This window comes from Solanum lycopersicum, chromosome 7, assembly GCF_036512215.1.
Source record: "Solanum lycopersicum chromosome 7, SLM_r2.1".
In the NCBI taxonomy this organism is placed as follows: domain Eukaryota; kingdom Viridiplantae; phylum Streptophyta; class Magnoliopsida; order Solanales; family Solanaceae; genus Solanum; species Solanum lycopersicum.
The window spans coordinates 68,633,590-68,754,941 of record NC_090806.1 but is presented as its reverse complement, the minus strand read 5'-3'; the positions used below and the strand labels follow the sequence as shown (position 1 = coordinate 68,754,941).

The window sequence follows — 121,352 nt, the reverse complement described above, 5'->3', positions numbered from 1 at the left end:
AGATATGGAGAATTTAGGATCGGGAAACAATGTGAATCATCAAAATTCTGAAGAAAATGGAAGTGGAAATCAAGAATCATATGATGAAAATCATACATCTTGGTTAGTAGTAGTAGAAGACGACGAAGACGAAGAAGAAGAAAGAAGAAGAGCTGCTGAAAAAGGAAAACAACCAATGAGTGATGGAGGAGGAATATCAATTACTGAATTACACGACGAAGACGAGGATCATCATCTGGATTTGGCGATTTTAAAAGCCATGTGTGATTACGAGTGCATTATTAGAAATTCTCCTCAACTTTCCTCATTTAATAATCGACTCGTTTACGTCAAGGATTCATTCCCTGATTTGAAAATGTCCAGAGAGGCTTTAGAAGAAAAAATCATAGCACTCTGTAAAAATTTCAATGATGTTAGGGAACAGCTAGGAGATGATCCCCGAATGGATCGACCTATTGATCGAGAAATTTTCAACTTGTCTATGATAATATGGGGAACGAAGGTAATCCCGAGATGAAAATAGGTTACGATACTAATTTTCAGATTCATTTTAGTACAAAACTTTACATGTATAGTATGTTACGAAGGGTGATTTTGATCTGAATTCTGAAATTATTTCACTAACCGTTTTAGTTTGATATCTTCTTGTTAATGATCTAAATTATGGAATTGTTTCAATTTTGACATATCTAATCGATCAGTCTGCTTTGAACTAGATCAGTTGTGTGAAAGCTTAGTAATGAAGAGTAACGCTTACATATATAATCGAGAAGTATCACTTAAATTCTTCAATTTGTATATAATCGAGAAGTATAACTTAAATCGAAAAGTATCACTTAAATGCTTCAATTAATATGCAATCGAGAAGTATCACTTTTAGTGTATGAAAAATCTAGGAAGAGTCGTCTCCTCATTATTACTTTTACTTCAAGTGACATATGTGCCCTCATTCAACTGATATAATAAATCATACCGGTTTCTAACCTAGGTTATAATGACAAATTAACTACTGTACCCTACTATGATCAGATCATATAAGTAAATAAATAAATATATATATATAGCTGCTGTTAACCATCTCTTCATATTCAAAAAAGGTGTAAAATCTCTACTCATTTATTCTGTGTTTTTTCTCTCTGCAAATGTTAGGTGAAGGAGAAGCAGTTCCTGGAAATGGAGGAATTTCATCTTCAAATCCTGATCCTCCTTCTCCTCCAAAGGCCGACAGTAATAGTAATCTTGAAACAGAGCTACTATGTGATGAATCATTCAGTGAAATTATCGAGAAGGAAGTAGTAGTAGTAGAAGAAGAAGTTGTTAGCTCTGATTCGTTGAATGAACGTAAGAGATTACGTACTGATGAAGAAGAAGACCATGCAACAGAGGATGTTTCTGACTCAAGTAAATCACGTAGAATTCGTGAAGAAGAAGCTGTTAGTTCTGATTCGTTGAATGAACGTAAGAGATTACATACTGATGAAGAAGAAGACGATGCAACAGAGGCTGTTTCTGATTCGAGTAAATTACGTAGAATTCATGAAGAAGAAGGGCAAAAGGAGATTGATGAACAGAAAGGAAATCAAGATTCAGAAGAGGGGGAAAATCAAGAATCTGAAGTTGCTGATGAAAAAGATGAAGAAAACGACAAAAAAGAGGAAGAATCAGAACAAAATGAAGGCAAAGAGGATGGAGAAAATGAAGATAAAGACGAAGAAGAGAAAGAAACGGAGGGTGGAAATCAAGAAAACAACAATGGAGAAGAAGAAGATCAAAACGAAGAAGACGAAACAGAGGAAGTAGAAAAAGATGATGAATTGCCCCAATTTTCAACAGCTGAAGAAGCAGGCGAAAAGCACAATCTCAGAGAATACAGAGAGAATGTAGGAGGAGAAGATAATGTCAATCGTATAAACTCTGAACAAAATGAAGGCAACGAGGATAGAGACAATGGCAAAAAAGAAGAAGAGGAGAAAGAAACAGAGGAACAGAAACAAAAAGCTGTTGATAAAGGAAAAAGACCATTATTCGAAGAATCCGAAGAAGATGAAGACGAGGAAGAGAAACAACAAGCTGCTAAGAAATGGCAAAAAACATCATTGGTACCCATTACACCAAATTTTTCAAAATTCCTACAAGGAGAATCATCACGCAGAACTAAAACAGATCAAATTCAAATTTCAACACCAAAGGTTGATACTGAATTAGTCGATATCCAGATAAACTACGAGAGCCCCAAAGACCATGATTATCATCGGGATTTGAATATTTTAATAGCCATGTATGATTTCAAGTTAAACAATGGGCATTTACCATATCCACACGCAGATGAATTACACAATCACATCATGGATTTGATGCCTGATTTGAATATCCTCGGAGATGATTTGACGGTGAAGATCACAGCATTTGAGGATGATTTCAATACTGCTCTAATTCTGGATGGAGATAATCCTGAAATGGCACAGCCTATTGAACGAGAAATTTTCAACCTGTCTAAGCAATTATGGGGTTATTCTGATGACAATGTTGGGGATGGTATATAGCTTTCGATACATATATTCAGACTCATTATAGTATAAACTTTACAGCAGAATTAAAAACTTGATTTTGTGAGTTTATCTGATGTATGAGCTATTTTTCTTCAACTTTTTCTCTTTCCCGTTTCTGTTTGATGTCTTCTCCTTCATTTTTAGAATACATTGTTGTGTTTTTTGTATCGATGGAAGGCCTAGCATAGAAAGGCATAGGTTCATGTTGTATAGTGAGAGAGCTTAGTGCCCCGAGCACTCTTTTTTGTTTCGATTGGGATTTAAACCATTATGAAAAACAAAACATTAGTCTCCCATGATCAATTTTATCTTTATTTTCGATTAAGCTGTACCTTGAATGCTAACTCGCGCTATCAGAAATCCCAAAAGATAGTTAAATGGATAGACAGTGACTCGGTATACACGATTATAGACATATTATACATTTGTCGTCTATATTTAGTTTAAGCAGTTGAATCTCTATATCATGTATCGTAATTTTTATTTTAATACTTATTCTGATCTAAACGATATATAGTACAGTATTTAATATGATATAGATAGACAGTAGCAGGAACTACATATAGAATTCGTCTAAAACTGACTTAAAGAGTAACACATTAAAGCATTTTAATCTCGCAAGAGAAAGAACCATCTCCTCGTTATCAGTTCAAAATTCTTATCTCTTCTTTCTTTCTCAGATCAAACACTTTCAGAAAGAATCGCCATGTTCGATATGAAATCATCAAGAGATCATCATCCACCACACTTCAACAACGATCTACAAAATGAAGAATCGACAATCTCTGCAGACGAAACAGAGGACCAGAAATCTAGAGGAGAAGGAGAACTCCAAGAATCTGAACTGAAGTATATGTTATCGAAAGTTGAAGAAAAAGGAAAGCGTCCCATGTCTGAATCATATGAATTGAAGTCCATTAATAAGCCTACATTTTCCAATCTTGAACGAGGAGGAACGTCCGAAAATGAATCGATGAAAGAAGATGAGTATGATTATGATCATGATATAGCAATCTTGAAGTCTATCTATCATTACTTCTTCAATCACGGGGTAATTCCATATCCTTATTCAGAGAATTTTATCAATTACATCGAGGCTTCAATTTCCAACTTGAAATTTCATGGGCTCGAATTGCTGACTAAAATCCTCGCTTTAGAGCACCAATTCTTTTCTATGATCGAAATTACTGCAGGACGTTATCCAGTTATAATGCACCCTGTTTTTCGTGAAATTTTCTACTTGTCTATGGGTTTATGGGGTTATCCCCAATATCATTACCCAGTTGACAATGTCGATGTAATCACCAGAAACAAAGAGCGAGAAAATGAAGAAAAATTGCAGGCAGTGAAAAAGGGAAAACGTCCCATGTCGGAATTATATGAATTTCAGTACATTGTGCCTACATTTTCAAATCCTGGAATAGGAGCTGGAACTTCCGAAAATATCCAAGAAGAAGACTATGATTTTGATCAGGATTTGGCGATTTTGAAGTCCATGTATCACTACTGTTTCAATCATGGTGGCAAACTTCCAAGAACGTCGAGGGAGCTGATTAATTACATCGAAGCTTTAGTCCCCAAATTGAAAGTTCGTGGCCAGGAATTGCAGACTAAGATCGTTACGTTGAAGAACAATGTCTTAGCTATTATGACAATAGCCGGAGAATTTGACCCTGATAAAATCCACCCTGTTTATCGCGAAATTTTCTACTTGTCTATGGGTTTATGGGGTTAATTTCGGAGAATATGATTGAGTTGACAACTACGAGCACGATGCTGTACTTGATGTTATTTGCTTGCATTTTCAGTTCGACTTCAGTTTTTAGGTCACCTGAATTTTCTGTAATTGTTTCACTTTCCATTTTAGTTTGATATCTTCTCGTTAACTTGATTATAGAATCGGAAATGTTAGTTCTTTTAGGAAGGCGAAAATCTAACTGAACCCGATATTTGAAAACCTTATGAGGTGAATGTTGTCTAACGTGCTTAAGTACTTTGTCTTTGCAATAGATGAACTGATTATCAAATCCGAGAGAAGAAAATGTTGAATTGAATCGTACCAATATTTGCACTTTTCAGTTCAATTCTAAACTCCTTATTTTTCATGCATCGCTAAATAGAAATGAATTAAATGTAAATGTTAGGCTTCTACTTCTATCTTTACCTAAATAAAACATGACCGTTTAATTAGATTTTAATTTAATATGGGGCTAAATTTGTAATTCAACTTTAAAGTTAGGACATTCTTATATGTTGTAATATATCATATAAGTCAAATATTTACTAGCCATAAATCATGACAGATTAATAAATATTTTACTTGAAAAGGTCACTTAATGTCTAACTAACCAAAATAATCTTAGAGTAAATACATAAATAGAATTATGGAATGAAATGTGTCTTCTTTTTTTTTTATGGCATGAAAAATTAAAGTTTAGATCTAATACCATTAATGTTTTAGTGATTTTGGTGAAATGTTTACACTATAAATCTACCTAAGTGAGAAAGAACCATCTCATTCTCAGACTATTTTCATATGCTAAAATGCTACCTTCAGACCAAACTCAAGAATCTGAAGTTTGGTCACCTATCTCCTCTCCTCCACATGATCACTTTAACAATAATCTACGCAATGTAGAATCGATCATTTCTGAATCTGCAAAAGATGAAATTGACCAAAAAGCAATAGAAAAAGGGAAGTCTCCCATGTCAGAAGTTTATGAATTGAAGACCATCAGTAACCCTAATTTCTCCAATCTTATACAGGGAGGAACATCTGAAGTTGAGTTGAAAAAAGAATATGATTATTGTGAAGATCTAGCTATCTTGAAGTCGATCTACCACTACTACTTCAACCATGGGATGATTCCATATCCTAATTATTCAGAAAATTTTATCAATTATATCGAGGCTTCGATTCCCAACTTGAAATTTCGCGGCTTGGCATTGAAGGCCAAGATCGTTCTATTAGAAAGGCGTTTCTTAGCTATTTTGAGAATTGCAGGATATGACCCTAATATAAACAACCCTGTTCATCGTGAAATTTTCAACTTGTCTATGGGTCTGTGGGGTTAGGTTTGGAGACTATTATCAAGTTGACAAAGAGATTGACGAAACTGATGACAATTTCAGATACTCGAGGTGTTGATCCATTCTTAATTTTTAGGTCTAAGTCTTCATAGAAGCATTTTGAATTGTTTTTCTTTGTATTTTTTCATTTCAGCTAAAATTTTATTTGTGGATTAGAGATTGTATAAGATTGTTTTGATTTGATATGAAAATGTTCTCTTTTCCAAAGTTGATTTTGTGAGTGAATATGTTTTGTTAATGACGCATTTTACAAACTCACTGAAAAAGCTTGATATTGGTCAAAAATAGGTCTCCATCCACCTTATACGTGATCAATAACTTCCACACACCTCAAATTAATTTAATTTACATTTGATACTTACACTTATACATGTACTCAAAAAGTTTATATCCACCAATGATTTGAACAATTATGGAAAAATAATTCTTAGCATTTTTAGCCTCTTTGAACATTTGGTCTCACTATGTCCAACTTTGTTGACCACTAATTTACTTCTTAACTTCACTATAGTCTCATCATGATATTACATTTAATGATATAATCTAATAGCATTAAAAAAATTAGACATCTTTTTTTTACTACCTAAATATTAGTCACTTGTTTAGAAAAATATAATAACATTTATTTATTTTTTTCCAAATGTGATTTTTTTTTTAATTTGATAATATAATTACTTTTATTCTTTATCACATCCAGAATTTTTCTCAAGTGAAAAAGACTTGTATTACTTAGTGGACTAAAATCATTATTCAGAACTTGATGTTAAAAGAAACTGAAACAAAGGATATTACAAGTTAGGACAGAAGGATATGTACATTAGATATAAATACATCGTAATCATATTACAACAAAAGCGATATTTAGTGGCTATAAATTTTTTTATCGCAAAAATATTTAATCTTCAATGGTATTTATAGAGTGTTTGTCACAAGTATTCAAATTTTATATTAACGCTAAATATAATATAGCGATAATTATATGATTGCAAGCAAAAATTTTGTTATTGTTGAAGTCTTAGATTCTTTTAATTATCATCCATTTATATCCGATAATAACTGCACAAAATCTGTGCAACTCCACAAACGAAAAACATAATATTATTACTTAGTGTGAAAATTTCCAATTGATTATCTAAAAAGAAAGCAAAATATGGGAAATGATGTAGAAAGACCAAAAAAGATATTCAACCACAAATTTTAAATTATTTTCAGATTCTTTTTGTTTTCTTAAATAAACTGGCTGAGATTTTCTTTTAAAGCCACATAATATTTTTTTGGATTAAAAAAATATTTTTTATTTTTATTTTTTTATCCGGGCCATGAATTATATGCACCACTTGTTAGACAGTGAGGTATATATGCATCATTCGTAAAACAATAAAAATATTTTCATATCATTTTTTTAACGAAAAGTATATCCATTTTTATTTATAAAATTGAGGGATATATTGATCTCTTTTCTCATTATTATTTTTCTCATTGCCATATAATATATAAAAAAAATGTAGAAGAGGTAGCATTTTATGTTTATTATAAAAAAAAATTTAACCAAAAGTGGTAATCGATAAGAATGAATTTACTTCATTATTGACCATTTCACATTACAAGGCTAATTTATTTCATTTTGAAAAAAAAGGTCACTCAGCATTTATAGCTTTTGTTATTATGAGTTGAAAATTTGTTCGTATAATGACTTATTCAGCTTTATTAATTACATTTTTAATTACAAGAGATAATCTAAAATGAAATTCAGTACACGGTTTTATATATTTTAGTGAGATGAATTTGCTATTAAACTCTGAATTTGAGGTTTTAAACTTATCGAAAAAACAAAACACAAACCTTTTTGATTTGCCAACTGAAATTATTATTGAAATTTTGTTAAAGCTTCCGGTAAAATCTCTTTTGAAAATCAATTGTGTTTTAAAATTTTGGCATGCATTGATTAGTAGTCTTAGATTTATCAATCACCATCTAAATTTATCGGCTAATACTTCACCAACCATAATGTTATTTTGAGTATAGCCCAACGAAAATTTCATCTTAAAGATTCTTTTGTCAGGGAGGAAAATGGCTTGGATTATCACATGAAGATGAGAGTGAAAGTCTTGTATTGGGAAGTAATCTTTCTGCGATTTGTAATAATTTGATTTCTCACGTAGATTTGTAATATTTGATTTCTCACTCTTTTTATTCGACAAAAATAGGTGAATTTTTGCTTATGTTTAATATATTGTGATGATATACGATCTTAAGGACAACTTAATTAGATTACAAAGGGCGTGTTTTAGGGAGAACTAACACACATAGAGACCTAATTTGTCTTTTTTCCTTTTAAGTACTTTTATGAAATAATATAATATTATTTTTTTCCCATTATTGTTAATAGCTTATTAATTTCTTTGGCAATTATTGGCCAATTAAGAATTTCACTTTACTAGTAACTTCGATATTAGCAAGAATGGATTGAATAGATGAACGAAAAGAGTAATATTATTTTACTTTTTACGATAGAAATAAAACTTATATATATTCAGATTTTTTCATTCTTCACTTATGAAATAACATTAGCTATATCGTTATTTTCCCTTTTAGCTAATCATACACAAGTTGAGTAGCAGATCATAAACACAATTATATATCAAAACGTACATTTGTCTAAAGAAAAAAAATCAAGAGCAACAATAAAAGTTTTTATATAAAGTAGAGTTTCTTCATTGACTACATTTTTCATTCATATTAGTTCACCACCATTCACAATCGTCACATCTCTAAGCAATTTATTCAATTTTATTAGTAATCCTAATCCCTCATCATGTTTCCAGTCTGTTCAAGTACCTACAAATAATCATATATATGTTAAATTTATAAATACCAAACCCTAGATAGAAACGAGAGAGAAATAAAATAAAAGAATTTAACATACTTGAAACTTTACGATATAATAAAACGAGATGACATATTTTAAATGACTAACTTATTATCACCTCGACGAGCCTAAAAAAATTGATGTCTTAGGCCCTCTAATTTGATGGTCTCATTTTTAAAGCAATAATAGGCATTTTTTAAGATTCCCAACCATCTAAAGCACCTGCAAAACAATCACACATATATAAAACTCAGTTTCACAATGCAAATATCAATTATATGGAACAATTAAATTTTTCGAAAAAATAATAATTATTTCATTTTTTAATGTTTGATCATTTGAAATTCCCAAGCAAAAATCTGGCAAATTTATGTCACTGTGCTTATAGAATGTTGAACCTTTTCTCTTTAGGTGCAATTAATGATCTTAATTTTATTTTTCAAAAATTATTTATTCATTCTCCAAAAATATTTTTTAATAAACTTAACAAGGATACTAACAATAAAATTGTGGGGCTTGTATGTTTGTCTACTTTTACCTTTAATCTCTCAGAAGGACATAACAAGAGAGCTTACTATTAACATGAAAATTAGTTGTTGGATTCTTTAAAATAGGGAAAAATAATTTATTGAGACTTGTGATATAATTAAATTACCTTATTTGTTATTTTTTCAAAAAATATATATTTTATTCATCTATGATACTATATAGTAATATCATTAAATTCAAATGTGATTCTCATTAAATTCAAAAATGTGAGGTGAGGTGAGTGAGAATGTGACTCTTTTAAGTGTCAGAGTGAATTTTCAATTTTTAGCCTGTCTTTTCTGTACTCTTTTATACTGTGTGTGCACCTTTGTTTATGATACTATCTTCATTAATTTAAACAAATTCGATTTATAAATAAATACTTAAATTTTAAATATATATATATATGTATACGTCTTAATTTATGTTAAATGACAATTAAATATCTTAATTTATTTTTATTAGTATAAGTTTTTGGATGATTTATGCATAAGTTAAAGTGTTCAACTGATACAATAAAAATGAATTGAAGTATATAAATATACATATTCAAAGTTAAATTGTTCACGCTTTTACTTTTATATTAAATGAAATTTTTAGGCTTTTTTTATTATTTAAAATAATATTAAATTGTTCAAAGTTCAAAGTGAATATTTAAAATATTTTCCATATTTACTCTTTCGTTTAATGAAATTTGATATTTTTGAGATAAATTAAACTACTTAAAAAATTATATCTATAATTTAACACAGAATAATAATGTAAAGCATAATTTTATTTATATCTTCTTAATAAGTATATTGTCTTGAACTTCAATTACTAATATGATTTAGAAGAAATGCTAAAATATTAAATTTGACTATCCCATTTATATAATTATGCCAATTTTTAAAGCTTCATGTTTTTTTTTGTCTTGTTCCTTTAATAATAACCCAATAGATTCTTGTTTTTTTTTTTCATTCAATTGACAATATCCTCTTCTTTCTCTTTTGCCTCAAGCTTTTTTTTTCTTCTTCTTCTTCATGGGTTTCTAGTTAGATTTTCTGAAGTGACTTTAATTTTTTTTTGTAAAGTTTTGATTTTTTTTTCTCTGGCATTTTGAATGTTGTTTTGGGGTTGTCTTCTTGAGAGTAATGGGTGTTCACTGTTGTTTTCTGATAGCTAAAAAAAGGGATTTTTACTAACTTTTTTGGTGTTTGTAGTTGGGATTTTCTTGAAGTGAGTTTAATTTGTGTAAAGTTTTAATCTTTTTCAAGGCATTTTGAGGAATGCTGTGTGGGGTTTGTTTTCTGATAGTTAAAAAAGAAGCATTTTTCATAAGTAGATAATGTCAGTCAAGAATAGAAAGATATCTTCTTGACTAACTTTTTTGAGTTTCAGGGGGGGTGGAAAAAGATGATAGCTTTAGGAAAGTTCATTTCTTTTAGAAAGTTATCTGAGTATAAGTAGAGGAAAAGTTACATTTTTTTAGTTATATTGAAGGGTTGTTGAAAAGATAGAATCTTGAAAATGGGGGAGAAGAAGAATATGCCAGCAGTTTGGTTTACTTTAAAGAGATCTTTGCATTGTAAATCAGGGCCATCAGATGTTCATGACCCAAAAACAAGAAAAGAGTTGAGCACAATTTTGACCAAAAAGGGAGGAGGAAGGTCTGGTTGTTCAAGGTCTATAGCAAATCTTAAAGATGTAATCCATGGAAGTAAAAGACATTTGGATAAACCACCTAGTTGTAGTCCAAGATCTATTGGTAGTAGTGAGTTTATTAATCCAATAACTCATGAAGTTATTCTGAGTAATTCAAGATGTGAGCTGAAAATCACTAGTTTTAATGGATTTCAAGAAAGTGGTAATGGGGGTGGAGGTGGGGTGAGTACTAATGATGGTTCAACTTTTGTGGGTACTTTAAGGCCTGGTACACCAGGTCCAGGAGGACACCCTACAATGCATTATTTCAATTCTGGTTGTAGGAATACTCCTACAAGGAGGAGTACATCTTTTCTTGTTGATAAAGAAGGACATACAAGTAGTATTGCTTCTAAAACTAGGTATTCACTTGATAATGATGTTAATGGAACTTCTTCTGGGGTCACATGTCATAAGTGTGGAGAGCAATTTGGGAAATGGGAAGCTCTTGAAGAGCATCATCTTTCTAAGCATGCTGGTAAAAAAATCTTGCCTTTTTGCTTTTTTCATCATTCATATTCCTAAATCCATGCTTTTTTGCTTACACTATAGCTTATTTCCTTTTTCATGCTCTTTGTCTGAAAAAATAATACTCCTTTTTAAAAAATTAAAATAAAAATAAGGGTAGGGAAAGTGGATTACAAGGTGATGAATAATTTATAGTAATCTATTTAATATGTTGATTAATAGTATTTCTTATTCGAACTCGCACTAACAAGGTGAAAGTTTAGATTGTCAACCTACTAAGATTTCCTCGAAAAATGTACTTGATTATGTGTGTGTGTAGCCTACATCACAAGATTGTACATTTGGAGCTTCTGAGCCCCATTGCTTAGGAATTGGAACTTCTTCACTTTGTCTTTAGTGTTAAAAAGATGTGTCCTTTTTTAGTTAATTTGTTTGAAATTTGCTTCAAGGTGAGATAATATTGATTAATTTTGATGGATTGGTGGTGTAGGAAGGTTAAGGAAAAGAAATCATGAAATTTTAACTGTGAAATTCTATGTGCATTGCGCTTACGCCTGCATTGCGCTGTTGGATGAGAATATATTTTGCTTCCCGTCACTTGTATGCCCATTTAGGATGAATCCTCTTAGTACAGAATACGTTTGGATGCATTCACCTAGGCACATTGCTCCCTATTTGCTTTGGATTGAGGCGGCATTGTTATAGTAGTTGTTATTGTATTCATTTTCTGTACTTGTTGATTTAATGGTTTGAAAGGCTTCTTAGCTTGTTTTTTGCTCAAATGGACAGTGAGTGAACTTTTGGAGGGTGATTCTTCAAGGAAGATTGTAGAAATAATCTGTCGCTCAAGCTGGTTAAAATCCGAGAGCCAAGTTGGACGGATTGAAAGGATCTTGAAAGTTCATAACACACAGAAAACTCTGGCTCGATTTGAAGAATATAGGGAGATGGTGAAGAACAAAGCAAGTAAGCTCCCTAAGAAGCATCCTCGATGTATAGCTGATGGAAATGAACTTTTAAGGTTCTATGGAACTACTTTGGCTTGCGGCCTTGGCATGAACGGATCCTGCTGTCTCTGTATATCTGATAAATGCTGCGTCTGTCGAATTATCAGAAACGGTTTCTCCACAAAGAAGGAACTCAAAGGCGGGATTGGCGTCTTCACCACTTCCACAAGTGGAAGTGCTTATGAATGCATCGAGATGAGTGAAGATGATCCATCCTTAAGAAAAGCATTAATCGTCTGCAGAGTAGTTGCAGGTCGAGTGCATAGGCCACTAGAGAACATTCAAGAAATGGCTGGCCAAACTGGGTTTGATTCTTTGGCAGGTAAGGTTGGCGTGTACTCGAACATAGAGGAGCTTTACTTGCTTAACCCCAAGGCTCTTCTTCCTTGTTTTGTGGTAATCTGCAAAGCCTAAGGAAAAAGAATAAGACATGGTAGAATGTTTGAATTAGTAGTGAGACTTCGCGTCACGTATAGGATTCTCTTTTCGACATGTTCTGCAGGAATTTTTGGTTCTTGGAGTCCAAATTCTTACTTCCTGCATATTTCTGTATCTGTTATTACCAAAAATTTGGCAAAGCAAGATGATCAAAAAGTTTCATTGATAGTTTTTTTGTTGACTTTGTGGGGAGTGACTGCCCCTTTTTATTATTTCAACCACCCAACCCCAGGAGGACTAATAGTGTTCCCACTACCCTCCAGCGTGACTCGATTAACCCTCAATCTACAGGTTAATGATGGATGTGCTCAACCACTTGAGCAAGTCTCACTTGTCGACTTCCTTTTTCTGTGTCTCTGACAATTTTTGGTTGAGTTTGTACATGTATGATGTATAGGTGTAACAGAATACCGTTTATTGTACAGAGTAATACAGACAACTATAGATTAGGGACCATTTCAGCTTTTAGAATAAATCCTTATCACAAATCTGAGTAGTTTTGGACTAGACACTTGTGACTTCTAAAACAAATCGTTGGACTAAGGCTTTAGAAGTTCGTAAGCTATGCTTCCGGCACCTATGTTGCGCAAGACTCTTTAATAAATGTTGTTGGATGTGTGTCTAATCATCCCAAATATAGTCGGATCATTCAAAAATTAGTGTATTTTTGGAGGATACAATATAGGTGAGATTATTTCTAGAGTCTAATTGTCGTATGACACTCAAATAAGAAGTAACAGTTGTTCCTCATATAATTTACGTACATTCTATCCTCTTCAGACTCTGAGTGTATTTTCGTTACATCATCAACTCAATGAAATCCACTTGCAGCAACCAAAATGTGGTCCTCAAGTTGGGTACTGCTATATGCTTTATAAAATGCTAAAGTACATAAATAAAGAAGATAATAAGTCACTGTCTATGTTTCTTTTGGCAGACTATATTTTTTATGTGTCTTATTAGAGCTACTATTAATGTTGCTAGAAAAATGTTGTGATCCTCTTTTTCTTATTCTCTGCACATTGTTTTTCTTCTTAATTTATCACTACTGCTGTTCAGAGAAATGAACTAGATTCATAAGATAAGTTAAAAAAAAGAACCAACTTTTTCCTCTTGCTTTTAATATGATAAAAAATGTGGTACCCAATTTTATTTTTGGTGATAAACTCTTAAATTTTAAATTTTGAATTTTGAATTTTCCCCCTACTTAAGATAACAAGTTGTGAGTGCACGTAAGAGATCCATTTGTATATCGTAACGAGTCAATATGTATTTGTTGTATGTAATATAATCATCTGAAGTTCGATATAAACTAGCTTGAGCCCTATACAAAGGAGGAAACGCTCCTTACTAAGAACTCGAATCGAGATCCACATCTCTCTCGTGGATCATTTTGTTGCTGTCTTGGTTTCGAACAGTAGCTATCTGTTAATAAATGTTACATGGAAATGCCAACTCATTAAGTATGTATATGCATCTGATTTTGATTGAAAGGACCCTTGTCTATTTTTGTGTTCAGAAAACTGAATATAAGTGTAATTGGGGAATATTTCAGTAGGCATTTCATTAATGCTGATTTAGACTGTTCCTGTGGATAGCGACTTTGGCCCCTGTATTATAGATATATTCCAGTTTCAGTAAGTAAAAACGTATAGTTTCGATCCTTCAAGCCATGTTTGCATCTATCTAAGCATGAGATAATCTGTATCATGACATACATACATACATTCTTGAAACAGTTGAAAGAATCATCGATAAATGGACAAGAACTCGAATCATAAAGCACATAAAGATCATTGTATTCGACCCATTAACCATCAAACTCTAGTACGTAATAGTACTGGCAAACAGAATTTTTGAGTAAATGTACTTTAATATAAAATCTTATGTTACTGAGTTAAAAAGGTGAAGGTGACAACAGAATCATAATATATCAATGAGAGAAGATTCAAAATTAGCAAAATCGAACTAGAATTTACAGACCAGTGGATCTCCTAGGAAGCAGCAGCTACTGCTTCTGTTGTTTTCCCCTTCTCTTTGACTGCTTTCTTCCAGTTCTCTGCACTATCGATGATTTCCCCAGTTTTAATGAGGTACCGGACTCTTTTTCCATTGTCTAAAGTTTTGTGACCAACCCGACTGGCTACCTTCTGCTCTTTTGAATAAAGCATCACGTTTGAGCTGTGAATAGGAGCTTCAATCTGAAACAATAACAACAACTACGTCTCAATCCAAACAACTTGGGGAAGTTCAATCTAAAATCTTAACACAAAGTTTTACTTTCTTGTTAGGGCAAAGATGAATTCGATGCTAGCCACGACGAAATGAAATCTCAAGATAACAATTTTTAGGCAAGATAGAGAAGAAAGAAATCGAGATAAAACCTTGACTATCTGGCCTGGTTCCTCCTCACTCCGACTCTTCACATGCTTGGTTTTCAAGTTCACCTCTTTTACTACTATTTTGCTGTTGTGCTTGATGATCTCGGTAATCTCTCCAATTTTACCTTTGTCATGGCCGGAGATTACCTTTACAGTATCACCCAGCCTTACATGCATTTTGTGTAGTACTGGAAGGCTGTTTGGCTTACATTCTTTACGCTCCCATCGCTTAAGCTGCAAAATAGACATAAAAAGAAGCTCTTATTCAATGATAAAGCTAATTCTAATCACAATTCTCATTAACTGTTGTTTCAGCTAAAAGAATATCATACCCATAAAAATTAGTACCAAAGGTTTAGCAATACAAACATTTGGTGGCCATTTTTAAAAGCTGTTGACAAGTTAGTTCGAGCACTTCCTTCATTACATCATAAGTTATAAAAGAAATGCATGACCACATTAACAGCAACCCTATAAAAGTAGTTGCCGGAAATGTCTATCTCGGACAATATACTAAAGGACCAAAATGGATCAAGATACCAACCTTTGCTGTAATCAAACATGGACCTTCTGCTGATTTAACCTGCACGGCATTATATGGAGATTGTCATTAAAGTGGCAAAAGATTATCCAGTTTTACAGTTGACACAATAAAAAGTGACAAACTGCGTAAGGCGTGATATACATCCAAAAAGTGTTAACCGAATAACAAGCAAGTGCATTTTCTGGAGACAGATCTTATTCCATATTTGCTTCCAATAACTTCTGATTATACAGGTAACTATAATATGAGAACGATTTATTATCGAGGAACACAGAGGCATATGTATAATATGGGTTCAGCAGCACCCAGTAGCTTTAACTCAGACCCTATATATGTATTAAAAAATTGATAAATATGTCCAAATATTAAAATTTCGAACCTTAAGTCAAATACAGGGTTCATCCTATGTTAGAACTTGGAAGACATCAATCACAACAGAGGGGGTAAGTTTAAGTTAACCAATTAGCATATTCTTAATATACTTGACTTTTTGAAGAACTTTTGAGGAACTACTGTATCAAATTGTAGATGTCTTTATATATAAAATTATTCTCTTGCAGCTAGAAATACACTGTGTTTGGTATGTAGTTCCAACTTTCCTGTGTTACGAAAATATTTTCTTTAGGAAAACAAGTTCAAGTTCAAAATAAAGAAAATGACTTCCGTAGTGGAAGTAAGAAAAACAAGATGGATAAGTAGCATTTCAAGTTATCATCACCCAATCCCTCCAACTCCCACTTCTTGACCATATCACGTCCGTCCATCCCCGAATCCCCACTCCCCATCCCATCTCGCCTCCATAGTATTTTGTTGGATATATAACATATAAATGCTCTTGGAATAATATTATCTAGCTTAGTTACCATATAAACACTAGAAAATTAGTAAGTTCCACATTTGTTTTCTAGGTAAACATTTTCCTTCGTACCAAACACGCAGTCAAAACTTATAATAGCGAAAAAACATATGATATGAGAAAGGACTCAGGTAGCAATGGTGACCAAGCAGAGAAAAAGTTCACAATATATTGTAATCAAATAATATAAAATTAATTTATAATCAATAGTACAATGGAAATGGATACCTTTGTTCCTATGATCCCTAATACATAGAAATCAAATTATTCAAACAAAGACCTTTCACAAAGACAATTGAAATTGAGATAAACAGATAGGATATAGCCTAGTGGTCAATGCAGTGGTGAACAACTACGATTTATTGGTTCAAATCACAATACACTAGTTTATTTCTTCGCATTTATGTAAGACTGGATGGAGAAAGTTACTTGCAACACAATTCAATTCTGGCTAGAGGTAGCAGGTATTCTACGTAATTAGTCGAGTTGTGAGCAAGCTGGACCGAATGATACAGTTGTAGAAACAAAACAATTAACATTTGAGATAGTTCAGTTTGAAAACCAGATAGTTGAAGTTATGAGAAAGCATACCAGAGGAAGGGAGAGAGGAGGAGAGAAGCGTTGGCCGAAGAAGGAGGTGGAGGAGATGGAGAGACCAGTAAAGGAGCTCTGCAGAGCCGCCATTGTTCAAAACCTTCTGCAAAATCCTTTTGTTGAAGGAAGAAACAACACTGAGCTGAGTATTTGGATAGGATAATAAAAACCAGAACCTTCGTCTTCTTCTCTCTCTATCCCTGGACACCCGATCCAACTTAATTGGACCTTCAACGGGTCGAGTACGGCCCAATTATAAAGTCCCTTTTCAGCTATTTCGGGATTGTGGATTAATTACGAAAATCTCACCTTTTAGTTTAATTATTATCATTATCCCTTATAAGTTTTACAAATTTCTAAAATTTCACAATTTTCATGCATCACATCAATTTCTATCGCGAATCATATTATTGTATCCCGCGCATCAGATTAGTGTATCATGTATAAAAATGTATCTCGCACATTAGATTAATGTATCTCGAGCATCATATAGTGTATCATGTATAAAATGTACCTCGCGCACCAGATTAGTATATCTCGCGCATCAGATTAGTGTATCATGTACCTCGCGCATCAGATTAGTGTATCATGTATAAAATGTACCTCGCGCATCAGATTAGTGTATCATATATAAAATGTACCTCACGCATCAGATTAGTGTATCTCATACATTAAATTATTGCATCTCGCGCATTAGATTAATGTATCAACGCTTGTATTATTGTATCCGTTTTGAAGATTTTTTGTAATTATAAATTTGTAAAGTATCAATTTGCCCTAATTTAAGAAGGGAAAAATGATCAAGTTTTAATGTTTTATAGGTTGACAAAACATATAAAAGACGAATTGAACAAATAAATATATTGAAAAAAAGTATCGGGGGATTAAAAAATAAAAAAAGCTTGGTTCTTTTTTAATAAAATTAGATTGAATAGGATACTAATGTAGAAGAAGTGGAAAAGCCTGATCTGGGATTTTCCCCGTTTTCTACCATTCATTAACCTTCCACGCAAATTTACAAAAACTTAGAACAAAATTGGGAACAAAGGCTATCATACACTCAGACTATAACATACCCCTAAGTATCCCAAACGAACTCACCAAGACAAAAGTGTGTTTTTGTAAATAAGAAACCTAACAACCTGACCAATTTTACAAGATGAAACAAAAAAATAAACAAATGGAAGAACTGAGTTAAACTTCATACGAGTCAGCTGTGCTATCTATAGATTCAACACGTCGATGTCCAGAGATTGGATTCCGATGATCTACTTGTTCAACATTGATGGTAATCTCCTCTGCTGTTGCAGATAAAGATCGCTTCTGGCGTTTTCTTTCGTGTCTAGACTTGAGTATCCTTGACAGAACCTGCACAGTGTCCCTCATGGAAGGCCGTTTCTTGGCAGCACGATTCACACATTTGTATGCAAGTGCTGCTACATCATTAAGTTCTTGCAGATCATACTTCCCATCAAGACGGGAATCTGCGATTTCCTCCCATCCGCCTTTTCCATCTGTAGTCATGGCTGCCTACAATCATCAATCCTATGGAGCTTAGTTTCTATATGACTGAATAGGCTTCAGAAACATATGCACAATAAAAGAGGTTGTAGGGGAAGAGGGGGGGGGGGGGGGGGGGGGAGTGGAGGGGTTCTGAAAGTTACTCGAGATCAGTGCTCTCTACATGTGCCACAAAAAAAAGAAGTTTCACATCACATAATGAGAAAGAGAGAGAGATCTTACTAGTTCAATATACTCGATAAGCCCCTGAAGAGGATTTTTACCAGCAATAAGTTCGAATAGTAAAACCCCAAAGCTGTAAACATCACTTTTCTTAGTGAAGGACCTAGTTGATATATATTCAGGATCAAGATATCCGAATGTTCCACGGATGTTGGATGCATGTTTACTGACCATTTCTTCCCTTGACAGCCCGAAATCAGCAACCTGTGTATTAAACCCAAGATTGCAGTTATGCTTAATACCATTAGCTCAAAATGGTGTCGACATTTTCATTATGATAAACTCAGAATGGTCAAAATCTTCAGTGTGACCGCCTCAAAATGTGCCATTTCATTATTATCAACCAAAGAAACCTATTCTTTGGTTACTTCACTTTGGAGTGAGAAAAAAGAAACATACTCTGGCACTCATTGACTGATCCAACAAAATATTGGATGATTTAATATCCCGGTGTACAACTGGAGGAACTGCCTGAAAAAGGAAATAACAAAGAACAAAGAGGTGAGTGAATCAGTAATATACGGTAGCAGGAGATTTCCACTAGGACAAACGTGATTCAGAAATTGAGTTCCAGCCAAAATGTATTTTGTAGGTGAACGGTATTTTATGCTTATTTCAAGGATCCTTGGTACCGAAGATAGAGTGGTTTTTAATTAAGTGTTAGCAATTAAATGTGAATTACAGGAAAAGATTACCCCGTCATGAAGATACTCTAAGCCCCTAGCCACATCCAGAGCAATTTGAACTCTCAACTCCCAGCGCAATGGTTCAAGCTTTTCATCTGTCAATGTAGTTCCATTGTTAAAATACTAAACATATTATCATGCATGTGAGAGGTTATCCTGGGTGCAAATATCTGGCTTCGCTACCGTGCTTTACATTGCTATGAAAACTTTGATTGCATGAGTGCATATGCTAGTCAAAAGACAAATGTCAATGTATCATGTATCTCATCTCACAGAACACAAAGAAGAATTTCCAATTTGAGGAGGTGGGATATCTTCTAAAAGTGATATAAACATTCCCTAACATTCAGTGTACCAGTGTTAAGAACCAGCAGTGCTAAACTGGACAATAGGGAGCCTTGCTATAAGCTGATCAAATACTTAGTGCTAAAGGACATACAAATGTAGAAATATTGTTCAGAAACGAGCTCAAATCTACACTGCACAGTGGGTTAGCACGAGACTGACTACATCCAAAACTTGCTTTTGGTGGCAGTAAACTTTTCAACATACTAATTTAGTTTACCCATATAAAGATAGTTCCATTTACTGCAAATTGGCTACTTGAAATTGTTGCCTTGATGGATGGATGAGTGATATATGTTACCCAATGAACATAATTGAGGTGAAAAGTACACATATATAAGCATGCAATATTTGGCAACCTCGGCATCATGCAATCAGAGAAATGTTTTTTAATGTAAGAATGTTGCAGGAAAATCCCTTGATCAAAACTGCCTCTCTAAGAAATCTTTTTCTCTTGCCACAAAAATAATCAAACAGAGTTCTCAATAGCATACCGTACAAGTGAGAAGCTAAACTGCCTCGGCTCATGTAAACGTAGATAAGCATATGCTGACCCTTCTCAGCACAGTATCCAACTAAATTCACTAGGTTTCTGTGGTGTAGCCTTCCCAGTAACATGACCTGTGGAAACAAAAGAAGTTGAAAGTCAATTTAGTTTTAGAAAAACATTTACACCATACATTGTAGTTCAGCTATTACAGCATAAAACATACAGTTTAGCACAAAATACTAATAAAAGGGTGAGGCTCATATGATATCTAGAAGCCTATTGGATGAAAAGTTTTGTTAATTATTAACTCGCAAATGCTAGGATTTGCCTAAATCTTTTTTAGTGTGCTATCAAAATTTAGAGAAAGCATTGTTCATGTTGAGACTTGAGAGGGAGGGTACACCCATTTTTGTCCCCATTTGCTTATGATCAGTTGCAAGCACCTAACCAGTAACACAATCAAAATATGATGGGAATTGAAGTAGATATGCCCTTATCTTTTTATCTAAAAAACAGATGTTTTTGTAAAAGATCACTTGGCCTTGTACCACTGTCATGTTTTTTAAGTGATGCTCATGATTTAAGGTAAACATTTTTACGAAGCACCAAAAGTAAGTAAATTTATTAAGCATTTTCCACAACTAGACGGCTACACCATATTTTACCAACTGGTTGTTTGATGAACTGGCCTTTGCATGCGTTAACTTAGAGCTCACTCGAGATGGTTGTTGCACATTACTAAAGGTTGCCAAAATTTACAACAAATGTTTGAACAAGTTGACTTGTCAAACACACGGGATATCGTTCTGAAAAGAATTCTTCTGTAATGTTTAAAGTACCTCTGTTTGGAATTCTTTCTCCCCTTGTTTAGAATCAGTTGCAAGCACTTTGACAGCAACCGTCTCACCAGTAGACATCTGAGCTTTATAAACAGGACCATAGGCCCCTTGACCAATCAATGTGGTGAAGTTGTAGGTTGCTCTCTGCAAATCCCTGCCCATGAGTAGTAAATGATCATCATCTCAATTAAGAATTAAAAGCACTACAGCATGTAGTAATGCACTCATGGCCCTAGATGCAAGGTCTGTTTATTGAAGACTGCAATTTTTATGTTAAATAGTATGAACGGAATTGCAATACATGCAGCAAAGTAATGAATCAAACACATTATAATAGGATATTGCCATGAGACAAAGATGTGAAGTCTTGCTACTAGAGAATGTTCCTAGTTTTGCACGACATCCCGACAGTACATTGTTCAGGATTCTGATTTGAAGTTGTATGGTCTAGAGACAGTTTTTTTGAGACAAAAAAAAATGGATCATTTCTCCTTCGGCAAGTTCTGAATAAAAGTGGAAGCTTGGATTTTGTAAGATCCTTATATTGTATACTTCCAGTGATCGAAACAACTATAATACAAGAACTACTGATTTTAAACAATCTCTCCAATGATAAAATAATAGTCTTAGCCAAGTTCATCATTCCTTTTCACAAACAATGAGAGAGCAGTAGATCGTAGACCAAACTAAGAAGTTGCAATACTCTTTCCATTTTAACAAAGATACATACTTGTAGGAGTACTCGAGAATACCGGATGCAGAAACCACATTCGACTTCCTGACGCTCCCTAACCAAAATGACATGCCATTCTGGATAGACTTTGGTGACTCGGTACCAATTGAGGAGTCTGATAATACTGTACATGTATCTACACCATTTGCACGAATAGGTACAGTAGCAGCCCTCCTAGAACTGCTATTCCCTATCTGAGGACGTCTCCTATGGTACCTCCTAAAACAGAAAAATGCAGCTATAGCTAAAAGCACTCCTATCACCACTCCAATTGAGATGCCTATAATTAATCCAGATGACTCCTTCTCCATCTCTTCCTTGTTCCTCAATTTTCAGCTATCTAAGCATTGGTCCCATTGAGAAATAGCTGTAAGAAATTAAAAATAGTTAACTTCTGAGTCAGGATGAAAAAAAAAAGTTCACTACAACAACTTCCAATAATCCTAAACTAGTCGAGATCAACCATATGAATCCTTAATACTAATTTACTTCCATTCGAACAAATTTCATCCCAATACAACAGTCCAGATAAATAATAAACAAAATTTTAATCCTAAAACAATCTCCATTTTCATGAGTATAAAAATTAACCAAATTCGAGAAGAAAACAAAAACATGCTTTGATTAGCCTTGCTTGCTAACTAAAATTAAGCATATGAAACCACAAGTGCAAAAGACAATCCAGCTCAAAGCGTAAAAAATACTCCAACATGCCTCCTACTAATTCTCCAACCGAGACATTAAACTGCAATACAATACACAATTTTCAGTTTTCACAAATATATTTTCCGAACAGAGCATCGTAAAAGCATTAGTTCAAAAATCCAGATTCGGTCAAAACACGCCGGAAAAACTGACAGTTTGAACTTACGACTAAGCTTATTCCACCAGCAGCCAAAAAGGAAAATCTACAAATAAATGTTCCAAAACAACAAATCAAATGCAAACAACATAATGATTAGTACAAAAGCTAAATTCCAGTACAGATCAAAAACTAGTGCGAAAAAGTAAAAAGTATACTCAAAAAAGCGCAAATTTTCAGGCGAAAAACTGTAAAGTGCATATTCATTCCTCCATTGTTGTACCTTGAGTAAAAAGCAGTTAACAAAGCGTGATGAAGAAGGATCTAGGCACGTTGAGAAGCAACAAAAAAGGAAGGAATCTGGTTAAGACCGTGTTTGGAATTTGCCGCTATAGAGAAAAAATGAAAATGAAAATGAAAATTCAATTGGAAGAGGCAAAAGAGCAGAGTGCTGTTTCAGGCAAACTGGTCTCCTTCTGACATTTTTTTTTTTTTTACGTTGAGAGACTCTTAAAACGCGCGTGACGGATGATGATGATTATTATTTTACATTTCCCGTAATACCCTTTTTTAGTTTATATAAATATTAACATGTCTTTTTCATTTTTTATTTTATTTTCTTCTTGTGATGAATTAATAAATATAGAATTAATGATAATCTATCTACTTTTAGGCCCCTTATATAAATGTGATTTATTTTTTTATCGTGTTAAAGGAAAAAATGGATTAAGAGACACAAACTTTTTGTAGATCGGATTAATTTGAATTATATAGCATATAATTCAATGAAAAATTTGAGGACTTTTAATTATTTTCCTCTGTGAAAGAATTTTTTAAGAAATTACTATTCCCTCCGTCCCTTTTATCAAGATCATAATTTTTATTTTATAAAATTTATGTGTAAATTACTATATTTGCCTATTATATTTTTTATAGAGTAGTTAACTAATTTTTTTATTTATTATTAATAAAGTTGACTTAAGAAAATATTAAATAAGAATAGAAGGATAAAAATACATCATTTTTTAATATAATTGTAAAGTAAAAATATGACATATAACATAAAACGGAGAAAATATATTTTTTATTTGATGATTTATCCTGATAAGATTTTTAACCTTTGATACATACATTTTGAACATAAGTTTAAAAATATCTAAACAAAATATGCTAACTATAAATCTATAATTTGAATGTTGTTTGTGTACTTAACCTCACTATTATGTAATTAATTATGTGTGATATAGTTTTCATCTTTAGGAGAGAGTAAATCAATTTATGGAGTACAGGTCGATAATAATTATTTTAATTTACAATATATATTTTTAATTTTTTTCTTTCTTTCTTTGGGGTTTTTGTTATTGTTTTGTAGTTAACAATTTCTATCCAGAGTAATTTATTCTTTTTACTTTTTATCGAAGAAATTGTGTAAATTTGTTTGTTATATTTTTTAAAAAAAATCTTTTTTAATAATTTATTATTTTAATTTTCTACTGGACATGATAAAATTTAAAAATAATTAACTTATTTAACTATCGTTTTTTTTTTTTTTTACTTCTTAAATTTCATAAATAAATTAATATAGGACAAAACCTCATAATTACATGATAAAGTGAATCCACGTTTACCGTTATTTGGGTTTAATCCAGCAAAGCATATTTCCTTTCAACTTTTACAAGTACATTAACTTACCTTTATAATAATTTCCCTTTAATAACGCTTATCCAATTTTTGTCTCAAGATTTTACTCTATCCAATTACACAAAGATTACAATGGTAAAAATTATTATTTGCACCCAATATATATAATCAAATTAACATAAACATATAATATGTGGGTGCTTAAATTTATTTTACTTAATCATGATTAGATAGTTATTAGTACTTTAAGTTTATATACATCTTAAACTAGCTCGTTACTTTATTAAACGATGATAAATTAATATAATTAGATACTATTACATTACAAGATGTAACAGTAATAACGGATAGTTTTTTTTATATAAAAATTTATTTATTTTCATTAGACAATATTGCAACTTCTTTTGAAGTTTCAAAAAGATTGACATGACATTTTATGGCCCCCTTTAAATAAATAAACAAAATAGAAAAGCTACATTTTGAAAATAAAAAGGACTTAGAGCGCTAATGGAATTCAAAAAAATATTTTTGTATGTATTTGAATTTGAGAAAATTCAATATGGTCTTTGAATATTATTTTTTTGTTCTTTTATATTCTTTCCAAAAAAAAATCTTTCAAACTGAAATAATGCTCGCAGTAATGGTTTGTGCAATGTGTGTTTTTTTTTTCTATCATAGGTTGATTTCGTTATAAAATTCATTTTTCAGATAGATATTTCTTATAATAATTAAAGTCATTTTTATTTTTTGATATTGAAAATGTAGTATTTTGGGGGGAAAATATTTCATTTAATGTATATCTCTTTTTTTTTTTGGAAAATGACTTCTATTTACCAAATTTACTATGGTTTCTAATTTTTTTTATAATTGGTTTTGGTAAAGTAAACCTTACTAATAAAAGTACATTAAGTCATATCAACTTTCACCAACCCATTTATCTAAATTATCAAACATCATACCACAAGTCTCCCTTAAAATATTTTCAAATAATTGGTAGATAAGTTCAAATATGAAGTATCAAAGTCATACTACTAAATTAAAAAAAATCGTACTAATAAAGTACAAAATGAATCAACCAATCGACATGAACTTACAAGGTTTAATTCTAATTAATATGAAAAAAAAAAATTAACCTATACATGTACATACAAAATATAACTTTTTATTAAAAAAAAAAAAAGTTGACTCCACTTATAGAAAAATAGCTAGATCGATTCAATATACACTATAACAAAAATAACTTTTAATAATAATAAATTAACACATTAACAAATAGTACTGTGATCTCTTTACTAACATTAGTTAAGTATTATTATATTTAATATCGCTAAAGTCTTTAGAGACATACACAAAGAGTATTAATTACACCTAAAAATATATATTTAACGATAATTAAATAATTATCGTTAATTAACTACCGATAAAAATTATTTTTATTATGATGATACCTGTTTGACTATTTTAACTTATAAGCACTTTGATATTTATAATACACCCCACAAGACGATATTACTAGTTATAACGTGATTTGACCTAAATGTGGATGCTTAATTAGTCAGAATCTTTTGGTCTGACTTATTACGACTCTAAATCTGCATTTCCAACTAATTAATTAGAACTATAGTCCTTTTTTATAGTTTTGGAAATGAATAGTATAAATAAATAAAGTGTAAATATAGAGGGTTTATTTATGAGAAGAAATAGTCATTGCAGTAATCAACTGTCAACCTAACACAATCAAGTTGAATTTGATATATAAAATTTTTTAAAAGACATTAATTTCAAACACGACAAGATATGGCATTACATTTAACAGCTACCACGTTGGACCATGCTTGAGTACGACTTCCATATATATAAAAAAAATTTAAAAAAAATTAATGACTTGATATTTTTCGATTGTGATAAATTACATTTTCAATTATAATAATAAATTTAGTGTAGTCGTTAAAATTGCTGACTTAAGAAGAAAAAATGTCTGTAATTTTATTCTGATTTTCATAAAATAAAGACGTTATTTCTGAATGACACTCGATATAAAATCAGCAATATGAATAAGTTTATGTAGATAGAGTTATGTCATAGCTTCACTTTATTATTCTAATTTTCCATTTTCCAACTCTAAACGTCATATATGTGTTTTACTAATTGGTTGTTTTTTTTTCCTAATCTTAATTGTCTAAATTAAGAAGTTGACCTAGAAAAAAATAACCCTAGAACTTATATTTCCAGGTATTATTTTATGTGTTTTTCAATCTACGTGAATTCATTTGATTGAATATTAAATTTTAAAATAAACAAAGAATATGAAATTTGTATTCATAAAAAACATATCATAAACATATGCCAGAATAGTACTCTTTATATGACTTTTGTGGATTGACATATAAGTAAAATTGATGATTTGATTAATCGATTCGTTTGTTTTATAATTGTATAACACAAATTTCCTTTACGAACAATACATGTATATATATATTATTTTGTCTTTTCATGATCTCCGATAGTCTTTTATATATATATAAAATAATATATTAGTAGTTGGTTTTAAGCTTTTGTGTGTTCAACAAGTTAGTTTAAATGCTTAATAATAGGCTTCATCCAACTCTTAATTTGTGGACAGGTAATTATAATATATTGTAATTTATCAATTTACTTTATAAACATTAAAAATAATTTTGAGTAGAGAAGAAAACGTGGTTGATGATAATAAAGATTTCTTTGGATCTAAAGACGTGCAGGAAAGTCACAATCACAGACACTCCCATTCTTCAAGATTCATGAATTCAACATCTAACTCATGACAAAATATCCTAACTACAAATTTATACTCGGTTTATTTCAATTTATTTATTCTATTTTAATATGATATTATTTAAAAAAGTTAAAAGAAATTAAGCTCTTATGATCGTAAATAAAAAATATATTGAAATATCTTTTCATTAATTTAGTATTATCAACTGTCACATGAAATATTGAAACTAAAAAATTGTCAAAGAGGAAAAAGTTATTCTTTTTTTCAACAGGCTAGAAAGGAAAATAGAACAAACAAATGTAAACATAAAAAGTACAAAAGTGTGTTTGATCATGTTTCAATTTAAATTTGAAAATAAAAAATAAAATATGAAGTTGTGTTTGATCAATCTTTCAAATTGAAATTATTTTAAACTTTTTATGAGTAATTTGGAATGAAAATAAATTTTTGTTATTTTTCAGATTCTTGAATATTTTGAAATTTAACTTCAACTTGAATATCAAAATTTTATAATTAAACATATTTTTTAAAGTTCTAACTTAAAAATAAAATATAGTCAAAGTCCCCCTTTGAACAAATAAAAAATGAAAAGGGAGGGTAGATTGGTAACTTCATACTTCATAGAGAGGTGGGGATATAAATGTCAACTATATTTTGAAAAATCAGGTCATTAATGATGCATAGAACAATGCTATAAAACAGTAGAATGTTTTAACGGAGAATATGACCCTCTATCATATAATATAATTTTATTAAAGAAAAAAAAAAGCAAAATTAAAGCAACAAAAGCAGAAATAATAATTTTAAAAGGGGAATTATAAAAATACCATCACTGTTTCATAAAGAGGAGACCAAAATTAGAGTCAACGGCCAAAATTCCGCCGTATACCCTTAAAAAAGTCGTAATGCGGATTTTTATACCAATTAATCGCTTATTTTATATTAATTCGATAAAATATATTGATATAGGTGTAGAATAAAATAAAACGAATATAGTAATTTTAAGAAATATTGGATGGAAGACTAAATTATTTGTTCTATAATAAGGTGAAAAAGTTTTTAGTTGGGTTTGAGTTGATTATTTTGAAATTAATTAATTTAATTTACTAAATGTGCAAATCGAATTAAATTGAAGATGTTAGCTTTATTAGTTTTAGTTGTAACTTGTAATTAAATTGTAACGATTGCTCTGAATTTATTTTGCTTTAATAGTTCTATCATTGGCTGTATGTTTGAATCATTTTTTTTCTTTATAATATCAAATTATCATATCACACTTTTTTATAAGTAATTATTTTATTTATATATCATTTAATTATTAAATTAAAAAAGAAAAGGGAAAAAGAATGATATAATCATTATAAGCAAGATGCTCCCATTTCCCCGAAAACACAACTTTGTGATCCAAGAAACATGTTATTAACACATGCTAACACGTGCAATGGGGGTGGGGTGATATCTGTAACTGAACGATTAAATTTGGATTTGTGTAATGTAATTTATTTGTAGGAACGACACTTTCAATAAAATACTTTTTTCAAAAAACTCAAAATCGAGATTCTCTAATTACAACTCAAGTCAAAATCTCGAGTTTTCAACCATTCTATGTCAACAGAAAAATTTTACGACTCTATTTTCCATCTATTTCTTTCTTATTATTCTTCTCTTCTAATAATAAAATGTTTCTACTTCCAATTTTATCCCAAGTAACTATATAGAAAATTTCTATTCAATTCATTTTAGATATAAGTTATATATACGAACAATATATATAATGTTGCCATTTTCTCTCGATGGTTACCTATAATCTTTAATTTCTAGGTTACCTACTCGGATACACAACAGATAACTAATTTTTAGTTATTTTATTTTGTTTCAAAAAAAAAAAATCATTCCATTTTGAGTGTTAACTTTTTAATTTTATAATATTCATTCAATATCTGTTTAATAATGTTTCTATTAAATTAATATTTGGGCTTCCTCAATTGATTGTTACTCTGGGCTTTATGTTGGGTCCAAATGACCAGTACAACCAGTCCAGTTGGACGGGGTGAGCTATGATCCATTGATTAGTCCATCTTGACCCGGTGCTTATTTTAGCCCAATTAAAATTTAAATGGGTTAATAACTCGTTCATTTGAAAATTTAATGGGCAATTTACACATATAGCAAGCATAAAATTTAAATTTGTATGTTATAGCAACGTATGCATAATTGCGCTCCATAACAAACATATATATGTATAATTCGTTATACATATACAACTGAAAGCTATGCCTATTTCTGCTATACATTTATACAAAGAAACAATTGTATAATTCATTGTGATTGTATGAATTAGCCCGATGAACATTATTATCAGAAGTATCCTAGAAGAGTTCTGAGCAGACATGGAGAAATTGTTTGTCGCCATGATTTTTCAGTTTCTTCTTTTGCTTTTTCATGCTCCATTAGGTCGTGCAACTGCATTATAAAGTACTAAATCATGCTAAAATAAGTTTAGTAAGATGACTAAATATTAGAAGAAAGTAAAATTAGATCATATATTTTAATCGTCTATAAAATAAAAATACAAATATTCGATATTATTGTCATTCTTAGTGTTGAATTGATTTTCTTTTTGCATTAGTATTAATTTGATTTTTATTTAAAGTTTATTATAATTACCAATATTTATGGACTATAATCTTTATTAGATCATTAAGAATTCTAACTTTCAAACATGAAATAAATATATTAAAAGATAAAAGTATAAAAGATATTCAAAAATTATATCAAAGTAAGTATTTTTACGTACAAAATAAAATTTTAAAATTATATATGTAATGTAGGGTTGGTTTTTTTTAGTTGAAACCAAATCAATCCAAATATAGTCGAGTTTTTTTCTCAACACCAAATCAAGTCAAACCAAACAACTAATCTATTTTTTTTTATTTGACTCGATTTACGATTTAATTTGATTTTCGATTTAATTTTATACATTCTTGCTCATTAGTTCTATATTGACAAATCCATTTGATAATTTCAATTCAAACAGCTCATTTGTGACGTTTAGTAGAAATAACAAAGCCCATCATGGCTGCCTAAATTTAGAGAACACTCTTCTCCTTGTATCTTCTTGTTGATATTATCCAAGAAACAAATTTACTTTATTTCACCTGATATAGTTCTATTTACATTTTGAGTATTTTTTCATAAATATAAATGATAAAGGCCACATAAAAATACTTGTGTGGTGCATATTTAAGTTCAAGAATATATTATAAGAATTTTGAATTTTTACTTTTTGAAAAGGACAGCACATAATCACATATTTTCCCTAATTGGTACACCTACTAGAAAAATCAATATTTTAAAAATTATAAAATAATGTTAATATATTATAAGAGAGATTTTATTTTTACGAAATAAACCTCGCATATGTAGAATTCAATTATGAATTCATTTCTAATTTTGACAGAGGGGTTGATGTGATTTAGTTAAAATAAGAAATTCTTATATGGTGTCTTGAAATCTAAAGTCGTCATTGTTTGATAAAGACAACTTTTTCTCCTTCACGTAATAAAGAGTTTGTACTTTATTGAGCTTGAAAAGAACTAGTAAGGAGATTGGGCTCGCGCATAAAAGAAGAATTGATGTGATACATGTGTGATGTCTAATTCAATAAAATTATTAGTTCTTGTTTTAGATGTTACGTCTTACATTGTTATCTTGTAGCTGTTATATATATATATAATATAGGTGGAGTTATAACAGCTACAAGATAACAATGTAAGACGTAACATCTAAAACAAGAACTAATAATTTTATTGAATTAGACATCACACATGTATCACATCAATTCTTATATATATATATATATATATATATATATATATATCAAAATTTGTCTTCTTTTAAAGTCACGTCGAAAAATCTGCTCTTCTATAGTTCTATATAGAAAAAAAACTATTTCAATATCCTTTCTTGTTGAAATTTTGTTATTTTTACTCCTAATTTATTTCGAAAAACTTTTCAAATCACGAGTTACTACATCAAAAAAGGTTGTAAATGTCACGACCCAAACCGGGTTGCGACTGGCACCCACACTTTCCTTCCTATGTGAGCGAACCAACCAATCTAACCTTAACATTTCAATATAATATAAACAGAAAGTAATGCGGAAGACTTAACTCATTAATAAAATCAATAACTATTATTATTCAACATCTATTATACCCAAAACCTGGAAGTCATCATCACAAGAACATCTACTTTAAACTACTAATTCTAAGAGTTTCTAAGAAGCAAAAAAAAATACATAAGAAGCTAGTCCATGCCGGAAGTTCAAGGCATCAAGACATGAAGGAGAAGATCCAGTCCAAGCTAGAAGCATTAGCTCACCCTGAATTTCCGATGTAATAAGACTGGCTTGAGTTACTGTTGAGTCGAAGATGACGGCAAGTTTGCTGCACTCCACAAATAAACAAGAAGAAAACAATAAAAGTAGGGGTCAGTACAAAACACGGGTACTGAGTAGATATCATCGGTCAACTCAAAATAGAAAACAGTATGTATTAAGCAATATCATAAAATCAACTAATATCCTTAGCATGCAGCATTTACAGTTACCATAACCCTTGGTTACAACACCAAGCACATCAATGAGGACTCACACCTCCTCATCATACTCATTTGGGAATTTAGTTCATTAGATTGGATATATTAACATATTTCAAGATTCATTATCTTTATTCCCCTCGTGTCGGTACGTGACACTCCGCTCCTCAATATACTATCCTGGTGTCAGAACGTGACACTCCGATCCTCATTCTATCCTGGTACCGAAACGTGGCACCCGATCCATATTCTATCCTGGTGTCGGAACGTGACACTCCGATCCTCATATACTATCCTGGTACCAGAACGTGGCACCCGATCCATATTCTATCCTGGTGTCGGAACGTGACACCCGATCCATATTCTATCCTGGTACCGGAACGTGGCACCCGATCCATATTCTATCCTGGTGTCGGAACGTGACACCCGATCCATATTCTATCCTGGTACCGGAACGTGGCACCCGATCCATATTCTATCCTGGTATCGGAACGTGACACCCGATCCATATTCTATCCTGGTACCGGAACGTGGCACCCGATCCATATTCTATCCTGGTGTCGGAACGTGACACCCGATCCATATTCTATCCTGGTACCGGAACGTGGCACCCGATCCCCTAATCTCACTACTTTCATTCATCAAGCCTTCTTTTATACCAAGGCATCATCATTAACAAAGTAGATTAGGGTTTTCTTTTCAAGATTTGGGATTCAATAGCTTCATCATGCTTATTTATTCACAATTACATAATCACAGCATTCATGCAAGCATACAATTAAGCATATAGAAGGTTTACAATACTACTAACACATATCATTCGCTATTAAGAGTTTACTACAAATAGCATGAAATAACCATAACCTACCTCCACCGAAGAATTGCGATCAACAAGCTATCTTCTCAAAATCCTTGCTATCCTCTTCGTTTCTCTCTCTCTCTACTCGTTCTCTTTCTTTTTCTGTCTCTCTTCGTTCTTTCTATTTTTCTTATTCAAACCCTCTTTCTTTTACCCTAATTAGTATATAATTAAGAATAAAAGATGGCAATAATACCCCACTAATTAACTTAGGGTTACCTCTTTTAACCCCCAAGAATTTGAGTTATTAATATAAACCCACGAAATCTATAATTAAGGAAAGAATAGTCCCAAAACGTCCCTTAAAACGTGTAAGGAAATCCGATTCTGCCTGGGATTTGCGCAACCTGTGACGGGCCGTCGTGCCTGCGACGGTCCGTCCTGCAGGTCATCGCAGAGTTCAGAGACCCAAATTTCCACCAAGGGTCTGTGACGGTCCGTCACACCTGTGACGGTCCGTCCTGCCATTCCGTCACAAAGTTCAGAGAGTCGATTTTCAGTACTCAATTTCAGATTTTCTAAGTGTTTTGAAACGAGACCCTGCGACGGTCCGTCGTGCCCTTGACGGTCCGTCGTGGGGTCCGTCGCTTCTGCCAGTTTTTCCAGAATTGAAGTCTGTTGCTCAAAACGACTAAACGGGTCGTTACAGTAAAACTAACCCAAAAATTAAAACTTTTGATTATAATTTATATATGGGCAACTTTCACATATAGCAAACAAAAAATTCATATTTGTATGCTATAGCAAACTTTGCATAATTGCGCTCAATAGCAAACATAAAAACTGTATAATTCGCTATACATATACAAGTGTATAATTCGCTGGCCTATTTCGCTGCAATTGTATAATTCGCTTTGCATACAGTTGAATCGAATTAAAATGTATGTATATTGCATAATAAAGTGTATAACAAGAAGATATATGGTTTTCTCGCTTTATACAAAAACAGAAACACGATATATACACTTCTGTTGTATAAAGCTAGAGAAAACTGTATTTCACTGCAATTGTATAATTCGTTGGCCTTTTTCTCTACAATATTTGAAGTAAAATGTTTGTAAATTGTATAATTAAGTGTATAACACGAAGATATACATTTGTGCATGTGTATATACAATTTTCTCTCGCTTTATACAAAACAGAAACAGAATTATACACTTATGTGTATAAAGCGAGAGAGGCGAGCGAGATTTTTGGGAGAGAGACGCTGGCAAATTTTAGCTAATGTTTGCTATGGAGCACAATTAAATCAAACCCTAGCTATTCCATTTAATTTAGGTTATTAGTTTGCTATTATATATAATTTTCCCTTTATATATTATAAGTCCACCCAAACAGACTCGTTCGAATTGTTATTTTAATCGTTGGTCGGAAAATAAAAAGAGGGACTAAGTCTTAAGAGGGCCCATATTAGTGATGCAAAGTGAGAACACATGGTGCTAATTGGAGTTACCGTTTTTTTTCTTTTTTCCCCATGTGTTATGTGTGCTTTTTTCCCTTATTGCAATATATAAGTCTTAAAACAAACAAATTAAAAAATATATATATTTTTGTCTGTTCCATACGAATATTAATTAGATGGTCCTATATTGAAATAATAATATTAGCATTTTATAATCTTTTTAAACTCAATACTTACGTCACTTTCATATTCTTTTTTGGACTAACAATTACTAATTTTCCAAATATCTTATTCATCAAGCCTCCATTATGATAGTACCATATTTTATCGCCATTTTTGTTTAGCTTTTCACATGTCCTTGGTAATTTGGTTTATTCTATTAGAATCGTTTCTATTTTTATAAATTAAATTTAAAATCTCTGAACAAGAATACAAAAAGTTATCCGATCCATTTTTGATAATGTAATAACATTTACTTATAAAATATAGTCTATGAAAGTCTTCAAATGCATGAACTTAGGTAGGTAAACAGTCAACGTGAACTTTTCCTGGCTTTTATAGTTTATTCTTAGCTTATATGGTATGGTTAAATATTAAATATCGTTCATTTTTAATTTTAAGATTATAAATTCCAATTATATATCAAGAAAATAAAAAAGTTGGAACTTTGAAGGGGTTAGTTGAAAACTTATATATAACGTATATAAGGTAAACATAATTTTCTTTTGCAGTAGGCATATATATATATATATATATATATATATATAACTCTTTAAATTTTCTTGTCATAATTTTTTTTCTAGCTTGAAATCGAACTTATAATATACTCCAAGTTATATACATGTAATCGTACATATATAATTCATTATAGAATCTATAAATACAATATAATTTTTTATCAAAGAAAATTTAATTAACGACCATCGACATATATAATGACAAGAAAACTTTTTATTTGCACGTGTAAAATTGTGAACGTAGGTCACTTTCCTTATTCTAAAGTCTTGATTGAAAAAAAAAGTATAATTTATGGTGACTTTTGGATGGATAAGGACATGTAGACTTGTAAAGGTTAGACTAGAATTTTGTGATGATAAATAATTCAACTCGAAAAATTGGCCAATTCATCTTTAATCCGTCCATTTAATAAAATAAAAATAAATATGAGTTGATTTAATATTAATAAACAATTATTTTTTGACGACGACTCATGAAATATGAACGAGTTGAATTTTGATTCGTTTTTAATTTAACCTATTAGTCCATCTAAATTCAACTAGGCATGTTTAATTACGACCACTAGACTATATAGACTATAATCGTTTTCATGAACTTTCCTAATTTACAAAAAATAAATGACCAAGATAAATAGAAAAAAATATAGGTTCATAGCTATGACTATGAGATTTCATATGTGAGTCATTTGTTTAAGGGTATATATGAGTAATTTTCATAATCAGGGATATATCAGTTTTAAATGACAAAACCCTTTTCTCTTGTATAATTCATAAGAAACAATTTTGAAAAAAATTAAACTAGAAAGAAGATGTATGAATACTTTAATAGCCAATAAGTTATGTAAATATTAAATTTAATATAAATAATATTATATTTTGATAGTTGATTAGCACATAAGTTATTTATATATAAAAGTATAAAAATAATATGATATTTCGTTTAAATTTCAATTAAGGAATTTTTTATATAACTAATACATGCATAATATAAAAGAATTTATTATTTATTTTATGCAGAATAAAAAGTAAAAAAAGTAATACATGAAAAAATTGATTATAAATAATAAAAAATAATTTTACAAATTAATTTTACTAATACCTAAATAACTTTAATCCACTATTTAACGAACCCTAAATGCTTAGTATTTTCATGTCGTAATATGAAAATTATTTTTGTAAAAATTGTATAAATAGAAAAATACTCCAAAGTTCACAAACACTTGAATAGTTATTCTAGAAAAGTTTATTCGCCAAATATCATGTCTCGTACTAAATATTCTATGAATATTTTATTTTGTGATGACTATTTAATTAAGGGTTTTCAATTGTGGGAATCTAGAAAAATATTATATTTGATAAACATTAGGAAGAATCATATGTATTTGGTCATAATCAGTAAAAATGCAGATAAAAGAAAAAGAGGAATAAAGGGAAAAAAAGTTGCCTAAGAATTAGGTCATGTGGCTGGTTCCTAGTGAACTTGGTAAGAGAATATTTTTTTTTATTTCTCATTAGATATATTTATTTTTTACATTGATTAAATCCACACCTTATAGAGTATATTTATGGTGATATTTTTAATAAGTTTTTTATATATTTTACGACTCAAACATAAAAATTTTGATTAAGAATGAAACAGTTTCATTACTACAATATTTGTTATCTATATTGAGGTTTGAAATTTACGCATTAAAAATATTCAAATCAAGGGAGAATCTCTTTTAACAAAGACAATTTTATAATTAAGACTTGAACTCTAGACTCATAATTAAGAATAAAAGTCTTTTGGTTAACAATAAAACATCTTTTTGAGTATTTATCACTCCAATCAATCATGAGATTTCATTCCCTCAAATTTTTAAAAGGGTCTTATCTTAAATACACATGATGAAAAGTGTTTTTCAACTATAAGAAAATTCGCCTTTATTATTTTTTAAGTATGCTCTGATAAAATTATATTTTAGTATGATAACTTGCAAATCACATATGATCAAATATAAATTATACTAATTTAACGTCGTACAAGACAATCAATCGTGCAAATGCTATCAAATTCATAATCAAACATTTAAGAGATTCCCTGCTCAATCTACTCGAACACATCCATGAAGTGACAATGATAGAAAGTTAATCATTTATTTTTCATTATTTTAAGGAGGTCGGAATTCACCAATTCCATCTATCATCTTATTCCTTTTTTTTTTCTTAGTGGAAATCATCATTCACTAACCAAAATAAATCCACCAATTCCTCAATTATTATTAGTTTGTTCATAAAGTTGATTAATCATCCTTTAATTATTTTTCCAAGAGTACATCCAAATGCACTTAAACTTATTTCTTAAACGCGTTAGATGAAATGCATTGGATGATTACTCAACAACTCTTTAATTTACTTTTTGTTTCTTTTAGAGGAAATTAATGAAACGAGAGTATCATTAGATACACTATTCTATGTGATGCACATTTTTTCTGTTATTTAATTACTCATTATAGCTATAATTTGTTATAATTATCACTTCAGGCTAACATTATACATTAATCACGTGGACGGACTTTGAGATTGTATAATTAGTAATGTTTGTATATGTATGATTCGCCAGGATATACAAATAAATATGTATAATATACAAATTTTTAGCCTGTAAACATATACAATTAAGTTCTCTCCCACTCTCTGCCCTCTCTCGCTCGCTTCTCTCCTCCCTCTCTCAATCTCGCTCGTCATTTATATAAATGTATATGTATAACATACAGTTATATATAATTATATACATATACAATTCACCTCTCTCCCACTCTCTTCCCTCTCTTGCTATAAATTGAATTATGAAACTATAGCTATAGAGAATAAATAATTATATAACTATATGTGAAAGTTTCTTATTTATAAATCAAATATCAACTTTGAATTTCTAAAATTAAAGAATATTGGACATCTAACAACAAACTTTTTTATTCTAAAAAAAAGATAATTTCGTCAAGGGTCCACTCGTTTTTCTCAAAATAAAAATTAATCATATTCATCACTCCTCCCATTGATGTATTTGATGTTATTCCTTTTTATCCCTAATTCTTATTTAGTTTTAAATTAACACATTTATTAAGAAAATAACATTGACATATTTGACATATTGAGTTTATCATTTTATTCTTATTAATTATGAAATTGATAAATTAAAAATTTAAGATTTTCAAGATTGAGGTTGAGGGTATAATAGGTAAAAGAAATTGTTCTTTCTTGATTTGTTAATATACAAATAATTATGAATAACTAAAAAAAAATGAATAAGTAATTAGGGACAAAGTAAATATTATCTAAGTAGATCGAAGCATTTATTCTTTCTACGCAATATTTTTTTCTTTTAAAAAATATTTTTACTTGCTATAATTGACCGATACATATATGAGTTGATAAAAAAAAATGCAGTTCATCTTTAAACCAGATTTTCTCATTTAATTATTAATATGTACTATTTGCACTTTTTGATAAATATAATTATTTTCAAATCTTATCTAATCTGATTGATCACATACCAATATTCAACGAACGCAAATAACACTTCAAGCTAATTGCTTGGTAACACACAGAGAATATTCAAAATTTCAACACGCTTGTTAGTCTTGTTTTGCCTTGCCAATTAATAGATAAACTCTCTTGTAAAAAGAAATATTTTTTTAATTTTCAAATTTCTCATTTGAACTCTTCCATTATTGCCATTCATACAGTATCTAAAACCCAACAAAGGCATCTACGGCACAAGAAATTTCAACATTATAAATTTTTTTGGACATAATGTTTTTTCGATATTATACATAAACGTATTTTTTAATTTTTAACTTTATTTGGTATTTATATCATTTAATTTTAAGTATTAACAAACAAAATACTTAAGTTTATATAAAATTAAATAATTAAATGCATTTCATTCAACGTACATGGTATCGTACGAAACAACGTATGTCCATATACAGAGACAGATGACAGAATCACCCCTCTAGGTGGGATACTTGTGCGTTCGTTAGTTTCAGAAAATCATGTATATATATGTATATCTACTTTGAAAAACCGATAAACATTAAGATATAATCAACAGTGCAACCATAAAAAGCATATGATTGTCACTATGCTATTGCAAGCTAGAGGATTTACACGCAAGTTTTCGATTTGAATCCAGCTAGAATAATGTTTTATGTGTATTATGTACTTGTACAATTTTATGTAAATTTAATTTTTTATTTATAAACACTCAAATTTAGATCACAAATGTTTGCGAAAAGTTAAATTAAATAATATATGTATATATTATAATCCATTATCTTGACCCATATTAAACGGACGAGGTTAGAAATGTCAGAGTCCAGAGAGAGGTGCCTAGATAAAAGTGATGGTAAAATAAATGACATTTTTAAGGTCATTGCTGACCAAAAAAACCAAAGTAACATTTGCAGAAGACCCATAATATATTATATGAAAGTCAGCTAAAACGCGTAACGCGCTGTAGGGTCAAAAATATAAATAGTTTAAAGTTATTATTATAAAGAAATATAAAATTTAATTTTAATAAGTAGTTTTTAATTGGTGAATATGTGTTGGCTGAATTAAACACTTGGCGAAATTACTCAGCTCTATACAGTGGGCGGCCCACACTTTGTCATATTGCCTCACACGTGATTCTCATCACCACTTGCATCTCCTACTCTTATTTACCTCACATTTCGATTACGTATTAAGGCTCGATTAAATTTATATTTACATACGATATAATATATATCAAAAATTTTAATAAGGGATTTAAGAAATTAAAGATAGAGTATACGTAAATTTTATTATTATCTTATGAATACTTTTTAAAGAGTCTTGACTTAAATACATTGAATTCAAGTATAATAAAAAAAATTAATATAATTTGTGGTGCATAAGTGAGGGTGCTTCACCCTTGACCAGATGTCTCGAGTTCGAGCTCTGGATATGAAGCACCACCCTTGAATAGGCCTTCAGAGTGCAATTCAAATTTAATCAAAGCTTTAATGTAGATCGAAATACCCAGTGAAAAGCCAAAAAAAAGTATAATAAGATAAAACAATTACAAAAAAACATAATAATTAATAAGAAAAGTAATATAAAGTCAGCATATGATAAGTATTACAATGGTACCACTATACAGCGACAACACTCTACTCTTCTACGGTTCGTCCTAATATACAACCTTCACTTTTTTCTATCTAGATTCATGTCATATCTTTGTAATTACCCTTTCCAAAATTTAAAATAAAGGAGATTAGTATAATATACCAAAAATCATAAAGAAAACAAATATTATAGAATTAAATACGAAAAAAAGTTAAAATTTGATTTAGTATTTGAATTTATTCTAATTGAACACATGAGTTAACTCGGATAAGTATTCATATTATGTTAACTTCTCTTTTTTGATTATATATATTAATCTTAATTAAAACATGTTTAAAATTTTACGATTTATTTTTAGATAAAAATACGAATATCGTGATTTATACACAGCAAAGTAGCGCGTGAGTGGCCCAGGAACATTCAGCGATTGTTGAAATTAGTGGTCGGCGAAACCTTCCGTTAAAAATATTCCGTCAGTATTTCCGTCAAATTTAACCCTATTAATACTTGCATTCAAAATTTACTAAACTAAAGGGTCAGCTCAACCCTCTTCAACATAAAAACAAAGCAATTTCTCATTTTCCTTCTCAATTATCCTTTCTATATCTCAAAAATTCGTACTTAAAAAAATAATAGAATTTGCTAATTTTGAAGAATTTTCGAGTTTGCGTTGCATCTTCAGTAAATTTTTACCAGGTATTGTTCATTCTCAATTTCAATTTTCAAGTGTTTGTGTTCTTCGTTATGAGTTTGGTGAAAGTTCAAATAGCTAATCGATTTAGTTAACTGATTAGGTTTTGCTGTATCGAGACTGGATTTGACATGGATATTATAGTTAAGAGGCGAAAGTTAGAATTTAAAATTTATAAATTCAGTATTTTAGTTTGCCTTTTTAAAAGTTAGTATGCTCTAAACTAAAATAATTTTTACATATTTAATGATTTTTTTAATAAAATACTATTTAAACTAAAGCTATTGAGTTCTGTCGAACACACGTAGGTTCACTTCCACACTGGTAGCTTAATAAGGTTTCCCTGCTACAAAGGTTTGTTTTTTAGTTTATTATATTTCAATTCATAAAATGAAAATTTAGTTACTCACTCGAAACTGATATTTTATAAGATTTATTAAACTAGTGGACATAATGCGTGTGTAGCTATACAAATTTGTTATTAGAGGAAATGGAAGTGTCATTTATTTTATAAGTGTCGTAAGAAAATAGTGTCATTCTTTTTTAAACGAAGAAATTATTAGTGTTGACATAAGTTTTAGAGATTTTTTTTCATTGATTGTTGTTACAACTGTGGTGTCCAAAGGCAGTTTACGCTCATCTCGACTATCATATTATACTGTTAAGTTTAAATGTTCTTTTGGGAGGAGAGCAGAGATGGGAGTTTTGGTAGGGTAGAAAGTGTGTTGAGGGATATAGATGTCTCACTACTCATTGGATTACACTCGGTATGTTGTTGTTGAATGTATCTGTTGTGTTTCGAAAATCCTAACGGTTGTGGTTGTGAAGTTGTGATTTCAATCTAATTGTGCATTTCATTATTGTTAGTGTTACCTGTTGTTGTTAATATCACCAAGATTGATTTATCTTATTTTGCCTCATAAAATCATGTTTGTGCTCCTTGTGCTTGAACTTGTATTTTCTGCTTCTCTACATCATTAGAAAACTCTGTTTTTCGATCAGCGAGGGCTGGCAAAACTGATCTATGCTTGTTCTTGTATCTTTTGCAGGTTGATATTTTAACAGATACAAGCTGTTAAGTGCGACTTGTGCTTATAGCAGGTAATGATAGCCATATAGTATGGAATCACACAATCTGTATGGATATGGTGCGACTGATGTGAATTTGCCATATTCTTACTCTATGACTACTACCCCTTCGATACCTAATAGGCTGTTGGGAATATTGAAATTTGATTCGGGAAATTCTCCGAATTCTCCATTTGCAAACTATAATGATCCTGGTACCCCTACCACATTAAGTGATAGCCTGGAGCAACACAGCTCTACTGAAAATATTTCAGGGACTAGTCCTTGCAGTAATTCCTCGCGGGATTATAATCATTATTTCTGTAGGCCTAGTCCCTCTCCAGATATCCACCATAACAATCTTCTGGTTTATTCTGGTGATAATTCTTTACTCCAGTATGCAAATCACAGTCACAACATGAAACATGCGCTGCTTCAATTAGAGACCGCTTTAATGGGGCCAGAAGAAGTCACAACATCCAGCCCCTCTGCAGGGGAAATTCAGCAGCCACAAGCATCAGGTGGTCAGAGGTCCGGTATGTGGCACCAAGATGGCCAGGTTCCATATCGAATTGAAACACAGCCATCACATGTTTCTGTTTTTGGCATATCAGGGGATATAATTCAAAGTGAGGAGCATCACAAACCGATGGTGGATTATCCGTCGCAGGGGATTCCTTTTGGCAACCTAAAGGAGCTGCTTATCGCGTGTGCCAGAGCTCTTGCTGAGAACAACTTGGATGATTTTGAAAAATTGATTGCCAAGGCAAGAAGTGCTGTGTCCATTACTGGTGATCCAATCCAGCGTCTCGGTGCTTACATCGTAGAAGGGCTAGTAGCAAGAAAAGAAGCATCCGGAACCAACATATACAGGGCTCTCAGATGTAAGGAACCAGCAGGCTGGGACTTGCTTTCCTACATGCATATCTTATATGAGATATGCCCTTATCTAAAGTTCGGTTACATGGCTGCAAATGGTGCAATAGCAGATGCGTGTAGAAATGAAAATCGCATTCACATTATAGACTTCCAAATTGCACAAGGGACTCAATGGCTGACTCTTCTTCAAGCTCTTGCGGCCAGGCCAAGCGGTGCACCTTATGTACGTATTACAGGTATTGATGATCCAGTTTCAAAATACGCCCGAGGAGATGGATTGGCCGTAGTGGGAAAAAAGCTCGCAGCAATTTCTGAGAAATTCAACATTCCTGTTGAGTTTCATGCTGTACCAGTTTTTGCTCCTGAAGTCACCAGGGACATGCTTGATGTGAGGCCTGGTGAGGCTCTGGCAGTAAACTTCCCTTTGACACTTCACCACACACCTGATGAGAGCGTTGACGTGACTAATCCAAGGGATGAGCTTCTAAGGATGGTGAAGTCATTTTCTCCAAAGGTGGTCACGTTGGTGGAACAAGAATCAAACACAAACACCGCCCCCTTTTTCCCTCGATTTCAAGAAGCTCTAGACTACTATTCTGCAATGTTCGAGTCCATAGATGTGACATTAGAAAGGGACAGGAAGGAAAGAATCAACGTGGAGCAGCATTGTTTGGCAAGGGATATAGTTAACGTCATAGCATGTGAGGGCATGGAAAGAGTGGAACGCCACGAGCTATTAGGGAAATGGAAATTGAGGTTCACAATGGCAGGGTTCCACCAGTATCCTCTGAGCTCTTACGTGAATTCAGTGATAAAGAGCCTCATGAGGTGCTACTCAGAACATTATACACTGGTGGAGAAAGATGGAGCTATGTTGTTGGGATGGAAAAAGAGGAACCTAATCTCTGCATCAGCTTGGCACTGAAGAAAATTACGAAAGGACAGCCTGGTGGACTAAGCTCTCGGGGTCTAGCGAAGATCTAGTTTAGCAAATAACTAAGTATGTAAGTTCAGTAAGTGGAGAAAGCAGCAGATGAAATAGCCTTTCTTTCATGTTATGTAGTTTCACTCTTCCATAGATAATTTCATGTATCAAAATGTTTGTCCCTTTAATTTGGAATTTTTCTTGCATGATCTTCAAGGAAATGTATTTTGTAAACATTAGACTTTCTAAGTGTGAGCAACAACAAAATAAGAGTTATAACATCCAAACAAATTTCTCATCAACAAAACACGAGAGATATTGATATATTAGGACTAAGATATATGAGGGTGCATATCTTAGACTACAGTAATTAGTAACGCATTTCAAAGTCGTACAAATGACGCATTTTAAAGCCGTACAAATGTCCAAAGTAGACAATGAGGTGGGCTCTTTCCTAAAGAGGGGTGGGGGGTGGGGGGGAGGGGATGTGAGACACCCTAGGCAAGTTCTCACATGTTATAAAAGTTGTGTAGGCCTTTAGCTCAAAATGGGCTATTACAAAGAGGATATCACATTTCCTTTTTAGCATTATCTTTGTGAACTATAGAAACTAGAAACAAATAAAAGGCCCAAATGGCATGCCAGCTCTATTTTGTGTGTGATATAAAAAAGCACAATAAATATACATAAATCAAATTCATTACCAATTAATCCCATTATATAGTATTAATAAAGAGTGTGTTTAGATATATTTTTTTCCATCTAATCAAGGCATCTATTAATTCATTAAGGACGTGAATCATTACCTCCAACAAAATATATAACATTATTTTTCTTATAAGAATATTCAGTCAGCAAATTATATAATTTAGGCTATTTCCATGTTGATAAAAAGTCAAAAACACGTTTTTTGATATGTCAGCAAAATAAACTTAATAGACACAATTTAAGCATGTTGAAATTTCTAATATGAAAACTTTAGTTTAAACGATAAAATAATTAATTTATCGAACAAACTTAAGAGTACCAAAATAATATAAAGTCAATTTGTATGACAAAATGCTTTCGAAGACCAAATCCTTTGTAGGGTCCAATTATGGCAGTTCCACCAAATTTTATAGCTACGATACAGAAGTAATTAAGATGCATATCTTCATGTTTGTTAAAAATACTACTCCTAATTAGTAAGAAAAATAATTTCATAATGATTTTTCTGATTTGTCACATTCTGTTTTAATCCTTACAAAGTAAATTAATTAATGTTTAATGTAAATTAATCACACAATTCAAATAAATGACTTAAATCAATGGCTAGATTCATACTTGGATATCAAATCGAAACCAAATTTAATTAATGAGTCTAATTAAGCTCTCCTAAGGGAATCAAGATACTAAAAAATTAATCAAAATGGTCATTCAAATAATTAATTAAATTAAAAATAATTCAACAAATACATATATAGTTTACATACGTCAACTAGAAAACTAAACAACAAATTTGTCCTGCTATTTACGTGAAAGATCACAAAATATATTAACTCATGTAAAAGGAGGGTTAAATTTGTCCTGCTATTTACGTGAAAGATCACAAAATATATTAACTCATGTAAAAGGAGGGTCAAAGTGGTGACAACTTCCTGAGCGGTTGTTAAAATAACCATATTTATTTTTAAATAAAAAATAATTCTATGACAAATTATTAATTTCATCTCTAAATTATTAACAATCTTAAAAATATTCATTATATTAAATAAATAAACTTAAATATACTCTTGATTCACATATTCAAACTCTTGTAGGAGCATTTTGCTCTAAATAAAAAACTTCAAAAAAATTATTTACTAAACTTCCTAGAAATTCAGTATTTATTTCATTCACATTATAAAATCAAAGATTTATTTAAATACAAGCAATTAAATAAAAAAAATATTTTTAACGGCAATAAACCCTTCAGGAATGAAACTCTAATAATTCACACCAAATTAAAATCGTTTTCAAATACTTCGCTCTGAAACATAATAAACATATTCTTTTCCCACAAAAATATTCTTAATTGACAGGTAATTATATCCTAAACATTTCCATAATTCTAATTTTTTTTGAGCAAAAGACAAAAATCACACTTTTAAGGTAAAATTATCATTTGTCGCTTATAAGTTTATAATGACAAAAATTTCTCAAAAGATACAATAATATAAGCGTTGATATACTAATCTGATGCGCGAAATACATTAATTATTTAGTAAGATACATTATATCTTATACATGATGCACTAATTTAATATTTATTTTATACCTGATATATTAGTTTGATGCTCGAAATACATTAATTTAATATATAAAAATAAGAAATTCTGAAAATTTATAAAACTAATAGGATATAATAATAATAAAGAGAATTTAAAGACGAAATTTCTGTCACTTATTTATTTTTATTTTTTTAAAAAACACCCTATAAGAACAAGGCTAACTTCTCTTTTCCTTCTCACCAACAAACCTGCAACTCACAAAAACACATGTATTAGCCGCCACTCCCATAAAAAAAAAAAAAACAAAAAAAATGTCAAAATCCTCTTCAGTAGATCAAAATCTACTCGGTGACCGAAATGACCTTCGGTCACCGCTTATTCCGTCGATTGGTGTCGACGGATATTTAAAACAAAAAAAAGTAACAATGGATCAAATGTTGGAAAAATACTGCGGCGATTTTGGTTGGTGGCAATTTAGTCATTTTGTATTAACGAGCTTTGCGTGGGCTCTAGAAGGAATACACACTATGGTTATGATTTTCGCCGATCGTGAACCGGCTTGGCGGTGTTTGCCGAACCGGTTGTGCGATTCAACCGCGAAAAGTGTGTGCGGGCTTGAACCGGGTTCATGGGAATGGACCGGTGGAGCTGCAAGTTCTACGGTATCAGAGTTCGGTTTAATTTGTGGACAGAAATATAAAGTTGGACTTGTCCAATCCTTATTTTTCGCTGCCTGCATGATTGGTACGTCCGTTATATTCACGGTTAATTTATTTGTTTGATTTTAATTTTTATTCGAAAAAAACATCACGAGTGAGGCGTAGACACATGCTATATCACATTTAATTAATTATTTACCACACTAAAATTCTTTGGATTATTTTGTCGTTTCTTTTATCAGTTTGTACAAAGTAGACGAAGATGTGTTATTTGGAATATTTTATTTTAGGTAAAAGAATAAAAAAAGTACAATGATTGAATCCAAATCTTAGTTTGCTAAGGAATTGTTAATAATTCATATTCTAAGTCTTGTCATACTCTCAATTAAATTAAATGACACAAATGACAATGTATGTCAGAGAGACGTAATTAATTGAAGATAAGGACAATAATAATAATATATGGGTTTCCTACTTCTTTTTAATCGAGTTCATCGTATAAAATTATTATATTAAAGTTAAATTTATCTTCTTGCAAAAAAGGAAAAAAAGTCAGGATAAACTTGACAAGTGAATATTCTTTTAGGTTAGTATTAGAATATCCTTTTCTTTTTTTAATTTCATACTAATTACACACGCACCCCATTTTTGGATACTTAAGAATATGCTTGCTCGATCCGCCGTATCTTCCTTCTTTCTATGTGTGAGGTAGATAGTTGTTACTATCGAGTTTTAACTTAATCTAAAAAGTTATTTCATTCGATAAGTATTGCTCTAAATTAAATAATTCAGCATTTATAATATTATATATTCTTAAAATTTTCTCTAGAACGTGAATAATATAAGATGAGCATTTAATATTTAATGAATTACAAATAGAAGTGGTAAATTATGAATTGAGACTGGATGAATTATCTTAAGGTGTATATAAGGATTAAATTTTGTAACAAAAAATTGAACTATTTTAAATATTAAAATAAGTTAAAAAGAAATATGAAATAGAGTATATAAAAAAAAGATAAAACTCTAGAGCCAGGAGGAGGTGTTAGGTGTATCGAGATTTACATGAATTATTACTATTTATTGTTACTCAAAATAAAATATACGTATGGAGCAGAGAAAGCTTATTAATGTAATGTCATGTCATGTTACCTGTAACAGGAATTGTCTAGAAAAATAAATAATTAGATATCACTATAGTGATTTAATATTGTAATAAATACTGTAGTGATCCAGAGAGCAAATCCTTATCAAAATTATCATTGATGATGATGACAAGCAGTTTCTTTTGACTTGTCCATATATTTATTTTATTTTATTCAATTATTTAGTATGACACCTTGTTTATTTTCACATGCATCACTGAGACGTGTAAGATTAACATCTTACCACCAAAAGAATGTTGTATGATGTTGCACCACCAAATATTGGTCCAAAAATATTTGTACATTGGATTAATACGATTTATGCTATTACAAAAATGACTTTACAAAAATAAATATAAACATTAGTAAGGGTACTTAAACTTTTCATCGATATTAATTAAGTGTTATTAGAATTGATAATTGTATTAGTTTTTGATAGTTAATATGATTGAATTTTGTGAACTATTACATAAGAGCAGGGGCTAACAAAAATGACTATTAATAATTGCTGTTAAGTATGTATTTTTAGCGGCAGTTGTCACTTTTTGTATATATCCTTAAGGCCTTTAGCGACATTGGTTGTAATGACACTTAACTAATGTCGATAAAAATTTTAACACTTTTTATTAGTGTTAATACTTAATGTCACTAAAATTTTTAACACTCTTTATTAGTGTTAATACTTAATGCCACTAAAAGTTGCTTTTATCATAGTGTTACCCCAACTAGTAGCGGCCGCGAATTTCGTTGTCATAAAGAAAAAATCGACTGGATTTTGCTAAAACACATTGGAATTAATGATTTTCAGGTGCTGGAGTATTTGGACATTTATCAGATTCCAAATTGGGAAGAAAAGGCTCTTTAACTATAGTTTGCATTATGAATGCAATCTTTGGTTGTTTAACTGCAACTTCTTGGGATTATTGGACTTATACCTTATTCCGTTTTCTCTCCGGTTTCAGCACCGGCGGGACTGGCCTTTGCGCGTTCGTTCTTGCTACTGAACCCGTTGGCCAGTCCTGGCGTGGTGTAGCTGGAATGTCCACTTTTTATTTCTTCTCTATTGGAATTGCCGCCTTATCCGCCATTGCATATTTCTTCCAAACGTGGCGATCACTCTACATAGCTTCGTCAATTCCATCAGTTATATTTGTCATCTTACTACTCCCTTTCATTCACGAGTCACCTCGTTGGTGTCTCGTGAGGGGGAAAATTGACGAAGCTATGAAGATCATGAACAGAATTGCCAAATCTAACGGTAAACATCTCCCTGATGACGTTGTTCTTGCTCTAGATAGTGAAGTGAATGATGATGTTCCTGATTCTCAATCCGTATCAAAAGAAGCCCTAAACGGATCCTTATTAGATGTACTCAGGCTTCCTTTGACACGATTTCGGTTATTCTTAGCTGTGCTGATTAACTTCCTTTGCTCGGTTGTTTACTACGGGTTGAGCCTGAATGCTGTTAACCTCGGGACCAACCTCTACCTCAACGTGGCTCTTAACGCGGTCGCTGAAATGCCTGCCTATTTTTTAACAGCATTAGTGTTGGACAAGCTTGGTAGAAAGCCATTAGCGATAGGAACAATGTGGTTCAGCGGTATATTCTGTTTAGCTGGAAGTTTGGCAAAGGGTGATGATGGAACGTGGAAGTTGGTTCGGATGGTGTGTGGCGTGCTAGGTATATTTGGCATGGCTGGGACTTACAATCTACTATTCGTGTATTCGATGGAGTTGTTTCCCACCGTGGTAAGAAATGCTGCGTTGGGATGTGCAACGCAGGCGTCACAAATGGGGGCCATTCTGGCCCCCTTTGTAGTTGTTTTAGGGGGTGGAATACCATTTGCTGTGTTTGCATTTTGTGGAATTGCAGGAGGCTTATTGGTAATTTACTTGCCAGAGACTTTAAACAGGCCATTATATGATACAATGGCTGGAATGGAAGAAGCTGAAGCAAAGAAACCAAGCATTTTATCTTAATTTGCTAGTTTTTTGAGAACTTTTTTTGTATTGTATTTTTAGTTGTTGAATGTAATTTTGGATTGGCTTGTAGTGCTAAGAGTTGATCTTATATTAGGTTGTCATAAGGCATATGCCTAGTTATAACAAGGTAAGCATGAAATTGTGCTCTATGGTGAGTGGTGGAGAAGGATAGAGGATGATCAGATAAATATCTTTTCAAAAAAATTATATAATATATTATAAAAAGTAACATTCACCATGTTATATTCTTTATAATGAACTATCATTGTGTGATAAGCCAAAAAAAAAAAAAAGCAATATTATTTCGTTTGATATATCCAAGACATTAGTAACCAAACTCAATCATTAAGGGATGATTTATTAAAGCTTCATACAGATGAATCAGCTCAATGTAATTTGGATCAATAATGATAATGTCAAACAAAAAAAGCACCCAAACAAATGTATGTTGTCAGTTATTATTTTTTGATTAATATCGAATACCATCTGTAGAAAAAATAATTTTTTTATAAAAAATAAAGGAATTATTAAAAGAAATTTGACATATTTGAAATACTATATAATTTTAAATATGAATGATTATATTATCAATTGAAAACTAGAAGAAATTAATTGTATAAAAGTTATTCAAATCTAAGGTTCCATTTAATTTTTGCTTTAAGCCATTAAAATGCTTGAGCCTATGATCACGGATGCGACAGAGGTGGTAGCCAATGGCGGGTGATCCTGCATTTTTTTAAAAAAAAAATTAGTGTTTACAACATTACTTCACCATCAATCCGAACACTAGAACAAATGTTCATAACTTTTCTTTTTTTATTCAAGTAATCCAAAGCTACCAACCCAGGTTTAATTTGCTTCTCCTTCTTGCAATCCATCTATCGTATCGTAAAGTGGCTTGTTTAGCGTCTCAGGTAAATACATTACCAAAATTCCTCCAATAATACCACATACCCCAAATACAGCAAACGGCACACCATCCCCTAAAACAACTACAATTGGAGCCAAAATTGCCCCAAAATTTATGGCTTGCTTCGAGCATCCTAGTGCTGCATTTCTCACTACAGTTGGAAACAATTCCATCCCATACACAAGCAACAAATTAAAAGTAGCAGAAATTCCAAATATCCCAAGCAATCCGCACACCATAGGAATTAATTTCCACGTCTCATCGATGATCTTCAAAGTACTCCCCACTAAGCAGAAAATCGCACTGAACCACATCGTCCGTATGGCTAACGGTTTTCTACCAATCCTGTCGAGTACTAACGATGATAATAAATAGGCAGGCATTTCAGAAACCGAATTAAGTGCAACGTTGAGGTATAAATTAGTTCCGAGATTAACCGCGTTTAAACTCAACCCGTAATACACAATGGAACAAAAGAAGTTAGTAGCCACAGCGACCAACAACCGAATCCGCGTGACAGGAGATCTTAATACATCTAAAATTGATCTGTTTATGCCTTTTTTCGTATTGAATCGACGATTATTAGGGGTATCGTCCTTTGATACTACTTCACTATCTAGTGCGAGTACGATACCATTAGGAATGCTCTGTTTACCATTAGAAACCGCGATTTTCTGCATAATTTTCATAGCTTCGTCTACTTTTCCTCTAACGAGGTACCATCTAGGTGACTCGTGGAGGAAAGGTAATACGAAGATAACGAAAATAAGGGAAGGGATTGATGAAGCAATGTAGAGAGATCGCCACGGTTGGATGAAATAGGCAATGGCGGATACAAGGACTATTCCAGTAGAGTATAGATATAAAGTGGACATTCCAGCTACGCCACGCCATGATTGGCCAACCGGTTCAGTGGCGAGAACGAAAGCACAAAGGCCGGTTCCGCCGTTGCTGAAACCGGAGAGAAATCGAAATAGGACGTAGGTTGAGTAATCAGAAGAGAATGCAGTTAGAATACTAAAAATTGCATTCAAAATGCAAACTATAGTTAAAGAGCCTTTTCTCCCTAATTTTGTATCTGATAAATGTCCAAATACTCCCGCACCTGTGAAAAAAAAATCAATTTTTAAAAAATGTGTTACCATATATACTATTATTATCTATATTTTAAAAATATTATGTATTTGACTACTAATTAAAAGATTTCTATCATATATTGAAAAAGCTATACTTAGATACATATATTTTTACTATTGAATATATTAAAAAAGAGAGAGCCGAGTGAGATGAGGAGATTGTTATGTATTCAAAATATATGCTAATCACACTAGATAAATGCAAATATTTGTACGTAGATATAATATACATATGAGAGTGAATGAATCAACTTGAATGCGACGAATCAAGAACAAATTACACCTAATTTTTAACCATATTTATCTGGAGATACATGTATATGGACATATCTGAACGTATCTAGACGCACCAAAATCTAGGGTGTGCATTCAATTTCGGTTTAGTTTTCTACAAATCGATTTATTTTTTTCCGGTTTTTGGTTTTTAAAAAGTGTACCCTATCCAAACCAAAATAAATTTGGTTTGATTTTGTTTTTGTTTTATCTTTTTGGTTTGGTTATTCGGTTATGTCAAAAATTAGAAACATAATATATATACATATATATATATATATATATATATAAATAATCATTCTTTTGGTTTTTATTTTTTTAAATCTGAAATCAATCTAAGTAAATTATAAATTCAAAACCAAACAAAAAAATCAATCCAAGCTAATACTCAGTTCGATTTTTCAATATAATCCAAATAATCCACATCCCTACTTAATCTAGTAAATAATTATCTCCCAAACTCTATCGAAGTAACGATTTTGATTTTTCAATAATAACAACTAAAAAGGGGCTATTTATGAAAAAACGTACCGATCATGCAGCCAGCGAAAAATATAGATTGAACAAGCCCAACCTTATACTTTTCTCCGCATATTAATCCAAATTCAGACATCGTAGAACTTCCCTTTCCACCTGTCCATTCCCACGAGCCGGGTTCAGAAGAACACCGGCTCGTTGCACCAGCGTGGCTCGTCACATAATGCCACGCTGGTTCACGATCCGCAAAGATCATAACCATGGTTAGAATCCCCTCTAGTAACCAAGCCAAGCAGGTTAACACTAGGTGTCTCACCTGCCACAACCCGAACTCCCCGCAATACTTCTCCAACATCTCATCCATTGTTATTTTTTTCGAGTTCGCCTCCTCCTGAGAGGAGGCGAGTGGCGACCTGAGGTCGCCGCCATCGTCGTGTAAGTTGTTGTTTGATGATAACGCCGACGACATTTATTATTTTACCTATTAATGATATTATATTGTACCACAACGATATTTAAAGACTAATTTGCAAATATGATGAGATTGTGCACCTATATTCCTGTAGAAATTTATGACAAACCACCTTCTGTAGCATAATATTTACCATTTTTAACTACTAATGAATTATGAAAAAGAATAAGATAGATATGAGGTATTTAGTAACAAATTCTGTAGAACATGTTAATTATTTAGACTACTTTAGTGAATAATTACATGTAGAATCGAATTCTTATTAATAAGCTAAGTAAGACGGATTATTTATTTTTGATGTCATAATGGTGAATTATCTAAAACTATTTTAAAAAAAGTTCTACTTATGTATGTGTATTTTTGATATTTTTGAAGAGCCTGAGTAACATATCGGTGAAAGTTTATTGATAGATGAGTATATATTGGTGAAAGTTTATTGATAGATGAGTATATATTTATTATTATTTAAATTAAATTTCCTTGCAAATTTTTAGTCATCTATTGTCTGTATAAGTAATATTGGAGTTATCTGGAAAAAGAGCATTTGAAAGTTAAAAGTGTTTTTTTGTTAATATAAAAATATTGTATTTGGAATTTGGAATTGAAATAACGAATCAATTATGTTAACAAAAACATTTGCTTAAATAATCACCATATATCTTTTAAAATTTTAGAAACCAACCAAATTTATGTCCAAATGGCCGTCTTTTATTTTATTTTATTGACTTTTAATAGCTTCTTAAGTTTAATTAGCTAATACTCCTATTATGTTTAATTATTAGTATCACATCACAATAATTATTGTAGTACATTTAATTTCTTCTTTATATGTTAACTTTTTGGCGAAAGATTGACTCTTAGATAAACTTTTATTTCTTATATTTATAACTAGGTAGGGGCTTCGCACCATCATTAAATTAAATTATTAAATAAAATATTTAATATTTTAAACTTTTTCTGTGGCTAATTATTGTATATATAGAGTTGGAGGGAAAAAAAAAGAAGACGAATAAGTTATTAGCTACGGAAAGGTGCGACGTGCCACGTCACTTTGTCTATATTTATTTACAGATATGTTATAATTACAAAAAAGTAAAAAAGAGGAGAAAAAATAAGTAAATTTATTAAGAGTAGAAATTAGAAAAGTGTAAGTTATGAATAGTTACTCTTTTGTAAATTGGTATTCCAAAAGTCTCTGGTGTAAATGTTCCCACTAATAAAATATTTATTTATAATAAATTGCATAATTTACTTTTATAATAAATAATTAATTAATAAGATGTGTGTATAGCTTTCATTAATTCTTGTACCGCAATTATATAGACGGTTTAAAATTAAATATGATACTTAATATATTGTCAAATTGATGAAAGATTTATGAAATGACTACATGGAAATGAAAATGTACACATCATTATTATTATTATTATATTCTTAAAATCAATGACAATATCTTTGATAGCAATATCTTGCAATTAATATTTCATACATATAGAAATAAATTGAGGTACAGAATTAAAAGTGAACAGAAGGTAATTTCTAATAGATATTTTGAAAACTTTGAAGCCCCTCTCAATGTACACTAAAATAAAAGGATAACTAGTTTGATTCAACATATGTTAATAAAGAAAAAGAATCAAGATGAAACAAGCTTGAATTTTTAACTAGGAAAACAAAATAATAACTATAAATTATTTTAGTTATTTGATGAACATCGATATGTGAAATGTTTTACATTAGAATAAACAATAATTATAAGTAGCACAACATGGATGAAATTGGTTCTTCATTTCATTTTGTTTGGACCCAAAATGAGACAAAAGTTGGTCCAATTTAGGACCAAATTTGTTATTGATTCCATCCTTTCTCCTCACCCACATGGATGGTTAGCGCGGAGCGGGTTGAGCTTTAAATATAAAATTTATAATTTATTATATTTGCTTTGTATAATTTTTTTTTATTTTTAATGCGCCCTAAACTATCATGTATAAACTTGATTTGCATTTTTTAATATTCTTTTTTTTTAATTAAGTTTGATACTAGAATAAAATTCATAAAATTAATTTTTTTATTAAGTTATATTAATTTAATAGGATAGTGACTCAAAAATATATTTAATTATCTTTAATAGCTTTAAAAAAAAATTCTTAATACATAATGCTTTATCCCTCTTATAACATGTAAAAATTTAAAATCAAATTTAAACTCACATAAAACTATATATATTTGTATCCTACCCCGCTCTACATTAGTTTTCTAAAAAATCATTTCACCCAACCGCATAGCCTTTAACTTGCCCCACCTCCGTAGCCTTAAACCAATCCAGCACCGCATCTGTCCCACTCTATTTTCATCCCTACTAGAAATTAATTTTATACGTAATAAAAGCTAAATGTGAACCTTAGAGATATCGATTTGATTAGGCAAATTTTACATCATAATGTTTAAACACTGATTTCCTTCACCATGAGACGAAATTACCACTTGATTAGGATCTTTATCAAATTAAATAAAAATTATTTCTTTCTTTTGCATGTGTATGATTATATTCCCCGTATGAATCTATTGTGACTCTTTTTTCATTTCGTTTGAATAAAACTAGTACATCTGTTTTTGAGTCTGTCGAATTAAATGGAGGTTTTAACCAAATTAAGCCATTATATAAAGTTATTTATTAAAATAATATGTTTTTTCTAAAATTTCACAAAACTAGTATAAACGTATTTCACGGTAACGTTTTAGGATATATTTTATATTTGAAAAGTTGATGGCGTCAGATTGATATATGTTACTCACAGTAACGTTTTACTCCTAAAACGTTACTCATATTAACGTTTTAGGAGTAAAACGTTACTGAAAATAACGTTTTAGGAGTAAAACGTTACTTACAGTAACGTATATCAACCTAATGCTGTTAGTTTTTAAAAAATATAATATACCCTAAAACGTTACCGTGAAATACGTTTATACTAGTTTTGTAAAATTTTAGAAAAATATATTACTTTGGTAAATTGTTTTATATAATGGCTTAGTTTGGTTAAAATTTTTAATTAAATGAAAGATAAAAAGGGAAGAAGTATATAAATTTAGAGAGACGATATACAACAAGTATACAATGATGATTGGGCTAAGACTCCAAAATATGGGTTTCATTTGTATAATTCGCAGATTTGCATAATTTGTGAATGTATTTATATAATTCAAATATTTTTATATAGATTCATTATTTACAAACATCGTAAACAATTATATATATATATACCCTACCTCTACTGGCGTATCTCATTTCTGTCTTCTTAGAAAATCACGTTTTTCCTTTTTTTTGTTAAAAAGAATATCAATAAATCTATATAACTTTTGTATATGTCTTGCGAGTGCGAGAGTATTTTCCCTCCATTTCAAAAAAAAATTGTTTAGTTTTATTATTACTCTGTTGAAAAAAAGAATGAAACACTTCTTCTTCTTTTTTTGCGGTACTTAACTTCAACTTTGTTAAAGGACATTTTGTTACATTTGACATAAATTTTAATTACGAATTACAAAATCAAATAGACTTTTTTATTTTCTCAAACTTCGTTCCAAATCAAATAGATAATTTTTTTTAAACAAATGAAGTGACATTTTTTACACACCCATACACAGATTGAAATATTTTTTCCTTATTTCTTGATCATTGAAACTTTAATAGTATTTCTTTCGCTTTTTCTTTCTTGGTAGGAGTGGTTTTAATTTCCAGTTTGTTAATTTCTTATTGTAGGCTTGCATTTACTTCAGGTAGAAAGAAAAGAAATTACAAAAATGAGATGCATATAGGATACTTCTTATTCTTAATAAATATTATATCGTTATACTTAAGGTATACAACAGCTTAATTTTTATAGATAAATCATATATCAGTATTTATTATATATATATATATATATATATATATATTATATAGAAGTACATTTATTTCTTATAATTATAAGCAAGTCTTTTTTAATATTAAGACATTTATCCAAGTTTACTGATAGAATGCTTTGAAACTAATTATTTTGGTACTACTTGTTAGTGTAGGCATTTTAATTTTATATTTATTTGTATCATTGAATTGCCACATTAATTAACAATAGTGTACATGTTGGAGCAGCCTGCCTTTAAATCATTGTTGCATTTGTGCCTAATTACTCACTTGTTAATCAATGTCTATAGGCATCATTGTTGGTTCCCTTGGAGGTTACTGTTTGAGCCAGAAGTTGCTAAAACATGGCCATTACTTCTTTTAACTTATTTCTCGTTTATCCTCGCTCTTTATTCCTCAATTATTTTTTGTTACATATGTAACTCCTGAGATCATTATTTTCACTATTTACTACACCATTCTAGGAAGACTTCTTTTAGTATAAATAATGATGGTCTTCATTTGGTTTGGAACAAATAACATATAAGAAAAAATATAGAGTGAAAAAGTTAGTCAAAAATAAAATTCTTATTAGTTGAAGGAAGGTATTCTCTTTTGTGGAGCTTTGGACTCAAATCTTGTCCAGAGTTCTTGAGTTGTACTTTGAAAAGGATGTTGTATTCTGAAGGGGACAAATCAAAAAAGACTATTGCTGAATTGGTGAAAAAAAACATTTGGCGCAGTGAATACCATACTTCTTTAATATTTTTTGTACAAGGGAGGTCCAACATTTTTGTATAGGTATTCAAATCAAGACATTTTAACTTTTTAACTTTAGTTTAAGATCAAAAGATTTAAATATTTTTTGTGCTTATCTATCAAATTAAAACCAGGCAAACATGGAGGGAGTATTTGCAAACAGATCGAGCCAAAAAAAAAATGGAAGATCACAAAGGGTAATTTAACAAGATAAAAGAGACAATAGTATAGAACATTTACAGTACAATATGCATACATGATACATCATCATCACAACTACATACCACCCCACAAAAAAAAAAAGGTTTCAGAGAAATTAAAATAAAAAAGGAGTTGGGGAGAAAGCTGGCGCCAAAGCTGAAACTGGAATTCTCCTGCAAAAATATTAGTAAGATGAAAAAGAAACCGTGAGCGGTGAAATCAGAATTATCGTTTAAAGGAGATTCAAAATATATACACACGAAGATATTGAAAATAAATATTTTTCACTCGTTGAAGATAAAATTAAATAAATAAAAACATATTATTTCTAACAATTTAAGCTTCTAAATAAAAAATGTACATACCTAGTATCCTCAGAACTATGACGACGGGGTTTAGTGGCGGGTGGGGAAGTAGTTATGACTTTTCTCTTCACATTTCTAGGTGGCAGAGCGTTGTCTTCTGAAATGGCCGAAAGTGAAGGCCTCCAATTATTAGGTACTGAATCAACAGTACTCGTTGGTCTACCTCTACCTCTCCTTCGTCTTCTGATCTTACGGTTAATGGGCTGGGCCGGGCCAGGAACGAGAGGCCCGATGTCTTCAAGTGGAGGCAAACGAGAAGAACAACCACAGCAGGCCATTAGTTCCAAAAGGAACTTCATGATTATTTTTTCTTTTTTGGGTAACAGAGAGTTTTGTAATTTGTATTAAACTTTGTATTTAAAGGCTAACTACTAAATCTTGGAGTTATAACTCAGGGACCCATAAGTAGTTGGTTGTTATTGTCTCTGGTTTCCACATCCCATTATTGTTTTTTTTTTGTTTTCTCAACTTTCACCTCTATCCTTCTTTTACTCCTTATTAATTTCGTGAAAGTATTTAACTTGGACATAAAATTTATTTATTTTTAAAATACTCAAAAACTAATAATTGATTGGCGCTTAAGGTCAAAAATAGAAAAAGAAGAATGAATAGGATAAGTTCGAGGTCAGCTCTCGAACTTATCCTAAGAGACATCTTACTATTTAATGATAAGCTTAGCAAGGAGAATTTATTTGTGATCTATAACTAATTAATAGCATTTCTGTGATTAAAATTATCTAACTAAGAATAAAACAAATAGTTTAGATTTGAATTGGTTGTCATGACCTTTTTATTGGAAAATATTGGAAGGAGTAGTGAATCATATTGATAAATAGGAAGTATTTTGTTTTTTTTAAAGGAATTTAACACTAATATATAAATATCAAGTAAGAAAGAAAACTATAATTCATTAATTAATTTGAATTCGCACATTACAGAACCATCACTAACATTTGGTAAGTAAAATATCCATGTTATTGTCACATTCAAAATAAAACATGATTGAATTTTATCCAGGTATGGTATAATGACACATCCAACACTTCTATAAATATATATATTACGTGGACAAAATTACCCCAGATGCAGGCAATAACACTAATGTCGCATAAATAAATGTAATCCACCTTTCATTTATTTTATCATATGCTTATTTTACTACTCCATTAATACTTTGGCATTTGTCAACCCAGCCTGCACACAATTGGCCGCTATATATTAGACAATAAGTGACACACCACACACAAAGTAACCGTTAAAACTAATAAATAATGTGATCAATAAGTAAAATGAGAAAATAAAAAAAAAATCAACATATACTACTTGGTTGTACTAACAAAGAAGTGGTACTCAACTACTCGTACATAAATTTATATAGCACACTTTTCTTTTTAATTTTAGAGATAATGAATAACTATTTTCTCTGTTTGAAATTTTAGAGACACATTTATAGCATACTAAGACCCTATTACCCCCTAAACTTATTTAATAAATAATTTTCTAGACTTACGTGGCACTATCTTGTGAATCCAACGCTGATTGACTTTTTTTTCAAGCTAGTGCTACGTAAGCTAAAAAGGAGTAAAAAATTACTTATAAAATAAGTTCAATGGGTAATAAAGGGTAATAGAACCTTAGTATAATATAAGTGTGTCTCTGGAATTTTGAGCATAAATTTAGAAAATACTTATGTATTTTCCCTTCATTTAATTACTTCTTATGTTATCATTTTAATGATTTAGAGTTACACGGATCAATATGGCTGGTTTTAGATTATATATTCTAATAAAATTACCTTTTAAGTTATGTATTGATTCAAACAATATCAAATAAATAGAGACAAATATCAAAATTTAGTAAGTAATTTATTGAAGACACATACCTATCGATCACAATGACACACCATAGTGAGTGCCACATGGGGTAAATTGAGCAAACCACTTGTTTTTCATTAAATGAAAAATCAGAAATGATTAGTTACTCTCAATGGCAAACATCAAGTTTACTTGTGAATGAAGGCAACATCCTACAACATACATTCTAACAAAAATGAATCATCTTTAACCAACTGTGACCAATACTAGTATTCCATCCGTCTTATTTAATTACTCTTTAATTTCAATTTTTATATTACATATTTAAGATAACAAGATTCAACACAACTCAAATTTAAACTAAAAAGTTCCAAGCACTAGTTTATTTTATTGAACTTTGTGTTAAATGAAAATCAAATAAGCAAATTGAAACAAATGCAGTAATTAGGATTAAACAATGAATAAATAGGAGGAAAGATCTAGTATCAAGTAACAAGCAAATGACATTAATTTCTCTTATATATAAATTTTTGAAAGAGAAGAAACATTTATTTAATTTAACTTGAATGCCAATTGAACTCGAGGCAATACCATATATTAATCTCAATATATATGTCATAATGTCAAAATCAATCTGTCTTCACACTTAATACCTTCAATTCTATCCAAATGAACACAAAAGATGGAATGATTTTTGTGCTTTAACAGAATTGAGTTCTGAAACACTAATGTTATGATAAAGTAGCAAGTCTTTTTCATAAAAGATTAAACTTCAAGTTTATCATATCCAAATTTTATCTATAACAGAAATTTTACTTCCTTAAATGAGAGAGAGTTTAGTATACACCAATGAAGTGTCATGATCCAAAAATCCCTCCTTGTAACATGGAAGCCGTTTTTTAAATCGCGATGAACTGATCATAGTTTACATCTCATTGACTGCCATATGGTGATGAATTGTAATTGCCATATCCAGGTGTTGTATTATTGTTCTGCATTGACGGAGGTGGTGGTCTTGGTCTTGCGTACTCGGCAAAGATAACCCATCCATCAAGAAACTACAAAACAGATGGTGGAACAGACAAACATGAGTAATGAATTAAACTTTAATTCTTCAAGAATTAACTTTCAAGAGCACTATAGCGTATCACCAATGACTATTTGTTGGCACCTTGAGAATCAAATGATCAATTGAAAAACAGGAAACATGAGAATCAAATGATAAATCGAAAAACATAAAAGTAGAATACTAAACCACTCCAGAGCAAGTGAAAAAAAAAATTGTGTACATATTATATTTGTTTGATCCCCTAGACACACGAGGCATCTTAAGTACCTACTTGGATTGGATTAACACAGGTGCTTTTAAACTAAAATAACTTTTAAGCAATTTTCTAGTGTTTGGATAAGTGAAGTGCTAATAAGCACTTAGCGTTAAGCTAAAATGACAAATATAAGCCAAAAGTCATAAGTTTAGAGTTAACTTATAAGTCAAAACTGACAATCCAAACAGGCTCTTACTAGGTTTCTCCACAAAACTCAGTTATTATGATGTACTGTTTTACAAAATTCAGACTTGAGACCCCACAGCACCTACGAGAAGTAGGAGTTACTATCTCTCCAGTCTCCCCTATCCTGAAGCAAGTTAAGACCTTCATCATAATTCATAGACAAGATAAGGTTACAGTTGCATCACTAGGATAAGGAAAGGAAGTTCATGAAGCTATTTATACAACGACAACATACACAGAGAAATCCCATAAATGGGGACTGGGGAGGACAGTGTACGCGAACTCGTGAAATATGAGGACATAATATTTTACCGAGCAAGTCCAAGCCAACCTTGCAATCTATATGATAAGTATAGTCATAGATTCAACATAAAACATTACATGTATACATATAACAATTACTAAAACGTAAATGATATGATCTAAGAAACTGACTTACGCTAAATAAAAAAAGGTTGAAAGATATGTTATTTAAGTTATAATCTGTAGGATTCTTGATCTCAAATTTACTAATAAACTTGAGGCCATATAGAACTTTTTTCCTATAAAGAGGACGACAAATTTGAGAAGTTCAAAACCCATTTCAGCCCATCCCGTCATACCGTTATCATTTTGTAAAGAGTTATAAATATTTTACTACTCAATTCAGTACTATAACGTTATTTTCTCTCTAGTGACTAAATATATTTTTAATCATTAACAAGAATTTTATAGATGGGCAATCAATAACTACAGTTGTAGAAAATTTCCCTCTATGTCACAACTCACCTGGCCATCCATGCCCTTTATACCAGCTTCAGCATCTTCCAATGTCGCATATCTAACAAACCCAAAACCTTTAGAATAACCAGATACTCGATCAGTCACAACTCTGGCTGCAAAAACAAAAGATAATAAAATCATAACACCTCCTTTAAACTGTATTTTTATCATAATTTGTGTGCATGAGGATAAGTAAAAACATACCATGGACCACTTCGCCATGTTTTACAAAGGCTTCTCGAAGCCCTTCTGAGGTAGTACGTTTGCTAAGCCCTGGAAAAAAGACAAACATAGGAATCATTTCAGGATCCTGGTGACATTAAACATATACCCAATTTGAAACAGAAGTTCCAAAACATTTTAACTTCCATTACATTGTACTGAACAGGAATTACAGGCAACTCGCATACAAATGTTTTAACAATACTAACAACACAATGTGTGATAGAAGACATAATTATTCTCAAAAATAAGAAGTTGCTCACTGTAAAATCAAGGAGCCTGAAAGCTTCAGTTTATGCAAATCTCCATCGCAAACATTCAACCAATTTTTTTTATTTTATTTTTTTATGACAAGGGAAACCGGCAGCCGCTATCCTTTGAGTGCGCACATGCAATAGCTCGCATTCCATATAGGAGAGCTAACCTCCACTAGGTAAGCCCGGTGCGACAAGCTCGACCCAGAAGGCAAACCTCTTGCTTTCGCTGGAAAAAGGTTTTGAACTTGAGACCTCCAACATGGAAGTTCCAAACCCAAACCACTGGGTAACCCCGAAGGGTCAAACATTCAACCAATTTGACACAACATATCCAAGAATATTTCTTAACTTATACAACTAACAACACGAAAAATAATTGACAGAGATAAATCGGGTTCAAGATGTTGAGCTACAAACTTCTCAAAAGAGCTAATTAAGGCTCTGCAATTCCAAAAATTGTTGTATCAATGTATTATATTTTAGAGAATCTAGACATATTCTTGCTTTTCACCTAAATTAATTTCATCAATTCACTACAGGATGGAGGAATATATATAACATCTATTAATAGCAAAAGATGATAGCTTTTCCTACTCGATTCCTTTCCTATAGAAAGAGTACAATGTTTCAATTAGTTTACATTTTTCTAAAAAGATATTATGGTTCTTATGATTCATCTATAATTAAAGATAACCCAAATTTTAACATAATTTTTTAACATACGCATCCATAACATATTATGCCACAATATCTGCTTGTTTAGAAAGGATTATTCCCATTGAAGGTGAAGTCACTATGAAATTCTTTTTTTTGAAAATTGTATAAAATAACAAACTATTAATTCAAATTAAATGTTATAACCACAGTTTCATTTAATTCTAATCCCTAGCAAACACTTGCAATTCGCCTCTCTCCCCAAAAATCTCGCTTGCCACTCTCGCTAATCTTGCTCGACACTCTTTCTCGCATCTAATGCATAAATTGTGTTTGTATTTGTATAAAGCAAGAGAAAACTATGTATACAAATTCAAATATATATATTTTTGTTTTATACATTTATATTTATTTATATTTATACAAATACAGATGTTTCTCTACCTGTTCTCTTTGTCTTTCTCTCTTTCTCAAATTATACAAATTGCAATATATAATTTGTGTGGTATAAAGCGAGAGAGATATTTGAGATACAAATGATTTATTTCGACTTAATAGTATACAAATTCAAATTTTATACCGATATGCAAGCACAATCATAGATACATCTACATAGTAGTTAGATACATATTTTAAAGTGCTAATATAATTTTTATATTTGTTAAACCTAAAATTTACTGAAACTGCTAACTGAAAATCGATATCGCATATACTCAAGCACCTAAAATGCAAACAAAAATGTATTTTCATTCTATCAATTAAAACCAACGGATAGCTATAATTAAAAAAAAGACCGAGTTACAAAACATAGTCATAGAATCTGCAATACAACTAAAAATTAGAAAAAAAGTGAGCAGAAATGAGAAAATTTAGAGGAAGATGAATGAAATAGGAATATACCAGAAACGAAGAGATTGGTGGATGGTTCAGCTGGTGGCGGCTTCTCAACTTGCTTCGAGGGTGTATTAAACGGAAAGCTTGGGGAAAAGGTAGATAACAGGGCACGTAAACCTCTCGTTGCCGGTGCCGCCGCCTTCGCCGCTCGCAAGGCCATAATGGGTTTAATTTCTTAGACTTTGGGGTTTTACAGAGATTTCTAGAAGAGAGAGTTTTGGTTGTTGATTTTGCTTCTTAAGATGTGACTTCTGCGAAGTCGGCTTACTAGTAACAGTCCAATGGGCTAAAATCGTAGCCCATAATAGGGCGCTGATTGCATGGGCTCTTTTTTAGGTATCATTTGTACAGATATAATCCTTTTAAAATTAGTCCTCCGACAATTTTAGACTCTTGAGTTTAATGTTTGTTCACATATTATATAGATGTTATCTAATATGTGATCCGTTCGGTTCGATTCGATTTTAAAGTTTATCTATTTGATTTATTAATTATTAATTTGTAGATATGTTAAATCGCTATAGATATTAACTTATCGGTATTGATTAACTGATTTTTGATCGTTATCAATTTGATTATCAGTTTAAACGTTAAAATTTGATTTGGAAAAAACATAGAAAAACACTTTAAAACAAGGTGACAAACCAAATGAACCATGTACTCCTATTCACAAGTTACATCTTTCTCAAAAGCAAACACTTTCACGTTATAGAATAATCAAGAATTTAGGACAACCAACCGTCAGAGTAGGAAATCAATCTTAAGTCAAGGACATCATATACAAAATGGTATAAGTATAATTGTTTAATTTACAATCAGTTAACTCATTAGAAAAAAAAACCTATAAATGCTAAGAACCGATAACTGATAACAAAAAAAAAGTTCAAAATCACTAAACTAATAATCCATTATGATTAAATCGATAAAAAAAATTCTCTTCGAATCATCAATTCAATTAGATTTTCAATTTACTAAATAATTGTCGCCAACAAAAGATTCATGAACGTGTGGTTCGTTGGCACTTTCAGTCTTTAATTACCATCTATTAATATGCCATAATTCACAAACATATACCGTGCATTTGGATGTGTATTGCAGAGAAGGAATTTTGAGTAAGCGAATTGATCACTTGCACAGTTGTGAAAGTTGAAAATAGATTCTGCTAATTAAAAGGGACAAACAGATTACTGTAAAACTCGTTCTGAGATCATGGAAAACGAAAAAGTTAGGAGCAAAATGAATCATAATGTTAAATGGTAAACTTGTCTAGATAACAAAACTTCTTACTTAATATCCCACCAAAATTTAGTATAATTTCAGCACTTAAATAGTTTAAAAGACTGATCCGGAAACAAATACGTAAAAACAATGATAAGGTAAACTTTTTAAGCCTTGTCAGCCTTAGCAGCGGTGGCGGCAGCTTGTCCACGAAGACGACCAGTCCTCCTTGCAGCAATAAGACCAACCTTTTGACCAGGTGGTGCATCACGACGGACAGTACTAGCATGACCAATATGTTGATGGTTACCACCACCATGAGGATGCTCCACGGGATTCATAGCAACACCACGGACCTTGGGCCAGCAGTTCCTCTTCACCCTGTACTTGTGGTATGCGTTACCTGCTTTGAGCATTGGTTTCTCGGTACGTCCTCCTCCAGCTACCTGACCAATCATGGCACGACACCCACTTGGAACAATCTTCTTGGATCCTGATGGAAGCTTAATCCTGTCAATAGTAAATGAATCAAATTAACGCTTCAACAAAGGAAAGTTTGAGCGTAATCCCAAAAACATATTGAGGATAAGAAGACAAAAAAAAAAAAAGCACTGCTGTGGTTAGGGGGCAAATGCACTATAACCAGTTTGTCACAAGAAAAGATATATTAGGTTTCATTATATTGCTAATGACGCAACCACAATATAGTATTTAAGCATCAAGATAGATATTCAAGTCTCAAACAAGCATAAACCTAACGAGACAATACTATCAGAAGCTGGTTCACCCTAAAGGACACAACTTGGCAGAAAATTCCCTTCCAAACAGCAAGTCTCATTCTTACGTGGATGGGACGATACAAACTTCCTTCAACAGTGTACAGACTGTAATTCAGTGTCTCTAGTAAGGTAGATGATATACTTATAGAAAAGAAAATGCAAGACTAGACATTCGTAAGTCAGTGCCAAGCTTCTACGCTACATAGGTGCTTGATCAAACAAATTTAATCAAAACTCGCATCTTCCTAAACTACCAGCTCCATCATCACAGAGAAAAATATTATACACACCAGATACAGGCATCACATTGACACATAATCGGATTGCAGCACTATAAAGACCTCTAGATAATTCTAAGTTACCGATAACAATATAAAGCAGACTTTCAGGTTCCAATAAAAGCAAGTCGGAACAACAGTCACCGAAGAATGAAAAAGCACCATTACAAATAGTTTGGATCCTAGTTGTCACATATCATTTGAATCATGATGCATTATGATGTCTGGTTGAGTCATTATCTTTACTGTTTTATCATAATGTAATGATACAATACAACACAATAAAATTTATTTTCAAGAAGAATTTATTATATGCATAAGTAGAGATTCTAAAGCTTACAACTAAGAAGGTGACCAGTTCTATGTTCAAATTGATACAAAAACAGAGCAACAGTAACCAAAAACTTAACAAAAAGGATGAAAAAGAACTGATTATGCATACCTAGTGGTTCCATTATCGGGATTGTGACTGATAACAATAGCATAATCACCAGAGCACCTTGCAAAAACACCACGGTCACCAACTTTGTGCTCAACGTTGCAAACGACAGCTCCTTCAGGGATAGATCTAAGTGGCAACACATTGCCAACCATGAGCGTAGCCTTCTTCCCACAGTAAACGAATTGACCAGTGTACATACCCTCCGCCGCAACGAAAAGCTCCTTCTGGTGCTTGTAACGGAATGGATGACGGAATGTGATACGGGCTAATGGAGCACCCCTACCTGGGTCATGAATAACCTCCGTTATAACACCCTTAAGGTACCCATTACGCTCACCGAAGTCGAGTGTACGGAACCGGGCGGGGCCTTTCCGGTGGTGAGTATGGGACTTGAAGACGGACCCTGCTCCCTTACGTTGTGCTCTGATCACACGACCCATTTCGCCGCCGACTCTCTCCTCTCTCTCGGCGGTGATGAAGGAAATGATTATAAGAAGAAAGCAAATTAGGGTTTAAGGTAAGGGAAGAAAAAACCTAGTTTCAAATTGGGCCGGGATTCTTGTCCGGGTCCAGTCTTGATTTCGGCCCACCACTGATTTTCTGTCCGGGACAAGTCCATTTAAGAATGAAAAACTTTCACATATAACCACTCAAAAATAGCCTAATATAATCATTTTCAATATATAGTTTAATAATTACAATTCGTAACTACATGTTATAGGGAGGATAGAAGCAAGCAAGAGGGGCCAGAGAGTGAGAGAGAGGTGAATTATATATGTATATTGGTTAGATAATTGTATATTATACATACGTATTTGTATAGATGCCAAGCGAGATTGAGAGACAGAGCAGAGAGGCGAGCGAGATTGAGAGAGGGAGGAGAGAGTCGAGTGAGGGAGGTGAAATTATATATATATTAGTGAGATAACCATATATTATACATATGTATTATATTCTTACTAATTATACATATACAAATGTGTTAATTATATAAACTCAAAGTCAACTGTGATTAATGTAAAATGTTAGTCGCGAGTAATAATTGTAGCAAAATATAGCTATGATGAGTAATTAAATTGTATAACCTTACTTAACCGCGTAATTTTCCATTTAAGAATGCACATATGTAAGTTTAGTTGCTTTAGAAGGATTTCAAATTTTCTGACATTTAAGTTTTATAAGAATCGCATTGTATTAATCTTGATAGTTTCAAACTTAGTATAATTTTATTTGAAGTTTATTTCAACATTTCAAATTTTCGAACTTTTTGCTTAAATCTGGATGAGTTGTTTTATCTTAAATTACCTACCATACATCTATTTCATTTTACTTATGATATCTTATCAATATCTTCTATCGTACTTTAATTTATTTATCTTTTAACTCTCAATTCAATATTAATCCTAGATAGATAGAAATTTAAGAAGATTCATAATATAAAATCTTAGATACTGCGAATAGAAGAGAGTATTACTATATATTTTTCATGATACGTGGCTAATATATATAACATTCTTTTTTCTATGGCTCAAATACATTATTTTTGTATGGCAATATTATGTTTCTTGATTTATATCATTGTTATAGGTAAAAAGTTCATTAAAATAAATGGTAAGCGAAAAATATATTTTAAACAAAATGCATCACAAATGATAATAGTAATCAAATATATATTTTAGTAATCTCGTGATTTCAATATAACATGGACTAAGATTTGCCATAAAATAGTCTATATTTTATTTTTTGATATTAATAGCTCAAATATATATTTTAGGAATCTCATGATTTCAATATAACATGGGATTTGCCATATAATAATCTATATTTTTTTTTTTTTATATCAATAGCTCAAATATATATTTTAGGAATCTTGTGATTTCAATGTAACATGGACTTAGATTTGTCATATAATAATCTATATTTTATTTTTTGATATTAATAGCTCAAATATATATTTTAGGAATTTCGTGATTTCAATATAACATAGACTAAGATTTGCCGTATAATAAACTATATTTTGTTTTTTGATATTAATAGCTCAATTTTTTTTTTTCTAAATAACTTTGTAATGTTCATTTATGAAATTCTTGTCATTTTTAGATAGTTATATTGTTCGATTTAACGTCAATCGTTATTCTTTTAAATTATATCCTTCTTGAATATAATTTTATTAATAATCTTGTGGCACACATACAAAAATTCCTTCTTCTCGGTTCAGCCACATATTTTATTGCCCAAACCAACTAAAAAACAAAAATTCTCATGGAACAATAGAGTATTTAACTTACTTAATTCCTCTTGTTTAAAAATTTTAGGAAAAAATAATAGCAGGAACAATAATTTGTCTAAATCAGAATATTAAATGTAGACAATTAATTTCATAGTTGGTGTGACAAATTTTTTATCAGGGAAAATCGACAAATATACCCCTGATATATCGTTTATGGTATGCAAATATCATTCATCATATTTTTGGGACATTAGTATTCTTGCCGTTCAAAAACTAGAGTATATATACTCTTTATACTAATTGACATATTTATATCCACCGATCTGATATTTATCGACGGATAAGATTGCGCCATTTGTCCCTATTTAGTTTTTCGTAAGAGTGAAGTACATATATACTCTAGTTTATGGATATCAGGGGCACCAATGTCCCAAGAATATGACAGAGGATATCTGTATACCATTTACGATAGTTTAGAAATATATTTATCCTTTTTTCCCTTTTAATTAATCCATATTGAATACATAACATAAATTTTCAAGTTTCTACGTTAAAATAGAATACTTCTGATAGTAATTTGGCTTCCAATCAAACATTATTAAAGGCAAAAATGGATGTTACTTAAAGGATAACAATTATCTTGCGTGTGGGACTCGTCACTACAAGTGTAAAATGAATTATAAGTAAATATATGGATTTATGGGTTGTGATAATAAATTACCAAACGAAAGTTCCTGTACGTAAAACTATTTGCAATATGTGCACAATTAATAAATATATTTAAATACAAAAAAATTTAATTTGAATATAGTATCAAAATCAATTTTATAACAACAATAATTCAAACCACGTATTATATTTTATGAAGGGTTCTGAATAATATAGTAAACGAAGAAGGGCATACAATACCCTTAAACTATTAATTTGGTACAAAAATATCATTCATTAACCCGTTAGCCACGAAATGCCTTTGGGATTAAAATTTGTGACCCTTTATTATCCTTATTCACCGATGGTCCATTAACTAATTTTCTTATTTGATACGTGTCATATTTAATACGAATTCACTCTTACCTTATCTCAAATAACTCGATTCCTAATCGTATCTCAAACTAACATGCTCAAATAGATATTTGAGTCTCCTCAAATATTTACAAGAAAGTTATTTCGTTTGGGAATTAAGAGTATAACTTGGTTAATGACTTTTAAGGGTGACTGGGGAACGAATTGCACTAGACCAACTAAAAGACACAAATAACTAATAATATAGTCGCTCGTTAAAATAATAATATATATATTAATGAAAATAGAGATATATCATAATGTAAACATATTATATATGATTAGTTTATACGTAAATTTATTATGAAAGATAAATAAGTGGAATATAATGAGTACAACTTCACTTAAAATGAAATTTACGATAGTTGCACTATAATATTCTGCAATTTGGAGTTCATCAAAAATCTTCTCTTAATACCACACCATTACGGACTCAATTCACTAAAGACGCCATTATTTATTTATTTTTAATAAGGTGAATCCTTCTCGAGTTAATTTAAGCATATCTCAATTAGCTTATATAATATTTATTTTTAATTACCTTCTTCAGTAATAGATATCAAATAATTGTATTTACTAAAATAAAAATAAATCAAGTTAAAGGAAAAATAATTAACTATCTAATTTTAAAATCACACAATTTTCAATCCATTTTATTAACTATTAGGTCACATATATAATTGAAAACTTTGAAATGAAAAGTTCAGATCCATCAATAATAGCATATATTTCATTTCATTAACCCCTCCAATGATATAATAACAAAAAAAATTAAAATCCATCACATCGCTTCCTTAAAAGAATCTCACATTTTATGGTTAATCTTGATGATTAACACTAGATATTTTGTTTAAAAAAAACAAACAAAGAAGTAGAAACCTTTAAGCTTACTTAAATTTTGAAAGTTCAAATTATTTCGTGAGGAATAATAGTCGTGAAGGCAAAGACATAGGAATTCAATCGGTCGATACCAACACTTGTCACTCATATCGCAACACGTAAGTAATTACAAAAAACGAAAAATAATATAATAAAATCATCAATTTTAATTTCAAGCTTTATATATAAAAATTACTACGTATTATGAAAAATAGTTTATTCTCTATAAATTTAAATTAAATTTATATCTCAATATAAGTATCGAGTCCTGAATATAAAAATGATAAAAATAATCCTCCTATGACGCAATAGAAGGGTGAGTGATGTTAAAATATGGTCACATAGAATTTGTATATATAAAACAACTCCAAATGTTTTGCCTGATTCTTGAAGTATACAAAAGGTTTTCTCTATATTAAGGCTGGGATTTTGCACTTCTTTTGTACTATAAAAGAACACCACTAAACCAAAGTTTAATATTTTAATTACCCCCTTATTTACACTAAAAAAGACTCTTCAAACCCCATGAAAATCATATTTTCCTTCTTCTTCATTTGTCTATCATATCTATTGGTGAAGTCTGAGTCCATTACCCGTTCTGATTTTCCAGAGGGATTCATCTTTGGAACTGCTTCTTCAGCTTATCAGGTTTGTTATTGCCCCGCGTATATACGTTACAGGTTCAATAAAATTCAGTAACTTTTGACTCAGTATATATACGAAGCTAGTCTTTATAAATAATATGTTCAAAACTCAATAAACAAAAACTATCACGATTCAGAATTCATAAATTTAAAATTTTAAATTCATCTTTGTTTCTTTTGGTCTTGTAGTTTGAAGGTGCTGTGGATGAAGGAAACAAGGGAATTAGTATATGGGATACTTTCATCAAAAGACCAGGTAAAATAGTTTATTCGTAATCATCTCATTTAAAAGCTTCTACCTATTTCGTACGATACATTTTTCATTATTTAATTATATTTTCAACGACTTAGATTTTCCTGAACACTTTTTTTAATGAAATATCTTAGTACTATACTTTTAAAATTTTGATGTATCATCTTGTTTCTAATTCTACAGGAAGAATACTGGACTTCAGCAATGCAAACACAGCAGTTGATCAATATCATCGTTTTGAGGTAAAAGTTCCTAACGATTCACTTGGACCAAAAAGTACTCCGTCCATTTTTATTTTTTCTTTCGAAAGTTAATTTTAACGAATTTTAAAGTTAAATTAGATTATATTAATTTGATATTTTAAATAAAAATTTACACACTAAAAGATTATACCAAAAGTCTATAAACTGCAAATTTTCGCGTGCTGAAGAATTAAATTTTTTATAATTTAACTATAATAAAGAAAACTACGATAATTTAAAATGAATGGAGATAGTGGTATATTTAATTTAAACTTTATTATAAACGCAAGTTGAAATGTTTAATTTGTGATTAAGGCATGGATAAGTAATGCCAGTATGTCACCTAATCATATCAAATATGCACCGACAAGAAAAATAATAAAAGAGAACAAATGGGACTTATCATCTTTAAAAATTAAAAAGATACGAATAATAGTAGCTTCCACATTAGAGTATTCTCTCAGTACAAATTAAATACTTAAATAATAGAGGCTAAAGTCCTTTTGTGAAAACTAAAGTTTTGTTAGACAAAAAAAAGTATGTTTTGTTGTTATTTAACAAACTTGTATGAGATGACTTTAGCTTTGACAACATTTTACAGAGTGACATAGACTTGATGAAGAATATAGGAATGGATGCCTATAGATTCTCAATTTCTTGGACACGAATTTTCCCTAGTAAGATTTACTCCTTTCATCATCATTTACTCGTACTATCGAGTTTAAGTTATATACATCATTATCAACACAAGTATCTCTACCTTTTGTAGTGGGTAATAAGTTTTATATTTTAAGGAGACTTATGTGTGGATATTATTTTAACAACCTTACATGTCACAGATGGAACAGGGGAACCAAATCCAGAAGGAATTGAATACTACAACAATCTCATAGATGCCTTACTAGAAAAAGGTTCAATTGAAGTATAGAACATGTTATATGAAAATTAAATCTGAACTTTATATGAGACTAATTATTTGATTATTGTAATATGATCAGGAATTCAACCTTATGTAACTTTATTTCACTGGGATCTACCACAAAAGCTTGAAGATTCTTACGAGGGATTTTTGAGCAATCGAATAATGTATGTATATATAGTTGAGGATTTCGTTAAGAGTGTTGACAAAAAAATTGCAGTATAATATTCTATTTTCGATGAAAGGTGTTCAACTGATCCACATTAATCTATTGCATAAGTGAAGTATACAAATTTCAAGCTGATATATGAACTCTATTTCATTGCAGAAAGGAATTTGAACGATATGCTATTACCTGTTTCGAAGCATTTGGAGATAGAGTGAAGCATTGGATCACCTTTAACGAGCCTCACGGTTTTACAATTCAAGGTTATGACTTTGGAATTCAAGCTCCAGGAAGGTGCTCTATTCTTTTGCACTTGTTCTGCAGGAAAGGAAATTCGTCTGTTGAGCCATATATCGTAGCACATAACATTCTGTTGTCTCATGCTGCTGCATATCATGCTTACCACAAAATGTTCAAGGTACCTCAGTTCAACAAAGAACTTTTTTTGATCGATCTGATGACTACTGAGTTAAAAAGAGGGACGCGAAATAGCGTATGGACATTCTGTAACTAGTATTCCAGGTAGTGGTGTAGCCATATAGACTGAAGCGTAGTCGACAATTATTCTAATGACTACTTTGTTTTGCTTCACCACTGATTCCAGGCTAGTCAACGCGGCAAAGTTGGGATAGCATTAGATTCAAAATGGTACGAGCCACGTTCAGATTGTAAAGAGGACAGAGCTGCTGCAAGTAGAGCAATGGATTTTGGACTTGGCTGGTAATTTTAGTCATGTATTTCTTATAATGTGAATGGAGTTATGAAGAAAATTGTGTTTAACGTATCGATTTAACAAAAACAAAGTGACTCAGGTTCCTTGATCCACTACTACTTGGGAATTATCCTCTTTCAATGCAGAAGTTGGTGGCTGAAAGACTGCCCAAGATCACTCCCTATGAGGCAAAAGTAATAAAAGGATCTATTGATTTCCTTGGCATCAATCACTATACAACGTTATATGCACGAAACGATAGAGCAAGGATCATGAAGTTCATGTTTCACAATGCTTACTCCGACTCTGCTGTAGTAACTACTCGTAAGATATCAAAACTAGTACTGACTATTTAAATTGGACAATATGTGGAGTTGTTATCAACTGATCATCACCTTTGTTACTTCAGCTTACAGACGCGGAGTCGCAATCGGAGAAAAGGTAAACCTGATTAGTTGTTGTCTATATTTGAGAACTGCTGATCGTTGTCCTAAAGATCATATCTTCCTCCAGGCTGCATCTGGTTGGCTACGTATTGTTCCTTGGGGCATTCGTAAGTTGATGAATCACATCAAAGATAAATATGGAAACCCGTTGGTGATGATTACTGAAAACGGTAAGAAATGTCATCCCTGCAAAAGCAACAAACAGGACATGAGTGCCAAAAACTTGAATTACTTTATTTCAGGTATGGACGAACCTAACAAATCACATATGGCATTGGACGATGCTTTACAAGATGAAAGGAGAATAACTTACCACAGAGACTATCTTTCGAATCTCTCTGCTGCCATAAGGTGCTCAAACTTCAATTCATCGCTGCTTTTCATTACTATGTTTCGAGATTCTTTGTTATTCTGTTCTTACCTGGGAAAAAATCACATGAATACAGGGAAGACAACTGCAATATCAAAGGCTACTTTGTTTGGTCACTGCTTGATAACTGGGAATGGAACTCAGGTTATACTGTAAGGTTCGGACTATACCATGTAGACTTCAAGAACAATCTCACAAGGACACCAAAATCCTCTGCTAAATGGTTCAAAAGCATGCTTACAACGGAGAGATGTCTGGATGCGTTATTATGAAGTCTGTTTTTTATTTCAACAATGCTAGAAGCAAATTAAGATGATACTGTAGAGTTTGAACTATGTACATTAGCATCATTGTCTGCTGAAAACTGCAACTTCACTCTTATATACCATAAAGAACCAGTCTTGTTTAACAAAACAGACGACCGCTGAATGCAAAGTTCAACTTTTGAGATGAGAACGCCAAGAAACAAAAGCAGAAACATTGTCTATAATGATTTTATTTTTATTTACAAGCCACTTCCACAAGTCATTGGACCAGAAACACTCAACGAAAACCTCCGAATCTAGAAGAAACTGTAACACTTAGTCATGTAAGTTCGGCAAATTCAAAAAGTTAAAAACTTTGAAGATATCATTAGTGACTGCGTTTTGAGACAACCACCATCATAACCATGACAGCCAAAGCCATGAAAGATGCTCCAAGTGTCTTCTCCACCGCGCCAAATTTAGCAGTTCCATCAGCATCAACAAAAAACTTGTTGCCTCCAAAGAGATTGTTAAAGAAATCTGACAAGCTGTCCATCATATCAACCACCGTTTGTGTCACTGTTTGGGTAACATTCTGCAAAAAGCTTGTAAAAGTGTTCCCGGATTTAGACTCTTCCGCCTTAGATTCAGGAACCGCCTTCAATGGGGATGATTCAGAAAAGTAATCAGTATTAGCAACAGATTCATCTCTCTCTTGATCCGAGTCTGGGAATGATGCACCTGCAACTATGGGAATGTGGTAAGAAGCTTGATCATTATGAGAGATTCGAGGAAAATCAAGGACATACATTTCTCACTGGATCTTTGTGACTCAAGGAAATCTTGAAGGGCTGGATTTTGCAGTACTGCATTCCACACATTTGGGTCACAAGCAATTGAAGCAACGACGTTCTGGGAAAGAGAAAAATGAAGTCAACATCAGCAGACCTGGAATACCCGTAACCTCCGGACACTACTAAGAAGGCACCCCAAAGAGCTTCATGAAGTTATTATGAGTGTCTACTGTCTACTCAGATGCCAACATTATTAACACCAAGAAAATGCATAAGAAATACCTCTTTTAGATCTATAGCGCCTGAACCCATCTAAGTCACTTTATGTTCATACTTCGTACTAAAATGTAAATAAAGAAAGCCACTTTGACAGCAGAAAATTTTAAGAAAAAAGGTTAAGGAAATACCAGCATGAGAACCACAAGGGGAGGGGACTTATCTAATACTTGAACATTCTAAGAGTCACGTTATCTTGACGTTGAGATTCTTCTGCTTCTTCAGAAATTTTAAGGAAGTATCTTCTGTATTGAACTCAACTCAAATATACTCTTCTAGATGTCAACATCTAGAGAGGAGTACCTAACGAATAATCAAATGAGCTGCACACTCCCAAGTATGAAGAGCTCTAAATTTTCTTGACGCTAGCAATTCCAAGAAAACAGATTCTGTTCGAGGAGATTTCACTAGTAGGACTAGGGGCTAGCTTAAATAGTTCCACATTTTATGTTATGAAAACAGTATTAGTTCAGTTTTTGTTGACTGGATCTTCTTATCTGGTCAAATTTAACAAATTCAGAATCATTCCTCACCCTAGTAATGGCTTATACCGAAGGATTAACAGAAAAAATTGCTATATCCAGTTTCTAAGATATGAACATACAACACTAGATAGAATATGAAAACTAAGAGACTTGTAGACAAAAATGACAAAGAAGGAAACCTGAGCAGCAGGAATTTCACTCAGAACCCTATATGCCTGCACAGCATGTTTTGGCACAGACTTTGTGACTATAGTCTCGCTGACAACACAGGCTTTGGAGACGGGCGATGAGCTTGAGCCAGATATACAAGATCCCCCATTTCCATTAGCAGATCCAGACAAATATACCCTGTAAATTTAACAAAAGTTCTAAATTCACACTAAATAGTTGTTTAGATCATCTATAAGAGCAAATATACATCTGTTGGAATATAACAGCAGAGTGACACAGAGAAGTTCATATGGCAACCTAAGTCCAATAGCCTTTCAAATCCCATATCATCAACCTTGCGGGGACTAAAGTTAAAGGTTAAAGGATGTATGATGAAAAGACAAAGCATACCAATATTAAAAGAGTGGAGCAACAACCGAATTTACAAGTTCGTTTTCATTTTTCCCTTCACCTATTTCAGGTCCAAAATTTAAGTTTCTCTCTTCACTGAAACTGTAACACAGAAGAGCGCATTTGGACTCTGAAGTGTCACCCAACCATAGTACTTATGAGAATGCAGCTTATGGCACAGAATAAGTAGAAAAGGCGGATTTTTTTTAATTCATCCAAAACACCTTAATAGCACAAATGACTTACTTGATCTCCCTTACCTAATATTCACCACTTATGTAGCACCCTCTCCTTTTAGACCCTCCCAAAAGAATGTCACCCTTCCTTATTTAGCAACTATGTAATGGCATCATCCTCATTCATACTTGTTGAGTTCCACCTAACACTTTTTAATGAAGAAAATTCAACTAAAAGCAAGTGCTAAAAGTGAATTTCATAAGGGCAATTTGCTAAATATGCGTGTCTTCCCTTGATTCTTTAACTCCACGTCAGGACCAACAATGCCACATAAATTGGAACAGAGGGAATAGTATATATGTATGGCAAATGCTATCTCAAGGTGCTTCTTTGCAATCAGTTTTAAGAGTTATCCCCTTTTCAAAAGTAAAGTTTCATATTGGGATAATTCAAAGCTATATTCAAACAAGCAACATAGAATTGGACGGTGCAATATTTCTCCAACATGTCCCGTTTTACTCTAAGGAGCAAAAAATTGTAACTTTGTTCCATTTCGAATCAATCAACTGAATAATCACTCAATCACGGTTAACTTTCACGAAATGCAACAATATACCACCCAATTAGCTTTCGGACTGGGGATGTTAATGCTCTGTGGTGACTTAGAACACAAAAGACTTGCAATTTTATGATTATAAAACATAAAACAAAGCAATACTACGCATAGACACTAATAACAGATAACAAATTGATAAGCAAATTTGCAGGCAGAGTAAATAGCAGGAGAAATGAATTATACAGAGCATCTTTGAGATCAGAAGTAGCCTCTGTAGCTTCCTGAAGAGAAGGAGCTCCACCAAATACGAGTCGAGGCAGCGGTTCACCAGGATTAACCATCATTTCCTCCTCTCCGCCGGCCATCTCCCAGTCATCAAAATCAGAAACCATCTTAGGCACATGCGACACATCCAATGATCCACCGTGAGAAGCCGTAACCATACCAGACTTCACATCTTCCGACGTTGACGATAAACCTGAGATCGACACCGGACGAGCGACGTTGCGTGCGGCTGCATAGAGTGGATGCTCCGCCGTCACCGAGCGGAATCCGCTGTTCACAGCGGCGGCTCCGGCGACCTTCGCCGCTGCTCTAAATGCTCCACCGCCACCCATAATTTTCGTAATTATCTATTCGAATTCGACGAATGAGGCAACCCTTCAGCAACGAAGAGATCGGTTGCGTATAAGTTTTGGGGTAAAATAGGACTCTGACGATGGGACACGTGGCGACTAAGTGTTGCTTGCTTAGTAAGCAAGATATTTTTAGGATAATTTTGATTATTAAATTAGAGAATTATTTTATTTGAATTAATGAAGCCGAAAAGTGAATTGGATTCAACGAGTAGAAGATTACGTGAGCTATAAGTGTGATTAAGAAATGATTTATATTCCTAAAAAGCTAATTTGTGTGGTTACTTAAGCGAATCTTGACTGATTTTCTCCTCTAAATTTTCCAAAAATTATGATAAAGGGCCTATTGGGCTTTACTATGTGCCCCATCTAGAACCAACATTTAAGTTATAGCAACTTTATAGAAAACTTTCAAATTTAGCTACATGAGAACAAACTGCCAGCAAAATTATAAAAATCATATTATAAGTTTTAAAATATTTGATATTTTTGGGGTCGACAAGGCTAAACTTTAAATATGTACATATAACTGAATATATTTTTTAAAAAAGAATTGAAATCCTAATTTGCAGCCAAATTTTCTTTAACTTTGATTAATAATTTTCACTTTGATAAAAACGTAAGTTTATAGTAATATTTTTAGAAGGGTAGTAATATTAATCTACAAAGTTAAAGCATTTTTTTGTCGAAGCATGCAAAAGCTATTGCTTAAATCAAAACGCAACACAAAACGACTATCAAAATGTAAGTTCTAAAAAATAAAATCATGATAAGAGATTGATTGTATAGAACATCTTAATGTTTATTTTATTTTCAAATTAAGTGTAATTGTTATAATCGAATAAAACATTATCATGTTATGTATATGTTCTCCTACTTTCTACTTATGTTAAGTCTACTACACCCATCGATGAATTTCGTTTATTTTCAGTATCTTTAATTGGTTTAGAGTTAAGAATTTACGGTTTAGGATTTAGAGATGATATTGACATTAATCCCTATGTCTAAATTTAATTATTAAGCTAAAGTAGACCCCCAAATCCATTTTATATCAACCTAAGTTATACTGAAAAAGTATATTCATTCTCTTAAAAAGATTATGTACTAATCACTAACTTTCATTAATTTATTCTAATCAATATTGATATTCTGGTTGTTTCCAATTAATTTCTTTATTAAAATTCTAAATTCTACTTAAAAGGTTATTTGCCTTTTTCTTGTGATGATGGGCTTTTCAATCATACAATTGGGATCCAGCAAGACCAGCCTTAAGGGCCCACTTATAATAAGTCCAGCAGAAAATCTATAAAATTGGGCCCACATGGGCCCATGGGCCCGTTGTACTCCCTTCTCCTTTTTTAATGGGCCCATCTTACGCACGTTACGAAAAAGCATCCTATGAAATTTGCAGGCCTTGAAAAAAAAACAAATAGTCAATTTCCGATTTCTATAATTGAAAAATAATCTATATTTTGAAATTTTACTTATGAAACTTTATAACTCGGTACATTATATTGAATGTTTTATTTATAAAATTTTACGTATGAATGTTAATCCATTACATTATATAAGGTATATTTTTATCGGTGTTCTATTTTTTGACCTCCAATGAAGGGTGAGAGTATATACTAAAACTCTTTATGATATTGTGTAAAAAAATCTTGTATGTTATAATATGATATATTAAACGTAAAAATGAAGATTCTCAGAGAGTTGAGAAACTATTTTTCCATCGAAAAAGAGAAGAAATAAATAACAAATTTATAAAACTATATCCAAAAATAGGAAAAAAGATATTTTGATAAACCCAAAATCTTTACAGCCGCACCCCAAATCTCATTTAGAGTCTAAAATAAACCTATAATCAAGCCATGGTAATTTGTACTTAAACCCCCCACCCACCCACCCACCCACAAAATCCATAATTATTATGGACATTTAATAATTTTCCAAAATGGGCATTTCTTTATTATTGATCTTCAAATCCCTTCTCCTTCCTACCATTCTTCTTCAGAACACCTGCATTTTCCATTTTAAAAAAAATCAACTATTAAATTTAAACATTTAAATATAATTTCTTTATTCAAATAAAAATAATGAAAACTACTTGACACTCACTAGTACTAATTTCAGGAAAAAAAAAAGATAAATCATTTCATTTTTCAGAAACACAATTCAGAAAATCACATGGAAAACTAGTACTTTACAATCCAACTTAAAAAAATGACATTTGTCCCTTGGATAGTAGTGAAATTCACTAAATTGACAAATTCATTTCTCATTTTTAAAGAGAGATCTCGAGATTAAACATGGTCATAAATTTAATTTTAAATCAGATCTCAATATGAAACGCGAAGTATACGAATTAATCAGATTTATTGAATTTTGAATACGAAAAAACAAAACAGAGGAATGAAATTACCATCTGGTTTGCAATTAGGAGGATCTTCAAAAAGTGAAAGAGAGAGTTGTTTATGAGCCAAACCAATATCAAAAAGTATAAGACCAGATGAAGGATTATCAACCACAATTCCTTTAACAGGTAACCAAACAAAAAGCTCTTGTTGAGAAAATCCTTCCACAGCGCCTAGTGAACCATAAGTGAGATTTGCTCTTACAACACTATCATATAAAGCCATAGTATCAAATTTAGCCAAACAAGGCCCATCTAAAAAAACTTGAAGAAAACCAGAATCTGATAAATTGTAAGATTTCACTTCTTTAGGGAGGAGTCCAGCTGGTAATCCTTTTGATTTTAGTAGATCATGAATAGACATGGAAGAAGTAGCCAATTTACACTGTAAAAAACAGAGGAGGAATAAGAAAAGCAAATGTGAAAATTGTGTGAAATTGTTTTGAAGAAAAGGCATGATGAATGATGAAAGAGAGAGATTACAGAGAGAGAGAGTGATTTTTTTTGTTTTGTGTTTTTGCCTTTTTGATGGTTTAAGGAAAAATTTGAGGAGGGAGATTTGGGAGAATAGAAAGATTATTTAGGGCAAAAGAGGATTTTAAGGCTGATTTTACTATGTTGCCTTTGAAGATAATAATCCACAATTGAATTGATTAGGTAAAAATAAAAATTTTTGCTTCCTTAACTATTTGAGATACCTTTTGTTTATGGGGTATGTGTTTTAAATTTTCTTGGTGTTTTGATATAATATTTGGTTTTGTTTTATTGTAAAAATGTTGAAGTATTTAATATTCTTAGAAACTAGTACTAGTATAAACACAATTATTTAAATATTGAAATTTTGATATTTTGTCTACTTTGGTTTAAATATATATGTTTAAGATGTTAGTATATGATTGTATGTAAGTTGAAGTTAAGTAATTTTTTTGTTATTAAATTATTATTACACAAAATATTATAATTGAACTTAAATTTATCGAATAGTACCATATGAATTTTGATGATAATATTAGAGCGTTTTTAAAAATGGGAATTATCAAACTAAACTTTCCAATTTCGACATAATATATCTAATTCCTAATTAATTGAATATTTTTCTTCTTTTCTTTGCGTATGAAATATACTATATCTAAAATATTTTAGAATTACTATATTATATCAAATGTGAAACTAATAATACAAGTGTATCAATAAATAATAAAATAATAATAATCGTGATAAATGTATAAATATTTACAGAGGAATGATTTTTAAAAAAATATACATTCTAATTAATTAAAAATTACATTTAATTATTAGCTGGACATCTCAAAAACTAAAAAATCTGAATTTAAAATTTTAATAATTGAGATATAAAAAATAATACTAGAAAAAAAAAAGTTGAGTTGATTGATTTTATTTGCCTTAGCATTGGGCCTTAACGACTTTCAAAGTTTCAATTATTTTCTCCTTATAATAAGGTCCTGGGGTCACCATGAATTATTATTCTACGTCACGCTGGCTATTATATATACTTTGTCTGCCTTTAATTATTATTTTTTTTGAAATTTAATTATTTGTATTAGTATTTGATTCATTCAGATTTATATACTGCTTACATTATTTATATGTGATTTGAGTATTTTTTTTCTCTTTTTATTCTTAAAAAAAAAGATTAATTAAGGATTAACAAATTTTAATCATTTTATCACCGTCGTTATCAACTGCTTTTGAAATATTTGATATCATTATCCTGTCAATAATTTACAAGGAAACTTCCACTTTCACACTCTATGAATATATTCCAACATCATAATTTTTAAAAATTACTCCATATTAACTTATTTTATACAGTAACTCTTTTTCTAAGTAAACATCATTTAATTTTCTGTATTAGTACTAGGTTTCATTATTCAACGTGGTCTCAAATAATTATTATAATTTGATCTAATACAAGTGACAATTTATTTTCTATTTCCTAAAAGAATTCAAGTTCCATATATCAACTAGATAAAATATATATAACAATTAAATTAACTAGAATATAAAAAAATATTAATTGATATTATGACCATTGAAAAAGTAACCAACATCCTATTATAAATTAACCATAATATATGAAATTACTATATCAATACTTATATATAACTTAAATCATTTCTTAAATTGGTTATGTTGATGTGATTATACTCCTCATACAATCATACGTAATGAATATGTAAATGATAAAACGTGACAATGAAATTTTATTTCTCATATTCATTAGGCATAACAATGGATTTTCGATTTTTTTTTTCTATACGTACATACTTAATACTCATATTTATTAAAAAGAGGAGTATTTTTTCGTTTAACACTCATAGCAGTATCTTTTCGTTTATCAAATTTATAGGTCGATCCAATAATTTCTAGTGAAGGTCTTTCTCATTAGAGTCAATTAGAATTGTGTTGGAGTCGTAAGAATTACTTTATCTTTAATCAGATGTCTTGAATTTGAATCTTTTAGTTACGAAGTCCTTTCTCATTAGATCCCTAGAAGTTGTTAATGTAATAACTTTTTTTTAGCTTATGACTTCAATGTATATAACCTATTGAACTATATGACCTATTAATACATTGGATGCTATTAAATAGGGAAATAATTCATATCTAAAACGTTTTTCTTTATTAATGTACCTTCTCCTTTTTCATAGTCAAAGTTAAAAATGGTAATGTCATTTTTTTCTTTGTCCTATTAAAGTGGTAATTATTAATATTGCGGTACATTAAAAATTATTAAATTAGGTGAAGCAATTTTATGGAGTTTTTAATATATTAAATTTTGAAATATAGAGTTGTAAAAATATTAAAATTTTGAAATGTGTTGGCATTTTCTTCTGTCTTGTTCTTGGGAGGAATGTTTTTGTTGTTTCATCGATCATTGGCTTGACTTTAATTTTATTTTTTTTTACTTTTTCTTATAATCGTACAACATCTAGAAATTTTTAATCATGGATAATTCTTTTGGTTAGTTGTAAAGCAATATAATATATCCTTTCTGGCTAGTGTTGACTATTTTTTTTTTATTTTTATAAAAGAAACACTTTATGAAAGAACAAAAAATGACATTTCAAATAGACGGCAAAATTAATTTTTTTTGCCCGTGAAATCTCGAATTCGAGTAATCTAAGTAAAAATTTCAAATTCAATAAATATTTTATTTTTTTAATTGAAAGTCTCAAATTTAAATAATAATGAACGAAAATTTAAAATTTAGTGAATATATTTATTCTTTAATCATAATTTTGAATTCGGACGATATAAATAAAATATATTTTTTAATTTAGTTTTATATTTGTAATAAGCCATATGCATAAGATAAATCTAAATTAATTAATTATAAAGAGAGATGATCTCATACAAGCAAGGTGGGGCAATACTTGATATTTACATTTTTATTACGAAGTTATATTGTTTAAATAAGTTATTTCTTTTTTAAAAAATGTTACTACAAAAGATAGAGATTTTTTCCTAGCAAATCAATAGAACGTTCATTGATTTTTTTATATTTTTTATTTAAAAAATCAATGGTATGTTTATATTGTTTCGTTGAAGTTTTTAGATTTTTTTCGTGTGAAAATATTATTGTATTATTTTTTCACTAATTTAATCAAAATATCTGTGAGAATAATCATCGAATAGTTTCAACGGGGTATTTCGAATAAAAAACATTTTTATCTTAATATCTTTTACTAAAAATAGAAAAAAAATCAATTTATTTTAAAATTAAAAAATATTATAATTTTTTAAATTTTTCTCTTTTTAATTATTATTAATAGAAAAATTTTGAATCCGATACTACTATCGGAAAGTGGTATCCAACCCATTGGGAAAAGGGACCGGCAAACCAACGGAGTCAACACAAAAACAAAAACACAACGAACCCTTGGGATTTTCAGAGATTTGAAATTTGTCGTAGAAAGAGATTTGGAAAATGACGCATCCATTTAAATCTATCATAAAATACCGTGTGAAAATATACTATGGACTCATAGCATGAAAAAAATGTCATTAACAGCATTATTAATACTTTAAAGTAAAACAAATCTATGATAATGACATCAAATGAGATGTTAATTAATTGAACTTTGAATATATTAGGTACACACAAAATTAAGTCAAAATTAATGATTTTTTTTTAATCTATATATGTTCCATCAAACATGTAGCTCTACGCGAGTTATGATATATATATATAAATATATATATATATATATATATATATATATATATATATATTTATATATATATTAATTTGGATTTACACATTAATCTACAGTTTAAACACTCAATTTATTACTCCCTCCATTTCATATTATTTGGCCTTTATATAAAAAAAATATATTTCATTTTCTTTTTCTAACTAAAATATCATGAAAGTTTTATTGTAGTTTTTCCTTTGATTTCTACCATTTATATTAAATTATTAATCAAATTTAGAGTTTCAAAATATCATTAATAAAGTTTGTTTAGTTATACTCCTTAATTTTTTTTTAAAGAGTTATGCTAAATCAAAATTGATCCACCAATACTCATTTCATCACATATTAGTTGATCATCTTATTAGAAATAGTTATCCAAATTAGTTGTCCACCTTATTAAAACAAGAAATCATTAATTGAATTTTTTTCTATGTCACCCTTGCAATCAATTGTTTTTCAAAGTGTTCATATTTATTTTTGTAAAATTCCAAAAAAAATAAATTTAAGGAGTGAATTAGTAAAATTATCTTATTAGTTAAAATTTCTTAATATGCGTATAAAATAAAATAAAAATGATTAGCTAATATGAGAGGAGCCGAGTAACCAATAAGAGAAATTATTACACTGTAAAAAAAAATATTTTTCTGCCAAATAATTAACGACAATAGCTCTATTGCTGATATATTGAATCTAATAACACTTAATTAATATCGATAAAGACTTAAACACTCTTTATCTATGCGTCTATTTGTTATTGTTAAAAATTATCCTTTTTAAGTGATAACTCATTGAAATAAGGGGGAAACACTATTATCAAAGAAGACTTTTACGACTTTTTTATATTGCAACTTATGGTAATTAGAAAAAGTAAAAGAGGAGACATTGAGAGGAAAAAATTACAAAAGGACGAAACGAAGCTAAGCGAAGGAATATTTTTTGAGATGATTGAAATTTCTTTGCTGTTAAATATGATCTTGGGTGATTAAAATAGAAAAATGTAATGTTTGGACTAGCATTGGAGATGTTAATATTAGAAAAAAAATAAGGTCCTAAATGCAGAAATTTATATTTAATTTAATTTGAGTCCGATTTTCTTCCACGTACACATATTCATAAATTGTTGTAATTTTTAAATTGTAACACATTAGTCATTAAATCAAATTTCTCCTTTGAAAACTAGAGTACAAATTATGACTATGTTTCCGTAGACCTTTTGTTTCATTATTTTATGTCCATAATTAATTTTCATTTTACTAATTAGGTCAAATCATTTTTGGACTCACAACTGTTTTACAATAAAATGTCAAAGAACGAAATGATGAAAAAGTCATATAGATAGAATAGAGGTTAGAAAATCTAACATAAGCACCTAAAATTTTTATTTTGTTTGAATTTAATATTTTTGAGATATTTCATATGAATAAAATCTCAATTCCAACGATGATAAAGCTAAAATTGATAGGATGATTTGAGATCTACATACAATCACAAATAAAAAGATACTATTGATATAAATTGATGTCAAAAATTAATAATGTAATTTGAAATTTACGTATAATAAAAAATAAAAAGATACTATTTATATAAATTGACGTTTCACAAAAAAAAACTTCTCGAGCAATTAGATACGACATGAATACAATTTTTTTTTTGCTAGCATACTTTTATATTTTCTAAAAGAAGATGTGTTTTCTTTGAAAAATGTCACTTCAAGTCATTTTACACACATATATACATGTATGTATTAAAACGACACATATTTATTTGAAAAAATAAAAAAGTATCTTTCCATTTTGGTGTTTTGTGATGTTTGTATCTATATTGTGATCTGATTAAATTTAAATTTATACATTGCATGATTAGTTTCTGATGAGACATCACTCCTAGCTAACAAGATTTCTTCACATATATTTGAAAGATTCAAATTTGAGATCATTCATTAAAAACAAAATATCATGAACCATCTCACCACAACACGTTTTAAAAGTATCAATTGAAATACTTGGTGGTAATTAACCAAAATTTCCCCCTAAATAGTTTTGTTGTTGGATCATTATGCTTGAAAATGATAGGATCGAGATGCCATAGATATGTTCCAAGTAAGTTCATCTACATTTTGTCCTTGTTATTTGGCCAATGCATCTTCTTTCTTTATATCACATCAAACTACAACTTGCTCAATTTTTTAAAACCAAAAAAATCCAATCCTTCATATATAATCTTATAACTAAGCTCTAAAATATCCACACCAATAAAACTAAACATCATCTAAAATTATCAACTTCCTAATGTAAAGTGCTAAGGATTTGCAATTTAATTATATATATATATATATATATATATATATATATATATATATATATATATATATATATATATATATATATATATATATATATATATATATATATATATATAAAATTGCAAAACCAAAAAATTATATTAAATAACAAGAACATATTCAATATATTATATACTTACAAGAAAATGAAGTTCAAGAAATATTATGAAGGCAGAGAGGAAAATTTTGTTTACAATGTTTAATAGTATAGATTATAGATTTTTGAAAAAAATGGTCAAAAGCCTCTCAATCTATAGTCGAATTTTTAATTACACACTCATACTTTATAGGGGTCCTATCACCCCCTCTAAACTGCCTAAAATTGAAATAGTTACACCCTTGAAAATCTACAACCACATATATATTGATCTGTGAATTTCACGCGACACATGAAAATTTAATTATTTTATTATTATTTATCAATTTTCTTATAATTTCTTTCCCTTTTTCCTATACTCTTCCGATTTCTTCAAATTCGAAAGCAATTTCTTTTTCAATTCTTTCAAATTTCTAAAGTAACTTCACTATTACTTTAAACACCAAAGTTCATCAAAATTGGATTATGGGAACAAGAGAGAGATGAGAGGAGGTGTGGGAAGATTTTTGATGGTGTTTTGAGTTTCGCCGGAGGCGACAACAATGGTGGCGTTTCGCTGGAGGCAGCAGTGGCGTTTCGTCGGAGGCAGTGACAATGGTGGCATTTCGTCTTAGGAAGTAATAATTGTAGCTATTCACTGATAGCAGTGGAGAAAGGAAAACTAAAAAAAGTGAGGAGAGCGAAATAGAGAGGAAGAACAAGTGCAGACTCTATCAGAAAAAATGAGGAAAAATTTGTAATTGGTTGCTTGAGATTTGAGATTGATAATAAATTAAGGATCTATAAAATAAAATAAAAATCTTATTTGAGAATTCAATTGGATTTGACGTAAACCTAATTCGATTCCCCCCCCCCCCCACCCCAAATATGATCCAAATTCCATTTTTAATTGATATAAATAAATCTCATTTTACTTTTAATTGATTTGAATGGCTTATAAAAGTTTCTTACATAAGATTTTAAAAGATTGTGTGAAATCAACCATGGTAAATCCAGTGAAGATAGTGGTGGCAATGATGGTTTAGAGATGGTAAATGGTGGAGGAATTTAATCTTTATTGCTATGGAGAAGAAGACAATAAATAAATTTTAAAAAAACATATATTCTTAAAAGTAGATATCAAAATTAAATTTTTATTATTAAACTTTTGTGTTCACTCTCTCAAAGAAAGTTAGATACACTCACTTTAACAGCTAGACGTTCAGATAGGTAATAATTTTAGTTTTTATAAAATTTAAGGGGTAATAAAATTTCATAAAATATAAATGTGTAGTTAAAAATCCGGCTATAAATGAAAGGGACTTTTAACCATTTAACTAACCATCCTTAATTACTGTAGCTCGTAGATTGCCCTTCTATGACGGGTCATGGCGAAGCGTCGTTTCGGAAATAAAGTAAATTTATTAGTTATATAGGGTGTGTTTTAGATACGACATAAAATATTTTAAATTTTTTTTAACCAATTTGAGATGAGACAATGGAAATATACAAATACTTTCATAAACTATGGGTATGTCTTAAATTATCACCTTAATTAGTCAAAGACTATTACTACTGTTTGTGCTCGTGATTGCTTATTTAATGTATGAGTCTAATTGTGTCAGAAGTCAACATTGACTGCATATAACAAATTTTCATCAAATTAAATCAGTTTTATGGAATAAATCTTTTAGTAAGGCGAAAAAAGTCAAAAATACTTTTTAATTTTGATTTATTATTTAAATTTATTTTTATAATTAAAATAAAATTAATTTTACCTGTTGCTATAAAATAAAGTTAAATTTTACTTCTTGTCATTAAAATAAAGTTTAATTTTACCCTTTTTATTACTAATTTCACTAAATTATCCCTCATTAGATGAATTGGTTCAAATTGATCTGAATTTTAAAAATAAAACCTATTTCTTATTTTAATCCATTAACCCGATCATTTTAAATAACTCTAACCCATTCTCCCAAATTTCCTATACCCATTTACCCATTCTCCCAAATCTCCATTAAATTATGTCAAAGAGGTAAATTCGGATCAATTTGGAACAACCCGTCTAATGAGAGTAAATTTGGTGAAATTAGTAACAGGAGGGTTAAAATTAACTTTATTTTAACGACGAAAGGTAAAATTAATTATATTTTAACGGCGAAAATAAATTTAAATAATAAATTAAAATTGGAGGATATTTTTAACTATTTTCCTTTTAATAAAAGACATAATATTATCTTTTTTTGTAATATATACAATACAAATTATTCAAAAATGACATGAGTGTAACACATTATTGAGTCGACAAAGTTAACCTCCTATAATAATTGAGAAAACGTACAAATCTAACGCTGTACTCCTATATTTGAAATTACTCAATTTTATCGTTTCTTATATTTTTATTTATTTATAAATACATCATAAAAATAATTTTTAAAGGTAATAAATAGACATATTAATAAAAAATGTTAAAGTTTTTACCAGCATTAATGAAGTATCATTACATTCAGTATGGCTAAAAGTTTTAAAATCATATATAAAGAGTATTAATTATCGCTAAAAATACATACTTAACGACAAATAAATTGTTAACGCTAAAAATTATTTTTTAATATATGATACTCTTATTGTTATAGATTATTTGACATAACAATACATAATAAACACTATATTTATTAAAATTATATAATATAATACGATAGAATACGTGATAAATCGATCCATATAAAACTGTAAGGATCAATAAAGGGATGACCGTGCATGGACTAATATTATTGGCGGAGTCTACGAGAAAATTAAATTAGCATATGATGTATTCTTCTTACAACATGTTTGGTATTTAATTGATAGTGACATTTTACTAATTAAATTAATTCATGTTGAGGCAAATTAATTTGACCCCCCAATTGATAAATGGTCCTATACACCCTAACGTGGCATTTCTTTCAATTTTGGGCCTTTTGGTACCTAAAATTATGGCAATTTCTATGGGCTTATTTATGTAAATATCCCCTTTTTAGATTAGTCTTTTAAATTTTCTTCTTATTTTAAAAAGTTGAACAAATTATAGACCTTGAAAATGATATCTTTTCGATGATGTTAGACTTGGTTGCTCATATTAGATTTTTGTGTAACGTCTCCATAACTTAAAAGCTCTTAGATAATAGCATAACGTTTTTTATGATTTTTAATTTGCTCAAAACGGCTATGTAGATTGTGATATAAAAAATTGATGAGTTTAAATAAGAATGATTATTTTACAAAATAACTATCCCCAAAAGGAACACTTCTATCACAAGAAAAATAAAGAATGATCACCTGTCTACCTTGTATTATTAAAAAAATTAGTCATTATTTGAAGTTTTTAATATCACAAGTCCAACATTAAGATCACAGGTTCAACAGTGTGACATGGTAATGAACTCATACTTCTAACGGTTTCAATTTATGTGATTCCGTTTGATTAAATACAAAGTTTAAGAAAAAAGAAATGACATTTTTTCTTTAAAACGTTTATATGACTATCAATCACTTTATAGAGAATAAAAAAGAAAATTTTGAAACAAAAATTCTTCATTATAGAAAAGTAATATTTTTCGAAATAATCTTAAAAGAAAAACGTATTACATAATTTGAGACGTAACGAGTTGTAAAGAGTCATTTTAGTTTGGATCACATCACAAGTCCAATAAACTGGGACTAAAACTGTTTTCAACTTATCTTGGGCCTTCTAAATATCAAAAAATGGGCCTTAGGGGTTTACAATCCATAATATTTGAAATATTGGGCTGAGATTCACCTTCGGCCTTTACGTTGGGCTGTTGTTGTACATGATTTATGCATATATCATACATCTATCGTATATTTTCTATTTAAGCGGCTAGATGTAACTTACGTTGCATACACATATATTTATCATTTATTTTCTATATAAGCGGTTAGATATTACTTATGTTGTATAAACATGACATGTATGATACAATACTAATTTCGGTTAAAATTGATATCTACTTTTCTTTCCTCATATTTTTATCGTATATATATTTTTTTTATCATTGTACATTTGGGTGATTCTATGATGAAAAGTCGCTTCACGGATATGATAAAAATTCAAACATATACTTAATCATGTAATAGGAACATAAAAGTTAAATACACGTTTTGATATATAGTAACCAATTATATGTAGGTATCAAATAGATGAGTTAAATTTAATCTGAACAGATTAAAATGAGCTGACTTGATAAATGAACATATCATTAATCAACTTAAACTTTAATCGATTATAATTTTTTAAATTAATTTTATCGTGATATATAACTAATGATTATCTTTTAATAGAAGTAAGGATAAGAAGTTCATAATTATCCCTTATGATTTTGTTTGTCATAAAATGACGACATTTAATTTGTTTTTATCATAATAACGTCCCTTCAAATACAGACAAATACAATACTTATGTTACACACCGCCTTTGAGTTTCCTATTTTTATATTATTCTTTTACAAATCATTAGTCTACTCGTTTTTTTTTTCTTTTTAAATAATAATTATTTTTCCATACATTGTATTTTTCATTAAAATGTTCATCATTCTTGTTATTAAAAAAATAATAATCTATGGTCAACTCAAACCACTAACTAATATGGTGTGCTTGAATTTTTTTAGACATAGCCAGATATGTATCGACATTATTAATAATTTAGTCATATTAGATTCAATGTTGTGAAAATAATATAATTAATTAAATCACCTAATTTTTATTTTTATTTTAAATATTTTGGTTAACAAGTGGCTATGCGAGACAAAAATTAAATGACTAATTTTGCAAATGGTTAGCATAGGTGCAACGTCTCAAGTATACTGTAGATGACGAATTTGGGCCCTATTTTAATGGGCCAATATGGGCCTATAATTTTTTGAGGCCCGACAAGAAAGCAAGACAGATAAAAACCTCACGTGTGGGTGGGGTTTAAGGAGAAAATGTTGGCAAGGATTAGTCAAATTCAATAATCTGTTTTCTTATTTGCATTTATTTAAGGTGCCACACCTGTTGATGTTAAGTGTCTTGTTAACCCCAGACACGTGTGACTATGACATGTCCGAGTGCTCGATCGTCACGTTCCCACAAAACACGCTTTTCATTAATCATCTGGTACGATCAAACTCCATTCATCGTTCGATGAAACTTTATTTTTATTGACGATAAAACATCACATGCTAATAGTTTCGATGTTTAGATTTAAACAACCACGTCACTCAATCGTAGGGTTCCACGTAGGTGTTGAAGTTGAATTCATGTCGAGTAAGTAGGTTAATTAGTCGAGATTATACCCGAATAGATTATACATTCTCAAACTATAAAATTTAATACATATGTGAAAGAATCTGAATTATCCCATCACGACTCACGTTTGCTCCGATCATAAGCCACCACGTACACAACACAAAGTGTTTCCAACTAGTTTTGTGAAATGGTGCGGTTATGCCGTCGCTCTTACAACTTCTCTACATGGCAACCCATAACGTGACATTTCACGTGATTTTGCGTCCATAAATAAATAAATGTGTTTACATATATAACTTCTAAATAATTTAATTTAGGTCATCGTTAATTAATACTACTAACACAATTATTTAGTACGATGCGTTATTTTTTCTAATTTGTCGATAGTCGGTATGTTATTCGATGCCCCACTTCACTCCATTTGTCCTAAGAATTGTCAAAACAACAATAATATACTCAGCGTACTATTTTTTTTTTTTTAAGGCGACAGCTATTTTTACATTATTTTTTTTAGGGAGCATAGATGATTTGTAGTTGTGATAAATGAAATGTACTGATTCAGTTATTTGAATTATGAACCTTGTCAATATCAAAATTGAATAAGTATTTAATTGAAGTAATAGTCCAAATGATGGATCCAACTAATTGGCAACTGCAAGTTAATGTGCTGTGTATATATATATGATAATACATATATACTATTTCAGTAAGGATCTTTAAGATTCTCAAAATTGAAGGTACACAATATCTTTACTCATTAGAATCAAATTAAAACAGTTTCTGATTCCATCATGTGCCCGTTCTCTATTTTGATAACTTTTTATAAATAATAACTATATGTAATTTTAGTAAAAAAAAAAAATAGCACTTTGATTGTGTTTGATACGGAGGAAAATACTTTCTAATGTTAGATAATAAAAAATGGGGAGAGAGTGGGGTTCGAGGGCGGCAATAGTTGAAGGATGTCACGATATATCATAATAACAGCCTAAATACAATAAAAGAATATTAGCTGACACCTTATTAACGACCTTTCCATATGGTAATTATCCATTAGTATTAATATTAATACTTTAGGGTTCATGTGGAACCTTTATTTTTGTAATCTATAAATGATAGTAACATTTTTTTTTCTCACACTTATAAGGCTTAAACAAAGTCGGTGGTTACACATTATTCTTAAGTTCAAACTTGTAAAGCTCATAATTAAAATCTTGACAACTGGAAATGTTTTCATGAATATTATCCTGTCATTTAATTTTTAAGTTCCAAAGAAAATAGAAAACAAAAACTTTATTTTACATTTATTATTCCAGGACTATGATTTGGTAGAACCGTGTTTTATTTTCTTCTCTCATCTCCAAACAATGCTGATTAATATACGTAAGTGATTAGTAAGCCTTAAGATTATCATAATCTTTGTTAGTTTGTGTTGATAAGATTATGGTAATGCATTAAATTCGACCAGAGCTATCTCTTTCATCAAAAAATTATAGTATATAATATTATGATCAAAAAATTATAGTATATAATATTATGATTAGTTTTCATGTATATATATATTAGATTTGAATTTTTCTTAACTTCTTCGTACATTTATCTATATTTATGTTCACTATTAAAAAAACACTAAAATCAATTATGATCTTCATCACCGACCAGTTGCTATTTTACTCGTAGCTAATAAAATTTGTCGCATAGTAGGATTAGCGATATATTTTATTATGAAATTATAAAATTTGTCTGTTTCGAAATTTATTTTTGTCTAGTTATAATTATGGATATCTATAGTGAAAATCGTGACTCAGTTAGTGAGATAGTATAAGAGGAAAAAGAAAGAATGGATATATAGGCAACGGAGAGTGAATGTTGCAATCACCAAGTCACACTCATTGTATAGCCTATTGTCTCTCAAAGTAACACAACATTTCAACTTCACCCTTTAAAAATTCCTCCTTTCCTTCATTTGCATCACATCTTTCAATCAACTTTTATTTTTTTTATTTTTTGTAAAATTTAGATTTGCGTCGATTAGTTTATCGAGCAAAGTTTTATCTAATAAAAATATCAACCATTTCATTACATTTATGGGTGGTTTTCAATCAACTTCATCCACTCTCCCTATCGCTATTATTATTGCCATAAAGGAACCCTGCCCTAATTAAGTATGTTATGGTTGTCAATCATATTATATATTCTTTCTTATTAGCTAACTCGATCTTTATAATATTAAGATCTCTTTTATGCTTTTTTTCAAAGAAAATTTGAATTTAGTTAGGTTACAATGTAAATATTGAACACCAAATAAAAATTCAGGAAAATAAAAAATCCTTTTCAAACAAATAGATGTTTGGTTTATCATGTGATTCTATGTTAATTTTGTCTAGTTGTTCAAATAAACCATAAATTCATTAAAAAAATTAAAATTTATTTAATCTTTCAGCCATTTGAAACAACAAAACAAAACTGATGATATCGTAATAATTATTATGCAAAACATCACTGCAACATGATTATTATTAGTACAAAAAATAATAGGTTAAAAAATGTGTTAACTCAAATAATTAGGACAAAACACACAAATGTGCATGTAGATTTGCTATCTAGCAAAAAGAAATTAAGAAGGACCAATCTATGCCAAAGTACAATACAAACTCCTTTCGTTCACTTTTACGTATCTATTTTAAAATTTACACGAATCTTAAGAAATAATAATTAATATAAATATTTTATCATAATATCTATATTAATTGATGTATAGTTGAATTTGAGAAATACTTAGAGAAAAACAAAATACAATAACAATTTTTACTCAGTATATTACAAGTGACAAATTAAAATGAACAAGAACTATTTTTTACTCTTTAGATTTTGTTTTAACTTCTACCTTTTAGTTTTTCATCTGGTGTCCAGAAGCCCATATATTAAATCTGAAAGAGTTCATTTCGAAACCTCTACCACTTATTCACAACTTAAACAATGATAATTAGTATTATTAAGATGTATTTGACTCCTAATGAAGGGTACATCCAATTTAGACTCTTCTTATCTGTTAAATATTATCTAAGATAATCTTCAAGGATCAAATGGATTCATGAAGATTAGCCTTTGATTTTGTGCTTTATTTAGTGATTATGAAAAATAAAAAAAAAATCCAAAATATAATCTGAAAATTTATTTTATTTTATTAAAAAAAAGTAGGAATTTCACATGTGAAAGATGACGTGGACGTGGATTCGTGATGTGTGATTGGGATTCACATCTGGGGTGGGGTCCACTAATGTAATATACTACACATATTCACCTTTCAGGAGAAAAAGGACTAAGATGCAATTTCCATTAAGTCAACGACACGTGGCGATATTTTGACATGGTCCCCTTTTCATCGATTTTTATTTTATTTTATATCTCCGACATTTTAGGCTTTTCGTGTAATTGCAACTTTATGGCTGATTAATCTTATCTAATTTAACGATTTTTTTCTATAACATTTTGTTGTTATAATTTTGATTTTATAATAATAATGATAATAGATATAAAAGAAATCCTATTGCTCATTTTTTTTAACTTCCTTCTTTGATACTATTAATTTGATTTTTTTTTTATATTATTAAAAGGAAATGAACAGAAAAAAGCGACATAGGAAGTGTCACAATATATTCAAAGTGGTCCATCTTCACACAATTGCATTTCGTGGTTACCCTTTTTTAATTTTTGCTAAATATAGTCTTCAAATAGTATGGAAGTTCAAAAAAAAAAAGAAGCTTAATTGTGAGTTCTTAGAGGCCTTCAACAAGTCTCGATTTGTGTGTGTAAATTATCTTCGAAAGTGTATTATGGAACACACACAATTATAATTCTTTTTCTTATAGTGGAGTGACTTTCAACTCGAGAATAACGCCTTGTATTTATATTTATATTTTGAGATGAAATAAGAAAAGTTACGTGTCAATAAGGGAGAGATAATAGATAAGGCAATCCCTAGTAGAAGATACTAGCAACCTAAAAAAAGGAGGATATAACGTAGCATGTTCCTATGGTGCAATTTTTTATTTTTTTAGATTTGTTGAAAAAATGTAAAGAGAAGACAAATATATATGATGATGATGATGAAACAGTTGGTTGCAATTCCACTACATAAACACCCAAAAAAAAGCCCAAAATAAAGGACTAGTAACACAATCCTCATATGTCAAAATCCAAACCCCCACCATTAATATTGTATCCTTATCTTGTTAAAGAGTTTTTGAATTCGAATATTTTATATGAAATCGTCTTTGTTTGATATTATTTTACATTTTATACATGACTTTCTATCACTAACTAAAATTTGATGAGACCCTAGTTTGAATATTAAACTATAGATGAAAAATAAGGAAGAGAAAAAATCATATCCATAACCACAAAATATAGACGTTAAAGTGGGAAAATGAGCATAATATATAAACGTTTTTTTTAAAAATTTGGTATAGCTTATATAAATCTCACTTGATTTGTCATGCACGATATGTGTGCATTTCATAACGTGATTTCTCATTTAAAACATGTATGTCTACTTATTCTGTTGTTTAAGTGTATGTATACATTAAAAATGTTAGTCAACATAAATTTTAATTAGCTAAAATCAAATTCAACAAACATGTACAAAAAATAAGTAGTACTTCATATTAATACATGTTTTAAACTCAAGCTTGGAGTATGTAGTCCTTTTTAGTATGAAACATTACACATTGATCGAATTCTAATACAGATATCAAATATCGGGTGAAACAAACTAAAGAAAAAGTTGTAGATCCCCCACTCACTTCCTCTCCACACAAGGCATGAAATGAAAGGAAGAAAATCTGGCTTTCATTTTCTTAGTGAAATTTTGTCTGAGGAATTGTCCCTCTCTTAGGTCTGGCCTTGTCTTCAAAGCATTGGCTACTCTCTGTAGAGACCCCTCCCTTCACTGCTACTAATGTTTTTTGTTTGTTTTTAATATTTTCAAAGTGAGGGAACATTTTCTGAGTACAAAAATCATCATTATCTTATCTGTCCTTTATTATTTACTCTTTAAATAAATTCTTTTATATTTATATATAAATATGGACCACTATTTATTTGCTTGCTTTTTCCACTATCTGCATCAGACCCTTTGTCTTTTAACCACTTTTATGAACTATACTTTGTATCACCTAACCAGTCAAAGATGCCCACTTTTTTTGCCCTTTCTCTCTAGCTCTTTAATATACCCAAATATTTTCTTTTACATTTTCATTTTTATTTCGTTATATCTTCGTGTACCTCAATTAATTTTATGGAATATCTTTTTATAAAAAGAATTTATCCATCAAGGTTAAAATCGATGAGAAAAATTATGTAGTGCTTCGGTTTTCTCCGCTAAGTTTTAATCTTAAAATCTCAAGATTCTTAATTAATTTATTGATCATTAGATTGAACTTTTTGAGTGTTTTTTACGGATTAACTCTATAAAAATTTAATATATTGTTTGATTAGTTACCATTAGGCTGAACTCTTGAGTGCTTTTTACAAATTAATTCTTTAAAAGTTCAATGTATTGTTTGATTAGATTCAAATTTTTTATTCAAAAAGAAGATTTTTTTTGAAATTGTGATCTAATTTTTATTTAGATATTCATATAATTATAAATTGTTTTTTTTTATATATATTATAGATATTTTGTATGACACAATATTTAATATTTTATTTGGAACAAAAACAAAGTATCGTTTTAGCATGTTTCACTCCTTATAAACATGATTTTCCACTCTATTTCTGAAGCAACTTGCTAGGAAAATCAATGATGAGGAGTGAATTTTCCCATGCAAAAATAATTTTCCACCCAACTTCTGAATTAGCTCACTAAAAATGCATGATAACAATTTTTTTTTTTCGAAATAGGGGAATAATCACTGAATATTATTTTTTTAATTGTCATCCAAAATATCTGTAATAATAATTTTTGAACACTTTTTGATGAGAAATTTTAATGGAAAAATAAGTAAGGTTTTAAACTTTTAATTATTGTTTCTTGTCTTGAATTTTAATGACACAAAGTTTTGAGATAATTTTTTTTTTGTTAGAACAATACTTATTTTGAAATGGATGGATAATAGATTATAATATATATATTTTTCTTGAATAAAATTCACTTATTTAAAAATGGCAAAGATTTTAATTATATGAAAGTGACTTTTTTAAAAACAAAATAGAAAGAGAATAACACCAATTATTATAAACAGGAAAGTACAATGGTTATTAAGAGTCAGTTAATTACTAATAAAAGAAAACAAAACGTAATATTTTAATATTCACATTTTTTTTAATTCAATTTTTGATATAAGATAATAAACAGAATAATTGACAAACATTTTTTTTTTAAAAAAATAAAATAATATAACCTTTTCTTCAATGATTTTATTCATGACAAAGTACAAACCCAAAATTTTGAGTTTTTTCTTTTTTTGTGCATCGTGTGACTTTTAGGATATCTACGTGATTAGGTGCATAGCCTTATGTTATATAGATTCATATTATTTTGTATTTTTCATTTGACAAATGAGATAAAAGAATAATAATCATTTGATAAAATTTGTGATTACTTTATTTCATATATAACTTACACTATTAGATATCATTTCTTGTTTTGTATGAGAGATAAAGAATATTAATTTTGTTTTTTTTTCCACACTAATTATCTATATTTATTTCATCATTTTGTATCGTGATATCGCCTTATATTCCAAAATACGCCTCTTTCATGACTTCTTCTGGAAAAAAAATTCAAGAATCCAAAAGGATGATGCAAATGTCCTAGAAGTGTTGTTAGAAGATAAAATTTGAGAGTTTGTTAATGAATTTGATCTTATCTATGTCCAAACGCCTAATAAGACGTTAAAATTGAGACGTAAAACACTTAAATTGATATGAAATATTTTTTTTCTCTCTCATCAAAAGTCTCACTATTTGATTTTGGATCCTATTAAGTTTTATTTTCTTCATGAAACTTTAACGTCAATCGAAAACACTTTAATCTTTTAGTTTAGTTTCACGAGGTTTAAAGATTAGTTTAAGTGGTAGCTCAATTATAAGTAACACAAAGTTGATTTACTTTTTCCCCTGAAAATAATGCTATATATACTAATACTAAACTACTACTACTAACAATGCTTTTGGATTAAAAAAATAATTAAAAAATTGACAAAACTAACCTAAAGTTAACTTTATATCTTCCGTATCGAATGAAAAAATCTTCCTCAAATAAATATCAATAAAAAAGTTCATTACACACTTATTTTGAAACAGACGAAGTACCGTTTTGGGACGTGGCTCATGAGAGTTCAATGGGCAGGATTCATGCCCCAAAATAAGAAAACAATTCCCACAAAATGTGTACTCAATTTGCAATGAAACAAAACATAAAAAAAAAATTGGCAATTTAACTAAAGGTAGAAGCTTTTTTTTTTTTTTTAAGAATAGGAACTGTTTTTTTTTTCTTTTTGTACATGGCTAAATTCAAGATTCTACCATCATGAAGAACAAGTTAAATTCTACAAAGACTTAAATACCAAGATTTAAAGTGAATTAAGAAAAGAAAAAAAACCATAAAATTGGTTTGGGTCAACCTAACCAAGATGATCTTAACAATTATATCTAGCACTAAAAATTGATCCTCTCTCAAAAGAAACTTGTGCTAGCTAATTAAAACTTTTTTAATTCATGTTGTTCCATTGCTTGTGTCCTGGCACCCATTTTGGGCATTTTGGGCTAAAGTAGTTTGACACTACTCTTGAATTCAATAGCTCAACAATTGGTTCAAATTTCACACATCTTGGTGTCTTGTACTGATTTATTGATGCACCTAAACTTATAGCATAGTCCATCAACTTATCAAAAGTTCCACTTTCAACAATCTTGATTTCCAATGGCCCAATGGATTTGTCTGAGGCACGACCTTGGCGGTATACGCTGTTGAGAGACTCTTCGATGGTGAGACAACAATCTTCGAAAACAGATGGAGGAACTGGGGTTGATCCATTAACATTTAGCTCCCAGTATAACACATAATGCCCTGGAATGGTTGTGGTTGTATCAGCATAACTTGTGTATTCTGTCACATGTGCATCAAATGGCATAAGATGTGTGACTGCATTTTTTACTGCATTTTGAAGTTCAACTTCATCCGTCTTGTCTGAATCAATACTCAACACTACATTCTTCCTGCAGATAAAATTGAATTGGGGCGCGTTGTTCTTGAATCCAGCTACACGCAGCACATCGCCTACACGATACCTATAAAGCCCTGGAAGAAAACATCAAAAATATCAATTAACACTCAAGAAGATTCAACATTTCATATGTGTAGAACTGACATAAGAAAAGTTACCAGCATAGGTTGTGACAATAAGCTCATACTCTTGCCCAATCTTGACATCAACTAAATCAACCAATTCTTGCTGTTCTTTCTCATTAAGTGATTTAGGCATGGCAATTGAATTCGACACACCGTTGTTTCGATGAACAGGCAAGAATTCGAAATACCCCATTGTAGGAATAAGGGTATAAGCGACTTCACTTGGTTTACAAAGAGGGTTCAAATTGACACCAAAATAGCACTCAGAAGAAGCATACATGGTGCAAACAAGAGGCAAACCGTTGCTATAGTAATCAAGAGTTGGTATATATTGCGACATAGTACCAGTGACAATAACATCTATGTATTTGGTGTTAGGCCACAATCTAGTAATAATCCCTTGCCATGAATTTTTACTACATTCAGCCTCAACAAAATCTGCTAAATTTGTATCTGGTTTAAGTATGTTCATCACCGCCTCTCGAATTGAGAGATCGGTGATTTGGGAATTAATGGTTCCGACTCTGATATCATGACAAAGAAGTGGCCAATGCTTTTCTAAGAATCGTATGGCACGGATAAAACCTGAGGCAAAAACAGCACCCACACGAAGAACTTGTTTGTTCTGGCAAAGGCCACAGAGCATTTGGGAATACATACTTTGGTATGAATCAGAACAGAGAATGGTTTCGTTAGGGCTTGTGTAGTTCGTGTATGGATCAGGTTGCCTGTTTTTGAAATGAGGGCTTTTATAATAACTTGTTAAAACAGGACGAGCTGGTAATCCACCTGGTGTTTTAGCCTCTGATTTTATAAACAAAAAATACATTCCTTTTCCTTTTTCAAGGTCTGGAACAAATTGACTCATCACAGGCATTAAAAGACTGTAAAGCTGTGATCTTCTCGCAAGTTCCTCCTCAATCGTCGGCATCAGTTTTCGTTCCCCACCAGACGTACCAGAACTGCAATGAACCATGCAGGGAAACACGTCAAGTTTCGATATTTTTTTTCTTTTGTTAGTAAAACAAAAAACCAAAGAAAGAATAACAAACCTTGTTAAAAACTCAGAGATGGGCTGAGAGCAGAGGATTTGAGATTTATCACCATTGGCGATACGAGTGATATCAGACTGAATATCCTCATAAGTAATAACAGGCATGATTTTCTTGAAGTTTTCTCTATCAACATGACCATTAAGGCCATGGCGCTGCAAATACTCAACATGTGCATTTTCTCTTAGTATTTCAGCAAGGACTTGCTTTTGAATCTCATCAACATTGGTGGTAGCTTCTTCAATAAAATCAAGAATTTGCTTGTTCTTTTCAGTAACAACATCTGATTTTGGTGCCTCAGGCATAGTTTTTGTTTAATTAACAAAAGTGAAACTATATTTTGTGAACAAAAAAGAGAGAGTTTGTTACAGAGGAGAAAGAAGTGTTTATGTGAACTTTTTTTTTTGGTTTGGTGTGGGTGTAAGTTGTTAGTAGAATGGGGCTTTATATAGGGGTTACCCTCTAAAGGGATGTTTGGTTGAAGTGTGGCTTTTGTTTATCCGCTCCGGGTGTTTACACTAAACTAATATAATTTTTATTATGTGGTTTATGGAAGTAAAATATATATTAATGAATTAAAGTTAAGTAAAATAAATAATAAATTTAAACATATAATATGTATTGATATAGATATTCGATGCAAATAAATTTTATTCGTTTAAGACGGGTGTTACAATTTGTATTTGCATATCTAAAGGTGCAGAGGAGAAACAAATACAGCACCAAAATCCAAATATATTTTTCTTTCTTCCCTTTTTGGGTGTGTGGATAGGATTAGGAAAGCATATGAACTTTCATTTTTTTTTTCTGATGTTCGATATTTGAATTAAAATTTAAAGTTTTAACTATTTTAAATTTGTATCGTGCAGGGTTTTTATTGGAGGCCTTATTAACAGATTTTTCCATGTACAAAATTTGAGCTAGAATTAAGTGAGGTCCAAACTCATCCATTGCAACATATTATTTAGTGAAAAAGCGTATGTTTTGTGAATAATAAATAAATACATTTTTTATATTATAGTATAACTCTTTTTTTTCTTTAAAAAAAAGAAAATTGCCATAAATGGCTGCCCAAGGAAAATGTACATACTATATGTACTCTAATAAATATGAGAAAATTTAGTTGGTTGAGTTGGATCAGCTACCTAAACTTAGCTTCTTCATTTCGTACAATAATTTTCTACTTTCTTTGATTTAATTGATTCTTTTTCTTTTTTCCTTTTTATATTATATTTTTTAAAAAAAGAGTGCCTTTTAAAAAAAAAACAAATTTGACATTTCATATTACATAGAGTAAACATTTTTAAGAACAAAGATTAAGAAGTAATTTTTTTTCTTCCTTCTTTTTGGTGTGTGGATAAGAATTTCATTATTGTGTAATATGCATATTAGTTTTTATTATATTTTATTTTAATTTATCAATCTTTTCCCCCCTTTATAGTATGTTTAGGCAAGAATGACTTTTTTTAAAAAAATAATTTGACATGATATTTTTAAATTAGTTTAAACTTCAAAAGTATTTTTTTTTCTTTTTCTTTTGGTGGCTATGGATAGGATATATACCTGGGTTTTTATGTCAATTTGCTTTTGAAAAATTGAAAACATGCATTTGTGACTAACAAAGACATACAACTTTCATGCCTTTATATACGTTGTTGTCATAATTGCGACTTAGAGTACGTATTTAAGATTAATTCAGAGATTGTCCGTTACAGAGAAAAATATTTTATAATTTCTTGCAATATTTTCAATTAGTTAACTTTTTTTGTAAAAAAATTAATTTCGATAGAAAAACAAATTACTTTAAAATGAAAAGAAACTTTTTTATAAGAATTATAAAAAAATAAATTTAAGTAATATTTTATTGTGCTTTCGATCCTTTAACACACTTCATTTTTATCCCACTCCTGTAGTTCAAATCCCCATCACCCCATACCCCAACTATCACCGACATCTCCCATAATATTTATCTTTATTATGTATACAATAATGATTAAAATCCTATATTTGTTTGCTGAAAATATTTTCCTTCGTAACATATACACCGTAATCATTTATTTTTAGAGCAAAGTTCTCTTATTGTCCTTATAAGGCGTTGTTGTCTTTTACTAATACCTAATTAAAGCCTAATTTGGATTTTTATTTGTACAATTTCCGGACACCTTATCCATTTGCCCCAATTTCTTTTTTTGCGAGTTAATTATAGTTTGAAATACATTATAACTTCTAAAATAGCTTAAGTTATTACTAATAAAACATGAAAATACTAACAAGATAAAATAGACACGTCATCTGCCACAGCCTATAAAGTCTTAACTTAAAATAAACTTATAATGTAGTGTATATTTTAACACTAATAGGGCAGATAATTAAGTTGGATTTTACAAAAAATGATTAAGAAAACTTACCAAATATAGCAAACTACAACACTACGCATAAAAATTTGACCTTTCATACATAACCGACCAAATATTAAATAATAATTTGATTAGTTAATGTTTTTTTTTAAAAGTTAAAAATGTAATATTTTAAATATTTTTAAACAAATAGTATAACAGGACAAAATTTATGTACATATATATGTATATATTTAATTAATTTTATAGTACAAATACACAATCTATAAAAAAAAAAAAACTTGGATATATCCAAACTCACAAATTCCATCTAATTTCGTTATTATTAATAATTTAAAATATTTTTGAATATTTTTCATATAAATAAATAATATATATATCTTTTGTTATTTTTCAGTTTTATTTTAATTTCAATTTCGAGCTACCCAGAAGACACGTGTAGTATCAGGAATGTATGTACCCACTGGACAATTGTTCCCAGATCAGATGCTTGACACGTGTACAAAAAGGAGTCACTGATATCATATGCTTTAGTGGGATCCTATTATTTCTTCATTTATTTTTATTTGTTTATGTTTAATCTCATATCTTTTTATGAAATTAAAAATAAAAAAATTACATATAGTAATATTAAAAAAAAAACAATATTTAAACCAAGAGTGAAGTAGTAATTTAGGAAATAGTAAATTATTTTTTATTTTTTATTTTTTCAATGTGAACACAAGTAAAATATGATAGCAATTTCTAATTAAAATGCCACTTTATTTTCTTCTTTCTTCACGTAATTTAATAGTAGTATTAGGCTATTAGCGTACGTATACATACCATGTTTTAGTTTTCTTTTGTCACTTGATAAACTCTACTTTTTGTTCTCTCCCTTTCAACATTATCAAAGTAGGAACTTAGCTTGATTCATAATGTATTTGAATTTTTACAATACCTTTACGTTAAGTTAAGAATCTAATAAGAAATAATTATCGAATTTTATAATATGAGAAAAAAAATTGTATATTCATTATCATTTTTGTGAAACAATACTGATATATTATTATACTTATTATTTGATTGACAATACAAGGTGAAATATTTACTTTGTAACATATAATAACCATATAGGTAATATTTACATTTGGTCTCTCGTAGAAAAAGATGATATTGTTGTATTCTAATTTCTACCTAACTAAAAAGCAATTCTTATAGTATATTATCTACTATATAATCTTCTTTTATATCTTTTCAATTTAAGCTATGGGCGCAAATTTAACACCTAGCTAAGTTTGTTTAATTAATAGACATGCAATAAGTGATAAGTTAAAACAAATCTAAGTTAGTTGGTATGTTGTACATCATAAATTATCTGTCGTGATTCTCTTTTACATAATTTTATAAAATACTCTTAATTAAGGAGCGATTTTGGTTATTTTGCCCTTTATTGATACTTGAACAACTATAACATCACAAGTTATCTATCGTGATTCTCTTTTACATGTCGTCAAGTTGAGAATCATTAATTAAGAGGTGGTTTTGACATTTTTTTTCTTTCAATGGTATTTGAACAACTATAACATCACACATAGTTTAGGCTAGGTGTAAGAAATCTTCACGAACATAGAATTAAAATGAAAAAAATATTTGTTTTATATTTGACCTTCTAAAACTATGAATAATTTGAGACAATTAATTTTATAAATTACGATAAATAATTTAAAATATAATGAATATTACCTAATTTAAACTCGTATTCATATCTTTCAATGAATTACCATAAAAAGCAATTGAAAGTGGCGTATGTTTGCTCTCAAAAATTAAATTTCTAATTGATAAGTAACATATATAGACACGTCGCACCGTCAAGCAAAATTTGTTTGAGAGAAAAATCTAGTGTAATAAGTAATAACCCTCCAACATTAGAAATAAACTAGCATATTAATTGCCTTAATTAATTTAAACATTATTTGAAGATATGAAAAACAAATAACATAAATTAGGGAACAAACAATGTTGATTTAGTCTAAGTAGATACATCATTTTCGAGTCTAGTTGCTCATTGATATTAAAACTTTATATGAATTAAATCAAGTACTTAAAAGACTTAATTAGTTGTTAATTATGTATTAATTGTAAATTTCAAAGCTGAAAATAAAATTTTATGTACTAATATTTCTTTTTGTTGTTGCCGTCACTTTGAAAAAATAATAAATAATTACTTGTTTCGATTTTTCTTTGATTAGTCAAAATTATTTGTTATCATCCATAAAATTGTGGTTATCAATTTTACTATGACTTGTCACAACTCAGCTAGATGTTTGTTGAGTGCGTAAAACAAATAGGGCAAGGAGACAAAGAGTATGATGTACGTAATTTAACCTGATATAAGTATTATTAATTAATTTTATTATTTAAATTCGTAAATTATTTGTTATTGAATACTTTTTTTGTTTCTATTTATTTGTTTATATTTGTTTTTATTTATTTGTTCATTTTAATAAATTATGAAACGATAATAATATTTTTCCTAATATGTCCTTATTTAATTTTAGAAAAATTTCTAGTACTACTAATTTGTAATACATGTTTTTTGGATTTAGAAAATACATTTATTTGCATAATCTTTTAAGTTAAGAGTAAAATTATAACTAACCTATGATAATCATTTTTGTGTTAATATGTGTGTCACTTTTAAATTAAATAACTAAATAGAAACTGAGGGAGTATAACTTTACGTTGCTTCAAACCTTTCGTTTGAGCGTAACATTGGACAAAGTTAAGATTAATGTAATGCACAAGATTTGTTATATATAGCATATGTAAAAGCTGCAAAACCAATGTAAATCTCATGCAAGTCATAATAATAACTCTATTGGTGAATCCCAAAAAACACTTTAACAATTATCAAGAATATATTGCACAAATTATTGGTCAAAGGGACTCAAATTCTCTCGTAACAAAACAAATTAAGTAATAGAAGAAATATGAATAAATTGGAACAAGTCAACATGGTGATAAGATAATCACTTCAAATCTATCAAAATGTTTTGTCTTCCTTTTCTTATTTTTATGGATGAAAATAAATGAATTAATAAAATTATATTAACGAACAAAATCAACAAAGGTTATAATTAAGAGATAAGTCATATTTTATCCTTAATAAAGTCTTTAATTCGAATTTTCTTAAATATATAATGAAATTTTTTAATATAAATTTTAATTTTATCACGAAATAAAGACATATAGTATGAACAAAGTCATCAACGAGATAATTCCTGATCGCCAATGTATACAAATAGTTGTCTCAATGTATTGACTAGTCAAGGGCTGACTAATGTGGAGTGGACGGTTGCAATTAAAGACAAGTCAATTTATCTGATGGATATTAGGTAGACAAGTTTAGACACAAAAACAAATTAAAACCATAGTATATGGCACTTCCTATAATTCAAATTTAATAAGACTAACAAAAAAAATATATAAATATAAAAAGTCTAATAAAAGAAGATAATACATATTCCACAAATTGGTCATTTACGAGAGTAATCTTGAATTCTTTTTTATCTTGCTTGTCTTGCCTTATTATCAGAATCTTCAACAATATATGTTTATGAGGCTGGTAAGCGATATCAAAAGTTTAAAATCACTCATTTTTAAAGTCATTATAACCACCGATACACCGTAATTTGTAGCCACATGAGGTTGGTAAGCGGAGTCAAAAGTTCAGAATTACTCATTTTTAAGGTCATTGTTACCCCCGACACCGTGGTTTATAATCACCTGCTCTAAATCCTCTAATCTACAAGCCCCATACCGTCTTCACTGAATCTGCTTCCGGAAATATCTTAAAAGGGAAACCTTTCCTCTCCCCAACCATTTCAGATTATTAAGAATATGTGAAAATACGTTTATTTCTATAAGTCTATAAGAAGAGTATGTTTTAATTAGGTTTGATAACAATTTTCTACTCGGAAAAAATTAGACGTCGTGTTTAGGTTATCATCGGGGCCCACTAAGATCTACACGCTTACTAAAATTGCTCCATTTTCAAGGTCGTACAAATAAACTTTAATTAAAAATAAAGGAATTTCGTTCACTCCGTCTTATCTCTAATCGTTATTCATTTTTAAAATATGAAAATATTTGTCAAATTATTACGAGATTAGATGAAAAAAAAAAAATATTAGACTTGGGCGGGTGCACCAAGGCAGGTAGGACCTTTACCATATAGGGCGCTTAGTGCTTGGTGTTAGGAGTAATATAAGTTTGAGGATTTTATGGGAATGTTTACAAACAAAGAGAAAAAATATAGCAAAATAAAAGAATGTATGTATTGTATTGTGAATATTTTTTATTTTTATACTATAGTTTGTAGGTTGAAAAGGGAGACATAGACATTAATGCAAATCTTTGACCGTTGACTTCTTATCACCCTTTTGAGATATTTTTATTTATTTACTCATTATATCAATTTCTGAAATTTTTTAACATCTCGAGAACAAGGTGTTTTTATATTTTATTTATTAAAAAAATAATATTAGTATTAAAAAAATATGTAATAAAAAGACGTGAATGTGTAGTGTTTAAGTTGGCAAGCCAAGTGGGAATTATCATCTATCCCTCAAATCCCTGCTCTCCTATCTTGTCTCCCATTATTCCAGCCTTACGTATTCTTATTTTTAACTATATGATATAAATTTATAATGTGTATTTATTATAATATGTTTGTTGACTATTACTCACATTATGATCTTTCAAGTTTTTGAAATATTAGTGAAAAGTAGTAATGAATAGTTTCATTGCGGATATCAAAGTTGACTGAAAGAGTTTGTTGCGGATGGAGTTGGTAATATATGAATTAGTTAAGAGGAAATTAACGTATTTATTAGTTATATTGAGTTTATTTATTCATGTGTTAATAATTAGTATATTACATATTTCGTCTTTTATTCTTCATAAAATTATAAAAAGATTTTTTCTTAATTTGTATATGTATTATTTAAGTAGATTTCTAATTGTGAATCAAATATTGAACTAATTTATATAAATGAATAACTTAGCTCCTAATATGTTATCAACCATGATATTGCTTATATAGAGTAGATTTTAGTCGGTGCATAACCCTTAAGTAATCGTTTTGTTGGTGGGATGCAAAAGACAAAGATATTCCATGAGTTGGAATGTAATGGAATGTACAAATGGTAGAATAAATAAATACCCAAAAATTATGAGTGAGACTGTAAAATAATTTCACGTTTTATCTTGAATTAATATTTTTCTACCTTTTACTTAATGACCCTTAATTCATGATATTTTTAAAGTTAAAAGAATTTTCACCTTTTATTTGTGAGTACAAATTTTAAATATAATTATGGTCCGAATGAAAATATTAATTTCCGATGCACTAATTAGAACCACGCTTCGTAAAAATATTAAATTTAAATCAACCTAACATTACAAATACTCCGTCAAAAATATCGGATGCATTAAAATGTTTAAGTATCTTTTTCTTTTTACATATCACAAATCTGAAATTTTATTGGCTCACATTCAATAATTTGCTAAGTCGAACTTCATGCCTTTTGCAAACAATATAGGACGCAAAAATCGATGTGGTCAATATTTAGGCTTAACATAATTATTAGAGACTCTAATTATTATTAAGATCTTACTCGAGCCCCTCTTACATTTTTTCAACTAAAACAACTCACTAATACCACTTACATAATTTGAATATTTTACATGTTGGTTTGCCCTATTTTTTATTATGAATTAAATCAACAAATTATGACTGAAGTAGAGTTTTGAAGCAATAGTAAAATTATATTTATATAATTATTGAGTTATTAATATGAATCGAACATATAAGCATTAAAATAACTGACTGTCAATTAATACGAGATACTTTATGCGCGAGTGCGAAAAACCTCGAGTGTAAGTATTAGTGCGTGGCTGTCAGAGAGGATGTGATTATTATATAGACTACGAATGTATGTTGTACAAATATTTACTTTGTGGAATGCATGTAAAGATTCTCTCAATACTCTCTAAAAACAAACAACTTTAATTTTAACTTTTGTAATAAAGGTAGACAAGAGGAATCACCTTTGTGAATATCGATCGATCACCACATTGAAGAATTTTTTTCGACTCTGAAAAAGATATACATGATGGACTGATCAAAGTGTAGTATAATAGTACTACTTCTGTAGTAATGATTTGCCTCATTGACATGACTTCTTCATCATATATATCTTCTTAATTATTAATTAAACATGTAGTAAATTGACTCATTAAATCAAGAAAAGCATATATATTAGTAGTAATTTAATGTCTGATAACGATTTAAAGTGTATGAATTTTATTTTTTTAAAGACAAACATATTGGCTTGAACTTAAATTATATGAACTCAGTTGAACCTGTAGGCCTAATTGTGTATGAGAAATTAAGATATATAATTGAGAGGTTTGCCATTATATAAAGTCATTCACCAAAATAATATGTTTTTCTAAAATTTTACACAACTAGTATAAACGTATTCCACAGTAACGTTTTAGGATATATTTTACTTTTTAAAAGTTGATGGCGTCAGATTGATATGCGTTACTCACAGTAACGTTTTACTCCTAAAACGTTACTGAAAATAACGTTTTAAAAGTAAAACGTTACTTACAGTGACAAATATCAACCTAATACTGTTAATTTTTTAAAAATAAAATATACCCTAAAACGTTACCATGAAATACGTTTATACTAGTTTTGTAAAATTTTAGAAAAATGTATTACTTTGGTAAATTGTTTTATATAATGACTTAGTTTGGTTAAAAATTCTATAATCGACAACAAATATAGTATATATATATATATATATATATATATATATATATATATATAAAGTATGATATACATGAAATATACATTTATTAATACAAAATACTAGTATATATTATTTTTATACGACCGATCAAATGTGTAACTTGACCATGATTTATCACCACTTATGATGTGGGGGTGGGGTGGGGGTATATCCTCCCCTTATGTTGGGGGTGGGGGTGGGGGGTAGAGGAAAGAAACAAGAAGTAAGAAGGAAAGGTAGGTTTGTATTTTCCCATGCAAAAATATCATAGATTACAACGTAAATGACAAAACGTACAAGCACGTGAAGTACAAGTTGCTCAAAGCAAAATCTCAAAATCACATATAACAAGTTGGACCTATAATTATAATGCACACAGCACCATCTTGTTGCACGAGCAAAATCGTCCAACAAGTCATTATACTGATTATCGGGCACCAATGAAATGATTGAGAATTCTTCACTTTAACTAAATATTTTGGGGTTTAAACTCTAAATGTTGAAAACGAATCTTAATTTGTTGAAAGTGCTACTCATGATACTAGCCCCAAAATACGCAAATTTAAATTAATCGATCTTCAATATAAATATCATCAAATATCGAATGAAAAAAAAATAACATAATATAGGTCTAGCTAATAAAGCTAGCTAGTGTAGAATACAAATTCAAACCGACAGCATATAATTGATTTTTCTGGCTTAATTCTTACTTAAGAGACCAATTATGTGGTCCCTAATTTTATGTTTCCCTTTCTGTATGGCATACACCATTATTAAATTTAATCTAATCTTGTTTAATTAAATGCATACACTATTCCTCTAAGTGGTACCTAATTATTACTGCATCGTTAATTTAATTGTGACATTCTTTTCGTCTAACCATGTCTGTATAAGAATCTAGAGAGTAAAATGTTCCTTACTAAAGACAGCTAAATTATTAAAACTCGAATCAAAAATCTTAATTGAATAATGAAGGAATGTTTACCATCTCGACAAGTTTTCAATTTGTATTTAATTATTATTTTTTATCGTATACCTGTGATCTGATTAGACTTGTATTCTTTTCTTTTTCCCTTTTATGTATCAATCGTTAGCTTTGTTGATTTTCTCTATATATATGCCTGTCAGTTTTTAATTTGACATATATAATATTATTTTTATTTCGATCATAATATTTCTCATCATGAAATTGAATATTATACTTTTCAAATTTGAAAGTAACAATTTAAACTAGGCTTTATCTTTTTATATATATCATTATGTAATTGATCATATATATACACTTTTAGGAAGAGGGGTGACAGTGGTTTTATTTTTTAAAAAAAAAATAAAACTCGTATATATAGTCGTACAAATAGCCCCAATTATATGCTAGATGCTAATATATTATTAAATGAATTTTTATACTCTTCTTTATCAAATTAAATAAATATGGTCAAATCATCACGAGTCTTTGGATACCTTATACATTTTTTTTTCTGACCAAAATAACGTTAGGCCACTGATCGAATACAAAACTTTGATGATATCGGATATTATATTATCTTTTTCGTTTTAATTTATTTTTTATTTTTTTAAATTTGTATTAAAAAATATTTTTTATTTTAATAATTTTTAAATTTTAACCTTCTACATAATATGATTAGCACATTAAGATTATAGACATATGATACATATTATATATTTTTAAAAACTAATTTTCTTTTATTTATGACTTTATTTATGTATATCAAAATCAGACAATTAAATTATGGAAAGATCAATTTCTTTAAGTACCTGGACATTATTGTTCATGTTGTCATCAAATATATTCTGGCTGCTGAAATTGCATTATATTCATGGTACTTGGACCTAATATTAAATTTTAACACGAACTTCATATTTTTTTTCTAATATAGTACTTTTTTTCCTACTTCAACGTATCATATAGTTATACTAGATTGCATATATATACATGCATCTATTGACTATTGTGCACATTGTAAAAATAATAACCACACTTCACATTATTTTCAGTTATGACTTTAATAAATTAATCATTTTCAAAATATTATTTCGAATTCCATATATAGGTGAAACAACATGACGATAAATATATTTGGTTGGATAGAAAATTTGAAATAGCGTCCACTAACAAACTTTCCGTCTTGTTTTGAAAAATAGATATTATCTTATAGAGTTTTAAATTTTTTAAAAAAGAAACTGACATGAGATTTTTTGGCACGAAAATAAATATAATTGAATCTTAATAAAGATATTGAACACCAAATAGAAAAAAAAATTATTTTCCGCTTTGTTTTGAAAAATAAATATTATATTATCATATAGAGTCAAATTTTGAAAGGGAAAATTTCATACGAATATTCACAAGTTTCAACTTTAAAATTAATTTTTAATTATATGTATATACTAAAAATAACTATTTGTGAATTTCACCGGTAGATTGGCGTGTCATACTGTTATTAAGGGTGTTAAATAAGTAAACTATATTTGTATGTGTGGGGGTGGTTTGATAAAAATAGCAGCCACTAGCCACTTTTATGTGATGCAAACTTTATGACATTGTCTTGAAATTACACCTATAGTGATTGAAACGAAACAATATATCATATAAGGTTAGTGTATGATAGTTTTTTTCGATTCGGTGTTCGAAATTTGTATTGGAGTCCTGATTATATGCACATCGAGCACTGCAAGGTTCATTGGGGATGACGCTCCTAACTGGATTTTCTCCATATTCAAAGCTCGAACCCGTCTTATTAAGGGTGAAGTAGTCCCACCACTGCATCATAATCTATGTTAGTCTATTCGGTGTTCGTAGATCGTGAGTCTCGATTATATTTAAATTATGCACTCAAGGGTCATTTAGAGGTTGACACTTCTAACATGATTTACTCTATATTCAGAGCTTGAACCCTTCTTATTAAGGATGAAAAAATTTCACCGCTGCATTATAATCCATGTTAATGTTTTATAATGTTATTTATACATTTTATTGTAGTTATATTGGCTTATGATGTAACATAATTATATGCAAATTCATGTAGAGTATATATATAAATGAATGGTACTTTTTTTTGTACCAATTTCCGGACATATATTGTCCTTGAAAGTAATCTATTTTCTATATATAAAATGCAAACAAAGAGTGAGAAATATCCACAACTTGACTTGACTCAATTAAAATCTTTAAAGTCATACATTATTATGATTATGATGTGATCCTAAAAAGAAGAAAAGAAATTAAAAAGTAGACAACAAAATAACAAATTGATGACATAGAGAACCATTACCTTAGTCAAATCACTATCAAATGCTTGGATATTTCCCCACTTTCCACTTGTATTTTTTTTTTACTGTCCATCAAAATTATCCATAATGGCATTTTTCCAAAAAGCAAAGATTTAAAATCAGGGATCTATTCATTTATTCAAAATTTTGTTTCATTTCATGTCAAGTCATGAGTTTGTATAGAATAAAGGAAATTGCTAAGAAGGTAAAAATGATAGGAACAATGCAAGGATATCTTGGTTAGAGAGCATTTAAATTAAATAAATTGTTATATATATATTTTTGACTTAATTAAACTAACCAGAAACTAGTAGTAACAAAAAGTATTTCAGAAAGTGTCTATTAACTTGGTTTTGTATAGATCTCATAAGATTAGGTCTTGATATTTAATTAATAACGTTAATAAGTCACTTTCCATGATTAATTACGTCGATTGCAATGGTACTCTTTAAACATGTGTCTCTCACCACAAATCTAGAATTTCTACTTATAATGAAATTTCGAATTATTCACAATATATACCACTTCATTATATATTTTTAAAAATTAAAATATATACCTATAATATGTTCACATACGTTTATTCTGAATTCACCGACTCTAGAATTTAAATTTGAGTATTGCTTGTGACAAGACAAGTGTGGATAGATATGTCGCCGAAAACTTGGGCTTTTTCATTGCTCCAATATGCCATATGAATCAATTATTCTTAACTTTGTTTCCTCTTTGTATTTTTGCCTTTCACTTTCATTGATGGACAGATTGTGACTACTATACCCTTCTAAATTATTTATTTTTAATTATTTCTGTTTTGACAATATTTGTGCTTTCTTTTCCTCTTACGAATGACTCAAATTATTTTCTCATAAATTTTAATATCAAATTATTAATTCAAAATCAAATGTCATAACAATACTTTGATTAACTATAACCTGTAGCAAACTGTTTCCATTCGCCTCTTTCTCTAGTTTTCTCGCTCGCAAGTCTCTCTCGCCTCTCTCGCTTTTATATAAACATAAATGTATAAAATACGTTTGTGTTGGTATAAAGTGAGAGAAAATCATATGCATACATATATTTTCATTTCCCACTTCAAGATCTTGTTCGCCTCTCTCACTTTTTACAAACACAAATGTACACATTGCGTTTGTGTTTCAATAGAGTGAGAGAAAATTGTACATACAAATACAAATACATATATTTTCTCTGTCCAGTTTTCTTTTGTCTTTCTTTTCTCGCTTTACACAAACACATATTTTACAATGGATTCCTTAATATATATATATATGTATAGCGAAATATACATATTAATAGTCATATCAAACCTAACACAATTATTCAAATTTTAGCTACAACACAAATATAATTTTTATATTTACTATATGAGAATAATATTGCGTAATATTGTTTACATTATTCTTGTCAGATTTGCAACGAACTTGGAAATTTCATTAAAATATATTTCTATATATATATATATTTATATATAAATATAGTTTTTTAATATATGTACTTCGTACAATTTTTTAACAATAAATATATATTTGACTGTCTTGTGTTATATGTTATTATGTTATTGTAAAATTACATCGAATATATCACTATCAACGGTGAATGAGGGTTCTCATTTTATTTTTGTCTTTGGTTTATTTGAGGGATTTTAGTGGTGTGGGTCGAAGAGCTGTTGTTTTATCCTCTTACTGTAGTATTGTCGGTCAAGTGCTCCAAATATAAGGGACACTGTTCATGCATTATTACTGTTGACACTGAAAAATGAAACAAAAAAAAATATTACAATAAAATAAAGCTAAGGGGCTGTCTAATTATTCTGTTACTCTATAGTATTTATAATTATAATAATAATTACAGCTGTCAGCCTTACAAGTTTCCACTTTCTCAAAAGGGAAAGTTTTTACATTTGGAGGAAACAAAGTTACTGAATGCAGTCAATTATTCTTTTCAACTTTTTTTCTTTTTCATTATATTCATGTGGAGTTCATACAGTATAATATGCACATATTTACCATAAAAAGATTAAAAAGTTCAATAGTAAAGATGTAGAATCTAGTTTGGGATAATAATATTTAGAGGAAATTACATAACAAGCAAACATGTAAATTCACTACGAAATTTGTGAGCAATGCTATATTATCTATGCGACGTGAAATTTTTTTGTTGTTTAGTTGAAAATTTTTATACAATCTTAAGTTTTTTCGATTCTAGTGTTATTCTACCTAAGAGATGAAAATAATCCAAAGTTTTTATGGACATAAGAAAAGATATGATATCCAGCGTATCAAACGATCCTAATAGTTATTTTTGGGGAGTTAGGGAAATTTATTTGGTCAAGCTTTGCCACCAAAATCAGGTTTGACAAGATGAAAAATAAATTATCTCTATTTTAGTATTTTTTTTAAAAAAAAAAGGCTAGCAAATCACAATTTACTGTTTTAATATTATCGAACAAACTTCTAAAAAATGATAAACAAAATATGAATAATTGCTCTCAAAAAGTTTAATTTTTTTTGAAAAAAAACTTAGTAACGAAAAATCTCCTTTGAAAGATAAAGATTTTGAAAGGTTACTAAAGAGGTTGTTAGATTGTAATTATGATTATAAATAATAACAAGTATCAAAATGTCAATAGATAATTAATCAAAAGCTTAATAGAGGGGTCCTAAACACCGAAAAAAAAAACCTTTGTAAGAAAGTTTTCCTAAATAGGAAAGAAATAATTAATATAATGAATAATTATAATAGAGTTTTTGTGGGTGGGGGACGTTATAATGGTTATGGACTAGGTTTAGTTGAAGGGCATAGTAGGTTAAATAAAAAATTAATAAAAATTATAGCACTATGGAGGACCTTGATTGTGGCCATAAAATCACATGCTAGCATCAATAAAATGAGTTTGTCCCTCACTTTTGGAGGTTAGGATTAGAAGGGGAAATATTATATATCATATTATATTGTTGGTGTTGAATTCAAGTCCCCTAATATTGTTCAATTATTATTGCCTAGCTAGCATATAGGAGAGGATGCACTTTTTTTTTTTGGATATTTATAAAAGAGTTCGAAGCAGATATAGAGAATCATAATATCTTTGTATATCAATGTACATATTAATCATCTACTAAATATAGGTCCAATGGTAAATCATTTAGTATAGGTTAACTTGAGATACAAGAATTTGAATGAGGTCGAGAAACTTTAACTATTTTGGGAAGTTAAATAAACGCTTTTGAACAAAATTTAATTTAATTTTTCAGATTCGAACCTGAATATGTTATTTAGAATGTATTAATTTGGTTAGAGGATAAACATTAATTTAAAGCACAAAACATGACAAGATAGATTAGAAAGTTGGAATACTTTTTATATATTTTTTTTCTTTCTCTAATGTTGAAATAATAATAATAGTTAGTGGTACGTACTAATTATATATTATTATTATTATTAAGAATAAAGAAGATGACACTAGTTATGATTCCCAAAGCATTGAAAGGTCCATCCTTAATCACAAAGGTTAGATTCCCCACTTTCCATAGTAAAATCTTGTTTATGCTCCCTAATCTAAACACAAATAGTAAACTAGTGATGAAGACAATAGGTGTTTAAACTTTAAAGTCCAATCCAAATTGATTGGTTCATGGAGATTAAACCTTTTAGCCCATCCTTTCTTGTCCCCTCTTTAGCCCAACAAATTGGGCCCATTTGTTAAACAAACACACTTGACCACCAAAAGTACTCTAAAAAGTATCCAACTTTTTTAATTTTTTAACAAAATTTATCATGGAAAAAAGTGAAAGACTTGAATTGAAAATATAGAAAGGAAAAAGGGGGCAAATACTTGTGCTCACTTATTATTATTAATAATTAACTATGGTTTTAAAGAGAGTTGGTTTAGGGTAGAGATTAAGATTTAGCAAATGGTAATGTGGGGAACATATTCATGCAGAAATTGAATTGTAAGCTAAACTACAAGTCTACAAGAGAGTAAAGTACTCAATTAAACAGAGTTAAATAAGTGGTTAACAACCAACCCGATATAATTTTGTACGTAAATTTTATTCCTATCTTTCAAAGACAGATATACAATTTTTGATAGACCCTTTGACATCTATAATTACGCTTTAGTTTTTAATGATGTGGATTGACAAAAAATTTGGAACATTTCTCGAGTTATCCATGTCATCCTTACACATGGGTCATCACAATCTTTTTCATATCGTTCAAATTTTATCAGATCTCCTTGAAAGGATAAGTCATATATACAATTAGCGTAAGAAAATTTCATCTGAGGTGAATAAAAGAACCTTATCGACCCGACATTGTGGAGTTCGATTCGACCCTTGTTTGAAACGAAGAATCTTTTTTCTTTTTCATATTATAAAGGACTTATATGTAGATATATTTTAAGTGATCTGATAATATATACCAACAAATTAATATTAGGCAAGACATAGGTAGATAGTTAAGTATTATCAAGGGCGGACTTACCTTGTCCATGTGGTGTGAAGCGATACTCCTTTGCTGAAAAAATTGAAATCAAGCTTTGATTTAATAAATATATTGACCACACCTCTTATCACAAGTGAAAGTTTTAATCTAGTCATTAAGATGTTGTAAAAATTCTTTAAGATTGTGTATTTCTGAGAATCCTGAATCCGCCACTAAATATTATCTAACTGTTTTATTTCTCTGTGTTGATCAATGAGATAAATTAAACAGATACTCCATTACAGATAGTTGCAAAAGAGAAAAAAAAATAGTGGGCCAATTGTTAATTTGGGCGTTGTTGGATTGTCTGGATAGTGGTTCTCAAAGTATGGAGGGATATGTATAACAACACTTTGTCCCTCTTCTTTTATTTCATTCACAATATATAGTATTATAGTTATTGCATACACAATATCTATTTATATGTTATTGGAAAATAATTGTACACCTTGTCTTCATTTCCTAATTTAGATGAATGTTGGAGGAAAAACATAGGGAGTATTATTGTCTCCACTACCCAATTTACAAGTGCAATTTGAAAAAAAAAGAAAAGGGGGGGGGGGGGGTTAGGAATTGTTATAATATGTCTTCTTATGAAAAACCTATGTCTCTTGTCAAATGTTCAAACATTTATTTTAAAACTCGACTAATATATATGTCTGAAAAAGGAATCTCTTAGGTTCAACCCTTGAAATAGAGTGTATTCGTTTGAGCCCTGAATTTAAGAGATTTTTAATTCAAAGGCACATGAAGCCTGTTTAGTAGTTACAGATATGACAAAACTTTATAACTTTGGCTCAAATTCTATCTTTGTGTTAATATATTCTTTTAATATGTAACAAATAATATATTTAGTACCTAACAAAACAAAAATATTATAAATCTAAATCCATGACCTAGAAAACAACTATTTTTTTAATGGAAGTTGATATTATTATAGACTTATTTTCAAAGTGACTTTCGATGAACAATATAATTCTTTATATACTTTCACAACTCATAAAAAAGCTAGATTGATGCACATGACATTTCACATTCATGCAGAGTCTGTAAGACCACAATCCACACACAACCCTAATGTCAGCATTAATCGTTATTTTCACGCTGATATGATAATTTTACCGTTACTTCAAAAATCCTCTTCCGCCCTCACAACTCAGTAGTGATTAAAAAGATTTTGGTCACAACATCTGATGTGATGTAAATGTATGGGTTATTAGAATCTGGTCATTTGAAGGTTTTTGCCTTGTCATTTCCCATTCTATCTTTTCCAAACATAAGAATACTTTTTGCAAAATAGTTTGTACTTTTTTTTCTCTGGATTTTTTTGTAGACACGCACTAGAGGCTACAATTGTGTAATAAAGACCTCAAATTTTTGTCATAGTTAAAAAAATGTATATGGGCCCATATGGCCCATTTATGGTCAATCAAACAGCTGTATATCAGCCCAAATGAGGGCCCATAATATCCTATAGTTTTTCACGTGATAAAATCCATTTATCCCTTTAAAAAAGAATGGGGACTGGAGATGAAAGGGTACACGAATTCATCCAACAAATTTCAGATGGCCCATTGGAATATCCACATGATTGACCTAATAAAATTTGTTAAACAGGTTGTGTATACACAATCGTATTCCTATATTCAGAAAAAAGATGAAGAGATTGCTTCCAATCGATCTTCATCTCAAGTAAAACAGAATACAAATCAATCTTATGTAAGTATTAATAGATGTAGATTTATGTGAAGGTGTTTGATTAGATGCAAAAGAGAAAAAACAAAGAAAACACCATTATACCACGTGACCCAAACAAATCTTTGAAATTTCTAGGCATATAAATATAACGTTACATAATTCAGAACAACGATAGCGGTAATAGTGGTAGTAACAATGATAGTAGAATATAGTGTGATGTTTCTAGAAATGACACACTGAATAGTCCCCACAGTCCATTCCTAAAAAAGCTCAAAGTGGTTTCCAACAACACTAAATAGTGTTAATGGTGTAGATCAAGTTCCACCACAATAGAATGTTCAAGGCCTTCCACATTTTTTTTTTGGTCACTTCCATATATTGGACAAATCAACAAATCAATATACACAAATCCTCAACTTGTCTTTTCTTTTGCCTACATAATCTCACTTAAAATATTGTTTGAATATGTATATATGATCATATGCCAGAGTGAACATTTTAAAAGATATTGTGGCATGTGATATTCCATTTTTTCACAATTGATAAAGTCATCTTACTTTAACTCACTTGAAGAGGCATTATTTGGGTAAT

At 30.0% G+C, this 121,352-nt stretch overlaps 12 protein-coding genes and 2 non-coding genes across 16 annotated transcripts; 4 read left to right on the top strand and 10 right to left on the bottom strand.

Moving 5' to 3' along the window:
* Window positions 1–9,994: 9,994 nt before the first annotated feature.
* LOC101261138 (uncharacterized) lies at window positions 9,995–12,800 on the top strand. Its single transcript, XM_004244115.5, has 2 exons — window positions 9,995–11,197; window positions 11,977–12,800. Exons 1-2 carry the CDS (start codon window positions 10,546–10,548, stop codon window positions 12,606–12,608), a joined length of 1,284 nt encoding a protein of 427 aa, XP_004244163.1. The 5' UTR covers window positions 9,995–10,545; the 3' UTR covers window positions 12,609–12,800.
* Window positions 12,801–14,485: 1,685 nt separating this feature from the next.
* On the bottom strand, window positions 14,486–17,227 carry LOC101261433 (large ribosomal subunit protein uL24c). Its single transcript, XM_004244116.5, has 4 exons — window positions 17,005–17,227; window positions 15,558–15,596; window positions 15,017–15,247; window positions 14,486–14,833 (listed from the first exon to the last, which is right to left on the bottom strand). Exons 1-4 carry the CDS (start codon window positions 17,095–17,097, stop codon window positions 14,627–14,629), a joined length of 570 nt encoding a protein of 189 aa, XP_004244164.1. The 5' UTR covers window positions 17,098–17,227; the 3' UTR covers window positions 14,486–14,626.
* Window positions 17,228–17,899: 672 nt separating this feature from the next.
* LOC101244097 (calcium/calmodulin-regulated receptor-like kinase) lies at window positions 17,900–23,146 on the bottom strand. 2 transcript variants are annotated; one of them, XM_010326034.4, is made up of 9 exons: window positions 22,929–23,146; window positions 22,715–22,751; window positions 21,841–22,210; window positions 21,111–21,264; window positions 20,276–20,402; window positions 19,446–19,531; window positions 19,150–19,221; window positions 18,751–18,954; window positions 17,900–18,537 (listed from the first exon to the last, which is right to left on the bottom strand). In XM_010326034.4, the coding sequence occupies exons 3-9, from the start codon at window positions 22,152–22,154 to the stop codon at window positions 18,202–18,204; spliced, it is 1,293 nt and encodes a 430-aa protein (XP_010324336.1). In that variant the 5' UTR covers window positions 22,155–22,210; window positions 22,715–22,751; window positions 22,929–23,146; the 3' UTR covers window positions 17,900–18,201. The 2 variants fall into 2 exon arrangements, with proteins under 2 accessions (XP_010324336.1, NP_001297254.1); NM_001310325.1 differs by lacking the exon at window positions 22,715–22,751 and having other exon boundaries at window positions 17,935–18,537; window positions 22,929–23,126.
* A 17,155-nt stretch (window positions 23,147–40,301) lies between these two features.
* On the top strand, window positions 40,302–43,548 carry GRAS2 (protein). The gene is made up of 2 exons (NM_001306176.1): window positions 40,302–40,467; window positions 41,512–43,548. Exon 2 carries the CDS (start codon window positions 41,583–41,585, stop codon window positions 43,332–43,334), a length of 1,752 nt encoding a protein of 583 aa, NP_001293105.1. The 5' UTR covers window positions 40,302–40,467; window positions 41,512–41,582; the 3' UTR covers window positions 43,335–43,548.
* A 2,016-nt stretch (window positions 43,549–45,564) lies between these two features.
* Window positions 45,565–49,439, top strand: LOC101262935 (organic cation/carnitine transporter 4). The gene is made up of 2 exons (XM_004244121.5): window positions 45,565–46,327; window positions 48,196–49,439. Exons 1-2 carry the CDS (start codon window positions 45,895–45,897, stop codon window positions 49,365–49,367), a joined length of 1,605 nt encoding a protein of 534 aa, XP_004244169.1. The 5' UTR covers window positions 45,565–45,894; the 3' UTR covers window positions 49,368–49,439.
* Window positions 49,440–49,914: 475 nt separating this feature from the next.
* Window positions 49,915–52,721, bottom strand: LOC101263829 (organic cation/carnitine transporter 4-like). Its single transcript, XM_004244124.5, has 2 exons — window positions 52,221–52,721; window positions 49,915–51,385 (listed from the first exon to the last, which is right to left on the bottom strand). Exons 1-2 carry the CDS (start codon window positions 52,633–52,635, stop codon window positions 50,220–50,222), a joined length of 1,581 nt encoding a protein of 526 aa, XP_004244172.1. The 5' UTR covers window positions 52,636–52,721; the 3' UTR covers window positions 49,915–50,219.
* Window positions 52,722–57,478: 4,757 nt separating this feature from the next.
* LOC101264952 (uncharacterized) lies at window positions 57,479–58,188 on the bottom strand. Its single transcript, XR_011210845.1, has 2 exons — window positions 57,844–58,188; window positions 57,479–57,651 (listed from the first exon to the last, which is right to left on the bottom strand). It is a non-coding gene; the product is annotated as an uncharacterized protein (transcript).
* Window positions 58,189–60,388: 2,200 nt separating this feature from the next.
* On the bottom strand, window positions 60,389–64,255 carry LOC101264445 (organelle RRM domain-containing protein 2, mitochondrial). Its single transcript, XM_004244126.5, has 4 exons — window positions 63,964–64,255; window positions 62,135–62,203; window positions 61,937–62,043; window positions 60,389–60,715 (listed from the first exon to the last, which is right to left on the bottom strand). Exons 1-4 carry the CDS (start codon window positions 64,115–64,117, stop codon window positions 60,590–60,592), a joined length of 456 nt encoding a protein of 151 aa, XP_004244174.1. The 5' UTR covers window positions 64,118–64,255; the 3' UTR covers window positions 60,389–60,589.
* Window positions 64,256–65,182: 927 nt separating this feature from the next.
* On the bottom strand, window positions 65,183–67,291 carry LOC101264138 (large ribosomal subunit protein uL2). The gene is made up of 2 exons (XM_004244125.5): window positions 66,675–67,291; window positions 65,183–65,685 (listed from the first exon to the last, which is right to left on the bottom strand). Exons 1-2 carry the CDS (start codon window positions 67,112–67,114, stop codon window positions 65,343–65,345), a joined length of 783 nt encoding a protein of 260 aa, XP_004244173.1. The 5' UTR covers window positions 67,115–67,291; the 3' UTR covers window positions 65,183–65,342.
* A 3,893-nt stretch (window positions 67,292–71,184) lies between these two features.
* Window positions 71,185–75,011, top strand: LOC101262329 (putative beta-glucosidase 41). Its single transcript, XM_004244119.5, has 13 exons — window positions 71,185–71,493; window positions 71,679–71,745; window positions 71,926–71,984; window positions 72,586–72,661; window positions 72,824–72,895; window positions 72,983–73,070; window positions 73,232–73,487; window positions 73,674–73,789; window positions 73,882–74,105; window positions 74,191–74,222; window positions 74,295–74,397; window positions 74,470–74,578; window positions 74,674–75,011. The coding sequence occupies exons 1-13, from the start codon at window positions 71,371–71,373 to the stop codon at window positions 74,867–74,869; spliced, it is 1,521 nt and encodes a 506-aa protein (XP_004244167.1). The 5' UTR covers window positions 71,185–71,370; the 3' UTR covers window positions 74,870–75,011.
* A 66-nt stretch (window positions 75,012–75,077) lies between these two features.
* LOC101263228 (uncharacterized) lies at window positions 75,078–78,561 on the bottom strand. 2 transcript variants are annotated; one of them, XM_010326036.4, is made up of 4 exons: window positions 77,935–78,561; window positions 76,577–76,745; window positions 75,652–75,754; window positions 75,078–75,589 (listed from the first exon to the last, which is right to left on the bottom strand). In XM_010326036.4, exons 1-4 carry the CDS (start codon window positions 78,306–78,308, stop codon window positions 75,231–75,233), a joined length of 1,005 nt encoding a protein of 334 aa, XP_010324338.1. In that variant the 5' UTR covers window positions 78,309–78,561; the 3' UTR covers window positions 75,078–75,230. The 2 variants fall into 2 exon arrangements, with proteins under 2 accessions (XP_010324338.1, XP_004244170.1); XM_004244122.5 differs by having other exon boundaries at window positions 75,078–75,583; window positions 77,935–78,478.
* Window positions 78,562–80,108: 1,547 nt separating this feature from the next.
* LOC104648557 (uncharacterized) lies at window positions 80,109–81,315 on the bottom strand. The gene is made up of 2 exons (XM_010326037.4): window positions 80,749–81,315; window positions 80,109–80,345 (listed from the first exon to the last, which is right to left on the bottom strand). The coding sequence occupies exons 1-2, from the start codon at window positions 81,194–81,196 to the stop codon at window positions 80,296–80,298; spliced, it is 498 nt and encodes a 165-aa protein (XP_010324339.1). The 5' UTR covers window positions 81,197–81,315; the 3' UTR covers window positions 80,109–80,295.
* An 18,793-nt stretch (window positions 81,316–100,108) lies between these two features.
* On the bottom strand, window positions 100,109–102,998 carry GH3-9 (protein GRETCHEN HAGEN 3-9). The gene is made up of 3 exons (XM_004244120.5): window positions 102,071–102,998; window positions 101,052–101,980; window positions 100,109–100,967 (listed from the first exon to the last, which is right to left on the bottom strand). Exons 1-3 carry the CDS (start codon window positions 102,373–102,375, stop codon window positions 100,378–100,380), a joined length of 1,824 nt encoding a protein of 607 aa, XP_004244168.1. The 5' UTR covers window positions 102,376–102,998; the 3' UTR covers window positions 100,109–100,377.
* Window positions 102,999–118,722: 15,724 nt separating this feature from the next.
* On the bottom strand, window positions 118,723–118,825 carry LOC112939987 (U6 spliceosomal RNA). The gene has a single exon (XR_003247599.1). It is a non-coding gene; the product is annotated as a U6 spliceosomal RNA (small nuclear RNA).
* Between the last annotated feature and the right edge of the window lie 2,527 nt (window positions 118,826–121,352).

Coding starts and splice junctions, on each gene's coding strand:
- LOC101261138 (XM_004244115.5), top strand. CDS start 10,546: ATGGGGGAGAAGAAGAATATGCCAGCAGTTTGGTTTACTTTAAAGAGA. Junction 11,198..11,976: donor TCATCTTTCTAAGCATGCTG/GTAAAAAAATCT, acceptor TCAAATGGACAG/TGAGTGAACTTTTGGAGGGT.
- LOC101263228 (XM_010326036.4), bottom strand. CDS start 78,308: ATGGGTGGCGGTGGAGCATTTAGAGCAGCGGCGAAGGTCGCCGGAGCC. Junction 76,746..77,934: donor TCTGATCTCAAAGATGCTCT/GTATAATTCATT, acceptor TTAAATTTACAG/GGTATATTTGTCTGGATCTG. Junction 75,755..76,576: donor GTGAAATTCCTGCTGCTCAG/GTTTCCTTCTTT, acceptor TCTCTTTCCCAG/AACGTCGTTGCTTCAATTGC.
- LOC101262329 (XM_004244119.5), top strand. CDS start 71,371: ATGAAAATCATATTTTCCTTCTTCTTCATTTGTCTATCATATCTATTG. Junction 71,746..71,925: donor TACTTTCATCAAAAGACCAG/GTAAAATAGTTT, acceptor CTAATTCTACAG/GAAGAATACTGGACTTCAGC. Junction 73,488..73,673: donor CTTACCACAAAATGTTCAAG/GTACCTCAGTTC, acceptor CACTGATTCCAG/GCTAGTCAACGCGGCAAAGT.
- LOC104648557 (XM_010326037.4), bottom strand. CDS start 81,196: ATGCCTTTTCTTCAAAACAATTTCACACAATTTTCACATTTGCTTTTC. Junction 80,346..80,748: donor TCCTAATTGCAAACCAGATG/GTAATTTCATTC, acceptor TGGAAAATGCAG/GTGTTCTGAAGAAGAATGGT.
- LOC101263829 (XM_004244124.5), bottom strand. CDS start 52,635: ATGTCGTCGGCGTTATCATCAAACAACAACTTACACGACGATGGCGGC. Junction 51,386..52,220: donor TTTCGCTGGCTGCATGATCG/GTACGTTTTTTC, acceptor TTTTTTTCACAG/GTGCGGGAGTATTTGGACAT.
- GH3-9 (XM_004244120.5), bottom strand. CDS start 102,375: ATGCCTGAGGCACCAAAATCAGATGTTGTTACTGAAAAGAACAAGCAA. Junction 101,981..102,070: donor ATCTCTGAGTTTTTAACAAG/GTTTGTTATTCT, acceptor GGTTCATTGCAG/TTCTGGTACGTCTGGTGGGG. Junction 100,968..101,051: donor TATTGTCACAACCTATGCTG/GTAACTTTTCTT, acceptor GTTTTCTTCCAG/GGCTTTATAGGTATCGTGTA.
- LOC101264445 (XM_004244126.5), bottom strand. CDS start 64,117: ATGGCCTTGCGAGCGGCGAAGGCGGCGGCACCGGCAACGAGAGGTTTA. Junction 62,044..62,134: donor ACATGGCGAAGTGGTCCATG/GTATGTTTTTAC, acceptor TTGTTTTTGCAG/CCAGAGTTGTGACTGATCGA. Junction 60,716..61,936: donor TAAAGGGCATGGATGGCCAG/GTGAGTTGTGAC, acceptor TCTGTTTTGTAG/TTTCTTGATGGATGGGTTAT.
- LOC101264138 (XM_004244125.5), bottom strand. CDS start 67,114: ATGGGTCGTGTGATCAGAGCACAACGTAAGGGAGCAGGGTCCGTCTTC. Junction 65,686..66,674: donor CCCGATAATGGAACCACTAG/GTATGCATAATC, acceptor TACTATTGACAG/GATTAAGCTTCCATCAGGAT.
- LOC101262935 (XM_004244121.5), top strand. CDS start 45,895: ATGTCAAAATCCTCTTCAGTAGATCAAAATCTACTCGGTGACCGAAAT. Junction 46,328..48,195: donor TTTCGCTGCCTGCATGATTG/GTACGTCCGTTA, acceptor AATGATTTTCAG/GTGCTGGAGTATTTGGACAT.
- GRAS2 (NM_001306176.1), top strand. CDS start 41,583: ATGGAATCACACAATCTGTATGGATATGGTGCGACTGATGTGAATTTG.
- LOC101244097 (XM_010326034.4), bottom strand. CDS start 22,154: ATGGAGAAGGAGTCATCTGGATTAATTATAGGCATCTCAATTGGAGTG. Junction 18,955..19,149: donor ATCAGTCAATGAGTGCCAGA/GTATGTTTCTTT, acceptor TTTAATACACAG/GTTGCTGATTTCGGGCTGTC. Junction 18,538..18,750: donor TTATCGAGTATATTGAACTA/GTAAGATCTCTC, acceptor TGATGATTGTAG/GCAGCCATGACTACAGATGG.
- LOC101261433 (XM_004244116.5), bottom strand. CDS start 17,097: ATGGCGGCTCTGCAGAGCTCCTTTACTGGTCTCTCCATCTCCTCCACC. Junction 15,248..15,557: donor CATGTTTGATTACAGCAAAG/GTTGGTATCTTG, acceptor TCTATTTTGCAG/CTTAAGCGATGGGAGCGTAA. Junction 14,834..15,016: donor AACCAGGCCAGATAGTCAAG/GTTTTATCTCGA, acceptor TTATTGTTTCAG/ATTGAAGCTCCTATTCACAG.